The sequence below is a fragment of the Toxorhynchites rutilus genome, chromosome 1 (assembly GCF_029784135.1).
Source record: "Toxorhynchites rutilus septentrionalis strain SRP chromosome 1, ASM2978413v1, whole genome shotgun sequence".
In the NCBI taxonomy this organism is placed as follows: Eukaryota; Metazoa; Arthropoda; class Insecta; order Diptera; family Culicidae; genus Toxorhynchites; species Toxorhynchites rutilus.
Genome location: NC_073744.1, coordinates 13,863,966 through 14,008,144, shown reverse-complemented (window position 1 = coordinate 14,008,144; position 144,179 = coordinate 13,863,966). Strand labels below are relative to the sequence as shown.

Genomic DNA, 144,179 nt, shown 5'->3' with positions numbered 1-144,179 from the left:
ATCTTCAAATAAAACGGAAATATTTACATCTATCTGGTTGTCAATGTCTTTATCTAATTTTAATAACTGAAAACTCTCTTTTATAATATGACCCAAAAATCTTATTTTCTCTATAAATAATTTGTCTTTGCTTAGATCGTTGTTCTTATAAATCAATTTATTAATATCTTCACGTATTTTAATTAGTCGATTTCTCTTTAAAATTTTAGTCTCTTTTTTGTGTTTGTTGAATTTCTTCAAGTTGCTGTGCAATCTGACAACATCTTCATACAATATAAAAAATTGTTCCATTCCACTCACCAACCTACGTATCAAAAATTTATGTTCCATAATTTTTCAATTCCAGCCTCCGATGCCAGTCCGATGTGAAAAACTTTCATAGCTGCATCCTCTCCTTCCAGTTGAAGTATCTTTTGGAATTCCTTGAAGTGACGAGTCTGTTGACTATTGTTGAATTACCCTCGTTTAATCGTACTATTTCTATCTCCAATCAATCGCTCACTGTATGCACAATTTCTAAACGGAAATCACAATTTCTGTATCCTTGCTTTGTCCATAACTGCATAATCACAATTTCTGTATCCATGCTTTGTCCATAACTTCACTTAGTCCATAAATCTTCTGATTTACTATTGGCTCTAAATTCATATCATCGTTTAGTCCACAATTTTCCGCGTTTTTCCGGCACCCACTACTTTCATATTTGCGCTGATAGTTGGCGAGCGGCTCGTTCAGCTACTCTTTCCGTGTGTTGCCGGTTCATTTTAATCACTGCTCTTAGCACAATATATCCGGCGAAGAATAGAGCCAACACACATAGCGCCACCGTTTGTGCTGTTTGGTGGGCCTCGCTACTACTCGACGAGGTTGCCGCTACAACCTCATCGGCACTAAAAAAACCCATTTTTCTATCACTTTAACTTATCACAAAATTGGCAGGATCGCCATGTGGTGTCCCGAGTAACGGACGTGATATTTTGTATTTAAAAGACTCGACTGCACCTCTCCGCAGTTGGAGTTATTCTCTATTATATTGTTTCGCTTCTCTCTTCGTACGGCTAACTCGTGTGGTGGCTACGTGACCCTTTACGCTTACTCAGCACACACGCGTTCATCGCCTGGGTGGCGTGATCGCGTTATTGCTGATCATTATGTTTGCATAAATATGATGCTTATTGCTTCTTTCGGAAGGGCCGTATCCACCACAATCTGCTTGAAATAACGTGTTCTGACGAAAAAAACACATCGTGTTTCGAAAACTCTGACTAAAAACAGATGAATGATCTCGTGCAAGTCACTCCTTACGCGCTCACTAAATTTCAGTCACTGTGTTTTTACTCGAGTACCAAATATGATATACACTCTGTCCAACTTCTATAAGACCAGGTGGTGATCTTGCAGCTTTGTGTCATTGTAAACAAACAATGCTTCTATTTATATTTTAGTGTGTAGGTATTGGTGACTACCATACACTGCATGATTTTTATATGTGTGTGTGCAAGCGCTGATCGTAAACGAATGTTTTCGTATTTTTCAAGTGTCAAGTTTCTATAAGACCAGTTACATCTTCCGTTGTTTTAGTTGTTTTGATCAAAAAATCTGAAAATGTTAGTATCAGAGAAATTGCTCGTCGGTTTGATGGGACCAAGTTTGTGCTCAATTATTTGCCGAATCCTCAAGGGTACGGTAAGAAGGAGGAAGCTCCACGTAAATCGAAACTCTCTGACTGGGATAAGCGGGAAATAGCTAGAACAGCTTCGAACACCTCAAAATCGCTTATGCAAATAAAGCAATATTTCAATTTAAATGTTACTCGGGTGACAATTCGTCAAGTTTTGGTAAAAAAATCTCACATAAAGAGAGCTTAAAAGTTAAAGCTCCTAATCTTACACCATCTCACATCGGAAGACGTCTGAGTTTTGCCAAAGCTCACATGAACCGACAGTGGGACATGTTATGTTGTGACAAGAAATGTTTCCAAAGAATACATTTTGCTACACCCAAAGTTATTTATTTATTTTTTTTTTTTCTGTATTATAGTGACTTTCAACTCATTTGGCTGGTTCGTCACTTTTACTTCCATTTTTGGAAGAATGTCGGGAGTGAGAATTGAACTCGTGACCTTTAGCGTGAGAGGCATGGATTTTACCACTACGTCAGATCGCCTCCACACCCAAAGTTAATTTTTAGCACATGTTATGGCATCCCGATTTATTACACTGAATGATTCGAAAAATAACAGAAAATGTTCTACTCCCCAACACGTGTATATCATTTATATAATATATATGCTAGAGCCAATATGAGCGAGCGAAACCGGAGACAAATTTCAATGAAAGCATATGAAAGCTTTTCGTATAGTTTGCCAAATACACGGCCCAGACAGACAAATATCTATTCGCGTTCATGCTTTTCTTTTTCTTCTTAGAAAACATTTTCCAACTTCATTTTATGATGAGGTGTAATATTATCACCCTTTCATATAACAGCACTGGCAGCTGTATGGATAGCGTGGTCGTGTGAAATAGCTTTGCATCCCAGCCGGCCTTGGTTCGATCCCCGTTGACATCGTATGGCCTTTTTTTTGACACAATCCCAAATGAAATGAGAAAAGAAAGCAAAAAGAGATGTCTGCTCGCATTCATACAAACCTTTTTTCAAGCTTTTAAAACAGCTCATTATTTGCGCATTTGACTCTACAGCACACGAAAAGGCATTATTTCTGCCAAAGATGAAATGTTTTCAGCCAACGCTAGTTTGGGTGTATATACCACAACGAAAAGTTCTTCAATGTATAGGTTATCTTTACTGACGAAAAAAGATCAATGTAGATGGTCCTGATGGTTCCAGCGGGTACTGGCGTGATTTACCGGAGGAATTTTGGTGGAGGCTCGCGCAAGGTTTGGACGGCATTCTGTGCAACCGGAAAGCTCAAGATAGCTTTCACATCATTCAAGGATTACATACATTTTCTGGAATCTTCTCTCCTACAGTTTTTGAGAGGATATCGTTACAAAAAAATCACATTCCAGCTACTATTCATACCAGAAAAGAAACTAAGCAATGGGTTAAGGACCAAAAACTTATTTTTTCGGACTGGCCGGCTCGCTCTCCAGACTTGAATCCTGTTAAAAATTTTAGGGGAATCCTTGTATACGGAATCTACACTTAGGGAAAACGGTACACCACAATTGAAAAGATCGAGGTCGCAATTTCGGAAACATGGAAAAATATCGAGAAATCCGTTCAGCAGAATTTGGTAAATACACGAATTTTCCAAGTTATTAGCCGAATTGGTAAGTTTGCCAATTATTGACATGTAAATCAGCCTATCGTTTTGAATTTTTCATTGATAATACTTATGAATTTGGAAGTGGTCTTATAGAAACTAGACAGCTGAAATTATCATATTCAAGCACAATAAATAAACGAACTCTTTTGAACGAATTTGACGTTAAATATACTTTATTCTAAGCATTCTACAATGTATGAATGTATCTTGTTGCAATTATAACTGTTTGTGTTGCAACGAAATATAATCAGGGTGGTCTTATAGAAGTTGGACAGAGTGTAGTATCCGTCCGCTTCCTACATCCCTGAACGAAATAAATGTATTCTATAGTTAGTAGAACAAAGTAAATAATGTAACTCCATAACATCTAGCAGAAAATCAAAACGTTGGAATCATTTGTCAGTCGTAGCACAAAAATAATTCGATTGTAATGAATTAAATTCCATCAAACGGTCCTATCCACTGCTCTCCTGTGCGTAAGAGACTGCTAAAAAGACAAGAATACTGTTGACTGTTTACCCAACCCTAACGGTACGTATCCTTCCGTGAGTTCAATATAAAACCCGATTCGCTTGTGGCACGATTCCACTCATGCATGTATCCCGGATTGTTCCTCGAACACCCGGCAATTCCAATCGGCTCCGTCTTGTTGTTAGACCACCACTCACCACCGGCTTACCGGTCGAATGCGGCAAATTGAAACGAAGTAAAACTCTGCACCGAATCAATTTCCTCGCTCTCAAACGTCCACTTTTATTAAGTGTATCGAAATAAAAGCCACACAACGGAAAAAAGTAACTTCCCAGCTCTATTTGTCGGTCCGAAGTGCTCATCGAAATCGGAAGCTCTCAACGACGACATCATCACCATCATCATCATCATTGTCGTCAACATTGTCCTTCTCATAATCATCGAACTGATCACCTCGTCGTCCCGTGACCGTGAGTGGTTCTTCTTCCCGTTAGAGTTTTTTTTTCTGTCCAATTCTTTATCTCTATCTCTCAGTCGTACACTTTCGCACGGTCGTTTACCAAACCGACGGAAGATAATCGCACAAAATAAAAATGTTCGGTCAATATTTTACGTGCCCGGAATGTAGAATAATCAATCCGCAAAGCCACGAATGAAGCCGAGAGCGAAAACAAGCACTCGCCTGGGGGTCCTGCAGCTCGCGTATCCTCGCAATCTCTCCGTCCGCACGACGACACATCATCATCGCCGCCTCGAGGGCCGGGAGCCCAACCCAACGGTCGGCGGCGGTCAGCCCTCAAAATGGGTTCGGATTATCCTCACGAAAAAGCAATTCTGCGGTGGATTTTATTATATCGGCATGGGTGTTTTTTTTTTGTTGTTGTTGAGGCGCGGTGGCTGTGGTGGATAGGATACCCGACGCGACCGGAACGAACTCCGGATCAGATTTGGCAGGCGATAAACAAACCCATTTGCGAGTAATTAGATGGAAATCGAAAATATGATAGATATGTGTGGTCTGATCCCGGTCCGTTTTGGTTCGGAGGCTGAGATGACAGATACACTTTGTCTCCTCAAGGTAGTAACATTGTTAGATTAGTACTGATGCGGATCACTACGAGACTCAGTACAGCGAACACAGTTGCGAATATGATTTGTGGTGGAAACAATTACCGTAATTTCATTTCTCGGTTGGAGTGTTGAGAAACGGACAGCTGAAAGTCAGAAACATTATGCCAGCACTCGAGTTGAGATGCAGAACGAAGAAGAGAATTTTTAATCTTTCCATCGTGCCCACTTAAACGATATACCTCCCCCGGGGAATCTATAATTGGGATGAATGACATCATAGTAATTAATCACCTGTTAGTAGAAAAATTGGTCTGTCCACAGTTGAGACAAAATTGTGTGTTCTCATAAGATTGGCGCCTGCACACAGAATCGCAGTTTGATCCTCGCCGAAGGGCAGTCCACGCCATGACAGAAATAGACACGAAACCAGAGTCACTGCTATGGCCGTTTCTTTCCCGTTTCTACCCGATGGCCGGAGGGAACCGAACGGTAAAAAGATTCTACTGTTAAAGTTTATATAACCCAATTTGGGTCGATTACCCACTTTGCACTATGAACCTTACAAAAAGGATCGGACTCTTGCCGCTCACTGCATTGTACCATTTCGGCCCTGGTATAACAGGAACTGTCAATCTGGTAGCAAACGAAACCGGTTTAATTACTGTGTTCTTATCTTGGCTGTCTGCTGAAATAATCATGATGATCAACTCTTGCTGTTAATGTATCTTGTACTGACCCCAACTAGGAAGGGTTAGGCGAGTTTTGTTGTAAATGAGAGTCCACTGTCGTTTCGAAAGTGGACACCATCTTTCACTTACTGTGAACCTCTCTCTTCAAGTCTTTCTTATGGTTGATTACTGCCAATGGAGCTCCACTACCCTAAGTGTGTCCAAATTGAATCGAATCACCGCACACTTGTTAAAATTTTATTTCTCACGCGAAACAGTTTCGGCGTTTTTGATTTTTCCTCCTCCTCACATCTTAACGCGGAACAAAAATTTAGAAAAGAAAGGAAGCCAGTGAGGGTGGAAAATAATCACTTGGTGGGGTGGTGGTGGTGGTGGTTGTGGTGAAGGAGCTTCATGCAAACTCGCAGGGTCGTCAAATTAACGAGAAAAGTTCTCTCGATAGACCTCCCTCTATCACTCGTGTGACGAGGGAGACAAAGATTGCGGCTGCAGCTGAGAGGGGGGAATCTGGAGAGCGGAAACGATAACTTATTGTAAAATTACGAGTTTTCGGGAAAGTTTACGATGCTTCTCCGGTGGCAATCCTCAAAACGATCAAAGCAAATGCCGCGCTGCTTAGGCTGTTTTTAAATGGGATAGGTACGTCATTTAAGGGATAATTGCGGCTTTTACGGCAGTTTGTATCGGTTTCGATTTTTTTTCGAATTTAATTTCATTCTGCTGGGTCTTTTGCAAGTGAGAAATTTAACGAAGGTAATTGAACGCCATGAAAACCGTCGTTCGTTTAACTGTCTTGATATATGTGCTCATGAACTGAATCTGATAACTGACGGAGTTATTCACATTATTTGAACAGTTTATTATTCTGTTAACTTTATAACTTTGATTGGAGCTATAGTCTTATTTTAAAGGTTGGAAATAGTTAGCTGAGTCCACTAACATGTCATTCGAATATGTCCAGAGCATTTTTCTCGGTGATTTTGACTTCATCAGTCATTGTGAGATTTCTGTCGAAAAATCTAAATATCGTTGCGGTGAATGCGTTGCTAATTCGTGAACCAATGAACCTGGCATATCCGAACATCATGTGATTTTTTTTTCTATTCGATAAAAAAAATTGTAGGAAATTGCTTAAATTTTTACAAAAAAAATACCAAAAATTTGTTGGAAAAAACTTTCGTTGACAAAAAAGCTATTTAAAAAATCAAAATTATTTTTTCTCAAAAACGTATTTTTTTAAAACTCTCAAAAATATATATATGAATAGCTCTTACAATTTCCAACAAGCCGTCCATATATCGGAAGATAGGCACTTTTACAGGGAAAAAGTTTTTCGAAAAGCAACTTTTTCATGTTTTCTTTGAAAAAAATACTTATCCTAATTTTATTTAAAGTCAAGATAGCAATATAGTTTATTCGACTAAGTTTTAGATCTTGTTAAAATATAAACATTGGTCGAATACATCAACTTTCTATCTTTTATAGTTTTTCGGAATATAAGTCAATTTTGTATTAGGACTCCTGAAAAAAATAATGTTTAGCCCGTAACATTTTTGTGTGTAAATTCTCACGTTTGACATGTTGACATTCTTGACATATTTCCAAATAGAGAAAAGTTAGCAGATCATGCAAATTGCGATAATCTATACATAAAAATGTAACAAATAGAATATTAATAGCATTTTTTCAAAGAAAAATATGAAAAAGTTGTTGTTCAAAAAACTTTTTCCATGTAAATGTGCCCATCGTCCGATGTATGGAAAGCTTGTTGGAAATTTTGAGGGCTATTTATATCTATTTTTTCAGTATTTTAAAAGTATATGTTTTCGAGAAAAATTAATTTTAATTTCCAAAATATTTTTTTTGCAATGAAATTTTTTTCCAAGAAATTCTTTGATAATTTTTAATGAAGACCTAAGTAATTTCCTGCATTTCGATGGGCACATTTACATGGAAAAAGTTTTTCGAACAACAACTTTTTTCATGTTTTTCTTTGAAAAAATGCTATTAATGTTCAATTCGTTACATTTTTATGTATAAATTATCGCATTTTCAATGCTCTGCTAACTTTTCTCTATTTAGAAACATGCCAAGAATATGTCAAACGTGAGAATTTACACACAAAAATGTTACGAGCAAAACATTGTTTTTTTTTTTCAGGAGTCTTCATACAAAAATGACTTATATTCCGAAAAACTATAAAAGATAGAAAGTTGATGTCGTGGACAAAAGTTTATATTTTAACAAGATCTAAAACTTTGTCGAATACATTGTATAGCTATCTTGACTTTAAACAAAATTAAGATAAGTTGTATTGTTTTCAAAGCAAAAATGAAAAAGTAAAATCTTTTTCCCTGTAAAAGTGCCCATCTTCCGATATATGGACGACTTGTTGGAAATTTTAATTGCTATTCATATATGTTTTAAGGAATTTAAAAAAAATAGGTTTCAAAGAAAAATGAATTTTAATTTTTTAAATAACTTTTTTGTCAGCGAAATTTTTTTGGTATTTTTTGTAAAAATTTAAACAATTTCCTACATTTCATTTCTTGACGAGAATTTTGTAGGTATCATAGTTATAAATTTTTGTAAAAAATACAGAAAAAAAATTGGCTTTTTCAAAAAATAGTCTAGTTCTTTTTCGAATATTTCAAGTATGCAAAGTTGCTTAAATGACACATGTCTTTACACCCACAACGTTTCACTGCTATCAGAGATTGTGCTGCCAACTCCCAAGACGAGTTGGTATGAAATTCGTCTATCTCTCTCAATCTTAAATGACGATTTTCAGTCACCTTTCCCATAATTTCCATTGACCAAATCCAGGTGGGGACCTTGGTGGAGCGAGGCAAGTGTTCTACAACATTTCGATAGCCTTCGAATGCACTGTATTAGCCATATACCCATAATGTTTTCAAAAACGGTTTCACTTACTATTTTTCACTATTGCAAAAAAAAAAGCCTAGTCAAGCCTAGCCTAGCGGTGAATAGCGTTTTTTAGTAATCCCTTTATGCGGGCCATCGAATCAATCTAACTTTTTTAACTTTTTCGCTAGAATGTGTGTAAACGAAAAAAAAATCGAAGAATGGTCGGAGTAACATCCATACTTTTCACGCTAAAGATCACTTCTCACTAAAAAGTAAAAGTGCAAACTAGCCAAAAGAGTTCCAAATCACTATAATACAGAATAAAGAAAAGACGATGGTGATAACAGGTCGTAACTTGGTCGATTATGCATGGCATCACCTGCACGTAATGATGAGCAAATAATGACACAATTCCCAAAAACAGGAAAAAAATATTGAACATTTTGTACCATACTATACGAGGAGCCTTACACCTAATTTCGTTCATAAGGTCACAAATTTACGCTCCGATCGATCCCCCATTTGGGGAAACTCATCGCCCTCCAGTCAGCTTAATTCCGTTATCAAAAACCCGATAATGGAGCTGGATTATTTATGACTTCCCGGAAGAGTTATGACGAAAATTTTGCGCACGGATTGCTCTTATGATGAAGCACCAAAACACGTACATGTGCTAGCGCGAAGTGGCGCTTCTTCTTCCGATCTCCTCCCCCGCACTTGTCACCAAGTGAATCTGAGTGAATTTTAAATATTTATACGATATCAGCACCAGCCTTTTCTCGGAGAAGTGTAGGGAAAAGAAAAAGGGGAACCCAATATATGCGGATACGATCCCCTCGCGCTCGCTATCTAACTTACTCCCGGCGAAAACGTGGGACAAAGACTGGCACACATCGAGTCAGTTAGCGATCTAATAATCCAAACAGAACTGTAACTATGATTCAACAGTGTAAGCCGCCCCCGCGCATAACATCATCAAACAAAGCGTAAAAAATGATGTTATCTTGGCGATGGCGATGGCACTCCGAAGATTGTACTGCTGGCGCAGCATCCCCACGAACTCTCGTACGCCTCCTTCTGGCAGTAATAATCTCGTTAAGACTTATTGAATTAAGAAGCTGAAACCTCGATTCTGCGGCGGGGCAAAGCCTTTGACATTATTTAGCTGTGCGAAGAGTAAACAGAGGGTCGAGAGGAGGGGCTGTTGTCTCGGAGAAAGCTAGTTAGCTGGCACTTTTTTCGCCTTGGCTTGGAAGCTGTTATGGCTGTCGAGTGCTTTCTTCCCATAATCTACATAAGAAAAAAAAAACTATTCACCCAAACCAAATTGAAGGCGGCAGCTCCATGTCTTGTGGCGGAATTTAACCCAGCCAGAGAATCATAGACTAAAAAACAAACCGTCACAGTTTCAACACTTCCGAGTTCTTCCAAACTTTGTCTTCCCCTCCGGTGGCCGCCGCCACCGATGGCCACTGACACAGGCATCTAGTAATTGATAAGTAGTTTCAATTTTCTTCTCATTTCTCCGCGGCTGGTTGGTTATCTTTCCGAGAGCACGTTCGCTTCGAGGGGGCAAACCTTGTCACCACTATCATTTCACTTTGTCATCCCGCTTCTTCTATTGGGGGCGGATGGGTGTAAATTGAATAAACGCTGGGACCGGTGGGACCAAAATAACCAACTTTTTTTTGCCCACCCGGACATAACCAGAGAGAAACCGACAGAAACCAAATGATGGGGAAATGAAAATTGGTTGACAAGTTTCTAAAAAGCGAGTTAGAGTCTGTGACGAGGGAAGAGTGCAGAATTCCCAGTAGTTTATTTAGTGCAATGCAAAATTGTTATCTTTTCGCCTCAACTAACTTTTTTTTTGCTCCCTTTCAAGCTTGCTCGGTTAGGTCCCATCTTCGGAGTGTAGAATTGAAACTATCGAGAGGAAAATCTCCATTGGAAAAAAATAACCAAGAAGTTTTCTCCGGGAAACCGTTTGACTAAACGAAACAGCAACAACTACTACAGTTGTGGGAGAAGATTTGTGGGTGGAAGGATGACGAACAAAGATAAGATTTGCTTTCGTTCCTAGCACAGAGAGAGAGAGGGCCAGAGAAAGATAGAAGGAAAAAGCTAAAGCCAAAAAGTTTTCCTTTCAACCACTCTCACCACTGCCGGGTTACCCACAAAAACCAAGGATTGTGGCTTTCATTAGGAGAGTTTATGTTTTCCCTTAACACTCTTCGGTCAGATGAATCGAATGGACTGACAACAGAGTACGAGAGGAAAAGTCTTTCAATTCATGGCGAATCTTGGCGTCTTCTGCTCTGCTTAATGCGATTAACTCAGTCTTAAATAGAGTAACGGGAGAAAGGAACACTGACTGTGGAATGAATGGAAGTGTTAAGTTCATTCAAGTTTTCAATTTCACTAAATGACAAACTGATAAGTCGAGCGAAGGCGAGTTATAAAGCACAAAAGGGGAAACCAGTGAATAATGAAACGAAGTAATGAAACATTGAGTGATTATACAATGAAACAATACTACAGGGTGGACCATTTAAAGTGGAAGGATTTGTTTTTGCAATAGCAAAGTAAAGAAGTGGAATTTAAAATTTTTTTTTTTTGAAATTCATTTATTTTAGTCCAAGGAGATTTGTTCTAACTACTTTTTGATTATGATATCTCGTAAATGACCGCCTCTGGCCTTGACCGCAAAATGTGCCCTTTTTTCGGCATTTTCCATCACTTTGCCCTTTCGGCCGATATGGCAGCAATTTCTTGTCGGATATTGTCTTTCAGCGCAGCCAGGGTCCTTGGTTTACCAGTGTATACCTTGGATTTTAAATATCCCCATAAAAAAGTCAGGAGGCGTCAAATCAGGTAATCTCGGTGGCCAGTCATAATCGCCGTTTTTCGATATTAATCTTCCCGGGAACATTTCGCGCAATAATTTGGTCGTGGCAGCCGCTGTATGGCATGTAGCGCCGTCCTGTTGGAACCAGTAATTGTCCAATTCATTTTCACGAACAAATGGCAATAAATTATGCGTCGGAGAGTGGTTCAAGCGATGCCTAACTCTTGCGAACGATGGCGACCTGATGTCGATGGAGTCTCTGCAACACTGGCTCGAACGGCATCAATATTCTCGTCGAAACGTCTTGGTCGTTGTCTGGACAGATGACTGGCATTACCAACACTACCAGACGATATAAATTTGGCATATAATCGACGTATAGTGTTGTCTCCAGGCGATGTTTTAACTTTATTTTTATTTTTCCACGCACGTTTAGTTAACACAATTGAAAGTTATTTTGAATGTACAGCTGAACAATTTCAGCGCGTTGTTTAGGTGTGTATTGTTCCATGGTTAAAATTGTACTGAAATGACGCTTCCAACGCGGTATGACATTTGTTAATCTGACATCTCTGTCAAAAGTTATGGGGTTGCCAGATGCTTCCACTTTAAATGGCCCACCCTGTAGATCAACGCTCTCCACTTCTCGAATTGACATTAGCTATAATCAAGTTGAAAATTAATTGCGAAAAAAGCACAGCACAGTTTCAAATATTTACACTACAGTGAAACAGGGGTTCTAACAATACAACCGCACTCATTTTTATTGCTTACCTCGAATAGTTGATAAAGATTCCACAATAAATATTCTCTAACAAGAACATATCAATCAACGGAAAACGGACATGGCCTCAATGAAGTTCAAGCTCCCGTACTCAAAGACTGCGAGACGCGAGACGCACCAAATTCCGTTCCTGTAATGCTTTTAATACACTCGACAAAAAATTAGAGGAACAGAGCGCGAAGTCGGGTTTTTCAGGTGATTTTTGATATGCTGCAACTTCGTGAAAAAACAACGCATATCGATGGAGGCGCATCATTTTGAAGCTACAACTTTCAGGTATTAGAATATTTTTCGTACATATTTTTATCTTGGTAAGTGTTGGTGTAGTGGGCAACAATAACGGGAAGAAATATAAAATCGATTTTTCTTTATTTTTTCAAGAATATTCTGGACAAAACCAATTTTTCGCCAACCAACTCAACAGCAAATCCGATTAACCTCATCAATCAGCTTTCATTTGGTTCCAAGAATGTTCCTGTAGGAACTTCCCATACAGAGATATTTCGGTTTGAATGAAAAATTACCCCTTCGTCTCTAGTGATGAATAATTCAATAAACAACCATCACATCGCAAATCAAAAGGCAGTTTTAAAAACTCCAGTAAAAGCTGCACAAGGATAATTTGTTACTTTGACGGAAATTTAAAAAAAAATTAAATTTTTTGCATCGATTTCAAAAAAGTGCCAAAAACAGGATTTTTATAGTGTTTTACAAAATCCAATATAGTTCTGCAAATATCACCGTTTGTTCTAATGTTTGCAGGCTAATTTTTAGCCTAGTATATTTCCTAAATATCCGTGAACGTTTCATATTGCTACGTTAAGCCGTTTTTTCTAGCCGATTTTTCATAATTTGGAGTAAATTAGAGGAGCATTTAATCGCAAATCGTACCAGAAGTATAAAATCATACGCGACTCTCAGAATGAACGATTCGTAACTTTCGTCTTCATGAGCTTGTGGGTGTGGAGTGCGTGTATGTGTGGAAATGCGTATGAGTATGTGTGAGTATCATCACTCCTTACAATATTTGTACATACAAACGCATGAAAACGAAAGTTATGAATCGTTCGTTCAGAGAATCGCGTTGGATTTTGTACTTCTGATAGGATTGCGATTAAATACTCCTCTAATTTACTCCAAACTTTGAAAAATCGGCTAGAAAAAACGGTTTATAGTATCAATATGAAACGTTCACGGATGTTCAGGAAATATACTAGGCTAAAAATTTGCCTGCAAACATTTGAACTAACTGTGATATTTGCAGAACTACAGTGGATTTTGTGAAACACTATAAAAATCCTGTTTTTGGCACTTTTTTGAAATCGATGCAAAAAAATTAAATATTCTTTTTCAAAGTAATAAGTTAAATAAAATGAAATATTCGTCAAAGTAATAAGTTATCCTTGAGCAGAATTTATTGGAGTTTTCAAAACCGCCTTTCGATTTGCGGTGCGATGGTTATTTATTGAATTATTCATCGTCAAAGACGAAGGGGTAAACATTTTTCATCCAAACTGAAATATATCTGTGTGGGAAGGTCCTACAGGAACATTCTTGGAACCAAATAAAAGCTGATTGATAAGGTTAATTGGATTTGCTGTTGGTTGGCAAAAAATTGGGTTAGTCCAGAATATTCTTGAAAATATAAAGAAAATCGATTTTTCATTTCTTCCCGATATTGTTGCCCATTACACCTACACACACCAATATAAAAATATGTACGTAAAATATTATGATACCTGGAAGTTTTAGATTCAAAATGATGCGCCTCCCATCGATATGCGTTGATTTTTCACGAAGATACAGCATGTCAAAAATCACTTGAAATTCCAGACTTCCCATTCTGTTCCTCTAATTTTTTTGTCGAGTGTAGATTGATTCTCTGTAGAGAATTGATTGTTTGAATTGAGAATTGGAACAAATGATATTTCGAACCAAGGCCAAAACGAACCCCACAGTGGAATCAACGGGGTGTTATACGCAGAGGAGCTACGCATGTTAGAAGGGATTCCCGAATAAAATCGGGAAAGAAATAAGAGCAAAAGAAACAACCGCACTGGAGAAAGCTTACTGTCACAAATAGGCTAGAGACACTCTGACGCGGAAAAACATCATGAGTATAAATGCCACACCGAAAAATAAGCGCAATATTTTTACAAACTGTGGTATCTTAAATTAGAGTGTAGCTCTGATGAGATATGTAAACAAAGGGAGTTCGGATTGAAGCGTCAATAAATATAGATGTGTTACGATTGTTACATATTTTATATAAGAGATATACCGGTGTTTCTCGGAATATAACATTGGCGATCCGGCCATAATGGAATAGCGCAGGAAGGAAGTGGTGCTTTCAAAAAGTTATTTGGCTTGTTGCGTTTTTTTTTTGCGCCCAATATGCTATTTTAAAACAGCCAACATAGCGGTGACAAGAGGACATTCGATATTCTTGGAAGTGTTGCTAGTAAGACAGAAAACGTGGATTTCAAATTGCTCAATCTACATGTTGTGGTTAAGTTGAAATCTCATTGAAGTTAGAACAAAAAATAAAATATAAATGTGTATTATTAAAAAGTGGAATTTTATGAACTGAACAGAGGGGTTGAATATAATGTCAGATTTTCATTTCAAGTTTTAATATTGAGTCGGGTTCAGCCCGAGACCAATATTTCGTTGGAGTTGCGGTTAGTTCAGCTCAAAGTAATGAGGAGAATTAGTTGAGTCGAGTGAATCCCAAGACCAATATTTGATTGGGTTTGCGCCGAGTTCAGCTCAAGGCCAGAATAGTTGAATGTGAAACAGTTGAGTCGGGTATAGCCCAAGGCCAGCTTGTAATTGTATCAAATTCTATTGATTCGCCATATTCAGTCGGGATTAGCCCAAGGCCAATATTTGGTTGAGTTTTGGCTGCATGTGAATTAGTTGAGTCGGGTGAAGCCAAAGGCCAGCTTGTAATTATATTAAGTTCTATTGATTCGCCATACTGAGTAGGGTTCAGTCCAAGGCCAATATTTGTTTGAGTTTTGTTTTAATGTGAATTAGTTGAATCGTGTAAAGCCCAAGGCCAACTTTAAGTTATATCAAATTTTATTTAATCATCATTTTGAATCGGTCTCAACCCATTGTATATCATTGATAGAACAGTTATATTCACACTGCGTGTTTAAGCAAGATAATCCACAGGTTTGTAATAAATAACTGTAAAAAAATACAACACGAATCTGTCTTTCCAAAATTAGAACGATAAAATATATCGATAGATCACTATCCTATGAATATTGAAAAAAAATCAAAAATCAAAGAATTCTTAATTAGGAATTTCGGCAACAAAAAAGGAAACAAATGTTCAAATAAATTTTGAAGTTAGTGATTAATAATACCCAAAAATAGGATAAGGCCGAGACACCTTGTGAAAACAATTGTCAAGATAGCATAAAGATGCAGGAAACTTTTAAAGCTACCGTCATAGAATCTATCACCGATGAATCATGCAGTCAGAACATTATTAGTTTTAAAAAGTACATAAACATAAGACGAATGATGAAAAAAAAGATAAACATACATTTTTTAATTTTTTTTTTTTTCTAAAATCACTTACTTCGTTAATTTCTTCGTTTTTAGTGCCTCCGGAGAATGAGGGACCTCGTTGACCAGAATAAATCAAGTTTAATTCAACAAGGTACTGCGGAAACTCATTCTTCTAGACGTGGAGCGTAATATCAGATTAACAATAGATAACATAGATAATAAGAAAACTGGAATCGCAAATACTCCTTCGAAAGTAACGGTATTATGTTAATTGATTACATCACGTTCTTTTCCTATTATTGTTCCTGTCAGGGGAGGATGTGGTATCTTGAATTAGAGTGTAGCTCTGATGAGATATGTAAACAAAGTGAGTTCGGATTGAAGCGTCAATAAATATAAATGTGCTACGATCGTAACATACTCGTGCTGAGGGATTGAATTTAATGACTATTAAAACTGAATGGAGTTGAAGAAAAAATATTTTCTGAAGTTATTCCATTTAACTATATAATGCCTTAAAATACACAATTACAGAGACACGCACTGTCTGTGATACCGTGCGCGAGTATACGCGTTATGATTTTACCCGCGGGCACAGGAGGGTTAACCTAACATTTCCAAAAATAGCTGAATGTTCAAACCAAAGCACCTATTAGGTGTACCGGTAAGTTTCTTCGCTTTTACAACAGATGGCGTAACTTGATTGTTATTCCAGCGAATCAAATTTCCAGGTATTCGTTGTAAAGCTATTGTCATTGCTCGTCTTTTTCAGTATATGTCAAAAAGTTGAAGCGTAAACAACATAGTTTTTTGCCACTTCGAATATGTCGAATTCATTTACGAGAGTGTTTTTGCTGGGAGTGTTACTCCACTACTTCAATATGAAAAAAAGCTGCGGAAAGTCATCGCATCTTGGTGGAAGTTTATGGTGACCATGCTCCAACTAAGCGAACGAGTCAGTCGTGGTTTGTACGGTTTAAAAGTGGTAATTTGGACATGGAAGACGAAGAACGTTCCGGAGCGCCAAAAAAGTTTGAAGATTAGAGGCTTTACTCGATCTGTCACAAACGCAACAAGCAAACCATATCCGATCGTTTCAAAGCAATGGGAATGATCCGGAAGATAGGTCATTGGATGCCGTATGAATCGAAGCCTCGAGACGTCGAACGCGGTTTTTTCACGTGCGAACAACTGCTCCAACGGCATAAAAGAAAGGGTTTTTTTTGCATCGAATCATTACTGACGATGAAAAGCGGGTCCATTACAACAATCCTAAACGTCGGGCAAAGTATGGATTCGTGGTTAGCCGACAAACCGGCCGATTATTTCCGCAAAGGGATCTGTGAATTGCCAGAAAGATGGGAAAAAGTTGTGACTAGCGATGGGCAATACTTTGAATATTAAATTTGTAACCATTTTTGCAGAATAAAGCATTTATTTTTGAAAAGAAGACGAAGAAACTTATCGATACTCCGGTATTACATAAAGCTAAAGAAGTGAATTAAACAAAGGCAAAGAATTTGAACTTCGGGTAGTTTAGAAAATCAGCGGATTTCAACAATTAGATATCCCAAACTGAAACTTCATTTGCTTCGGAACAGGATTTATTCCTGATGAAAAAAATTGCCAAACATCAAACTATAAAATGTAAATGAATCATTGTCCTTTCTCGCAATCAAAATCTATTTTCCAATTAAATTAAATTTCAAGTAATTATTAACCCATTAACGACCAAGCCGTGAAAAATATTTTCTGACGAAAATCATTGGTGTAATGTTGATTATTGGCGCCAATGTTCAAAAAATGTTTTTATTTTTTTAATTATTTCTTCCATTTTCCGGGAAATGGCTGTTCGAAAAATCGAACATTGGCCGAAACCCGCTATAACTATTGCTATAACTACAAATGCTATAAATTCCTTCGAACAACGCAAATAAATTATTATAAATTGCACTGGATAGGATTATTTTTTCTCAAAGTTTTGTCACCTTCTTTTTTTTTGCTTGAGCAAAAAAAGGTCCTAATGTTTTGTCCGACACTGTAGATGCAAGGTGCGGGTACTTTTGTACTGGTATGCATTTCTGTAGACCGGAATGAGTTTCCCCAACACAGACTTCGAAACCAAGGATCTTGGGGAAATAAACATTGCAAATATATGCAAGGTGCGGCTACTTTGACGCCAGCATGTATTTTTACACTCCGAAATGTGTGCGGACTTCAAAAGCAGTATAAACACAACGCCTTGGCTCGGTATTCCAGACGACTTTAAGAGATAACCCTTCATGTATTCAGTTAACTGAATTTCTACGAATATCGTTTGACAGAATGTTGATAACAATTTACTCCGATAACGTCAATAACATCGATTTAAAAATATGCGTTCAACTTACATGTCAAAATCAAATCTGAGTGCCTGAAGTTCATCTAACAAATTTGCGATTCGAGAGGCACTCATTTTGGAAGTCCACGATAAATGAATGAAATGAACAAGGCATCATGCCATACGTCAATCTTGCAACGAAGAATGTAATCTATCGCAATGCCTGAATTGGCCTAAATTGGGATTGGGAGTTCAATTGAATTCGGAAATTGTTTCATTAAATCATATAAATCATTAAATCATATAAATCATTAAATCATAAATAAATCAATAAACTCAAATGATTACTAAGCCAACAGCAGTCCCTCGTCAACATTGCGGTACACATTAGTACACTCTGGCCAACTTCTTAAGGACCACCCTGATTCTATTTCGTTGCAACACAAACAGGTAGAATTTCAACAAGATACATTCATACATTGTAGAATGCTTAGAATAAAGTATATGTAACGTCAATTTCATTCAAAAGAGTTGTTTGTTTATTTATTGTGCTAAAATATGATGATTTCAGCCGTCCAGTTTCTATAAGACCATTTCAAAATTCATAAGTACTATCAATGAAAAATACGAAAACGATCGGCTGATTTACATGTTAATAATTGGCAACCTTGCATTTCGGCGAATAACCTGGAAAAATTGTGTCGGAATACTATTTACCGGATTGTGCTGAACGGATTTCTCGATATTTCTCCATGTTTTCGAAATTGCGACCTTGAGCTCTTCAATCGTGGTGTACCGTTTTCCCTAAGTGTAGATTCCGCACACTAGGATCCCCCTAAGATTATCAACAGGATTCAAGTCAGAAGATCGAGCCGGTCAGCCCAAAAAAAGTTGGTCCTTAATCCATTGCTTAGTTTCCTTGCTGATATGAATAGTAGAATTGTTTTACTGGAATGTGAATTTTTTGTGACAATATTCACACAAAAACGGTAGGAGAGAGGATTCCAAAACATGTATGTATGATGTGAAAGCTATTTTGAGCTTTCCGGTTGCACAGAATCCCACCCAAACCATCTCAACCTAAATTCCTGGTTTAAAAATAATGTTCCTCATTCCGCAAATCACGTCAGTACCTGTTGAAACCATCAGGACCATCGAGTTTTTCGTCAGTGAAGATAACCTAAACATTGAAGAACTTTTCGTTATGGTATACAGCAAAATGTATTCTTCTGGAAACATTATTTGTCACAACATACCATGTCCCACTGTCGGTTCATGTGAGCTTTGGCAAAACTCAGACGTCTTCCGATGTGAGATGGTGTAAGATGAGGAGCTTTAGCCTTTTAAGCCCTCTTTATGTGAGGGTTTTGATGTAGGACTACGTCTTTCATTTCTGTACCGGGTGTAAGTTCAAAGTTTCGAAAACGACAGAGAGACGCTGGACTGCAAGGTTTTGAACGTTAATACCTCTTTACCGGCTGAATGGAGTGGTATAATAATCACTTCATCCGAAAGGTAAAATGTCAACGAGTCATATGATTGTAACTTATTGATCCAAATAATCGTTTCAATAGCTTAAAAATTGCTTTGAAAGCAAGCTATTGAAATCATAACAATCTAGCTCATTGATGGTGATTGGTGGTCGCAAAGTGTTCCCGAACACGGACGCATAATCTAGGCACCTGGAGAAACCGTCATAGCGAATACATGCAAGCTGTGATTTATTTTGCTCTCTTGCATTAGTGTTTGGGAAACCATAGCGGACACATGCCAGGCGTGAGTACTTTTACTCGCATCAGTTTCTGTTCTGCTTGCGCATGGAACAGTCATGAAAAATTGCCACATCACGATGAAAACGAAAATAATTTTATGCAATGTTATACAGAATTTATTTCGTTTTCACCGTGAAATGGCGCCCTCAGTTTCTATTCTGCGCATGGAGTGATCATGAAAAATCTCGTGTTATTCTCACGAAAACAAAAATGAATCATGTATCAAACATCTTCAGTTGCTTTTAAAAGGCCACTTAAATTCCATCGGTTCGTTTCGGGACCACCAACGAGTTCGAAAGAGTTGAATTTTATGTTAATAGCAATTTCATACTTATACACACTAACAAGAAAAACTTTGAGCAATCTTTCAAAATATTCATTCGTTCATTCATTAAGAATTGATTCAGATGCAATTTCAAATAAATGGTTACCGAGCCAACGGTAGTCCTACGTCTACCTTGCGGTTATATCACAGCTATAACCCACTTCTTGTTTATCAAAACTTGACGAATTCTCACCCGAGTAACATTTTGATTGAAATTTTGCCTTGCCTTGTTCTAGCTATTTCCCGCTTTTCCCGGTCAGATTTATGTGAAGCTCTCTCCTTCTTACCGTATCCTTGAGGATTCGCCAAATTATTGAACACTACTTGATGGGATCGTACAATCCGACGAGCAATTTCTCTTATACTAACATTTTCTGGGTGAAATGTATCGATTAATTTTATTCTCTCTCCGTGAGCACCTTTCCCTTCGGCATTTTCCAGATTTGTTGATCAGAACAACTAAAACAACGGAAAATGTAACCGGTCTTATAGAAACTTGACACTTGAAAAATACAAAAACATTCGTTTACGCTCAGCGCTTGCACACACACATATGAAAATCATGCAGTGTATGTTAGTCACTAGGATGCTCCCTTGGCCGAGTGGTTAGCGTCATAACTAACATGCCGGGTGTTCGGGTTCGATTCCCGTTCTGGTCGGGGGAATTTTTCGTCAAAGAAATTTCCTCCGACTTGCACTGTGATCACGCGTATTCTAGAGCTTGCCACTCAGAATGCATTCGAGGCGTGTTATTTGGCATAGAAATCTCAACTAAGTACTAATAAAAATGACGCAAGTAATACTACGTTGAGACAGCGAAGTTCCTCTAGGAACGTTAGTGCCATTGAAGAAGAAGAAGATGGTAGTCACCAATACCTACACACTAGAATATAAATTGAAGCATTGTTTGTTTACAATGACACAAAGCAGCAAAATCATCACCTGGTCTTATAGAAGTTGGACAGAGTGTATAACCCATCCATAGTTTCATCGGATGGAATACCATAAAGACATGTTCCATACACACGATCATATTGGTTGTTCAAAATAGCCTCCCAAGTGAGCATTTTTTTCCATTGAATCTTTCTGAAGTCAGCCTCCTGATAATCTTGTAAGTAGAATGAAACTTGAGCAATAAAAAGTCACAGGAAAAAGTGGAATGAACGGCACGTTTTACAAATTCACAAAGCTCCTAAAAATTCGTGTCGGATCGGATGAATCGGATTTTGTGAGAAAATGGTCACATTCGAGATATTAGAAAAAAAAACGTGTTTAACTCTCAAACATTGTCTGATACAAGCGCGTTCGCAGTTCGGCCGTGATTGATGTCAGTATGAAGCACAAAAACACTCATTTAATGTAGCCATCCCACGAGACTCTCATTTATTTATCCCCCTTGAAAGTTTTCAACGCGAAAACGACACTCCCGGGATGGAAATGAAAGGTTCAAGCAATACTTTGCATTTAAATTATTTATCGCTTTCAATGGGTGCTCATCTCGAGCCGATTTACCATTTCTCTCTGCCTGCCTGCTATCGATATCCGCTGTCCACTTGTTTACGATGCAGGACGTGGCAGGACCTAGCTAGGCGTCCCTTTCCCGAAAAGTCATTAAGAAGTTTGATTGAGTTGGAGCGACACGAAATGTGCATCAGCACCATCATCGCCCAATTTTGTGTACATAGATCTATGATGCTACCGACTTGGATGGTATTGGAGTATAGTTAATTGCTTTTGATGAGAGAGTGAAAAATCGGATTCCAAATTTAGAACAAATTGTGCGAACAGCACTCGCTTTACCCAAAACAAAAAAGTAATTGAATTTGTTGTGTATGCTGGGAAGCTGCTTCTCCCCATATTCTAAATTCCACTCGAAATAATTCGATTAAATTTTCCCTCGCGAGCACACTGAGCAGAAGTTATCTCATCCATCCATCCATCAATTCATATACATATCGGTAATGAACACGTACTCAGTCATGACGCCCATCAGCTTCATTTGGAGTTTACACCACCATATGTTGCCACCACCAGAAGATGAAGCTCATCCCCAGGATCCCATTCTGCTCCCCTTTGCCAACATCATGCCGCCATATGTGTCGAAACCGCTTTCGGCGTAACCGATTTACTCTCACAATTATTGCCATCGTCTGTTTGCAGAGCGATTGGCGAATGTGTGATCGGAAAAACCCCTATTCTTACCAAGGACCAACCAAATAAATTCGCTCGGTAAGGATCCATTCATTGGCAGTATTCCATTCGGATGGGCGGCCGCGCGTCTGGTGATTGGACAAATAAGCGCCAGCTTCTGCTCTTCTGCTTCTGTAGCCATCCATCCGAGTGGTGAGTGAGATGTATAAAACTGTGAAATGCTGCGAAGTGCCAATCTGTGAGGGGGCGTAGGACCGACCGGCTGACTGCTCTCTTGCTATGAACGATTGATTTTCGATTTTGGAAACAAACCCATCTCGGTGCTGTTCCATCCAGAGCCATTCCATCATGTGCACCGGTTGGAAAACATTCCGAAACTGTGTTGAGTGGGGGAGGGAAGTGCACAATTCAGAACGATACATAGTGGAAAGTGATCTGCAGTTTATCGAAATTACAACGAACCGATGCGAGGGTGGTTTCACTTTCCTGAAAAATCCATTATTTTCATCGTTCCAGTTTACATTCGAATCCGAGTGCTCGCGCGCTCGAAAACCCACTGAACATACCAATCGTTTGCTCTGAGGGTTCGGGTGTTGGGAGATAAAAAATAAAACAAAACACTACAACGGCATATTGCAAACTGTTATTCGATCCAATCGATGTATCCATAGTTGATTGTCGGTTTATTGTTAGCAGCGACAACTATTTAGAGAGACGAATGAATATTCACGATGAGTTGAAAAGGCGGCTTGTTATTCTTTCGAATCCGATACCAGAGCGAACATGGTTATGAACAATTTTCATATTCGATATGTCAGATAGTAAAACGGGAACAGAACGGATAAAAGTTCATTTGTTTCGGATTGGTAGCGGCAACAAAATTACTAAAAACCATTCAGATCCCTGTTGTGTTCGTTTCTGAAAGGAAAAATACATGTTTACTGCATTAAAATTAAAAACTCTGCTTTATTCAAAGTATTTCCCATCGATAGCTATACATTTTTCGCTTCTCTCTGCCAATTTGTTGATGCCACGTTTGAAAAAAAAACTGTCCCTCTTTTTATACTTCATATGATTTACTCTTAGAAACTGTTTCGAAAAATTTCATACGAAGATGAATTATAAAATATATTTTTATATAAAAACATTACATTGAAATACCTTGTTATGTTAATACATTAGGGTGGCAGCGGAAATGGTCATGCAAAATTTCAAAAACCGACCAGGCACATTTTGTTTATTGGTCCAAAAAATGACCTGTGCAAAGTTTCAGCTCAATCGGACATGATTTAAGGGTGCCTCAAAGCGCCCAAAGTTTTGATTGTTTTACCCTCGAAAATTTTCCAAGGGGGAAGTAAAGTAAATTTGGAAAATCTAATTTCTTATTCGATTCCAAATGATTCAAAAATGCATAAAACGACGAGATCTGGTGTCACCTCGAAAAAAAAATCAAAACTTTGAGCGCTTTGAGACACCCCTATATCCTGTCCGATTGAGCTGAAACTTTGCAAAGGCACAAATTGTACATGGTCGGTTTTTGAAAGTTGATGATGAAATTTTTTCCATACATCCATCGCTACCCTATAATAAATATACGAGTAAATAGTTCCCGAAAAATATTTTTATTTTTCATAATCTTGCATGAACACTGCTTTTCCAAGGAAAAATAATTCCGACCAGTACGATACCCATGCCCAACTTTAATACGACCGCAAAGGGTTAATCACAAAGAAACCGTTTAACTTAAAAAGTTTACATGTACAAGTTTACAAGTAGTTATTTGTATCATTAGCATATTTCTCTATAATAAACCATTCAACTTTTTTTTAATTTTTTTTTATTTCTTACCTAATTTTGATGATGTACTGTATTCTATTAGTCCAATCATTTCATTTAATACCGACATTGAGGGGATTGCAAAAATACATGTTACCTACCTCACAGACATTCAAATATACATACAAACAGGTCAAGCTGAATGAAACCATTTAAAAGTGTAATTAGTTATTTGGGGACTGCGGCCATCTTGAATTTGGAGTTTTTATGATCTACTACGTTCTAATAGCACTTTCATTTGATACCCATATTGATGGGGTATTGAAAAAAATATTCACCGTTCCACCGTTTTGTAGTGGTGGTCATTTTGTATTTGATTTTTTTATAAATAACTATGTTCTACTAGTCAAGCCCTTTCATTTGATACTCATATTGACGAGTGGTTGAAAAAAAATATATACAGTCATACCTCGATATAAGGCAACCTCGACATAAAGCAACCTCGATATAACGTAACTTTTTAAGACGTTAAAATAAACAATACAGAAATAGTTTTTGGAGTATAAATTATTTCGTGTAAATGTTTCTAGTACGTTTTCAAACAAATAAGTACCGTAAAATGGGGTAGCATTGGTAGTTTTCATTTTGGATATCAATTTTATTTTTTGATAAAAAAGAGATATGGCAGAACAACGTTTGCCGGGTCAGCTAGTTTATCCATAATTAAAAACAAGTTTGATTTCTGAAATGCGAGTTTTTTTAAATTAAATTAATATTTACTCATAATATGAATTTATGAACAGTACTGAAAATTACCCAGTGGTTATTATTATGATGAATAAATAATAAATTTTCGGAAGTTTATGATGACAACCGATTTCGTCAATTTCGTTAGCAACGGGATTTTTTCTTGAACGCGTCTCTTATTTTCATTCTCTACCTTTTTGAAACTGTCCTAAAAGGTGTGTCGTGAGTTTCGTGTACAGGCAAACCTTTTTTGTGCGGGGTATAGGGACCGCATAAAAAAAGTTTCCCCCAGAAAAATAACTCAAACCCACGCTATTCATCGTTCAATTTGCTTTTGTTTCTCTGCTTTGCGATGGGACACTTTGCCTTGTCGGTTGTGCGTGGCTGTTTTGTGCTTTTAGTTGCATGTGTTGCTGTTAGAAATCATGTCACGCAAAAACTTAGAAAAACTTAGAGCATTTGATGAGATGAGGGGAATGATTTCAGAAGTGGATACTTGAGACGCAAATATGCTTTTTTCGCACTGAAATGCATATAAACCATCGAAAAAAACTAAATGGACGATAACTTCGTCAAATATGCTTCTTTTCATACACCGCACCAAAAAAACCGCACAAGAACAGGAAACCGCACAAAGAAAATCGCACAAAAAAAACTGCACAAAAACAGGTTTCACTGTATAAGGTTTGATTCAGTTTCGTCGCTTTTGTTTCATTTACAGGTCTTGACGACGGTGAGCTGTTACTCTCAGAAGATTCGTCGCAAGATATTTTATGTACTTAAATAACATTTACCAGCAAGACTGTTTACGTTTCAAGAACTCCTAAATAGTCTGACTTGATCCTCGGGTCTAAAAAGATTGCAATTAAGAAATTCTGATATTCTCCTAAGTAGTTGAATCCTTATCAGAAAAAAGAACCCTGTTGAAGATTACTTGTAGAAAACTTGAATCTATATTAAAGGATATCCACGGAAACCGAAGATTTATTCGTAGTTCATTATTTTTATGTAAAACTGTTTTTTTTTTCTACTAAAATGTAATCCTTTATTTGCCTTATGCAGTGTCACCCAGTTTCGTATTCACAAATGAAAAAGCCGAATATCCGGTCATCAGGCCTTCAAGTTATCCGATCATAAGAAAGGTTTATAAATACAGCTGGGTGATAGAAAACTAGTTTTTGCGCATTTTTGAGTAATCATGAACAATTTTGTATCAATCAAAAAAAAATTTTTTGCTTCGATATAACGTAACGAGAAAAAAATTAAGTTGCTTTATATCGAGGTATAACTGTATTGCGCCATTTTGTGGTGACAGCCATTTTGGATTTGTATTTTTCATAAACAAATGTATTCTACTAGTCAAACCCTTTCATTTGATACCCATATTGATGAGGTTTTGAAAAAACCCACATTGATGAAGTTTTGAGAAAATATGTAATCCGCCATTTTGTAGCGGGCGTCGTCTTGGATTTTCAACATCATGAAATACGCAGTTTTATAGTGACTGCAGAGATAAAGGTGTGTTCCGAATTTTTGATCAATCGGTCAACAGGAAGGGGGTCAAATTTCTATTAATTTGGGACAGCGCTACAGACATGTTACAAACATACAAACATGTTACAAAACATACAAACATACAAACAGGGCAAGCTAAATAAAACCGTTTAAAAAACGGAAATGAAGCTTATTTTAGAACATTTTCGATGTAACCATCCCTTTTTTCGAAGAACGCGTTTTAAACGATGAAAAAAATTCTTCATGCGCAACTCTAATATTACGACTTCGTTGCCGTTGAAAATCCGAGTTATTTCTTCTTTAAGTTCCTCCAAATTTTGTGGCTCATTAACAAAGCAACGAGAAACGAGAAATGACGAGACGATACATGTTGAAATTCTTACCATAAGAGGACAAAGTTTTATTAAGGCTTCGGTTGCTCGAGTAATACGATTTCACTAAAAATACCATTCCTATAAATTGTACATCTTGACACTAAAAACCATCCGGTCAGACTGAACGAATAACTTCATTCTTTCTTTCTTTGTTTTTAAGAGGCTTTAAACTTGGAAGTTCATTCACCTCTAGATACGAATAACTTATAGCGAATTCGTTTTTAAGGTGAAGGTGGAAGCTAGCCATTGTAGTAGTATAGGTAAACCCACGTGTAAAAATGGGGTAATAGTGTTTGTGAGAGAAGAGCAAAGCACACTTAAATAGATCAATCCACTTATCAGATTGTGTGGCGCATCATTGACACGAGTCTTGAATACATTTGATGAAAAAATAACAATTCAATACTAAAGTAGAATGTATGAACGATATGTTCCGATGAACAATTGCAAACATAAATATATATAGAAGGTGCATTTGCATATGAAGTAAAATTCTGATTATACGGGAGCGTAACATGAGCAAATTTATAACACATACGAATTGGGGCTCTTTTGGTATTGTTTTCACATATTCACTTTGGAGAGCCAAGACCCCTCTCTTCGTTGGCCGTGGTATTTTGATTGAATGTAATACTTTTCCGTTACTGCTTTTGAAAGCATAGGCAGCCGTGGCAGTGTTCCGAACTCTGCAATACACTTTTCTTACCCAATGTTAAAGTTTCTAAAACTTACATTATGGACCCATTAAACGTAAAAAAAAAATTCTATTGATATCAACACAATTTTATTCTATTGATTTTCATGACATGAAACGCTATGACTCAGAAATTACATTTTATTGAGTGGTTTCTATAGCAGTTTCGCTGATGTTGTCTGGCATCAGTGTCGAAAAAATAACGATGCTTTCACCAACACAAACAAAACGATTGCCGAAGATTGAAAGATGAAAATTTAACTTTCAGAGCACTTGCTCGAGTTTTCCGACGTTTTTCACTATACAGTGCGACAGCAGATGAAAATTTAATATCTTGTGAGTAATCGATTAGAGTTTGGTTGATATTATTTGATAGGAAGTGTGCGAAAATGATCATTTTCTTCACACTGTTTCGCAAAATTATTGATTTTCTGGCGAGGGGTGAGGGAGGGAGATGAAAGAAATGAGCGCCATTGTGGCAGCCATTTGTGGCTAGCTTCCACCTTCACCTTAAAGCTGAGTGAGTGCCAAACTGACTCTGTATTAAAAAAACATATTCAGTTTCACGAATGCGGTGGTTTGTTGGTGTGCGTTATATAGTCTGATTTGTTTATATTTGCGACGACAAATGTACAGTGTCGACGTCTGGTGGCGATATTAGTGCTTGGGGGGTAAATTATTTTTTATTAGATCATAAGGGCCAAGTGCAGTGTAAAAATATAAAAGTTTGAATGAAAATTAGAACTTCATTGTTTGATTTCCTAACACATGTAGTCCTGACACTCACTAAACCATTTGTCGATGCATTTCTTGTTTGTTCCACAAATAATTACTATTATAATATAAAATCATCATTAGACACAGTTTTCGTTCAATGTTTCTGCGATATCGAAAAAACCCTCTTATTTTATCACATAAAATAAATATCCCATATGTTACAGTAAATTTTCATTCATAGTTTTGATTTCGAAAGCATGTAATAATTTTCGCCTCCCAATGAAAACACACGAAGCTAAATGCCGTCTACGCGAATATACTCTTCAAAATCAGAATACGAATTGGATTACGATTTCAATAATACAAAAGCAAAAGCAGCAGGTTTTCCATTTTCATAGTCTTTATTTTTTAGATTTTTCAAAACAATACTCGGAACTTGACAGTCCAGTATATCCCGAGTGCCAAACCATGAAACATCTCAGTGCGAAACTAACAGCTTTCGGGGCGAACCCAGTGCAAAACTGGGTTGAAACTGAGTGGATAAAAAACGTTTTGACAGCAGTTAGTGTGGCACTGGGTTGAAACTGAACAAAAACGAATTCGCTATTAATATTATCGTCCGGAAGAGGGGAATGCAGTGTTACCATCGACGGAGCGAAAATGTCACATGAGGGTTGTGTCAAAGACACGACCGCATGGTTGACGTAGGATTCCGTTAGGCTATCTGTTGATCTTGGATACGTTTGAAGAATTACATCGTTAAACTCTTTGATAATAATTTGGTGGCCCTGAAAAGGGCCGTTTTGATTATTGAGTGACGATGACAGAAGAATGGTAAACAGTCGCTGGATGGTGCGTATCAGATAAAAGATACTGAAGGAACGAGATATGATGAAAACCGCCCTCTGTGATCCTAGACGAGATGCCTTCTGTGATATGTATGGATGAAATATAGAAAAATAACTCACCAATGTAATGTAAGATAATTATCAATATCGAACACAATTATCAATACCCTACTTTCATGTATTTGCAATGGCGATTTCCCCCAGGTAGCTTGGTTTTGATGTCTCTGTTAGGGACCCGCCGCATGTGTCGTCAATTTTGACCAATCAGAAGTGGGTATTTCCGTTAGGATAGGGGTTGAGATTTTTCAATTGTTCGATAGTTAGTTTCATGACATATATTATTTTCTTCAATATAAAAAATTGTTATGGAGTGCCGAAATCGATTGAAGTAAAAAATTAATTAATTCGTCGTGAAATGACTGAGCAATAAGCGTTTGAAATTGGACAATTTTCACGATGTACTCGATTTCGATTTTCAATTTGTACCCCAATATGTTCCCGGAAGACGTAATCCTACGTCAAAAAATTATAAAGAGCTATTCGATTTTTTTTGCGTGAGCGTTTAATCTGAAGACCTTATATTAGCTCAAGAATTAAATGGACAGGATCATGCCAGTCGCAAAAATCTTTGTGAAGAAATACTTCAAATGCCGCATCTGTTGAAGGGTTTTTCTTCCTCAATGATCAACACAATATTGTTGCGATTCAGTGTTCAAACCATAAAATCCATTATAAAATCTAAACAGAACTTTGACGAATTTAATGATAAAATTCCTAAAAATCGTAACCTCGTAACCCAACAAAGCAGGTACATCTAAGAATTTTTGATTGACTAATTTTATTGCCGGCTTTTTTCCCTGAATAGAATTCTTCGAGAAAATATGACTTTTTGAATATATTTTTGGGCTCACGTGACCCGTTATCATTCCTGAATTATTTGGTCAGCCTAGACTTAATACATACTAGGTCTATTCAACATTTATTTTGGCACCAGAAATTACAAAACGAATGACGGAGTGTTTTTGATAAACATTGATGCAGTCACTTTGGAGTGAAACATTGTTTCGAATACTTCAAATGATGAACTTCCCACGGTTGCGAACTATTACATAGTGTGAACACTGAACCGGGATGAACTTTTACGTTCTGTAAACCCGTAATTCATAAGTGCTCTCGTTTGCTGCAATGCAGACGCATTAACATCTCACAAGAGGAGAAAGATTGTAAGCTTGTAAGAAGACATATTAACTGCTTCAAACTTTATTGCACGAACCGTAAACGCAAGGAAATGTTTATTCCACTGACACAGCCGAGAACCAATTGCCTAAGTCAAACATGTTGACACCGACGAAGAAAGGCATCTTACACTTGCACAAAGGATGTGTATACGTTCGCACAGGGATATGTAGGGGATCTAAGGATCGCTTTGTGCTGCTGCAGAGGAAGGCGTACTGTCTGTCTAGTTGGAAATAAACGAGCTTTTCAAGCTTCCAGCGGAAATATTAATGCGGAAGGACATTGTCTCCTGTTGTATTCAACATTAAACATAACAACAATTGCAAACCACTTGGCTTGGAGGCGGCGTTTGAATGAGTGGACCAATTGAACCGAATCACAAAACCGATTCGCAGAGAGGCACGAACATTTTGTGGATTCATCCAAGCATACAAACGCCGCTTCAAAAGGTTCTGCACTCCATTGTCCAGCGGCACAAGTTCCGCTCCGGTACGATAGACCCGCCATGAGCGGTCGGTCGGTGAGAGCGGAGGACCCCTCTTTTCCGAGGAAAAATAACAGGAGGCAGTGTGTCCGTGTAGCAGGTGGCTCTGTCAGGGAGAAGATTCAGTGGAAAGCACTTGTTCCGGCAGAGCATTGTTCCAGCGCCAACCAAACAGCCAGCCAGCCATCGTTGGTGGTGGGAATATCTCCATAAATCTTGCACCGCTGTGCGAAAATTCTGCTCCCTGCTCCCAGCGTTGAAGGTCAGAATGTTTTGCATTCATTCCGGGCCAAATTCAAGGACGAAATCAAAACCAAACGGAACATTTGGAACTGAGACTGAGACAATCTGGTTCTGAGAAATAATTTCCCAGTTTGTATTCGAACAAATTCTAGATTTTATTTGAGAGCATCGTTGCCAGCAACGGTTGCGGCAACAGCCCTCCATCCTGTTATATTAATCTGCTTTGGCACATCTTGTGTGCAGCTTGTAATTCAAATCCCTCTGTGCTGGGTGCAGTTTTGAGAGTAAAAAGACGAAGCAAAAGTGGCGAACAAAAATATTCCATTTATTTAAATTGCAAATTCCTGTCTGGTGAAGGAGGATCTCAGTCTCCTAATATTTATTTCCCGTATCGCTCCTTCTCTGCCTCAACCTCTCTTACACAAATCAAATATTCGCCTAGGCTAGGCACTTTGACAGAGCTGCTGTGTGTTTTCCCGACCGTTTACAATAGTTTTCTGTGATGGTGGGAGGTAATCTTTCGAGTATACATTCTGCATCTCACTTTGGTATTCGTCCTCCCAGGAGACCGAGGGGAGAAAGTAAAATTCTTCATTATAAACGACAATCATACATTCATACATACAAGCTCGGAGCCTTCCTACGAGTCATACCGCCTATAAATAACCTGCGTTCACCTAGAACAGAACACAGACCTAGAAACCAGTAGTTCCAGTGGTGGTTTCAGTGAAACGATGGTTCTTTCCAACACTATCGGCCGATGTGCGTGGGCAAGAGTTGTGGAGAGACGAAAGGGGAGAAAAATGGCATCCTCGTAATGATGTCACACGACACAGGATTTGGTCACCGAGTGGCCACAAACACCAGAGCTAGAAATTCCGGAGTTTCACACCGTATACTGGAGGATGGATATCCGTTGTAAACCGGACCGGCTTATGGGTGACTTTGATTAATAGTGCCACTGGAGAAGTCCCAGCGATGAGTGTGTCATTCGAACACCCAACCTGGGGAATCAAGTTACATCTACACATTCCTACACTGGGTTCACAGAATATAACGATTTTCGTTAAGTTTATGAAGCGAACTGTCAATAATGGTAATGGTTACTTCAAATTCCATCCAAGAATGGTAATCCACCACTGACAAACTTTGCTGTAACCCACAGTCATTGGTTCATTCGTCAGTGTTTACGACGGCACAGCATCCGTTCTCCTCGGTCTCTCAGACACCCAGGGGATCAACAAATTTTATGCCTTTCGAATTCTGTCTCCTGCGCTCCCCGGCCAATGCTCCTCTCAAGGTCGGGGCTATCCGCCCTCGAAGCGGCGGATGTCGAAAATGGACAAAAGTTTGTTGTGTAATACTTTGAAATGGAGAGCCGTTAGTTGCCTTTGATCTCTTTTTTTCCCTCTATTTTTAGAGTTCGGAGCACAATTTTTCATCCCTCGATCGTTTATTATTCAAGGTCTGGGTCATACAGTGAACCGGAGCTAGGCTATAACCACAAGTGCCTTTTATAGGAATAAATTATGTCAAATTTTCGGAAGCTGCTGTGGATTATTGATGTTAAGTGTCGGCCGGTAGAATAAGTTCCGAATGTATGCGCCGGAGAGCTTCTCTGCCGGCAATATTGTTTCGTATTATGATTTATGCTCCGAACAAACCTTTACTCGGGAACGGGTTACCCACTGACCCGTAGCTTTCCAGCATCGAACGTGATATAACGTTCTGGTTTTGCAATGGAAATTAATTTCGCTCAATGCTTCTGATTATACCAATGAAGGAACACGGTGTTTGCAATTGCCAAGAGGTGCTGCAATCGGCATCAGAACATGGCAGGGCTGAATTCAAACATCTGTTTGGTGACACCTTCCACGGTCCTGACCAGGCGGCGACGGTGATTCGGCGCCTGGCGGTGGCTTAATTCAAACAAAAGTGCCCCACTGAATTGACAAAGAACAATAAGAAGAGATGTAACCAAGCAACAGGATGCACCGAAGAGGATGCTTTGTGACAGTGAAGCAAACCGCAGCATCGGAAATACAGGAGAAAGCACACCGATTTCGAAATGCGAGCCAAGTCCGTCCTGCCAACCCAGTTTCCTTCCTTCCAGTCGCTCCTGGCACTTCACGGATCCCGGAGACGACGGTGGACCTTTTACACTTAATTTAAACGAAATACGAAACGATACAGATACTCAGCTGGAGCGGGATGCGGCACCGCATCCGTGGCAAACGGGGAGATTGGTTTTGAAGCCCGCGGATGGTGCGGAAACGCGGTGGGTGGATGGGTGGTGGTGAAAAGAAGAATTTATTCTGCTGGTCGGTTGAAATATTACTTCAAATAGTAATAAATTCCGAATGAAGGGGTTGTTATATGAAATATTCATGATTCGACCTGCTCCGGCTGCTTGGAGATGGGAAAATCGAAGAAAGGTCTTTCGAGAGCAATAAGACGCAACGGAAGTTCGTTCCAGCGTTACGTAAGACCACACGACAATTCCGACAAACAAAATGCCACGATTATGTCTGTTTTGGGTTCGAATGCTTTCGCTAATGTAGGTATGGTACAACGATTTAATTAGATTTTTGTTTTAACAAAACCATTTCGTTTACTCCAAATAATATTCTTAACTCTACTACACTCGCGCACTGGTCTCACAGACCGAGAAATCAATAATGCCTTCTCTGCAGTTCTTCGGTTGATTTCGATCTTTCTATGAAGGACGAAACTCGAGACATTTCAGTTCCTCTTCGATCTTCGTTAATCCCTGATATATTCGCTTCAAAATATAACCATATTAATTCTTCAAGAATGCTTTTCACTGATGGTTCAAGAATCAACGGATCCACTGGTTTTGGTATCTTTAATGAACATTACACTATCTTCCATAAACTTGAAGACCCTTGTTCAGTGTATGTTGCCGAACTGGCTGCAATATATCATGCAATTAAGACCATTGAGTCCTTACCACCTGATCACTATTTTATTTTCTCTGATAGTCTTAGCAGTATACAAGCCATTCAATCCTTGAAACAACAGACGAAAGCATCATATTTTCTTATCAAAATTAGGAATGCATTGAATTTTCTTGTTGATTCGAATCACTTTTATTTCATCCTATTGCTCTATTCCTGGTAATGAAAAAGCGGATACACTCGCAAAGATGGGAAGTATGCAGGGCACAGTATTTGAAAGACAAATAGCGTATCGGGAATTCTTTTTCATTTCCCGACAACAGTCATTCACCAGTTGGCAAACCCAAAGGAACAGAGAAGAACTTGGAATATGGCTATACTCTATCATCCCCAAAGTTGTCCAATCATTCCGCGCTAAATGCGCATCTCTTCCGCATAGGTCTTGCTACTAACAATTTATGCAATTGTGGTGAAGGGTATCATGACATCGACCACGTTGTTTGGTCATGTAATGAATTTTGCAATGAAAGAATCAAACTGGTTGCCGATTTAGAGGCTCAAGGAGTACACTTACGCATACCAGTTCGTGATATCTTAACTACTCGCGACCCTAATTTTATGTTCCCTATATATGTCTTCCTAAGAGGCGCTAATGTTATTATTTAGGTCGCATCTCCCACTCCCACTGTCCATTCTCCCTTCCTTTCCTATTACACAAGCAGAACTAACGTTGAGATAAGATCATTACAGAAGCTATTAGCATAACAAGGAGGCACTCACTACCAAAGCATACCGTGGCTACATCAACTGGCGATGTAGTTGTTACGACCCACCACAGGCACTGTTCCAGACAAGGATAATACTGACGAGGCAACAAAGGAATGAATTATATATTTTTTATATTTCATATTTTTTATATGGGGGCTCTTTATCCACTTGAGCCTAATGAAATAAATAAAAGAAGAATAAAATAATAATGTCTTCATTTCTCAGAAAACTTAGATAATATATAATAGATAATTTCGTAGTACATTTATTTTTGTTGTGCGGCCTGCGACACCATGCCTAACATGTGTATGTGGCCCCTTTGAAAAAAGGTTGAACACCACTGATCTAGAATGTCGTTATACATTCTTCTCTACGAAAAAAGATCAGGATAACACGCTACAACTGCATGAAATGTCAAAAAAATGTTTACCCCGCGCATGCAATTATGGTATGTTCTGATTCTTACACCAATGAAACCTAAATCGATAATTCACCATACACCCTTGCCTTGTACCATACACCCGCCTTGCGCGAGACAAACCGATAATGTAAATAAACCCAATGACGAAAGCAGGGATGCCAGATAAGGGAAAATTAAATATCATTTTGTTCTATTATTTTCTTCGAAGTTTTTCAATTTGCAAGAATTTCCAGGTAATATGTAAGAAGAGAAAAAATAAGTATAGTCGCATACAGGGTACGTTTATGAAAAGGTAGTCTGGACTGACGAGCGCATCAATAGTAGTGAGGCTGTGACGTGTTAGCTTAGCAAGGTATAATAAATTCGTCTAAATGAGTTTATTTCTATTTTATTTTAGCTTAATGTATATATTTATTCATTACAGCGTAAAGATAATCTAATTAGGTTTTCTTTCTAATAAAAAATTAGGTGAAATTTGGGTTCGGCAATTTGAATTTTAGCTTCCTGAAGCTTTCTGTAGTTCTTCGAAATTGCTTGTCGTAGTGCTTGAATTAAACTATCATAACCGGCCGAATTGCTAGGTTTCTCATTAGAGATGTTGATGATGCTGCTCCTGATTTTCTTTGACGGAATATCCCTCTTGGGATAGTCATGTTTCCTCCCATTAGAAAACCGGACCGGTTCTGCGGATGTTACGGATGTTTTTAATGGATTCAACTTTTGCTTGATGTCAATCAAGACCTTTCGACGAGCCTTCCGGTTTTGATTTCCCGAGGCATGAGAATTGATGACCTTTCTGACAGTAGGAACAGCTGAAAATAAATAGTTGTGTGTATTAATTGTAACTATAATATGGATTTGTTCAAATTTACCTGTTTGTATTAGTTTTCGACGATATTGTACTTCCAAGCCATCGATATGAATGAAACAATCTGGACTGAAGTGAAGCGAGCAAATGTACATGTTTTTAGTATTGCTGTTTAGGTCCTGTCCAAAGAATCGAAGCCATTTCTTCCGAACAGTCACATCCCTTGGGGATCGATGGAATGATAATTCGTGGGATATGTTTTCATAATTCGAGTTGGACTCGAGCCCGGGTATCAATGACCGAACGCTCACGCATCCGGGTGCCACACATCGAGACATAGAGTTATCTGAAAATAGAAATATTATATATATATATATATATATATATATATATATATATATATATATAAGTTATTTGTTTATAGGCGTTCGGAGCCTTTTTAAAAAACTAAACTACTATTTAGACCGACTGTCACACGCGACGATCACCACCAGACTAACTTTATTTTTTCCAACAAACAATTCAACACTTAGACTCTACTTAATTCTACACCTATCTAGCTGTGGGAACTGATGATGGACAACATTCCTCGCCGGTCGGGTGTATCATTCCGTCCTATGTGTTGCGGCGCATGTTGGAGGTGTCGGGTTGCGTGGATTAAATGTGCAAGTCGTCAAGTGGTGACGACTGCACGTCAGCTGACTCTATAACTGCTCCCTCCTCAAAGTCCGAAACGTCCCGGTTCGATGGGAATCCTTGTGGCTCTTCGAGTTTGGGGTCTGCGGCACAGGAGTTTACTGATGACGACGGCAATATGCGATTCTCAATTTTAAGGGTGTTTCTTCGTTTGGTGATAAAAATCATGGTTATTATTCCAATAAATAGACAAATTGTTGATAGGCTGACAGATGTGTACATTCGCATCTTCTGCTCTCCTATAAGGACATCTAAATGGTGTATATTGACAAAGTTAAGCGGATCAATTTTCTTCAGTCCGTCGGCCTGTGTTTCCAGAATTCTTAAGCCATCAAGGGGTATTACAATGGCCGGTTCAGAACGTAGCAATTCTATGTTCGAGTATCTGGTTTTATTAATGGTCAGTGAACAGTTATGGATTTCCAACAGGAACATCCCGGATATATTACGATTGGTAATGCCACAATCAGTGTCAATACGGGTCATATTTGGTTCTTTCACCACTATGTGATTAGTTGTGATTTGTTTTATGGTTGATTTTTCGTCATATTGCGTAAACAGACATTCACCTGATAATCCTCGCAGTAGCTTTGAGTAACATAGATCTTCGGTATAGTCGATTAGGTTTTCATTCTTACATATCGTTGATTTTCCGACACGAGCGCAACTTGTAATGATAAAGTAAGTATTATCTGCGTTGATGATAGCTGAAGACGATGGCAGTTTCAATGTCTTATGCCCTACTAGTAGTGGTTCTACAATAAAATTTTGATGGGTACAATTTTGTAACAGTGGAATAGATACAATGAATATCAATTTTGAATGATTGTAAAAGGCGCTTAGCTCCATATATTCGTATACTTCATCTGGATTGTGAACTGATATCTCTAGTTTATCTATGGCAAAGTCTAATTCCTCATGCGTCAATATTTGTTTTGATATAATATTTAATTTAGCTAGTTGAATAGCTTCGAACAGGTCCTCAAAATGTTTGTTTAGATAATCGATAGTAAAAATTGCTTTCAATATTTCTTTGAGAATATGGAGATTTCGATTGTTTGTGTTTTGGGTTTTTATAATGTTTATGTTTCTCGAAATTGTGTCCTGTTGATGATTAACTTGCTTTATAATGTGGTTGATTCTTTTTTCGAGCTGTACATTTATTTTTGCTTGTTCATTGTTCTCATTGACCAGTAAATGAGTTGTAGTTTGCAAGAGGGAAATATCTTTCAAAATTGACATAAGGTCGTTATTGTCCGGATTTCCGGTTATCATCTTAATTCCGGTTCCGAGGATATCTAGTAATCCTCTACGGGTTCGACTCTTGGGTCTTAGATTAGAATATAAGGAACGAGCTTTACTAAATTTCATACCAACAAGTTCTGTAAGTTCTGAAAAATTAGAATATTTTCTTAATTCAATAACCGTTTTTGAAACTCTTTCGAAAACAGATTCGTAGTTGGCTAAATTAATTACATGATAGATTTTATGTTCTCCTATTTTCATAAAACTCTTTCCATATTTTAATGTCAGTATTCCAGGGTTGTTGTTAAGAGTTGTTATTTGGATGGACCGGGAAAAGCAGGTTATAGGTAAGAATAAGAGTGGTAGGAAGAAGAGTAAATTGTGTGTCTGCTTCATTCGGAGTCCTGAAAAAGAGAAAAATATTTTAGTTAATTGGTTCATCATAAGTTTATTATTGTCGTACACGACGCATATTAGTTTTATGGAGTTTATGTTCTTTATCATCGTTATAAGTTTCAATGTGGTCAGCAGAAACAGCAACAGCTTCGAATTTCTCTCGAGTCTTAGATTTAACTCCCTGCCGTTGATTAAATACGATCTGGCCTTCTTCCAAGTGTGGAGGTTCTTCTCTAGAAGAATTGTGTTGGTCGTGCTGTTTGTTTAAGTTTTATGACATTTTCGTCATACAGTTTGTCGCGAGCTTGAATCATTTCACGTATATCCAACGGTCTCTCTTCGTCGTCTCGGATTCCGTAAAATAACTCTCTCGGTTTCAGATTGGTTGATGAATGTATTGCCTTGTTGTACATAGAGCAAGCGAGAAGAAACATTTCTTTTACAGATAAATCACGGTATGAAGGTCGGTTGCAGCGGTAAATTTCACTGATAGTTGAATGGAATCGTTCAACTATTCCATTTACTTCGCTTCTGTTGCTAGGTGTGAAATATTGCTGAATACCCAAGTCGGACAGCATGCCTCTCATTTCGATCGACTTTAGGGCTGGTTCGTTATCGAAAACAATTAATTTAGGGGTACCGTGTAGGGAGAAATACTTTATTATGCCTTTCCTCACATCCGGTGTTGTTCTAGATTTAATTTGGATCAAAGTACCAAGTCGTGAAAATTTGTCGACTATTGATAGAAAAATACATGGTTGGGAAATAAATATGTCTAGATGGATTATGTCAAGGGGTTTTTGGGGAATTGGTGTTTCGCCTAAATGAATTTTGTACGGTTTCCTTTCGTATTTCTGCTGGTTGCAGGTATCGCAGAGAACAATGTATTTCCGAATTTTGAATTTCATTCTGGGAAAGTAGAACTTTCGTAATATTTCTGAATGATTTTCTCTTATTCCTCTGTGAGAAGTCTGGTGTGTTTCCTCTATAACGCGGTCTTGTTCTTGCTCGTCTCTTATATCGATTAAGAGTTTTTGAGATAGTTTTATCTTAAAGGTTTTACATCTGCTAAAATATGTCTTATACACATGTTGTACAATTCCCATTATCTGTTCTGGACAATGAAGACAATTTTGGCGATTCGGGTTCATGTATTCTCTAAATATTCTAAGCAGGATAGGCACTCCGAAAATGGTTTTTGTAATTACTCGTCTGTGTATTCGGGGAAATATTTCTGTGTACTCTTCTGATTCAATCTCTCCAAGTTTCAGGATAATTTGATTATGAAAGAAATTAATAGGAAGCTCCGTGCATGGAATAAATTCCGAATGATCGGTATTTGCAGAATGGACGGAGGCTTCTTCTTCTGATTCCTCGTTCATATTAATTTGTGCAGGAATTCGGGACAAAGCATCAGCTACGGCATTCTGTTTGCCGGGCCGATGTTTGATTTCGAAGTCGAACTCAGCTAGTTGCAATCTCCACTTTACTAGTCTTGAGTTCGGTGTCTTCAAACTTAATGCATACGTGAGTGGTTGGTGGTCCGTATAAAGTGTGAACCTGCGCCCAAACAAGTACGGTCGAAAATGTTTTGCTGCCCAAACTATGGCTAGCAATTCCTTTTCGATGGCGGAATAGTTTTCCTCCGTCTTTGTTAATGTGCGCGAAGCGTATGCTATTGGTCTATCGTTTCCGCCAGTACCCTGTGAGAGTACGGCGCCGATAGCGAAGTTGCTGGCATCCGTGGTTAAAATGAAGGACTTTTCAAAGTCCGAATACTGTAACACATCACTGTGTACGAGCAAAGTTTTACAAAATTCGAACGTTTTAATAAATTCCGCGGTATGTTCGATTTTTTCACCCTTACGTAACTGAGCCGTAAGAGGTTTCGTGATTTTCGCAAAGTCACGAATAAATTTTCTATAATATCCTAAAATTCCTAGGAAGCCTTTAAGTTCCTTTGGATTTTTAGGTAAAGGCCAATTTTTAATAGCCTTAATTTTGTCGGGATTAGGGCAAACTCCCTCATTAGTTATTATGTGGCCCAGGAAAGCCACTTCCTTTCGCAAAAATTCACTTTTATCAAGTTGAATTTTAAGGTTAACATCCTCTAATGCAGTGAAAATCTTTTTCAGCTTTTCGATATGCTCTTGTAGAGAGGTGGAAAATACGATGATGTCGTCCATATAAACTAGACAACATACACCTATCAAATCACGAAGGACGTGATCCATTACGCGCTGAAAAGTTGCTGGCGCATTTTTCAGACCGAATGGCATCCTCACATATTCATATAGCCCATGTTCTACAGAAAACGCGGTTTTTGGAATGTCCTTTGGGTGGACCTCGATTTGGTGAAAGCCCGAGGCCAAATCGAGGGTACTGAAATATTGGCAACGACCTAGTTTGTCTAGGATTTCAGTTATATTTGGTAACGGATATCGGTCGCCTACTGTCTTTTCATTCAGCTTCCGATAATCTACAACAAGTCGCCACTTTTGTTTTCCAGAAGCGTCCGCCTTCTTTGGTACGATCCATATGGGTGAGCACCAGGGGGATGTACTAGGACGAATAATTCCTTGGGCGAGCATGTCATTTATTTGCCTTTTGACTTCCGCTTTATGGCAGAAGGGATATCGATAACTTTTTGAGAAAATAGGCAGATCGTCTTGGGTCACTATTTTGTGTTTTATCACATTAGTGAAAGAGAGATCTTCGCCTTCTATGAAGAAAATGTTTTTATGTTGAGAGATCAATTTTATCAATTCGGCTTTCTCTTCCTGATTCAAATGGTCGAGACGTAACTGGTCTGAAAAGTTTATACAAGGAGAGTTATTTTTTCGATGAGAAGGACAAATTTCTTCGAAATTATTAATTTCGGCATTAATTTGTGATGTGTAATTACTGTTTACACTTACTTTTCTGGTTTCAGAAGAGTTGTTTATTAAAGGCATTTGAGCATGATAGTTATCTGCTTTATAAATTCCTGAAGGTACGAAAACATTAGGGGCTATTTCGACATCATGATCGAGATAGAAATCCCCTGATACAAAAGGCACTTGTATTGTACGTGTTAGCGATTCACCTTCTTGAAAGTGAAGCTCAGAAATGTTCGGAAATTTTTTCCGCATTGGAATCTTGAGGTCTCCTATTTTTAATGTATTTGTAGAAGCATTTATGATGGCTCCCAAAGATCTGAGTGACTCATAACCTATAAGTCCGTGAAAATATTCATGAAAGTTCAATAGATGGAACCTTTGATTAGGCAACTTACTACTTCTATCAAAGAAAAAGAAGGGGTTCCAATCAACGTATTCATCGGTACGATGGATTCCATTGATATTTTTCACAAAACTGGAGGATCCAGTTTTTCGACAAATTTTGGACTTATATAATTTTTGTTGGCTCCTGTGTCTACGAGGAGTCTGAGTGGTCCATATTTAGAATCTATTTCGATGAATGGTAGAAAATTATTTGTTAAATCGGATTTCCCGGATCCGTTAGAATCTGAAAATTCAGATTATCAATATTCTGTGCTTGATAGTCGACGGTGTTATTTAATGCTTCGCCTTCTTCTTGATAATCGTTCTGATATTCTTCAGAAGGACAGCTTTCTTCATAATTCTCATGGAAATGTATCAGTCTTTTGTTCATGGCGGAGGCTGGCTCTGCTTTTATAGCAAGAATATTTCTGTTTGGGGTATTTTGAAACGTCCTGGGTTGAAACGGTTGGTTGGGAATAGGCCTTGGCTGAAATGGTCTATTGAATCTAGGCGGTTGTGTTTGAAATTTATCTCTCCGTCTCTTGGCCGCGTTTATCTGTCCAAGGGCGGACTGATAGGCCTGTAGAAGGGTTTGGGGATTCGATGTACGTGTGAGGGCTGCGAATGGTTCATGAAGCCCATCAATGAAGGCATTGCAAATCATGAGCTCATAATTGCTCATGATAACTTTTAAGCAAGGTCTCATTTCGTCGTTCAAAGAGACCTTTGTGTTAATTTCCCCTAACAATTCTTGGCATTTATAATAATAATGGGTGACATCTAGTGACCCTTGTTTTAAATATTGTATATTCGACAAGAGAGTAGAGAGATCAGTTTTATCTCCGAATCCTCTTTTAATGTGTTTTTATGTGTTCCCAGACTACGGGAGTTTAGGCACTAGAGAGTGCTGCGTCCGCTTTGCCAGTGATCTGGTCACGGATAATGCCTATCCATAATGGTAGTACAACGTCCACCTGATCTCTGGGGATCGCCTGTTTACAAAAATCTAGTTTTTGCTCAACGGAGTTGAGCCACGTGACGAGACATTTCTCGTCTCCGTCATATTTGGGTACTGATTTTATTAAATCAGGAACTCTGAATTTATTGAATGTTTCTTCTGCCGGTTGCTGACGCACCTGGTGTACAACAGAATCACTACTTCTAGCGGCTTGCAACTCCGCTATCACCTTAGCTTGGCGTTCTAACGCCTTGGTCAATTTGTCAATTTTACTATTTAATTCCTCGCTCATGTTTCTAGTGAGGTGCATTCACTATGTTTGAAAATTAAAATTGAACACGATTTCCACTCGGTTTCCACTTGTTTAAAATGAAAATTATTGTTCGTAAAATGTGCACGATTTTCACTCGTGATCCCTGGTTTATATTAAAAGTTTTACAAATCGTTTCGTTTCACACACTTTTCACTTATTTAAAATTTAAAGATTACTTACAATTGTCCTTTGCGCGAGGACTAACTTCTGCCGGGTGTGTTGGTAAGTTGTTGATGTTCCCTCAACAACGCTGTAAAAAGCACAACACTACACTCGCGGAGCTGATCCTGCGCGCAATCCTACCGACTGCGCCAGTTATTTGTTCATAGGCGTTCGGAGCCTTTTTAAAAAACTAAACTACTATTTAGACCGACTGTCACACGCGACGATCACCACCAGACTAACTTTATTTTTTCCAACAAACAATTCAACACTTAGACTCTACTTAATTCTACACCTATCTAGCTGTGGGAACTGCTGATGGACAACATTCCTCGCCGGTCGGGTGTATCATTCCGTCCTGTGTGTTGCGGCGCATGTTGGAGGTGTCGGGTTGCGTGGGTTAAATGTGCAAGTCGTCAAGTGGTGACGACTGCAGCTAACCCTATAATATATATATATATATATATATATATATATATATATATATATATATATATATATATTCCTCCGCAGTCGAGCCGCCGTAAAAATACCACTTTAAAAAGCAACACAGAAACAACACATCCTGGGTACTAGTTTCATTATTTTAACTTTAATGGTTCACTAACTCATCTATCTCACGTATTATTGACGTATTTTCAAATGAAAAGTACACTGAGAGGAATAGTTAGTAAATATGACGAATTTTTTGGTACATGTTACCAATTCTCTAGTCATTTTCTACCCTACAAATCATTGGTACATATTACGAAAGAAAAATGGTAGGCACAAACGTCAAACAAACTACGATTTGTTGGTCCAACATTGGTGCAATATCAGTGAACATTTTGCTTCTCATTTGTGATAGATAATCATCAGAGATAATAAAAATGTTTTTTAATAATTATTTTTAATTTAAAAAATTCTATTTGATTACATTCAACTCCACATACTTAGAATACATTATAATAATAATATATAACTTATTCTATGAGCAGCGTACACGAGGAAAGTTCCCGTTCCTCTTCCTGCTGCATCGCTCTAGTTTGCATTATTTAGGGAGTGTCTGTAGCACCAGCACGTTTCATCCGCATATTGTTCTCTCGTGTCTCTATGAAGAAAAGAAATACATATGTTAATAATATTAAATATGTATATATGTAATGAAACGTAACATCAACAAAATGCTTACCTCCGAATCAAGACGGGTCTATGGTACTAGGTGAGGCCGTTTCGTCACTAAGTTGGTTAGGGGAGCGGTATATAAAAATTGTACGGAAGAAAGCAGAAGGGGAATGATTTGCTTGAAGCGTGAAAGAGACAGACTGATCACGAGCGAGCTTGGGCACAAGCGTATTGTGTTTTGTTTACAAACAAAACACAGTAGACTTCCAAGATGGCTGCAGAGCGGTTTTAGCATATTGGCCCACCTTTGGATATACTTCTAGGCGCCTTGCTCCGAATCGCTTCATCTCCAAAATAGAAATGGCGATTGCAAAGTGCGCACATCACAGATGTTAGGTATGACAAAAAAAAACAAAGTTACTAATGGTATGAAGTAAAATCTACGAATCTCTAGTAGGAACGTTCATTGCGTCTGACATCGCTTTTACGTAATTTTGGTAATATTTACAAAACATTTGTATATTTTACCAATGTTTTGGCTACTAAAGATTTGGTAGCTGCTTTTACTAAACTATTTCTCCAGTGTAGCAAAACACGTATTATTCGCAACAAAAAAAAAACACTTGTTATGAATTGCTTTTCGATCGCTGCTTTCCGCCAAAGGTAAGATGTCATAGTTGAGAGTGTATAAGTGAATCGTGTCGGACACACTTCGAGTCCAGGAAACTTTCTCATAAACGTACCCTGAGTCGCATATTGAAAATTATTAAAGGGTAAAATTGAGTATAGTCAAATATTTTAAATTGCTTACAAAAGTGGACGTTTCAGTTACATCGGATTGTTGTTAGTTTCTTTTGTTGATTCGCACACTAGAAAACACCACCATAATTGAATTTCAACTTCAATTTTTACTAAACTTGCACAGTACCAAGAATGGTTAATAGAAGCTGCATATTCTGCTTTTATGCTCTCACCGTCTGGAAAAGTTGCCTTCAGACGGAGCATAAATTGAAATAATTCCTCTCTCCACAGTGTCCGCTCCCATGTGGGTGTATTTTTTCTTCCTCTCATCAAGCTATCACCTAGCTGCGCGAGTAGAAATATTTCCTATCAATTGATGCAACTATCGAGAAATGGTGGAGCCTAAATCGCAGTATTTCCTGTCTCCTCTCTCATTGCCCGTACAACGAACGCTGCATTTGATTTGTGCATCACGTATATGACAGAGTCTTTCGGATCTTCTACAACAAACTACTGATGAAGAGAATCATCGAAAGCTATCAACGCTTTGGGTTCTTTTGGTTCCGTCTTCACTTTACGATTGAACAGCACGGCCAACCCGGCGCACCGGGCTTTCTTCTTTCCACTCAGATATCGACCATAAACTATAAACACTTTTGGTCCTATATTCCGCTTGAGGTGGAAACGAAATCCTACATATGCACGCCCCAGTAAGGTTTTCCTAATGAGATTTGAAGGTACAATACCATTAAGGAGCCGTTGTATCTAAATAAACGCAGTGTATGTCAATATTCCAAAATTTCGAATACTCTTCCACATCCGCACTGGCACAAAAACATCTCGTATGCTGCTGGCACCTTCTATGTCGTTGCACATCTCGATACCGAGGGCTTCGACATTGCAATGCTGTTCGCAAAATCTTTCATTCTTTCCATCCTTGTATCGAGCTGTGTGTGCGTGATATCAGCATTAGGAATAAATAATGGCTGCTCGTTGTGTTGTGCTTGCTAGCTCGCTCGCGACTGTGATTTCAAATCGCGAATGGCTTATTTATACCAAAATAAGTTGAAAATGGGCAGAAACGAATGTATTAGTTGCTCATTATTGACGTTACGGATAGGTAAGCACGTAAATCTGCCCAATAAGTGTATGGGAAAATGGAAATGCTTTCAGTTTTCAATAATTTTAACCATTTATGGATTCGGAACTTTTAATTCATAACAAATTCACGATTCTATTGGTTTGCAAATCATCCAAATTCGGTCGCTGTGGAAATAATGATTAACGTTGACTATTTTCTGATCTGGCACCCTTTTCTGAAAGACGTCATCCTACGTCAAAAATGATTACTTTCCGACGAGTAATTTGTATGGAGTTCCATCGCCGTGATTCAGTATTATATCGGAACAATATTAGTGTCATACAGGACTTAAATAAGAAATTATTTGGACAGTTCAATTCGGGCTTAAATTTGGCAAACAAGAGGATGCTTAGAAATTACAATACGGCAGAACACATTTCAATTCTCTTTTTACGAATTCATCGACAAATAGAGCATGGTAACACTGGATGGTATGAATAAGTAGAACTGGTTTAACAAAATAGTAAAAACATCGTATTTGATGCGATTTATTCGATACAAGGGTGGGTGAGTGATCCCTGTTCCAAGGAATGCTTGAAATTAATATTCGATCTACCGAAACGCATTACCCATCACATATTTATATGATTTCTGTTATACCCCTGTCTATTGCTTGAATCCTCATTATGAATTCAAAACTCTCGTATAGAAAAAAAAACAAAAGAAAACAAAAGAAAACCACAACCCAAATAAAACGTCCATCCGAAAGGAACTCGATTAAAATGGTATTCAGAATCAATCCGACGATTTCAATCAATGGTCGAATCGACTCAATCTGCTTACAAAGATACACATGGCTCGGCATAAGGGAAGAAAAACCCGAAAGATGAAATCGAACGAGAGCCTCAAGTCTATCAGTAATTTACATACTCAATGAAGTAGTGGATAGTCGTCAGCGATGGAGAGCAGACTCTATTCCCGTCCCCCCGAGGATGCGATGCTCGCAGTTCATTTTGGGAATATCTAAACATCTGCCTGCCCGTGCTTCATATGTAAAGTTTGTCTCGTTCCGTCGTGGATCGGCTCCGATTTTTTGGATACAACTCAATTTGAAATTCAGACTCACAATGCTGCCGAACGGGACGTGACGGAAATATTTTTGACGGTTCGATGGATATTTTCCCCCCATCTCGTGTTCACTCGATCACCGCATACCGATTTCCTAGATCAGTACAACAATTGAATTTGGAAATTTGGAGTGGATTGAATTCCAAGCGGCGATAGCAGCCGATAACCAGTGGATTCGCTGGGAAACCCCTCCAAAACCCGTCGTCACACACTGCTTACACACATACACACACACACATACGCACGCGATATACAAGCGATGCTTATCAGCCGACCGAGGAAGGATATCCTCTCAAGCGAGCGAACTGGATGGGAACAATGGGTTCCAATAATCAGCATCCCGTTTGGAGTCGTCATGTTCGATCTGAGCATGAAACTTTCATTCCGAATATTGCCCCCGAAGGGGTGCTTCACTATCAACCACTAGGATTGTAAAAGTAACAACACACCTAGCAACCCCTCGCCATTCATTTGAGGTGGAGGCTTCTGAAGCTTGACCAAAAGCGAAACAATACCCATTATTCAATTTTGTTTGAAAAGTGAGTGAATGGAATAATTGCTGCCCGTAGACGACTTAAACCATGTGTATTACCGATTTGCAAAATCCACAAACACATGGATGGAAGCCATTCTTACGGTGTCCGAAAGGAGCAGTAACTGTAAGTGAACGAGTCATAAACTTTTCAATCCCTCTTGGAAAATGCAAAAACCACCCCCGGTGTGATTTATGATTCCTTGTGGCTCTTTTGTTTGGCTGCTCGGTGCTCGAAAGAGTGTCTCTCGCTGCTTACCTGTTTGAACACCTTTTTCCCCCCCACTGCTCTGTCAGTGTGTCCAACAGGCTAATAGATGAGTTTCGATGCATCCGTTAGTAGCGAGAGGGGTGGGGGAGGAGGATACAGGAAATTGAATTTGATCACATCGGTGGTGGGGAGTAATCCAAACCGGAAATCATATTTCTCTTACTCGCTTTCTCTCTCTCACTCCGATTTGTTCGAACATTGCTGTTATTAATAGTCCGTTTGTCACCAGATACGGCGCCTCGACGGGAAAATGGGGGATTGCACTCAGTGACAGAGGAAAATATTACTCAATTTTGTTTGCTTGTCCGGAGCGTTGCTGGTACAAGTGTAAACTGCGCCAGTTTTCACATGTCAAGCGTACCGATAAATTGGTAAATCATGTTTCTCAATTGGAGGTGGACAATTTTAGTTGCCAATTATTGTGAAATGGCGATTCGAGGAATAGTGGCCCTAGGAAAGTAATTTGTAATGTCACATTCGAAAATTATACCACATTTTTGCGAAATCACAAGTGGAACAGAAGCATAGTGTTATTTCGGGTTTTACAAATAATCGCTTGAAAATTTTCATCGTGATGATAATGATCATCAGATGTTTTCAGTAAAACCCCTATTATCCGCGGTGCGGATTACACGCGACAGCGAGTTCCATAGTCAATCTATAGAACGTGTCAATGATTATTCATCTTCATTTTTTTCATTTGACGCTGTTAACCTTTTTGGTGGAGCTATGTTATCACTGATAGACGGACTCCATAGCTGCAAAAGGTGATCGAAAATTAGACTTGCTCCGGACCTGCCAAAGTAACAGTATACCTCAAATAATATCCAAACAAAACAAAAACATAAAACTATTTTTCGAATAAAAACAAATTGGCTTATTGCTATTTATCTATTCATCCATTATTGAACCAATTGTAGTTAATCATCGCGCATCATGCCCGAACGAAAGATGAACGAAATAAGAATAACCCTTATTCAGGGAAGAATTACAAGCAAAAAACATAGGAATGTGATTGTGTGTAGTAATTGCATTTGAATTGAGTTTTTTCGTTGTACAAAATCTGTATTTTTTTCTCTTTTAATACATCAAATGGAAGCCCTGAAAAAAACCGTTTCCGTTATGAACTTGTATCCTTCAACGGATAAGATGAGATAATGTGGTAGAATCTGGAACCACATTCTGTTCAAAAATGTACCCAAAAATACCATTAAAGCCATTACTACCTGTTCTTCTGTTTATTCAATTATGCAGAAGAAGACAAAGAGTTATCATGTATCATTTTTAAACACAAGTCTAAATAATTAGGATCTACATAATTATAAGCCTAAGTCAAATAAATGTATGACTACAGAAACATATTATAGATAAAAATAGCATAATATTAAGATTGCGACTATTCAATCCATCATAATATGATATGTGTGAGTATACCCTTTCGATCTTCTAAATCAGCAGCCAGGTAAATTTATTAATTGCATTTTTTACATAACAAAACAACATGCTCAATATTATGACATCCTGGACCACAATTACATAAATTGTTAGAAGCAAGACCTATGTGGAATGGGCACGAATTGATTGGGCAACATACAATACAATAACTGGTATATGTCTATAATCGGTAAATGGAGAATAATTCATTACAGGCAAATAAATTCATGCGCCCCTAGCTTCGATTCTGAGACCAAAAGAGGTGTGTTTCCTGAACCAAGATGATAAAGCACGTGTTGTAATGGGCAGTAAACAGGCACCGCTTAATGCAGCTCGAATATTGCGTTTAATTTAATCATGGTTTTGTCTTGGCTGGAAAACATAAGCTTATTCCGTCTGTTATCGCAGGATGCAAAACAAAGCTAGGGCACCTCGATCATGCTGAAGATGTTCTATGCAGTGTTCCAATATGCGTTGCAATTTGTTCAGGAAGGCACTGTTCTTCGAACGCATTTCCTCATGGGATCGATTTTCAAAGTTTATGCGAGCTACCTGAATTCGAGATTCTTCGGTACCGAAGAATAATGAAGCCTGTAACCATAATTATTTGTGGATGGAGAACCAGACGAGAACCCTCGTTTTAAAAAGATCATAGATATTTTCGATCTATTATTTTAATCAATTGAATTTTGATGCAATATTAGTTGCTACAAATTCTCCAGCACGCAGTGCATTCAACTGAGTTGGGTTGTCTCTTTTCCGGCAGGTTAAATACTTCTTCGTGATCATGAGGGATCTCACTTGGATGAAAAACTCGAAACAAGGGACCCGGAATTGTAAATAAAACAATTTTAGTATGCAGGGGAATCGTTAGCTGATTTGTGGAATAACCTAGCGATCGATGGACATCCCGTCAAAGCAGAATATAGGGGAAGGGTGGTAAAGACGGATAACTTAAGTAAACGTTGATTTTTTTCTTGAATTTCACAATAAATATATATAGCTTCTCACCACAAATTGATAGTCTAGGTCTCTTTTTATAATAAAATTTGACTTTGATGCAGAAATTTTGCAAAATGAATGTGTCCGGCATTTTAATAAAATAAGATTGAGTCGGGAAAGACGGACAACTGGGATGGGAAAGATGACCACTATCTGAAAATTCAAGTTTATGTACTCGATAAGTTTTGGTGGTCTTCAAATAGGCCTTAAAAATGATCAAACAAAAAGACTTGGGCTTGCAATTTCTATCATTTTTCCATATCTAAAATAGCTTCCAGCATTCGGAATGACAAATTAGAATTACATTTTAAAAAACGCTCTGCTGATTCGTCCATGATATCTGGTTGCACTTGCGAACGTAGTTAGTGGGCATCTGTTAAACAAAGAAGGAGGACATAATCAATTTGTTTCAAAAACGAAATGTTCGTCTTTAGTCTGTGGAGTGTCCGTCTTACCCGATTAATATTTTGTTTTTATCAATATTTCTGGAGTAAAAATGATAAAACTTCACCGCTGATTTGAGAAATTGGAAGAGAAGTAATGGTAAAACACTCATGTAGCGAAAAATAACACTCATGTAGCGAAAAAATACGAAAAAAACCTCGTTTTTAGCGTTACTATTACTATATATTCCGAAGCGATTCGCTTTATTGAAGATACCCTGTCGACAATTATTAAAGCTTGAATTTATTAAGGTGTGAAAAAAACATACTCTATCAGATTAGTACGCCCAAAGGCAATTTCAAAACGTTATGTTTCGAATGAAAATAATTACTTGAATTGCTTTGAATAATTAAAACACATAGTCCTAGTTCTTACTTTACAACTGTGTCAAAAAGCTTCCTGATATTTCCACAGAAACTGATCATCATTAGCATAATTTTACGAAACTGATCGCGAAGCTGAACTTATTCATTATTCTCAAAGCTCCATTATGAGCTTCTACTAGTCAAACAGTCGATAAATTCCCACAACTACTGCTCGCAATAAACTAGAAGTACTTCCAGAATTAGTCTATGCGGTAGTTGTGTTCCATCAGAGCAACGCCAAACTTCATGTCTCTTTACCAACACGACCATTTATGTTGGAGTCTGCCTGGAATGTGCTATCCCACCAGCTAAACTAACCGGATATTGTACCTTAAGATTATCACAGGTTAAGGTCCCTGCAAAATTCTCTCAAGCATACAAACTTCGACATTATGGACAGTATAGAAAACATCTTTCTTTCATATATAAAACAGTTTTCGGCGAGAAAACAAACACATTCTGAGAGGATAAAATTTCTAAGTTGTGTGAAAGATGGCGGAAGGTCGTAGAAGAAAACTGTGCACTTAAATTTGAATAAATGTATGTCTGCCTATGAAAATCATGCGTTTGTGTTTCCAAAAATCGGGTCGAAATTTCCGGACAACACAATATGAGCATCCTGATTTCTCCTGATATTTATTTTCATTCTCCCTGATTTTTGAAAATAATAGTTGGCAACCCTGCCTCCAACGAGTGTGAGAGAGAGAGTTAGTTTCTCAGCTAGAGGCTAGAGGCGAACGAACTTTTAACTTCGAAGCCTTCACAATACACACAAGAACGGAAGGCATTATTTTTATTTGTTAATTCCATTTTGAATCGAATGAAGCTCTCAACCGAGATTCAAAATAATGCCTTTGTTGATTTTTGTTGTTTTGGAGTCAGGCTTGGGACGCATTAGACATCAATAACTTTATGTAAGATTCGAACTTGGACACGTCCGAACAGACAACGCGTTTCCAGAACTCCGGTGGCCTCACTGAAGTCGCTTTTTACTGGTGTTGCTGACCATCGATCGCTTTTAGACGAAGTAGCTTTTCAGGTGCCGTTCCACCAAGCATCGTCGAATGGTGCGATTGGAAAGGTGCAGACTCCAACGTTAGTTTAATCGCCCGAATGGTCTTTCGTTGGTTTTTGTTTACTTTCCGGATGATTTGCTTGTCCGTTCTTGCATCAGTCTTACATTTCGGTGCTCTTCCCGGTCGATCAGCCACGCTGTCGAGTGTCTGATGCTTCCGACTGACCAGCGGGGCCGCACCTCGGCTTTCCAGCAATGTTTCGTTGAGACTCCTCACGTTGGAAGTCACACACAATCAAATTTCGAACCTGTGTTTAAATTTGCTTTCCACCCATTTTCCGGAAGCTTCCTCAGCGTCAAAAACACGTCACTAGGCACGAAAAGTTGACTAAACAGCTACGAAAATTTTATCTATGTCAGATGTAAACAACCAGTTGTCAAAACCGAGGGGTGCATCGATGAACAAAATACGGTGAAACAAATTTACGCAAGTGAATTTTTTATGTCATACCCTAAAAGTTTTTCTAAAAAATAAATCAACGATACTGAAATGGCAAAATGGTCTACTAATTAGCCACTTTTGCGTAGTATCGATTGGAATGCCGAAAAGTTCGAAAAAACTTTTTGTATTGGAACACTTTGATTTCAAAAGGTTTTGGACCTTTTTGGGCCCATCACTGTATAGTTCTACTGGAGCGATAATGAATCACGTACAAAATCTGGAACCGTAGAAAATTAATGGCCCTAACTGTCAATGTATTCCTATTTGCAAGTCCGTGAATAAATGAAGCAATATGGCTGTGTTTCATATCCAGAATACCGGTTTGAATACTCCTCGATTGAATAATAAATAACGGCTCCAATTAAGTTGTCTGGCGTATCTTTGGTTTCCCAATTGATGAACGGTATCCAGCAGTTTTAAATTTAGCCATCCATCTTGAAAACGGCAAACGCCAATTTTTCACCAAATATTTTTTCTGGCTTTTCTAGAGGAACTTCGACAAAAGCTCCTGGCAAGAACGGGAATTGTACCGGAAGTTCTCACCACGAGATATTTGACGTGTCTGTAACGTTTTCATTGCAACATTAAAACCAATGAATTATTTTTGACAAATTTGAAGGCCTCTTATCTGCTTAGCTTCAATCAAAGTTCCACAATTTTACGCATGACATCATATCTTATTTTCAACAATCCCACCGGGAGGTGAGCTGCGACGGAGATGCCGTTACAACAACACCAATCAGTTACTGAAAACCCGCATCCATCTATAAAAGATAGGTTTCAAAACCATAAACATAAAATATCGCGCAACTCTCCGCACAGAAAACAGCACGTATTCCGAGCGATGGAGACAGGGACATTTTTCGACTTTCCCATGCATATTCATGGCCAAAGGAATCTTACAACGGGTTTCTTTTCCCTACCACACCATTCCACGCAACAAGAGAGGGTGGGGAGGGCGATCTCTTCTAAACGACGGTTGTCTTCATATTCAAGGTCTGTAGCGTTGTATATGCGTAGGGGAACATATCCCAAAACGTCACCCCGGGGCAAAATGACTTTTGGAAAAAAAAAAAGTGCTAATTACAGCATTACAGCACGCTATGGACACTCAAAACGGTTAACATTTATCAATTCCCGAATTATAACACGAAGTCCACAGCAAATCCGAGAAAAAAAACTCGATATCTGTTTTTACACATACATTCATCTAATTCTACCTGTCATTACCGCAAGCTCTTGAACGATCGCAATTTACTCATGATACAGGCAGATCACCTGATTAACCGAAACACTTATTGTTCATTATTTTCTGTACAGGACGTACCACATAGAAGAGATTTTTCATTCAACTTTCTAAATTTTTCTATTCAATATCCAGGAGAGGCAAAAAGGATCTCGCACAAAACCCAAAAGTCAAAACATTTGGTTGAATCTACTTTTATAAAGGGCTAAACTCATTCTTTGTATCGTTGAAATAAAATATTATTTTTTGAAAAATAATCGATGCTTTCAAAATCATCCGTAGCAAATCATTTTTTTCAAAAATAATATGATATTAAATTAAATAAATAGTCAATTTTATGCTTATGAATATTACAACTATATCCACAGCCCGGTAGCCATCGCGAGAGGCCCCTTTGCAAAAGTGCGCACGCCTAGCAGAAGAAAACAAAACAAAGCAAGCTGTCAGTGTAGTTTATCGATTCGCTTGTTTTCCTGTGGTTGTTACGTTATATTTATATTATGGTGCGAAATTACATTCGGAAAACGAATCGTCGTGCCAAGACGGTTACACAATTAACAGCAGCTATACGGGACATTGAATCGGAAAAACCAACGAATAGCGTTTCAAAACAATATTCAATCCTAATGCGCACTCTGCGTCGCTCCTTGAAACAACAACAAAGTACCGATGGGAGCAAGGAAATTGTTGTGCCACAACATTGTGCCCGTTCTCAGTCAGCACCAAGAGAGCCGTCTCGCAAACATAATAATCCACATAAATGAGTGAGTGAGAATACGGATTAAGGTGAAGGTGGAAGCTAGCCACAAATGGCTGCCACAATGGCGCTCATTTCTTTCATCTCCCTCCCTCACTCCTCGCCCAAAAATCAATAATTTTGCGAAACAGTGTGAAGAAAATGATCGTTTTCGCACACTTCCCATCAGGTAATATCAACTAAACTCTAATCGATTACTCACAAGATATTAAATTTTCATCTGCTGTCGCACTGTATAGAGAAAAACGTCGGAAAACTCGAGCAAGTGCTCTGAAAGTTAAATTTTCTTTTTTCAATCTTCGGCAATAGTTTTGTTTGTATTGGTGAAAGCATCGTTATTTTTTCGACACTGATGCCAGACAACATAATCGGAACAGCTATCAAAACCACTCAATAAAATATTATTCGTGAGTCATAGCGTTTCATGTCATAAAAATCAATAGAATAAAATTGTGTTGATATCAATACAATCATTGTTTTTACGTTTAATGGGTCTATAATTTAAGTTTTATGTGCTCCCTTGGCCGAGTGGTTAGCGTCATAACTAACATGCCGGGTGTTCGGGTTCGATTCCCGTTCTGGTCGGGGGAATTTTTCGTCAAAGAAATTTCCTCCGACTTGCACTGTGATCACGCGTATTCTAGATCTTGCCACTCAGAATGCATTCAAGGCGTGTTATTTGGCATAGAAATCTCAACTAAGTACTAATAAAAATGACGCAAGTAATACTACGTTGAGACGGCGAAGTTCCTCTAGGAACGTTAGTGCCATTGAAGAGGAAGAAGAATTTAAGTTTTAGCGACTTTAACATTGGGTAAGAAAATTGTATTGCAGAGCTCGGAACACTGCCACGACTGCCTATGCTTTCAAAAACAATAAACAGAAAAGCATTACATTCAATCAAAATGTCTCGGCCAACGAAGAGGAGGGTTAAGGCTCTCCAACGTGAATATGTGGAAACAATACGACCAACGAAGGAAAATATTAATGAATTATCAGCATCGAGTTACTATGCGGAAGAACTAGTTAATATCAAAAGAGCCCCATTTCGCATGTGTTATGAATTTGCTCATGTTACGCTCGCGTATAATCAGAATTTTACTTCATACGCAAATGCACCTTCTATATATTTATGTATGCAATTGTTCATCGGAACATTTTGTTCATACATCCAACTTCAGTATTGAATTGTTATTTTTTTTTCAAATGTATTCAAAGACTCGTATCAATGAAGCACCACACAGTCTGATAATTGAATTGATCTGTTTAAGTGTGCTTTGCTCTTCTCTCACAAACACTATCACCCCATTTTTACACGTAGGTTTACCTATACTACTACAATGGCTAGCTTCCACCTTCACCTTAAGTGCGCTACAAATACAGCGTCACCGTCACCGTCCCGTCAACTATTCTCTTGGACTTATTTTGCCGACGTCAAAGTTGCCGGTGATTGTGTATGTGAATGCTACCATACGATTCCCATGGGAGAATATTTGACATTTCATTCCTTCACGTTGACTTCACGGTGACGGGACGGTGTATGTGTAGTGCACTTTAACCAGCAAAGATGTGAGAAATCTAGCGCTCCAATTTGCTGAATCGAGCAACATTAATCATTCATACGATAGAGAGAAGAATTATGCCGAGTTGGCATGATATACAAGATTCCATCGTCGTCATCCATATATTTCATTACGTAAACCCGAATTCACTTCTATGGCTCGCAGTGCAGGATTCAACCATGAATCAGACCTGTGCTCAGCTCAATTGGACATGTTTTAAGGGTGCCTCAAAGCACAGTTTTGAATTTTTGGACACTCAGGCTAAGTCCTAGAAGGTTGATTTTCGGTCAAAAATTTTTTTTCGAGATGACATCAGATCTCAACGTTTTATGCACCGTTTTTCGAACCTAAACTCAATCCTCTGTTCTTTTCCTTCCAACGCGAATTTGGACATCTCTGTAGTGTTTCTTTTCACCATCTTCGTTTATATCTTTTTCGCATTCACTCATCAATAAATCAATGAACGGCGCCTAATCTTACCTTCGGTTTGACGTTTTTGTGTGGTTTGTTGCAGCTCTCATTCATCAACATTTAAATAGGGACATGTGGAAATTCCAACGAATGAAAACTGAAACAAAACACGCAAAACTGTCAAACTGACCTCTCCGGCCGGGCACCTGATTCATGCATTGATCAAGTATTAGAATTCTGAAACAATTTTTTCAAATGTTGATGTTGAGAAGCTTTTTCTCCACAATTGTTAGAAGGTTTTCTGTATACCGTATTAGTAAAAGTGCCGCGAGTGTCCAATTACAACGCACCGCTTTCCAATTCGGTTGCACGAATGATTACAGCTAACTTAGGAGACCAGGATTGTGTTGTGCAGGTGCAAAGTAGAATTATGTAGAATCAACAACCAGAACGCATGCGCTATTTGTTTTACGATCACTTATCAAAATTAGGCACAATTTCTCAACGAATGTTCTTCTTCGTTTTTCCTGGTGCTTCTTTTAACCTGTTCGTACATTGTACCAGTCGTTTCAATATTTCAACTTTTTATTCTTGTTTATCTTTATCTCTCCTGATTGCTCCTGATAGAAAAACATAACTTTTCGTAGCCGGTATACCTTTCATAAAAATGTTCCGCAGCCTGTTTTTATTCTTCGTTTTGTTGAGGTTATATTCAGAAAAAATCTTTCCACAAGTTCCACAGGGATAGGAGGGAGGGATAATATTTATATATTGTGAATTTATTTCACATAAAATGGGTAAAATTGAAGCACAGATTTAAAAAAAAGACGGGTGGGTAATGTCGGGGACATAACCGGAGTGACGTAGGACTATACAAAGGGGACAGCTTTTGCTAAAGATATATTTTAAATATGTTGTTTTATTTTCTTCTCCTATGTGAACCTGAAAATTTACCTGAAAAATGGATTAGTTTACTGTTTACTCTTTATGAATATGTTGATGGTTTTGAAAAGAACCTTTGGTGTTGTGTTTTTGTTATCACTCGATATTCCCATCTTATTCGGTTAAACCTTCCTGTTTTGCTATTGCGTTTGCCACTCGCCACAGCTTTCACAGTTGGAAAATTTCTTCCCATCCAGCTTGTGACATGTTGTTCAGTAAATTACATTTAATGCGACGTGCCGGAGAAACACTTTGCCACTCACTGAAACTAATTGTTGCCTTGATGAGCGCCGAACCGAAGCTGCTCTGTTCTTGATGCGGGTTTCCTGATTGTCGTGAGCAGCTTTGCAAGCCAACTCGAGCACTCCGACAGCCGAAACTCTATAATCGCTGTTAGGTATACTGGTGCTCCGGCACCAATCCGTTCGGCCTAGTTACCCTTGCGGAGCAATCAGTGAATGCGACCAACAGGGAACTGGAGACCTGCACGGTTCGAGTGAGACTTTGCCTTTCCTTTAACTTGTCCTCCTTTGTTACGTCCACGATGCCGATGCCGTACAACCACACGGGTTTACGGTTCGATAGAAAATAAGATATTTTTTGGGGTCCGCGTGTTTTATACTCTAGCGGTACACACTCACAGGATAGAGACAAATCAGCAGACTCAGCCAGAGGGGCGAGTCCAACGAGACGAACGAATGAGCGTTAAAAGGGAGCGATGGCAAAAAAATACATTCATACTTTTTTCACACACTCACACCTAATGGAGAAAACCGAAAGACCACTTTGCGCATGTAACTCAGCCCAAGTTTCAGTTAGGCATCTTCTACTAGAATGCCAACACACCAAAGATGCTCGTGCCCGACACAATATAGGTCAGAGTCTCCGAGACATTCTCAGTAGAGACGAGACACAGGAAACCAATTTAATTGCGTTTCTGAAAGAAACCGGCTTCTTTGGTAAAATCTAAATTCTAAAATATATCTTTATTTAATTAATCACTTCACCGTTACGTATGCATATATAAATTAATAAACGTGTATACATGTATACATGTACATACGCATGCATACATATGTGGAAAAACAAAATCATAAAGCAAACAGAATTTTGCGTATGTACGGTATGCATATAAACACAGAAAATACATAAAAATGTTAAATCATATAATAATATATAACCAATAAACATTTTCGCTTAATTCACAACAACCTTTACTTACATTAATCTTTCAGCAAATTTAGCAGTACTATATAATTTACATTACCTCTTACATAACATTTCCTAACTACACTAATTCATTCTTATCCAGCATTTTACTAACACCATTAAATTTTACCGCATTCATAAATCATCCAACAACACCTTGCCTCCCTTCATTCCTTTCCCCTGTATCCCACCCTTTTCCTCATCATCCCTTCCTTTCCACCCACCTCCCCCACTCACTCCCTTTCCCTTTGTTCTAGAGCTAGGTTCTACGATGCTTTGTCGCCGCTTTGGTACTCATTAATAACAATACAATTTCTTACAGCTTATATTAAACATCTTACATAACATAGGATTCCTTCCTACCTTCGCCCGGTTTTACAACTGAACAGACAGGTCTGCTGAGTGTGGTTTTTCTTCTTTTTCACCAGCCTCCTCAAGACTGGTTCTCAAAGGCTCTTCTCAGAGCTAGAGGCGAATGAACTGAAAAGTTTAAACCCTCTTAAAGCCAAAAAGAAGAAGAAGAAGAAAATACATTCATTACGATTTGTTCGCTCGTTGGATTCACATGCAGGCTAAAAAGGGTCCTTTTCAGGATCACAAAATTATTGAGAGTTTATTGTTTTGTTATCACTCGATATCCCCATCTTGTTCGGCTAAACCTTTCTGTTTAGCGATTGCATTTGCCACTCGCCACAGCTTTCACAGTTGGAAAATTTCTTCCCATCCAGCTTGTGACATATTTTACAATAAATTACATTCAATGGCACGTCGCATTACCACCAGTCAGTATCGGATTGGAGGTAATTTTAACCTGTAATTGAACATTTGCGATGACAGTGGTACAATGTCGACTTTCAATATTCATAATTTGGACCCCGAGCTCTATGTTTACAAAAATGTCCAACTAAATATGTCGCATTACAGGTCCGTCCAATTAGCTAAATGTCGAGATAAGTGTAAATTAATGTACTTTCAATCTGGAAGCAATTTAAGAATTGGTGAAAATCAATAAGCTCAGAACAACTGTCAAATTCACATATTCATCATATCCTGGCAAACAAATTATGAAAAAATCAATTTGTGTTTTATTATTATTTTGGATATTGTTTTAGAAAGCATTGAACTGTATTTCCTAAACTCTTTTTTGGAAGGTTTAATGGCCCTGAAAAGCGCCTTGTTTTATGGAATGATTCCAATTTAGAAAACATAGTACTCGTGGTTTTGAAAAAAACCATTTCGAACGCCCTCAATGCCGCCTTGTTCTGGATTTGCCACCAAAGCAGTTTGTATAAAGAACAAGCTTTTTTCTTCTGCTACCTGATGCCGTTTTGCGATTGGGTTTGCCACTCGCCACTCGCTGCAACTGCCTGTTGTTGTCTTGATGTGTTCTGTTCTGAATGCGGTTTTTCTTATCGTCGCGAGCAGCTTTACCAGCCAACTCGATCACTTCGGCGGCCGAAACTATATTACGCCGGCTAGGTGGACTGGTGCACTGGTACTAACGCGCTCGGCCTAGCTACCCTTGCGGGGAACTCCAGATCAACACGGTTCGAGCGGGATTTTGCCTTTCCCTTCACTTTTCCCCCTTTACCATGTCCAGACATGGCTGCTTGGGTTGGTTTGTTGATGTGTTGTGATGCGAACCGATGTGGTGTACGATTTGAAAGAGACTGATCGTTACGGAAGGAAGGAAGGTATTGTATTATAGAGACTTTAAACTTTTGCAGTTCATTCGTCTCTAGCCTTGAGAAAGGCCCTTTGAAAACTCTACTCTATTCTACTCCAGCGCTACCACCTCCGCCCTCTTGCCCTGAGAAAGGCATTCGATCCCTCGCCGTCCAGCCCGTCCAGCAACGATGTTGTCCAGTCGGTGTCCACACAAAGAATGTAATCGTTACGGCAGCGGAGCGGGGATTTTTAAGCTGACTGGCTGGCTTGAGAATTACGCATGTGTGAGACTGCCAATGTTTCGTTCATTTTTTTCTTTTTCCTTTCCAAGCGTGCTTCATTCTATTTCGCTGCTGCCGCTGGTTGCCGTTTTGGTCGGTACGATTTGAGGAGCACAAAATGGATCAATCAAAAATGGGCACATAGTGCATTTTGACAATGCTTGATATTTCACAATTATTCAATTATTTATCTCAAGAAAAATGAAATGTTATTCGTTATGATAGATGCGTAGATATATTTTCTATCAATTGATGCAAAAACCTTCGCGATCTATTGAGAAATGCTCGAGTTATAAGCGTTCCAAATCTTGCATTTTTTCCTACTTGTTCAGTGCCTAGATTTCCATTTCACCCCCTATATCTTCCGGTTAGACGTAGTCCTACGTCAAAAACTGGATAAAACTATTATCCAGTAAACTGGGAAATTTTAGAATTTAAGTGTTTGACTGGATCGAGAATAAAAAACAGGAAGAATCCAGTTTAAACTAGAACATTGTCAACGCTGGTCATATCGACATGCTATTTTTTAAATGTTATTTAAACATGAATGGTTGTATCATTTGTAACTAATTGCCCATCTATCTGTATATATATAAAAAACGATTTCTGTCTGTCTGTCTGTCTATCTATCTGCATAATTCCTATGGACTCGGAAACTACTGAACCGATCGACATGAAAAATGGTATGTAGGGGTTTTTGGGGTCGCGAAGGCTTTCATGATAGTTTGAGACCCCTTCCCCTCTCTTAGGGGGGGCTGCCATACAAATGAAACACAAATTTCTGCATTACTCGAAAATTAATCAAGCAAATGAAACCAAATTTGGCATGTGGAGATTTTAGGGTGCAATAAATGTTTCAATGGTGGTTAGACACTCCACCCCCCTCTTTAAGGAGAAGGCCCATCCATACAAATGCAGCACAAATTTCTGCATAACTCGAGAACTAATCAAGCAAACGAAACCAAATTTTGCATGTGGAGGTTTAGGGCTGACTGCTATACAAACGAAACACAAATTTCGGCATTACTCGAGAATTAATCAAGCAAACGAAACCAAATTAGGTATATGGAGATTTTGGGGCGCAATGAATGTTTTCACGGTGGTTCGACACTCCTCCCCCTCTCTAAGGAGAAGGCCCATCCATACAAATGCAGCACAAATTTCTGCATAACTCGAGAACTAATCAAGCAAACGAAACCAAATTTTGCATGTGGAGGTTTTAGGATGCAATAAATGTTTCTATGGTGGTTCGACACTCCTCCCCCCCTCTTGGGGTGGGTTGTCATACAAATGAAAAACATATTTCTGCATAACACGAAAACTAATCAAGCAAATGGAGCCAAGTTCGGCAGGTGAAGATTTTAGAGGGCACGAATCGTTTCTATGGTGAATAGCTAAGTGGTGCGGACTCAATCCACTTCATTTTCAAGCAAATTCATGCATGTTTTCAAGCGATTTCTTGCAATAATTTCTCAGACCACCAGAGATGCCAGATTTACAAATATGTTTGTAAATTTACAGATATATCTGTAAAACACATTTTATTTTTGTTGCAGACTTTTTGGATATAACAATATTTCACAGGTTTTTGAAAAATGATATCACATCAAAGATATTTGACTCACCGTATGACATTTTTCCAAAGTTTTATTACATACAAAGTTTTTATGTTTAGTTAATATCAATACACATCTGATACACGTTAGACCTATTTTTTGAGTCATTTATTAGCATTTTGCCGTCCGGCGTAACCACATTGGTTACGTGCGCAAAATAGTTCGTACCGCAGTGATATCGTGAGTATAGTATCGCTCAGTGGCCGACGAGTACTTCAGTATCTTTTGCATTCTGTTGGTGTTTTGTTTGGTAGCAATAACTTGTACACGTCAACCATTTTTATGATTTCATAAGTACTTTTGCCCTGACATCATTGCAGACGAAAGAGACGATACGATTATTCACAATGAATGAAAAATTGCATTCTCTTCAGGTAGGGAAAAATCTTGAACGAAAATTGTCTCTGATAATTATTTTATAATCGTTATAAGATTGTTTTGCTCAAATGCAAAGAGATTTTTATAAAAATAGATAAGTTAGGGTCAGGACTATGTTTTTAAAGTATTTAACACGTTGACTGCCGTTGACAGTCACCGGTAACTGACACCGAGTTTTCGCTCAGGCTGCGTTAGTCACCGGTGACTGACAGTATAACATATGATAATGAAGCTAACTAAGCTTATAAGCATTCCCAATATGTTAAACAAATCGAAAAAAACTTTTCATTCAAATTTCAACAACTTAAATTTGCTTTCGGGTTATACTTATGACGAAATATGGGTTACTGTTCGATATTGTTACCACAGGCATGGTTCATGGTCGTGTGGTGATCTAAAACTTTTATAGCCTTGCATGGCGGATGGAAAATGCACACTGCATTTTCTTAAAGATTTAGCCAACGACCCGACCGCAAGCCTTGGTGGATGTCCAATATACAACGAAGAAATACTGATAATGACGGACAATCATTCATAAAAAATAAAATATATTTCTTTTTCACTTTACATTTAACGTTCAAGAGAACAAACATGTCAGATTCGTAAATGAAATACATCGGGAATAGAATACAAGGAATGATTTGCGTAATAATTTTTATAGCAGAACAACGTTTGCCGGGTCAACTAGTATATAAAAAATACAATTTTGCGTGCATCGCGATGTACAAAGTATTAATGAATCTGTGAAAATTAACGTTAAAATACATTCCTACAGATATGCACATTTTTAACAGACATTCACATGTTTTTACAGACTTTTTTTAAAAACCATCTGGCATCTCTTCGTTCCACTTTTCATCGAATATTTTCAAATCGTAGGAGTAAACATTTACGTGACTCTGACTTCATTTGTTTCAGAAAAATATTAACTGCTGGATAGTCTGAATCCTGGATTACTTTTATGTGTTTTGATAATTTCGCAGTAGCGGCGAAACTTAACAGATTTGATTTCTGGATACAACGATGTTGCTAGAATATAAATAAAGCCTAATATTCATGCATGAACTCCAATGATAAGCGTTCAATGATACAATACACTTGAATAAAATTGCTGTAAAGATCTGAATTAAAATATTATTCCTCTACGCCGGAAATCTGCAAAAGCATTGCATTTTATTTACTGACACTGATGAAACTGTTCTGGAAAATCGATACAAAGTTCTCTAATACTAACACCGAACGATATTTGCCTGCAACCGCAAAAATAAAACTTTATAGCATGTTCCATACAAGTAAATCAGTTCTTACATTCTTACCTTTCAAGACTTTGAGACAACTCGTTAGTCATTCAAGGAAATCGAATGTTAAGATGAGTATTGCTGAAGGTAGCTAGTTCCTTTGAATCTTTGAAACTTTGTTGTAGTTTGATCCTTTTGAAAAATGAAAGCCTAACACTAACATCATGGAACTAACTCAGAGTTCGTATACACAGTTTCGATCAAATTCAACACGTATATATACTGTGTCGTCCGATTTGTCCTTTATCTGATTGAATTCTGCAAATACAAAATGAAATTGAGAACTTCCTCTATCTCTTCAACAAGCTAAACTTACCAAGAATGTTGAAAGCACAAGAACTGTCACTGTTTCTAATGTGGCATGCTCGGCGATCGACTTCGTAATACTGTAGCGATGAATTCAAAACACTAATTCCCTTTGCACAGATCAGCATTATCGGCGATCAAATATTTTTGTACTCCATGAATAAATATATTCCACAGGCGTTTCCACAGGCTCCCACCAACGAGAATATTCCAAGATTAGTGCTTTTTATTGCTTCCAGGTATAGGTTGTTCTTTATAGTGATAACTGTGCAAAGAATTTGTCACTGATTGCTTTCTGGTGTTATATGAAGCCCAGCTTCAGCAACAAAACTGTTTTCGCCGACGTTACGTCCCGTCCATTTTCACAGTGAAATGTTTTGATACCTTATGACATTTCATTTTTGCTATGTATGTACGTAACGAAATTCGCCAATGTCGAATTTTGCTCCCACATGAAAATCTTTGAGTGAACTAAGCTTATTCGTTTTTGGAGGTTGCAATGGTTAATTAAACAATTGACGGAAAAATGTAGTTTGTGCATTTTAAAAATTTAATTATTTTTGCCTTTGATAACAATACCTTTTTTATAGTGTTGATTATCATAAGAAGAACAACACTCCTCATCGTTGGATCTTTTTTGACATTTCAATTGGATCTTTTTTGACAGCCGTTTTGATTCAGTCCGCACTACCTAGGTGAATAGACACTCCTCCCCTCTATCTAAGGGGAGAAGAGGGGAGGGGTCTGTCTTCATTCTATCATATTTTCTGTATCAAACATTTATTCCATGTAACGGAGAAACATGCTATTTGCAAGTAGTTGAAAAATCTTAAACGAGAAAATCTGAAAATAATCTGATATCGATCGATTAGGTCGATTAGAAGATCAATCAATGAACAGTTCTGCGATTGGACTCATGAACTTGCGCTTTGTAAGAAAATGTGAATGTTTGAAGGTATTGATAACAAAAAACAAATTTTGGGCGGGACGAAGTTTGCCAGGTCAGCTAGTAAGTATATAAATTAGTATTGAAGGTAATGCAGTCGAATGACGTCTTAATTTTGACCACTAAATAATGAATTTGATTGGAATTGCTTGAAATTGGTATGGCATTTTGTCCCTCGTTCCCCTATGCGTATGTGACCCATCGCATGTACGTGTTTTAATGACACCCTCGCATACTCTGGCGAAAATGTGCTGCGCTTCTTTTTCGGGACACGGTACGGTGTCATTTTTAGCAAAGAGGACACTGATGTGTGTCCCCACAATTCACCACCCCTTTTTCCCGCCCGGCGGCAGCCAGTCAAATGAGCACTCCAGATTGAGCAAAAAACGGTAAAGTTTTCCTTTTATGACCGTATGTCGCATCTGTAAGCATCAAGAAAACTCCAAAGTGTGCAGTGTGCTACACATTGTTGCGAATATATTGGGCTGACTGGTCGCCGGCGGAATGATGGTGGTTATGCGAGCAGATTCGGTAGAATTGAGAAAGGATCGCGCACCACTTCTCATTCCTACAAATGCCAGACCCTTGTTTCTTGTTGCTGCTTATGCTCCTGACGCTTCGCTCGCTCGCACCGTCGTCAACTGTCGCTCCGAAGTCAGCTTGATTGGCGCGGAGTTTTTGTGCCGGACGATGGACGGAAAAAGGGCGCTCCCACAAAAAAAAAGCATTTGAAGGCTGTAGTCAAAAGGGCACGGGATTTATTTGTTTTATTTCTAGCGCATTTCGTTGGGGTCTATGCAGGTTTTGATGGATTCCGAGAAGGATTTCCGTGGAAATTGGTTGATTCTTTATTTTTTTATACAAACTTTGATCTCAGTAATCGTGAGAGAAATTATTTGACGACAATATTGAATCTACTGCATATCGGTATTATTAGAAACAGAATTCAACCCTTTAACTATCCAAAATTGCCGGGTACAAATCCATCTGGTGGAAGCATATCATGCTGGCCAAAATCGGAAACCATCTTGTTATGCGCCCTCCGCTGCTACAGGATTGAAACGAACCGTTATCAGTAGTGGCACGAAAGCACAGAAAGATAACAAACTTCATGAACCCATCCGGGTTTCTCGCGTGAAAGGGACGGTGAAGCGAAACGTATATGACATTTTCTAATTACAGTATGTTTGGTCTTCCGTTCGTCCGTCCGTCCGCTCACTATCTCCAGCTTCCTACACATGACGGTTTGACATTATTTCTACCAAAAATGGCACTCTTTGGGATGCGAGTGTTTATTTCTTGGCATTGTCCCGAATGCAGCCAAATAGCTAGCCTTGCCCCGTTTATACGCGTCCTCAGAGCAGGGAAACGCGACAGCGTTCACGGGGGACGGTAGTTAAGTCTAAATTATTCAAATGTTTGAGAAACATTTATGCCACGTTTCAGATACAACAGCACCATATTTTTGGGGCTAGAATCACACTGAGCGAATCACATGTTAACGTAGCTCAGATATACTGGATATGTGAGGTTCCCTCAACTAGTGATTTCCGCAGTTGCGGTTCCGGAAACAGCAAGTTATGCCTCCGTTTCACTATCTTCGATAAAAGTTCAAATAAATCGACTTCTTTGTGGGTCATAAATTGCCTGTCACTTGCCGTATTCCAGCATTGACTTTATGCAAATCAGCTGCCGGAGTCAGGGGCACCTCATGGGGGACGGGGGATTATTTCACGCGCTTTGAAACCAGCAAAAGATACACTTTCCTCCGGTGAAAAGGGAAAAACTTCTTAGGCGACGTGATTATGCAGAGCACTTGTAGCACTTTTCCACTCATTTTTATACGTCCGTGGATGTCATATTTTTCTTACATCACCCCCAGGGGAGAAGCACGGGTGCCGTCACTCGTACCACCAGCATGCAAAGTTACGATCCACTTTTGGAGCGATACTGGACTGTAATGAGCCTGGAATACCTGATTCGCTGTTTCCCCTACAACGGCTCATTTGCAGCGTGACTGTTAGAACGACGACGCTCACTGTTTCATCGGGCCGGCCGCCGTTTATCCCCGAGGGCGATGAGCGTGGGAACAAGGATTCTCAAACGACGACAATCTCAGGCAAAGAGGGACAATAAAAATTAACCATATCAAGCGTTGTAACGCGATTACGCAAATTATCTTCATTGCAGAAAGAAGGAAAGTTCAACTCTCACCAGCAATGGCGTAGACAACCCTCCGCTAGTCGAGTTCGCCAGCTATGGGTTGAATGTTGGTACACGTAGTCATGAAATAAATACATTAGTTGAATGGCAGAATCTTGACGAGCTAAAGCTGATGAGATCGAGAGCACGTTTCTAGTTTGATGTACGGGGATGGATCGAGTGAGAAAAAGCAGATTACAGATGATTTAATCCGCATTTCGTTTTCGATACTTTGACGTAGGACTACGTCTTTCATTTCTATACCGGGAAGTTTCGAAAGCGAAAACGTTACGCCGGAGACCGAGATTTTGAGCGTTAATAGCTCCTAAACAACTGAACGAAATGCTATGATAATCACTTCATTTGAAAGATAAAATGTCTACGTGTTATATACTTGTTACTTTTTGATCCAAAAGCTTGTTTCAATAGCCTTAAAATTGCTTTCAAAGCAGGCTATTGATATCACCAATCGGTATATAAGCGAGCACCGCTCGGAAATCCACTCTCATTCTGTGTATGTCATTCGTTTCGACAACACGTGATTTTTTACCACTCTCGCTTATAGCTTAAGACAGGTAGTTTTGAATTTTCGGTATGCTTTTTTTTCCATTCTTTTTTTTTACCTGCATTGGAGGTGGAAACGTCGTCACACGCTTTGGCGTGCTTGGTGGATATCGCCAAGAAAAGGAATATGGGGCGTCAGCGTTCCAGTACTTCAGCCACAGACAGCCCTTTGAAAAAGGTCCGGGCTCATTCCGCTGCCCCAGTTCACATCTAGGATGGACTTAGTAAAACTCGAGTCTAAGCTTTCCCAGTAACATCTCAGGCCACGATTCAAGCTGTGTAGCGTGGGCATCGAAATCGTATGCTCCAGCCTAAAGGAGTATCAACAAGTCGGGGCCTACCTGAAAACAAAAGGCGTGCAGTTTTACACCCACGATATGCAAGCGGCGAAACCTCTGAAGGTGGTTTTACGTGGACTACCGCCTGTCAGCCTGGAGGAAGTTAAAACTGAGCTGTCCAATCTTGGTTTGAAACCGGAGAACGTCTTCGCGATGACTCGTCGCCCAAACAACAACACGTGGAACCAGCAGCCTCACGAGCATGACGTCATTGAGGGAGTCTCTGTGGTCGAACGATCGGAAAGCTTTATTTCAAAGGGGTCAGGTGTCTCTGCTGATGAGCTGGTTGGTCTTATTAGAGGATCAAAGAACATGAAGGCCCCCGGTTTTGACAACCCTTTTAACATTGAGCTCAAGCATTTGAGCCACGGCTCCTTTGCTTTTGTAGTAAAAATTTTAAATAGATGCTGGGAGCTTAGCTACTTCCCTTCAGTGTGGAAGTTAGCAAAAGTCATCCCAGTCCTGAAACCAGAAAAAGATCCTTCTGTCTCCAAGAGTTATCGACCCATCAGTTTACTCTATGCCCTCTCCAAGCTTTTCGAGAAGTGTATTCAAACAGGAATTCTTTCTTTCGCAGGTGAACATGGTGTCTTTCCTGAGGAACAGTTTGGGTTCCGTAAGGGAAGATCCACCATACATCAACTCACTAGAGTTGTTAACATCATTCAGCGGAACAGGTCGGTATCCAAGACGACAGCAATGGCGCTCTTGGACATTGAAAAGGCCTTCGACAACGTATGGCATGATGGTCTGGTGTTCAAGCTACATCAATACAATTTTCCGATGTATTTGATAAAGATAATTAAAAATTATCTCTCTGATAGATCATTCCGGGTGTCCCTGTATAATGTGTGTTCAGAGCAATTCAACATAAATGCAGGTGTGCCCCAAGCAAGCATCCTTGGGCCCATTTTATATAACGGGTGTTAAATACAAAACGAGAATTTTTTCAATCACATATAAAAAAATTTTTTTTTCATCGATTTCAGTATTTTTTATTAATAACATAATGTATTTTCTTCAAAAAAATGTCAGTGAATTGGTTGATTGCCAGACCGCTCGGCTTAAACCAAGGCTTTGAAATGCCCCGGTCGGAAATGGCGATGTACAACATAACCTTATTTCAAACTTGTGCTTGAACTTGTATTTCACTTCAGGCGGTGTGGATGACTTGTCGCTGGAGTAGTAATTATTATTTCCTGGAATATGCGTCTTGGACAGCGGAAAATAGCTTTCGTCGTCCAGAACGAAAGACGTCCCGCGGTATTTTTTGGTCATCCACCGACACTGTGATTTAACCGTCTCAATCTGCTCCTCCGTGTACTCCGGCTACCTCGTCTTCTTCCTGCAGACGATTCCTTCCATCTTGAGAGTCCGATGGATCAATACGTGTTAGCAGCCATATTCCCGACCGGCAGGCTGGTTGCGTCCTTGTTGTCAAACAGCTTCTTGAACGATGTCTTCCTCTGCTTCGTCATTATCGTCACCGGACGACCACTTCCGACCTTCCGCTCTACGTTCAGGGAACCCAGGATACGATATACCGTACTGACAGGTACATTTCTTCCTTAAAATGTGCCACCGTGAACTTTTTTCCTTGCTGGAAATGCGTTTCGTAGAACAGTACAATGCGTTCGCGAAGCACGTGCTGTTTCGACGCCATCTTTGCTTTGACTAAATTCAAACTAGCAAAACTAAACACGCCTACTGTTTCTAGGCGTTTCAAAGAGCAATTTTCTTGGAGAAAGAGAATTTTACGCTCTTTATTTAAGTTACTGAAAGCTATTGAAAAAATTCTCATTTTTTATTTAACACCCGTTAACATATACACTGCAGACATTCCACCGTTTCCCGGTAATGGAACACTGTCTCAATTCGCTGATGACACCGCGATTATATTTAAGGGTCGTATAATCAGCGCTCTGACTCGCAAACTACAGGGCGGTCTGGATGCTCTAACAGAATATTACACAAATTGGAAAATTGTAATCAATGCGGCGAAGACCCAGACTATCCTTTTCCCGCATTCATGATCTCCTAAACTTGTTCCCGCTGACAACGTGAGAATTCGGTTCGGAGACTCCCTTATTGAATGGTCCAAAAAAGCCACATATTTAGGACTCATATTAGACAATCATCTAATTTTCACATCTCACGTTGATAAAACCGTCAACAAATGTAACATTTTACTTCGGTTCTTGTATCCTTTAATTTGCAGGAACTCGAAACTTTATTTAAAGAATCAGATGGCTGTCTATAAACAGATATTCCATCCTGCCATTGAATATGCGGTTTCTGTTTGGGAGGGCTGTGCCTGGACACACAGGCTGAAACTCCAACGTTCAAAACAAGATTCTACAAATCATACTGAATTTGCCACCCTTGACGAGAACAAAACCTCCGTTGTGAAAGAGCCTATCTGGATACCCTAGAAGTAAAGTTTGACAACGTCATACAAAAATTTGGAGAGAGGTGCTCCTCTTCCGTGCATGAAATTGTACGGAATTTGTATATAGTAGTTTAAGGTCTCAGGTTAAGCATGTAGTTTTATTATAACAATTAATAAAAAATACAAATGTTTATAATTGAAAAAAAAATTAAATATGGTAAAAACAAACAGAATACCTAGCATTCTATTATGCAAATTAAGATGAAAAGATGTGAAGCGTTAGCTGGCCAATTAAATGTAAAGAACTTTGTATTAATCAAAAACGTATAAGAATTAAAAATGAATTTATGCAAAAAAAAATGAAATACACTCAGTTATAATTAAACAGCGATTGGAGCATGTTGTCGCTGGTATGGTGAAGCTAACTTTGTTCATCATGAAAGCGCTAACGAACGGTGTCACCAAGAGTCTGTTTGTGCACTTTAGGGAATTCATCAGAAGGAGAGTGATAGCACTGAAAAGGCGACCAAGGAAGTACCAGCATCGAAAAACGGTTCCACTTGAGGCATCGGAACAGCCGCCACACACCCACATACATGCGCGGAATTCATTTGGTTGCTGTCCAGCACCGAGAAGATTCCGGAAAGATGTAATCGTTGCTAAAAAATAATCTGCCAGTTCCCCTTGGAATTGAAAAATACATTCAAGCGAAAGAGTTTATTTGAAGATTATTCTTCCCCATCAGTAGAAAATTTTCGTATCCAACATTGGATGCACACGATCCAACAGTTAAGTGAGGAACGTGATGAAATTCTCGGTGTAGCTGACGGATTTGGAGACATTTGTGCTGCTAAGGTGACAGTAATGAATACCGAAGTACTGCTATTGTCGGTATACATTCCACCATGTGCCAGCACTAATAATATAAAGTGGTTTATGACGCGCGATCTTTTTTGTTATGCTAAGCAGGTTATGCCAATGGTTGTCGCTGGTGACTTCAACATTGACGTTTCCAAGCCAGAAAATATGGAGTTTCTCGACTTCATGGAGAACTATTAAAATTTGAGGCTAGCAAATAATCGAAACGAGGCTACCACGCTTGGTAGTTTTTGCATCGTTCTGATGTTTGCTCATCAAAGAAAAATATCCTTGCGATTCCCGAGATCAGAAAAACATCAAAAAACCTTGGCCAGAAGAAAACAACTACTCAGAATGTACCGACAAGTAAGAAACTAGAACACACACAACAGACAATCCAGACACATACACACACACATGTTTTACATAGATCTTGACTTCATTTATACCAATTGTTTCTTTTTAGATCCGCACATGAGCTCACCAATCAAAACATCCGGCAATCACTCATTTCAGGTCCACATAACACCACCGGTTCTTTTCAGAACCACTTCACAACTTTGAAAGAGTTCAATTGAAGTTTTTTAAATATATATGATAATTTCGTATATATACTCATCCGCTCCCAGATTTACAAGAACTTTCATCAATCATCCATTCATTGAGAATTGATTCAGATGCAACTATAAACAAATGATTACTAAATGAACGATAGTCCTACGTCGCCCTTGTGGTTATACCACAGATACCACAGATCCTGTTTTTGACGTGGGATTACGTCTTTCGGCAGCATACAAAAACAACAAACTGAAAAACGAAAATTGATCGCAACGTTAAAAATGTCCAATTTCATATAGCATATGTCTAGCAGATAGATAGCAGATATGACTGAGCATATTGCTCAGGATTGATGAGATTTTTGCCTCAATCGATTTTGGCACTCCATAATTTTTTTTTTAAATAATAACAATGTTTTGATGGGATAAAATAACATATGTCATGAAATCGAACAATTGAATAATCTCTGATTCTGATTGGTCGAGCTTGAAGATACAAGCCTCTTGAACACACAATTATTGCTCAGTCATTTTCTGGTAGATTAAAGAAAGTTTTTCATTAATCATTTTGGACGCTTCATAACAATTAGTGCATTGAAAATGAATATTTAACATTTTTTTATTGCGAGTAAGGTGAGTGATACGATTAATTCTTGCAAATAAAATTTAAAATTTTAACATTGATAGTGGTTGGTTCATGAAATTTCATATCAATGACCGATCATACATTATGAAACATTTAGCACAAGTGTAAGTGTGGAATTGTATATGGTAGCGGTGATCCGTTTGGTTTGAAGTGATAAAGAAAATGGGTTGAATAAACATTCAGAAAGTGAAAATTATGAAAGAAAATTACCTTTTCCATTTCGAATATGTTTTCTCTATAATAAAGTAACATGTTTTTTTCCTGATGAGGTATCTTTTTACGATGTAATTCTTCAAACATATCCAGAATCAGCATGCAACAGATAGCATCCTGTGACTTTTTCACACGGAATTTGCTACACAATACATTTTTTGGAATAAAGGGTGTGTCACATCAAATTGCATCACGGAAAAAACGCTGTAGAAATTTAATTTTTAGGAATTATATCTTCAGCTTTCGCTTATAATCAGATAAGAGTGTATAGATCACGTTGGCCATGCTTCACTGTCAATTTTTCGTAAATTTGGAAAAATGTCGTCGAACGAAAAAAAAACGTCGTGAATTAATCCTGTGCACTCATTTCGAGAATCCGGAGTTGTCACATCGGGACATCGGTAAGATGCTGGGAATCGTCCAATCCACGGTCAGCAGAGTACTAAAACGATACTTCGAGAACCTAACCATCGACCGGAAGGTGAAGAACGGCAAAAATGGATGCTCCGTCAGTGAAAAAGATCACAAGCGCGTAGTTAAGCAGTTTAGACGTGATCCGAGAAGTTCGGTCCGGGATGTCTCCAATAAGCTGAATTTGTCAAGTTCATTCGTCCAGCGGACCAAGCAGCGGGAGGGCCTGCGTACATACAAGGTTCAGAAGGCTCCTAACCGCAACGAAAGGCAAAACATGGTGGGGGAGACGCGAGCCCGGAAGCTGTACACCGAAATGCTGACGAAGCCGCATTGCCTGGTAATGGACGACCTACGTCAAAGCGGACTTTCGTCAGCTGCCGGGCCTGTTGTTCTTCTCCGCAGAGGACAAATTCAGCGTTCCGAAGGAGATTCGCAAGCAGAAACTATCCAAGTTTGCCAAAAAGTACACGGTGTGGCAAGCTATCTGCTCTTGCGGAAAGCGGAGCGCCCCCTTCGTGATGACCGGCACGGTAAACGGGCAGGTTTACCTTAAGGAGTGCCTACAGAAGCGCGTACTACCACTATTGAAGCAGCACGAGGGCCCGACCATCTTCTGGCCGGATCTCGCTTCGTGCCACTATTCAAAGGACGTGTTGGAGTGGTACGAAGCCAACGGGGTCACCTTCGTGCCAAAGGAAATGAACCCGCTCAACGCGCCGGAGCTTCGCCCAATAGAGAAATATTGGGCGATTATGAAGCAGGCCCTCCGGAACAACCCAAAAGTTGTCAAATCGGAGGCGGACTTCAAGAGAAAATGGATTTCTGTTCAAAAAAAACTACAACCTGACGTTGTACAGAACCTTATGGACGGGGTAAAGAGGAAGGTGCGAGCATACGGGCTTGGGCTCGAAGTATGAATAAAAAGAAAATTCCAAAAGTTGTTTAATAGTTTTTATTTTACTGTCTAAAATTTTCAAAAGGATCGGTCTACTGGGCGAATTTCTACAGCGTTTTTTCCGTGATGCAATTTGATGTGACACACCCTTTATGTAAAAATCGAAGGCGGGCCAAAACACGTGCAATCGAAGCAGCTTTCAAAAATTAACTGAGAAACATGAGTATCAACAAAACGCCATAAAAAAATCGAAAATTGAATATAAATCAGCCACAGAAATTCGAAAGTCGTGATACTTTTTGAACAGACCTCGTATATGTCTTCACAAAAATAGATTTCTTTAAAGTTGGCAGTTTTGGCTGTGATACAAGTCTATTTAAACATTATTACACGTGAAATATGTCATCCTCAAAAAAAACTGAAACGTGTGCTCGCTGTTTATGGTCTACCACGATTTATTTACAGCCGTTTAGATAAGTTCCAGAAAGTTGAACGTAATATTTCATATCAAATATCCGATAAAAATAAACACCACCTAAACTTTCGCAATAACAGAAACAATTCATTTAATTGATCTGTTCATTTTTTGTTCGGTGCCACTAAATAGGTAAACAAAACACTCGACCGGCAAACCAAGCCAGTCAACATCCATTCGTTCTTCCACGCTAAAAATTTCGCCATTCCAGCGCGCAACAAAGGACACGAGGGCAAATAAAAACCACTCCGAATCGAACGAAAGCTCAGCGCTCCTGTACCTAGCTGGCGAGGATGAAATATAGCTTCATTTCGCGGGCTTCCCTAACCCTGGGTCGAAGCTAAACGGTGGCTGAGACAGGCGCGGTGAAGGGATTCACTTTAACCCATTTCCGCTTGATTAATTAATATTTTCAACGCAGCCCCATTCCTGCTCACGTTACCTTTCTGGGTTTACCGCCACAACAAACGGGAAACGGGCTGATGCTGACGTAATGCCATTTAGACACAGCACAAATCATAGCGCACGTGTGTAAAACCGCTCAAGAGTCATTTTTACCTATCGTTCGATTGAAAAGGAGAGAAGAATTCGATTCGAAATTTAATTAAAATATCACATTACATAGCTGTTTAGCTGCAGTCGATGTTGAATCGGGTGATTGCGGAATGAAATGCATGATTTTGTTTATTCGCAGATTTACTTGTGCATTACTGCGAGAATAATTCAGGAAATATTATTGTTTCTTGGTATAGTTATATCCAAAATCTGTAAATCTAGTGTGAGTGCAATTTCTATACTTTTGAAGTGTTTCGGGGTAATCTCACAAAACTAAGATGTTTACATAGTTTTGAATAACCAACTCGACCATGTCCCTCTTTCTTGTTCACCAACAGTGAGGAAGAAAAAAGACAATCATCAGCTGCCTTTCTGCTCTGATTAAAATATTTGTATAAAACCGACGGAAAAGTACTTCCCTTCCCTTCGTAAAGTTTAAATCAACAGATGAAAACGGCAAAATTCTGTTTCGAGCATGAAGCGGGTGAAGTCGACAAAATTCTGGTTCGAGGAAGAAGCAGAGTTGCACACAAATTGGGCAATGTAGAGTTGGCTTCATGCCAATCTATAACGCACTCATATATAAATTTCTGGCCTTTGTTTCTCTGGATAGGTTTTATCTTGGTTCATATTTTTCAGTTGTTTTTTATGGAGCCAAATGAGTACTATATCATTTCGAGGATAGATTAAGTTATCTTTTGTCGCTCTGTATTATGAATAAATTTCAATGTAAAAAAAAATATTTTGTAGGATTTTTGTATTCAATTTAGCTCTACCTATTCATTGAAAATTATGATCGTACCAATTGAAATTGGTTGAAATACGTTTTTTTGTTCCTGAGCTTTATTTGGCTCACCCGATTTTTCAAAATTGCACAAATAAAATTGCAATTATCTAGTTAAGCCAACGAAGCACGCGAGGAACTAAGAATATAGTGTTGATAAATAGATGGAAAGTGTCTGAGTTTCAACAATATCACAAGTGCCCAAAAAGGGATCTCTTTGAGCTCCCACAAGGCTTTCATCGGATTCTCTTCAAACTTTCTGAAAATAAAAGACTACTAAGGGGCTGTCCACATACCACGTGGACAACTTTAGGGGGGTAGGGGTCACGAAATGTCCACGCTTGTCCACGGTGAGGAGAGAGGGGGTATAGATAATTTACACGTGGACACATTTTTTAAAAATACATCTGGTGCAGCTAGAAAATTGCTACGGCGTATGGGTTCCATATTATTTGACCGAAATAAACTCAATGAATCTCATCTTTATCTGCGACTCGTTCTATATACGTTAAAAACGCCCTTTTTGTAAAAAAAAATCGTGATGGGCGATGAAAAGTCTTATAATTTATAACAATTTTGAATGGAAAATTGTTAGGATAATCGACATAAACCAAACTCCAAAATTGGTTGCCAGATTGTCGAGGAGACATGAGGTTTGACGTTCCTGTTATGAGCTTCTTACAAACAATCAGTCGTTAATTTCCAATAAATACAGCTCGACAACAATGTGGTCGAAACTATCAAATACACTTACTGTAGCATTTGTGAACATTCGACAAGCGTAAGCTTTAAAAAAGTGATATCAGGAGTTGAGTCAATTTGCGATTTTTCTGATCTTGGGATGCTGGTAAAACGGGAGCTTCGCACAAACGAGCAATTAACTGCAGACCGTTTCATAAATTCATAACGAAATGACCGAACAATTTCGAGATGCTGAATGTGCACAGAAGCTAACTGTAGACAACATAAATGGAATTCGGAAGAAACTGAAGGGTGATACAAATAACCTACCGTGTAATATTGAAGAAATAAAAGAATAGTGAATAGATCGGTATTATGACATTGTTCACAAATTGGATAACGCTAGAAAATATGGATTTTGGACCTCCCTCCTCATTAACGTATCGCACGCTATACCCTATACATAACCTGAGACAGCTATACCCCTGAGACATAACAAGTAACACAATCTCGCCCCTTGATTATTTCACGATGATGTTATTCGAATCTAGAATCTCATTTTATTCGGAGATCAACAACAAATATCGTAACGTAATCCTACGTCAACTATGTGGTCATGGTTTGGATACAACTCTACAACTTTCTTGGTTCTCAAAAAAAAACAAATAAGAAAAAAAATTCGATGTTTTCTCCAAAAAAAAGATAAGAATGTCCACGTGGACAAAGAGAGGAGGGGTATAAGAAATGTCCACGCTTGTCCACGGAGGGGGAGGAGGGTATCTAGAATCGTACTTTTTCTGTCCACGTGGTATGTGGACAACCCCTAATAAGTGATGAATTGCTTTATTCATTTTACCCAATTTCCTCCCCTTTCTGAATGCCAAGCTTTTCCCTCCACTCAAACCATCCAATTTTAGCCACGCAGTCATGCTTACCACTACACCACCGGCATCGGCAACTCAGTTCATTTCTGTGCAAATATTTCTATAATCTCATCGCCCAATACACAACCGTTGATTGTTCAATGAAGCTGGTTATGATTACCCGATAAAAGGAGAAAAAAAACTAGAAGTAGGATATTTCTGTGATATAACCGCAAGGTGGACATAGGACTACCGTTTTCCTGGCGCAATCTGTTGATTTGTAATCACAATGTAGCGTTCGCATCGCCGTTTTTCACGTAAACAAAAACAAGATAAAACACTCAACAAATTCAATCAACTAGTGAATCTTCTATTTCATTTTAATAATATGCAGATGACAGCTAGTTTAAAAATTGGAACTGAAAAAGACATGAACCGACATCGGAGAGCAGCCGTCGTCGTACTACCCGAAATAATATGTGAGACACTGGCTACCGTAGATGGTGAATTTGACTTTAGAACTAGAACCGCGAATAGGATTTTTTGTATGCTGATGCGACAAAGAGACCGCGAATGTTTCCTGACTTCGATGCATCTAGTGAATAAAATCGCAACGGCGCTTCATTGAGAGAATGACGTGCTCAAGTTACACTTCTTATGGATTTGTCAGCAGCAGAAATATAAATAAGAACACTTCTAGTAAGGCTTCGTATCACCTACGTGACACACTCACCGGTTATGTAAAAGATAATTAAATCTAAACTATGAATAAAGAATTAAAAAATCGATAACATGGCGTTTTTATTTCATTCCTTAACAATTGTGATCATTTTAGGACTCACTGAGGTCAACAGTCAGATGAAGCAGATGAAGAACGGTTTGGCAGCCAGAACACAAGTTGTTTCGTTGGTTTTTTTTTCTACACGAGAAGTCATCGTTCAGTGTCCTTGCTGGCAGTTCTACTATATTAAAAAAAAAATATTTAAAACATTGAGTATCATTATAGCTTTATCTTTTATTTACCTTCATTTGCTGATAAGTGTTTACAAAATCTTTAATGCTTCAGAATACTGCCATGATGAAGCTGCAGTCGGCGCCAATCTTATACTTGGAGCTTGTGAAAGCACATTTCTTACGCGAATATCTGTCACGTAAAGGCTCTTCCACTTTCGTTTCAACACTTCCACTACCAGATAAAAGCATACAAACAAATCAAATAAGATGTCCTAATATTTGAAAAATGTTCAACTGTCAAAGCACAACTGTTGCAACGCGACGCATAACTCGGCAATCTGGTCCCACCTTTAGACATTTTATGTTTCGAATAAAATAATTATCATTCATGATTCATTGAGCCGTTAAAGAATTTTTGAACGCTCGAAAGAGGAATCGATTCCACCTCGGAAATACCAAGCATAAATCATAAGCGGGACTGGGTGCGAGAAGCATTGTGTTTAGGCGAGCGACACCATTTCGCTGTCAATTTGGAATTACAACTAAAGGGATTTCTTATCTTATACTTATGACAGACATACAGCTGTACTACCGTTGTACTTCGAAAATTGTATGTCTGTCACCATGTACAGCGCTAAAACCATGCAAGCAACTCGGTACAATCGCTGTACCTGTACCGACCTGTTTTACCGCTGTACATGGCTACAGTTGTACTGTGCGCAGCGCCATAGATGGTTAGTGGTGGGTAGCATGAACAAAACGAATCAAAACATTTGGTATACATTCTTTTCATTAACTTTCTCTTGAGTTAATAACTCAGAGTGGAAACATATTTGTTGTGTTCGATAGTTTAGACGCTAAATAAAAACCTTTTTCATTGAAATATTGGTGAAAATACAATGCAATAAATTCAAACTTCTATTTGTCAGTCTGACATGCGGTACAATGTACAACCAAAGTATGTGTGTCATGCTATCGTGGTACCTGTACAACGCTGTACACGTACAGCGCTAGTACAGTTGTATGTCTGTCCATGGTATTATCTTCTTTGTTTTTAAGAGGCTTTAAACTTTGCAGTTCATTCGCCTCTACTAAGGGATTTCCGAACGGCACCAGCTTATAAGCCACCGTACAGTCCGGTGACAGAAGAAATGAGATTGAGAGAGAAAAGCACATAACAACTAAATGGGTTTCGGAGCGGACGCCAGTTTACATACAGATTTGTGTGATTTCAGAAGCATGTTTTAAAAGCAATCTTAAAGCTATTGCAACATTTTTTCGAATCAATAAGTAGCAAGCATATGACTCTTGAATATTTTATCTTTTGTTTGAATGATTATTATACCATTTCGTTGATCCGGAACAGAATTATTAATGCTTGAAGAGGGAATGAATTCCTCCTCGGAATTACCCAGCACAAATAATACCCTTTCCAGCAATTGGAAACGACGATCTATTGCGGCATCCGTAAACAAATAATGTTATAACGCAGCTTTTATCAATGTGATTTCATTGATATGGTGAAATATCCACCACACCATATCAAACATTTCGCATTCTTCACTATCAAATCCATAGTTAATGGCACTCATCTGTATCGAATTATCATCAATAGTTCGATTTTCACTAAATGTTTCGTTCAGTCCGGTAGCAAAAAAGAAATTGAATTGAGAGAGAAGAGCACAATGCATAGGCGTGTGAACGTGACCATCCTCATCTCACATCGCAATAACAGCCAAATGGATCTCCGAGAGGGCACCAGTTTGTATACAAATTTGTTTGATTTCTATAGCCTGTTTCAAAGCAATTTTTAAGCTATTGAAACATTTTTCGAGTCAATATGTAGCACGCATATAGCTCTTGGTCATTTTGTCTTTGGAATGAAGTAATTATCCTATTATCATACCACTCCGGCTTATCTTTGGTTTCCCATGAACGGGATCCAATTAAACCGAAATTAAACCGCAATATTGAAAACCGCAAGCACGTATAAAATAAAGATACTCGGGATGATATGGAAATAACAAATGAATTACCTTCGATAATTCCTTGTTCCAACTTTCTAATGTGGGCAGAAGCAACTGTCAAAGCAACGCGAATTCATATTTTTTCGCAGCAAAAGCTTGGGAAGTTCTATCTTTGTTCGCTCTTTGTAGCATGGTACACAAATTCAGATATGCCGGCCCCTTGATTCTGCAAAGCTTTGGATCTGTTTCTTTTGGGCAACTTTCCACAAGAAGCATTTGTAGGGTTCCACTGAGTGCTCAGACGTCGATAGAACTGGGATGACAAAAATCATTCCATTCTAGCGACGCGGCACTCAGTATTTTCTTCTTTGTTTTGGAACATGTCTTTTGTGGAAACGTTGAGCTGCATCCTCACCCAAAGGGGGAGTGAAAGAGCTGTTCCTGTTTTTGGTTTGAAACTCTGCAAAAGAGCAGGTGCTTTGTGCCCAAATATGGGTTGGACGGAAGGTCCGGCAAGATCAGGCACTTGGGATTAAAGGTGGATGGCCTTAATGATTGAGGCAATTGTTGCCCACGATAATCGACTTTAGAAATGTTATGTACTTGCGCACTTTTGTGGCAATTACATAACTGAGACAAAATTGATCTCGCGCCTGGTTGATCTGAGGATTTAGAAATTGTAATCGGTCACTTTGTCCTGGATCGTGGAAGAGGCTGGACTGGCGGACTTTGCCAAGAGCCTCGGTGTGTTAGCTTAGGTTAGTGAGTCGCGGTTATTCCGAGCAAGCCAGTTTTAGGGTTCTTTTTTCTGGAAATTTCAATTTATTTTTTCCTAGATTTAAAAGTAGTGGCTCAAAAGGTAGAAAGAGTAGGAGTGTTATCGTGCGAAGCGTGGTAAAATCCCAGGTAATCTGTGCTTGTTATATCCATGGGTGCCATGTGTGCTGACATTCCACGTGGGTGGAAACATATATTTTCCGTTTGACAGTTGCGATTCCGACACACCGTTAAACAGCTAGAGCCGTTCCAGACCCCACGGTGCAGCGAGAAGGTACCAGCAAACCACGAGCTGAAGAGCGCGAAGCGCTGGCAGGAAGCAGCAAAAGCGACGACGACCGACGAAAGTGGAGGAGTTCCGCTGATCCGTGCAGCAGCAACATCCACGTCAAGCGGGAAGAAACCCCGCTAATCTCTGCAACGGCACCATCGACAAGCGGGAGGAGGCCCCGCTGATCTAAGCGGCATAAGCAACATCCAAAGTTGTATTGGACAGCGAACTCAAAAAGGTCGTGAGTAACAAACGAAACTTTACTAATTCCATGCGCATGTCGAAATTATTGCGGGTACGGTCGTGAAAACCTATGAGTAGCGATCGTAGCCGAGCGAGTCAGTCGTCCGGTCTGCCAGGTTGAGGGTAGCCGGTTCGAATCTCAATTATGAAATATATGATCATATAGAGAAAAATATGAGATTTTCCACGTACGTGTTGATTTGATTGAAGTAAGATACCCAAAATCCCTAGGTCCCAGCGGATGCATTTACTCCGCTGGTTGTGATTAAAAATATTGAATGAATAGCACACACGCATATATATATACCCCACCCACCCATCATATCAACCTATAGGAATGAAAGTGAGAAGATGAAGATGGAGCACCGGACAAAGCACGATTGATAAGTGGTGGAAGTACCTGGAAAATTTAATGATGATGAATGAAGATTTTTCTTAGTGAAGTTTAGATAGTTTTGAAGAGCCGAATAAGGAAGGGATAGCGTAGTGGAGTTTTTGGTTAGAGATTCAAAGATTAAAGGAAAATGAAAGAAGAAAGAAAAATGTAAATGGTTTTTTATGAAACAAATATTGAATATTTATGTTGAACATATAGAGACCATATTATGTTTTTTTTTTAAGTTAGAAGTCTCCTTTAATTTTTTTTTTGTCGGTTTCGGGGACAATAGAGTTCTAAAACTGGTTTTGTGATGAGATCCCAATTGCTTTCCCCGTTGGTTATTCTTTGTTGATTTTTGGTTGGTTCTGGTTTCCCAAGCGTGAAGGGAAAACGTGGAGTGTTTGAGTTACTGCCTGTGATGATAACGCAGGCAGATTGAGATCTACTTTATCAGTCTGAGGTCGATTGTTGCGAGCAACAATTACCACAGCAATCAGTTCGTTTCCCAACGTGCCTGGGACGGTCGAACTTGAAACTTCTCTTGTTTGGGGGTTCAAAGAAAAAACCTGCCCTTTGGCAGAGTCTCAGCTGGGCACCGAAACAGTGGTGAACGGTCTCCTTCGGGAGTGGCGCTTAAGCCGTTCACTAGCAACTCCCCCATTCATTCATACCCGACCGTCTCGGGTTACATCTTTCGCAAGTGATCCCGCGCTTCGTTCTGATTGGTTGGCGAGAAAGTTCGCAAAAATTCTAGTAAATGTGTCTTCATTGCGAAGGGTTTGGCATTTGATTTTGTGAAGACATTATGAAATATGTGAAGATATTTCAGTATGATAGCGTACGTGGGTTTTTGAGAGATATATTCTAACTATCGGCCAAAAATACCGTCGAAAGAAGTAGGACGTTTGTCACAATGTCACTCGTTTACTTTTGTTTTTAGTAATCAACGGAGACTTTTGTCTCAGGGTCATCGACTTGCCTTTTCACACGTTTTCAAGCAGTAAATTTACTAGCATATAGAATGAATTCAACAACAAAGCGACTTTTACTTCAAATTCTGGAGAACTTCAAGCGGTCTAGATACATATTGTCTCTAGAGGATACCAGTTCATTTGCGCTCGAGAGTTCAAATGAATGTGAGATTGTATTTTTATTATTTTGGGCCCACACTATAAAATAGATTAACCAAGATCTTTCAAACGATCACTCCACAAATCGAAGGTTTTCTGGTTTCATACCGTTTCAATAATTAGTTTTATGGATATGGTTTGAGTTAGATCCAAAACTTCAAAACTGAAATAAACAAATTGAGTTGTCACAGTTCCGTTTTGTGAAAGGTGCTATATTCAAGCAATCAACGGTCAAGGCAATTATCATTTCTAAACTCATAAAATTTAGTTCGCAGTTGCGCAATATATTCTTTGTTCACATTTATTGAAATAAATTTTAAAACCACAATGTAAGTTTAATTAAATAGGCTATATAATAATACCAATTAGAATGAACATCGGATAAACTAACACTGTTCAAAAATAAGTTATGCATTTTAGTTTCCTTCGATGATTGTGAAGACATTTTTTCGTTCCATGTGAAGACATTTTGTTCGTATCAACCTAGAACATCAATTTCAACAGCAGCGTTTTGTTGTTGGCAGCTTTAAACTGAAATATTTTTTATTACTTTCTTTTTCTTTTCAGGTTCATCTTTTTACTTACATTTATAGTTTTTCACCTAACCCTTTCTTTTCTTTATTTTCAGGTCATCTATGGCGCTCGCGATTCCAGTACAGCTATAAAGTTTCTGATTTTGAATAAATGTTTCAAATAAACGAACCCTTTTTTTTACCTTACACGTCTACACTTCTACGACTACTATTCCTTCGTAGCTCTTAAATTCTGCGTCTCTCCACAAATCTGTTCCAATTTAATTTTTCACTCTAAACTTTCCAATTCACTTAGCAATAGTAATCTAATAAATATTCAGCAATTACAATTTATTTATGTTTAGGTGCTGTACACATACAACGTGGACAACTTGATGGGGGATAGGTGGTAAGACAATGTCCACGCTTGTCCACGGCGAGGAAGGAGTTGGTATAGATCGTGTCCACGTGGACAGGAAATTTTTTTTTTCAAATACAACAAGAATTTCAATACCCTTCGTATTTATCAAAAAACGGATTGAGCCGCCTGAGAGTGCTGAACAGCGTAAGTTTTGAATTAAAGTCAGTTTCGGTCGGTCTCATAGAAAAGTTCAATAATTCTTTCGTAGATAAGTTTTGACCATAAGCGTGGAAGATTTTCTTCATCAAATATGATCACCTGAAATATTCCGAATCAGCTATCTAACAATTTGTATATAACAATATTTCAAATAGGTATAATATATTTATAAGAAAGTTTTTTCAGCATTTTAAACATTTCTACATGTTTTTGAGAAATCAATTAACTTTCTATTAACTTAATTGATTCCTCAAAAACTTGTTTCAATCGGGCAACGTATTTCAAACCAAAAATGTACAAATATAAAAAAAATTGTAAGGGGTTGTATCTAGGACACGACCGTATTTTCGACGTAGAACACCACAATTATATTACGCAATCCACTTGATTACCGCTTCGAATATTGTTTTAGGATATCCCCGACTTGCATGTTTTGACAAAACGGATTCCCCCAGGCACATTAATTTAGAAGTCCGTGTTAGGGAAACACAGCTCGGTGGGAACAAAAATACCCCCGGACTGCATGTATATTTGCAAAACGGATTTCCACAGGTACATCGATTTTGAAGTCTGTGTTGGGGAAAACGTAAATCGGGCCAATCAAAACTTGGCAATTAGGGCGTTTAGATAACGCTTGACATATCATTGTCATCTCTTGAAAAACAAAATTTCATTAATTGTGATAGACAAGTAGAAATATTTCCTATCAATTGATGCACATATCTTTCCGATCTGTTAAGAAATGTTCGAGTTATAAGCATTCGTAATACGGGTAGGGTGAGCACACAAGTCGGCAGGTCAAATGTATGGGAAAAAGGGAATTCTTCCAGTTTTCATGAATTTAAACCGTTTAGAGATTAGCGAATTGTAATGTATAGAATATCAAACAAATCTTAGAGAATTTCCGATTCGATTGGTTTTCAAATCATGATAATTTATTCACAGTGAAAATAGTTACTAACGTTAACTTTATTTCATAAAAACGTGACCTGTTTTCTGATTTGGCACCCTTCCTGAAAGACGTAGTTCTACGTCAAAAATGGGTAGGATCGGGCAGCGGCTGATTAATTTGGCGTTGAGTTATTCTTTAGTAAACTGTTCGAATTTTATAACTGATGTTTTGATAAGGATTTAAGCGGAGAAAAACTAAAGAGCAATACAAATAGCTTTTCGTGCAAGATTAATAAAAAATCAATGAGTCATGAGTTTTCTGATGTATACCCCGATTCTGCATTCCGCCGGATTTGCATTCCATTCCAATCCATTATTTCGTTCGAGTTATAATTTTGCATTCCCTATTTTTTGCCCAACGGAACGGAATACAGAATGGAATTTCATCAAGTCGATCAAAATATTGCGAATCGTTCGAAATACTGAATCAGGGCAGTAGTTTTCTCCGCGAGCATTTTGAAATCCATCTAGACACTCAATGAAGAATGGTCAATAAGCAGTTGAAAAATTAAAAACTAAATTACATTGAAAATATTTCTAATACGCTATAAGTACCTTATGAAAATTCCCGGAACCATTGCGGAAACCCTGTAACCCTGTTATAAAATAATACATTCGTCAAAGCAACAAGTGGACCTTGTATAGAATATTTTCAAGTTTGCAGTGGGCAGATTTGACCATTGATTTGCAGTGCGTTCATTATTTCATGAAATATTCTTGATTCAAAATTCGAGAGAGAATACCTCTGTAGAAAATAGTTCTACTAAAATTTTCTATGAATCAAATGGAAGCGAAATAACCAGGTTGATTGGATTATTGGGAATGTATTTTTAAAATTTATAAAAACTTTGAAAGTAAACCAAAAACGTTTTATCTTTTCTTGCAATGTCTTTTGTCTACAACTCATATACACATTAGACTAAAATATAGACGTACGATATCCGTGAACCAGAAATTTGTAGTTTGAAAATGCTGTATTTTTTGTCTTCATGTTATCATTTATATCGAAACAACAGGCGTTTCGAAATCGCTTAGAAATTTCGACTCTTCACTCCTCAATCCTTTGTCAAATGAAGATATTAGTGCATGCTCTCTACTCCATCTTTTCTTTCCTTGAAATTATTTTTGTTTTTGTGCGCTTCATTAACTCGAAAAGTTCGCTATATTATGACATAATATAAAATCCACTTCAAGGATGTGGATGCCAACTGATGCCAACCCCTCAAGAAGTTTTGAGATTTTCAGATGGAATAAGCACATTTCTGAAGTAAAGCTGTGAACGTAAATCAACTTTCTAGTACTTAATACTTATTGTATGTTGTAGCAACACATTTATTTGCAAGTGTTGAAAAAATCGTGAACTAAAAGTGTACCTGATAACGATTTTAAATCCATTATTTTTTATTTGATTGGCATTGCTCAACATCAATCTTTGGAATTGTGTGATGTAGATTCGGATGCGGACTGTTCAACTGTATATTGCGCGTTTCCGTGTTGTCATACTAGAAAGATAATTTACAGATTCATAGAAAATTCAAAGAAAAGCAAAGTATTACGAGTATTTCAAAATTAAACTCATATGAAACATATAGTTTGTTCTGCTACTCATTTCGCTGCCATGAAACCTCCAAGTGCCACAGAAAAGCGTGGCAGGGTACAGCTAGTAAAATTTGAAACAAACTTAAATGAAATTAAAATTTAATGTTTGCGCAATTCAGTTATTTTCTCAATTATTCTAATAAAATAAGGAAAAATGTCCACGTGGACAACAGAGGGAGGGATATGAAAATGTCCACGCTTGTCTACGGAGGGGGAGGGGGGAGTATAAAATCGTGCTTTTTCTGTCCACGTGGTATTTGGACGGCCCCTTATACGGAGGTAGGCACACATTTACTGAAATCACCTGGCATCCCTGCCTCCAATGAATAACAACATCCTGAATACGTCTCTGGTTGAATGAAAACTGTCATCCGCAGCGGAGGGACTTTCAATTCTGTAGAATATCCGCGCAATTCAAACAGATCGAATACAAATATAAACACTCAGATTAATTTCTCGTAGAAAAAAAACACACCCAGTTTAACAATAGTTGGAATACATTTGTGCAGATCTGCTTCCGCGATGGCGCAGAAGACAAAGAATACTGTAGCTGCCGCCGCCGTGACGGTTGAGCAAGAGGAATGCGATTTCGGACCGTTGTTGATTGGAAAACTAGAGGTTCTTCGATTGGTTTCATGATTTAACACGACCCAGCAAATTCAACTTCTCAATTCCAGGGCAATGGCATTACGAGCGGAGACATCAAGAAACTTGCGGAAGCAGGTTACCACACAGTGGAATCGATTGCATTTGCCCCCAAGAAACATTTAATAGCAATCAAAGGAATTTCCGAAGCCAAAGCAGATAAAATACTGCTGGAGGCAACAAAGATGGTTCCGATGGGTTTCACCACTGCAACTGAGTATCACCAGAAACGATTGGAAATTATTCAGTTGACGACGGGCTCGAAGGAACTGGACAAGCTGCTTGGCGGGGGAATAGAGACTGGAAGTATCACTGAGCTGTTTGGAGAGTTCCGGACGGGTTCGTTTTCTGTAAGGCTGTTTATTCGATTGATATGTCATTCTCAATAGTTTGTAGGTAAAACACAAATATGCCACACTTTGGCCGTCACTTGTCAGCTTCCGATCAGTCAGAATGGAGGCGAAGGCAAATGTTTGTACATTGATACGGAAGGGACGTTCCGGCCAGAACGGCTGCTAGGAGTTGCTGAACGCTTTAATTTGGCCGGAGCAGATGTACTGGATAATGTGGCATACGCGAGAGCGTATAATTCCGATCACCAGATGCAGCTGTTGTTACAAGCCGCTGCTATGATGGCCGAATCTCGATACGCGCTGCTCATAGTGGACAGTGCAACGGCTCTCTTTCGAACAGATTACTCCGGTCGAGGGGAACTCAATGCGCGGCAGGTCAATCTGGGTAAATACTTGAGAATGCTTCTACGGTTGGCGGATGAGTTTGGTGTGGCGGTGGTCATCACGAATCAGGTAGTAGCACAAGTGGACGCTTCGGCGATGTTCAACCCGGATCCGAAGAAACCAATCGGAGGACACATTATGGCACATGCCTCTACGACGCGGTTATACCTGCGGAAGGGTCGGGGTGAGACGAGAATCTGTAAAATTTATGATTCGCCCTGTCTGCCGGAGAGCGAGGCCATGTATGCGATCAATGCGGACGGAATAGGAGATGTTAAGGAATGAGCACTGCTTGAAAACTAGCCTAAACTATTCTTCCAGTTATACTCCTTAACGGAGCTTTGTACAGTACATTTTTTGCAAACCTCAACGGAAGACGACGGTCAGAAATCTCATCCGGTCGTTTCCGGAAACTCAGATTAGGGTTTGTATAACGAAACTGTGCTTGCCTACATGAAGCATTTGAACTTTCACTGATGAGAATCATGAGAAATAAGTTTTTTAATAAATGAATGTTTTCCAATTAAACATTTTTTATTTCATTTGAACATATTCCATAGACAATCTAAGATTCTATTTTATTTACCGTAACTCCACCTAACTCTGCTGATCACTCAAAGTGTTAAATTTTTGTTCCTGTTAGCATCCACGTTAAGACGCAACGAATTCTTTCTTCTCCCCGATTCAACGAAAAAAAAATGCGAATCCGGAAATCAGTAAGTTTCAAGTGTTTTGTACCTGAATGTGATTTTTTTAACTTATTAAAATAAATAAACTTTCAGAAAAAGATGATTTATAACGCTCAGAATTAGGCTCTTAATGTTTTGTTTATGTTCATTACTTTGCGCAGGATGAAACAAGGATGACTCTGGGAAAGAAAAATATTTCAAAATGCCGAGCAACGAAATAATAAGGAATCCCGGTAGGTACCCGTGCACAACTGAAATTGAATGGTAACGTGGAACGGCATGAAAAGTAGAAGGAAAAGGAAGAAAGCATCATCCAGTCGGTAATCGTGGAATCCACAGCTGGGCTTCCATATGATACGAAACTTTTGAAGACGTCCGTGGCATATTTCCTGCAAACCATTAGAAGGGAGAACTCATTTAGTGGCGGTTTCTCAAGATACAAGGGCTGAGCTTTGGTTGGTTTGAAGGAATTTCTCGATGTAGCTACTTACTATGAACACGTTTTTAAAATTTAAATTATGAATGAAAAAACAGGAAGTGGGTTATATCTATGGTATAACTGCAATGGTGACGTAGGGCTATCGTTGATTCAGTGATCATTTGTTTGAAGTTGAATCTGAATCTATTCTGAATGAATGACCAAATGAATATTTGAGGCACTTCGAAAACGAGAGCTCTTTCGCTTGCATGTTATTTTCAATGCCAAGAGGAACTGTCAGATTATTTTGCAGCAGCGATATCTTTCCGGATTCTTCTCGAAGTCCATCACCAGTGGTTAATGCTAACTCGATAACCACCTGTTAATTGCACATGATTGAAAAACCACAAAATCAATTGTATTTGGTCGCAGTATTATATGGATAGAAAACGTTAAAATAAACTCTTTCGCTTGAATGTAATTTTCAATTCCCAAGGGATCTGGCAGATTATTTTTCAGCAACGATAATATCTTTCCGGAATCTTCTCGATGCTGGATGGTAACCAAACAAAAATAGTTCCGCGCGTGTATGTGTGTGTGGTGGCTGCTCCGATGTCTCAATCGGAACCGTTTTTTGGTGCTGATACTCTCTTGGTCACCTTCTCTTCTTCTCCTGTCTCCTGCCTCCTGGCTTTTCTGCCCTCCCTCACAGTTCCAAACAAACTGCATGTCTTTCAGGTCAAGTCAGGCTAGGTAATGAATCCCTCGATCCCTTGATTCCTCGCCGAAAAAGAATAATTTTCAGAAGCTTTCCTGTTAATTGCGATCAATTGAAAAATCACAAAACCAAATGTATTTGGTTGCATTGTTATATGGATAGAAAACATTAGAATAAACTCTTTCTCATCAATGTATTTTTAAATTCCCAGGGGAACTGACAGAGTATTTTTCAGCAACGATTAGTTCTTTCCTGATTTTCCTCGATACTCGAAGCCCACCAGTGGTTAATGCTAACTCAATAACCACCTGTTAATAGCACTTAATTGAAAAATATTTGGTCGCAGTGTTACATGGATAGAAAACATTAAAATGAACTCTTTCGCATGAATGTATTTTTCAGTTCTCAGGGGAACTGGCAGATTATTTTTCAACAATGATTGCATCTTTCCTGAAATTTCTCGATGCTGAATGGCATCCAAACGAAAATAGTTCCGCGCGTGTATGTGTGTGTGTTGGTTGCTCCGATGTTTCAAGCGGAACCGTTCGTGGCATCACTCTCCTCCTGATGGATTCCCTTTCGGCCTAAGGTGCACAAACAGGCTCTTGGTGACACCGCTCATCCGCGCTTTCATGATAAACGAAGAGCTTCACCACACAGCGACAACATGCTCCAATCACTGTTCAATTATAACTGAGTGAATTTCCGAGTGGCGCTCGCTTATATACCGATTGGTGATTTCATTAGCCTGTTTTGAAAGCAATTTTAAGACTATTGAAACAAGTTTTTGGATCAAAAAGTAACAAGTATATAACGCGTAGACATTTTATCTTTCGAATGAAGTGTTAATCATACCATTTCGTTCAGCTGTTTAGGAGCTATTAACGCTCAAAATCTCGGTCTCCGGCGTAACGCTTTCGTTTTCGAAACTTTGATTTTACACCCCGGTATAGAAATGAAAGACGTAGTCCTACGTCAAAATAACCTTCCCGTACCAATTTGGCATTCTGTTTAAATGAAAAACACTTTTGTTTGCAGGTGGTGAAAAAATCTTGTACGATATTGTTTTTGAAGACAACTTTATATTATAATGAAAAGTTTCAGTAATGATGTAATGTAAAGTCGGAAAAAAATGTTTTAAGTGATTAAATAACATGATGTGAACATTTTCATTCAAATTTTAAGATTTGAAAACTGGCTTCGTGTCTTCTAATATGATAGATATTACACTAACGAGATAGGGACCCAAACTATGGTTCCTAATTGAAAGTCGCCACCAGACGTCGACACTATTCCTTTTTCATCGCGTATTCACGCTTTGTCAAAAAAAAAACCTTTGGAAACGAAACCTAAACAATCAGTTGATAGATGTTTGACAAAGTAAAAACTATGTTCGAATTCGAAAATCAAATTAGTAAAGTAAACTTTTATTCATACGGATTCAAGTAAATACTAACAAAGTTCACTTTACTTGGAAACGGGCAGAATAAGTAAATACTTTTTTTTATTCATACGACCTACTGTTTCGCAAAATTATTGATTTTCGGGCGAGGGGTGAGGGAGGGAGATGAAAGAAATGAACGCCATTGTGGCAGCCATTTGTGGCTAGCTTCCACCTTCACCTTAAGTTCGTTGCCCTTAGAATGCAGTTATGAGTCAAAGTCGAAGTCTAACCAGGTTGCATGTAGTGAAATACAGATAAGCGATAGATAAAGGACTTACATGCAAAGGAGTAAGAACGTTTATAGTTTTCTCTTTCTTTCACACGTTAGATTTGAATTTAGGCTAGAATTAGGATAGAAGAAAATTGTATAAAAACCCAAGGATTTCTGAATTAAGCAAGTAGTCTTTGGAATCGTGTCGTACGGCCTTGGGCCTGATTCTCGAATACACTTCGAATACACTTCACAGTGGAAACGGAATGAAACGTATCCGCGATGACAACGGTACGGTGTCGACATCTGGATACGAGATTAGTTTCCCCAGCCGTATGGCACCCGCCATGTTTTTGGTGCCAACATCTCAAACGTCAGAAGTATTTGTTTTCTTCAAAACAGCGATCCGAGTTGACGGCAGTGAGCTTCGTTTACTAGTTTAGGGGAGCGTCAAAGAATAACTGATTTTCAGTCGGAGTGAACGTTTTCAAAATTAAAATTATGAATGAAAATTAGCTTTTCCATATCAAATTAGTATTCTGTTTAAATTAAAAACATTTTTGTTTGCATTAAAAACACATTGGGGAAAAAGTCTCATACGAAAATTGTTCATGAAGACAACGTTATATTATAATGAAAAAAATCAGCAACAATGTTGGAATTGTATGGCCATATGGTTGAATGAAAGTCAGAAATACGTGTTTCTTATAATTAAATAACATAATGTGAAAATTTTCATTCATATTTAAAAATTTGAAAACCGGCTCCTTGTCTTCTAATCTGGTAGAGATTACACTAACGATTTTGGGACCCAAATTATGGCTCTAACTTGAAGTCGCCACCCGACGTCGACGTCATCGCGAATTACCAATTTATCACCATCTGACATATCGTGATGTCGATGATGAACTTTTACAGCAGAGGGATAGTGAGATAGGTGGTGACGGTAGGTAGAGTTAGATAGCGATAATCGTGTCATACACCTGAGTTTCCCACTAAACTTATCATTATAATATCAAATTATCTTCAGATGAAATTTTTGTATGAGATTATTATATCACATGAAGAAAACAAAGTTTTCCACTCACATTGAATACCAGTTTGATACGAAGAAGTTAATTTTAATTAATGACTTTTTATTTGAAAAGTGCTCATTCTGCCTGAAAACTCATTATTATCTTCGACACTTCACTAACTCGTAAAACGTAGTTCAATGGCGTGCCGTTTATTTCGTTTCCACCGTGAAGGCTTCATGGGGGCCCGCGCCACTACGGACCAGATTTTTGCCCTCCGACAAATCCTCCAGAAATGTCGGGAGTACAACGTGACCACTCATCACATATTCATAGATTTTAAGGCAGCGTATGACACAGTCGATCGAGAACAACTATGGCAGATCATACACGACTACGGTTTTCCGGACAAACTGACACGGCTGATCAAAGCTACCTAGGAGCGAATTATGTGCTACGTTCGTGTTTCGGGGGCACTCTCGAGCCCTTTTGAATCACGCAGAGGTTTAAGGCAAGGGGATGGATTATCCTGTATGCTATTTAATATAGCACTTGAGGGTGTAATCCGACGTGCGGGCATCGAAACGAGGGGCACGATTTGCAACAAAAGTACCAACTCCTGGACTTCGCAGATGATGTTGACTCAATAACAAGAAACTTCGCGACGGCTGAGGCAAACTACGCCAAACTAAAAGCGGTGGGCAGGAGGGTGGGAATACTAATTAATGCGTCAAAAACCAAGTACATGGTGGGAAGAAGCTCAAAGAAGAAAACAGTGAGTCTTTCACGGACAGTGACAGTGGACGGCGATGAACTGGAAGTGGTTGATGAATGCGTGTACTTGGGATCTCTGATCACCGCTGACAACAATACCACGAAAGAGATCCAACGACGCATTCAAGCTGGAAATCGTGCATACTTTGCGCTCCGCAAGACGCTTCGGCCAAGGAGAATACCGCGTCGCACAAAGCTAACGGTGTACAAAACCTTAATAAGACCAGTGGTCCTTTATGGACTCGAGAATGTGACGCTGCTCACGGAGGACATACGCGCTCTGGCCGTCTTTGAGCGGAAAGTGCTGCGGACTATTTTTGGTGGAGTACAAACGGAAAGCGGAGAGTGGCGCAGACTTATGAACCACGAGCTACAGGCACTACTTGGAGAGATTCTCTTTGTACAACAGGCGAAAGTCGGGAGGTTACGGTGGGCCGGACATGTCGCGAGGATGCCGGACGACAGTGCAGTGAAATCCGTTCTCTTCAATGACCCCGCCGACACCAGAAATAGAGGGGCTCAACGTGCCAGGTGGCTCGACCAGATCGAAGCCGACTTGCGAGTGACGGGACGCTTACGAGTGACGGGACGCTTGCGAGTGACGGGACGCTTATTACGGCGACGAGTGGCCCAGGCCCGAGTTGATTGGAGACGAATAATTGAGACAACACGAGCCACCACGGCTCTCAACTGATTATGTATGTATGTACCGTGAAGTGTATTCAAGAATCAGGCCCATTGTTCCATAGGCTCTATTGTGTCCTAAGCTGATGGCAGGTTGTGTTAGTCAGGGGATTTTCCATACCCCTTTCGGGCAAGGAACGTTCATTCGATGACGGGAGCGTACAATTTCTATTTCATGGTAACGTGCCCTGTTTTCTGGTTTGGCATCATTACTGAAAGACGTAATCAGAAAAATAGGTGATTTATTAGGTTTTCATTATTGTTACACATACACAATTGTATAAAATGAAATAATAACTGTTAGACAAACCAGAAGAGCCTTCTAGGCCACAAGCGACCCGCGGGCCGCATGTTGAGTATTGCTGGTTTTTTAACTGGTTATGGTGGAGTTACGGTATCTCCTGTACAAAACTAAGTTGCAGTTCTGTGTAACATTCATGAAGGAGGAATATGTATTCAGTAAATAAATCGAATCGGGGAGAAAAAAATATATTTTAAATTTTTATTTAAAATAGCTTATGTCATACTAGGCAGTTCTGTTCAACAGTATCTGAAAATTTTCCGTCACCAAATAGTCATCACCGAAAATTACCACAAGATTGACCTCAAATTCTGCAACGAATACAAAATACATTAAAAGATAACGTTACAGTAATGTACCGGAAAAAACATACCAACTTTGAAATTCTTCGTTATCAATGTTGGACACGTAAACAGCCTCGGAAACGTCATGTAAATCGGAATGGCTATCTTGGGACAGACGTTCCCATCGGCAATCTGAATGTTCTGAATCTCAGTCGCATCCCGAGCGTACCCCTCGGCACATCCACAAGTCTCCACCCGAACCAGCTGAATCTCGATCGATTTTATCGGTACCTCGGTGTGATGCACCGTCAGACATCCGGTGAATGGTTGCGTCAGGCAAGACTCGGTCGAATCCAGCACGCCAGTAATCAGGAACCGCGGAATCGAGATTCTCTCCTTCGCCGTTTTCTGTAAGGTCTCCGGGCTGATGGAGAAGCTTACCTCGGTTTTCTTTTCCGGCGGAGAACTTGGGCAGTACTGGATAATGAATTGTTGCGTTTTTACGACGCTTTTGGCCAGAAAGCTGCGCTTGACTTCACATTTCAGCATGTAGGTAATGTTGACGAACACACCGTGATACGTTTCGTACAGCACTTTTGGTTCCTTGGCACAAATTAGCGGCAGTTCGAAAGGGATTTGTGTCATTCCAGCAGGCAATTTACCCGATGGAGTCAAATCGACCTGCTGATTGAGGAGGGTGATTGGCTTCACCGAGTTGTACAGAGCCTCGAAAATGCCCACATTTTTGTTGCTGATGGTTAGATTGACCTGGGGAAGAAGGGCTGAGTTTTGAGTGCTTTTTTGAAACATTATTCTCATACTAATCCTTCAAGTGATAGGACTACTCCATCATGCTTGATTTCGGAACTGCACGCAATTTGGATCACCCCACTGATGGTTTCCTAAAAAATGAAAACATTGAATTGCATGACTATTTTGATAATAATTTTCATTGTTTCGTATTTCTCATCTACCCCTTCATAGTATATTTTATTCGCCTTTCTGAGCCTAATATCCAGGTTAATGGACATTGTGAATAACTTTTCCAATTGGTTTCAGTGAAAATCCGGTTCTATCTTCAGTACTGAGCTGATAACAATTGTTTTGGTTTATTCGAAATGAACAGCGAGAGATGAAATTGGTTTCATGAACGCTCACCACCCACTTCACACGAATGAATTGAATTTACCAGAAGATGTCAGCATAGCTGTCAAATTGGTCAAATCAGAGAGAAGAAAGTCATTTTACTCCGTATGCAGAACGGTCGCATGCAAAGACATTAACCTCTTTGTCGTAGCATTTTAACAAACATTTAAGTTTACGACTAAACTAAATTGTGATAGAAACATAATGGCAACTGAAACGAAACCAGCACCGGTCTTCCCGAAACTGGATGTGGATGAGGAACCAGAACTCGGAGCAACCGAGATCGAGTCAATGTGTATGAATTGTCACGAAAATGTGAGTGTTACTTATTCTCGCAGCTTCTACGCCTTTCCTGGTTTTCGATTCAAACGCGCACATTGATCAATCCGAATTGTTTTTTTTTTCTCAGGGCATCACCCGGCTGCTGCTCACCCTGATTCCTTTCTACAAAGAAGTGGTTATCATGTCCTTCAGTTGTGAGCACTGCGGCTACCAGAACAACGAGATTCAATCGGGTGGCGAGATAGCCCCCAAAGGCATTCGTATCCGCGTGAACATTGACAAGCTCAAGGATCTAAACAGGCGTGTGGTGAAATCGGATTTCGCCAGCGTACGGATAGAGGAGCTTGACTTCGAAGTGCCGGCACGTTCGCAGAAGGGTGAAGTTACCACTGTCGAGGGCATCATCGATAGAGTGATACGGGGCTTAGAGCAGGATCAACCCGTACGACGAATACAGCATCCGGAGGCGGCCGAACAGATTGAAACGTTCGTAGAAAAGTTAAAAGAACTGAAGGAACTAAAGTCGCCCTTTACGATCACAATCGAAGACATCGCTGGCAATAGCTTTATGGAGAATCCTTTGGTACCGCAGTCCGATCCGAATATGAAAATAACACACTTCAGGAGAACAAAAGAGCAGAACCATTTGCTGGGCGTGTTCAACCACGATGAGACGGAGGCCGAAAAATCCCAACAACCAAAATCGATACCGGAGGGGGAAGATAAACTACTGAAACCGATTGCCGAAGGCTCGTGGCCCTTGGAGGAATTACAAGGCGAGGTCCTACAGTTCAAAACCAATTGTCCGGAGTGTGCGGCGGAATGCGAGACTAATATGAAACTTACAACCATTCCCCACTTCAAGGAGGTGGTCATTATGGCCACTGTTTGTGAGAACTGCGGTTTGAGGACGAATGAAGTTAAGCCGGGTGGAGGAATTGAGGAGCAGGGTGTCAAGATTGAAGTAGCTGTCCGGGGAAAGATCGATTTCTCGCGTGACGTTTTGAAATCCGAATCATGCGATCTTTACATTCGCGAGCTGGAGTGCCAGGTTGGGGCGGGCACTCTTGGTGGACGTTTCACGACGATCGAAGGTTTGCTAACTGCAATGAAGGAACAGCTGGCGGAGAGCTTTGTCATGTTCATGGATTCCAATGACGAAGATACGAAGAAAAAGATGGACGACTTTTTCGGACAGCTGGATGAAGCCATTGCCGGAACTAGGCATCTAACAATTGTTCTGGATGACCCAACGGGGAACAGTTACGTGCAGTCGCTGAACGATGATGGAACGCCGGACGAGGCGTTGAGAATCTTCAAGTATCACCGATCGCATGAGCAGAATGAAGAACTAGGATTGAATGACATGAAGACGGAAAATTATGGTGAGCCTGGATCAGATGAGAAAATAAGTTCATGAAAGTACTGAAGAAGAATAAAGTTTATTTTATCTGATCTTTTTTTGCTTTGTGCTATGTCCGATATAAATTTTCTTCCTACTTGATATTCAACACATTACCATGCTGATATCCGGATTAAAATATGTCAGCTTTTGCTTCTGCTCGCTGTCAGGTCTCATATTCTCAAGAAGAAGAGGATACAATGGACCCTATTTTAGAAATCGAGTCGATAAGAATGTTGCTCGTTGGTTCTATTTCATTATTATAGATACTTATGAAGGGTTCATAATAAATACAATACGGTACCGCGACTTATGAGATCTGAGATGAGATGAGATCATCGTGGATTTTGTAACAGCAATATTTTGCGATATTTTGTTTTTTGCATTTTGTGTGTGGAATTGTTTTGGTGGCAATAAAAGCATTGGAAAGTTGAAAGGTAAGTTTTTTACCGTTGAAGCTAAAGCTCTTATTTTATGTTTCAGCTCAAGAGAACAAATCGACTCTCAGTGTCGGTTGGTGGTGGAAATATTTTTCCCGCGTTTTGCAGTTAGAGACATCGGTTAATCGTTCGATTGATTCAAATAATCGAATATCTGCAATTTTAATCGAGTAATTTTGTATCGAATAATGAAAAATCAAAATATTAATACATCGAATAATTATCAAAGTAATCGCGGTTAATGAAAAAGGGTACCATTTTAAAAAAAAATACAGTGCAAATTGAAGTTCTCTGTAATATTGCTATTGTATATTTAGCTTCATTGATATTTATTTGAAGAAGGGGGTATAATTGAATGAAAAATGTCCAGAAAATATGTTTTATATATGTTTATATCTTCATTCGGTTTTAATAGTAATCTAATTCAACCTCTTCAAAACATAGTCATTTTTGAAACTCCAACACAAATAACGAAATTCGACTTTTTTCCTGTTATTAATTGAAAGTAAGCAACTGAATATAATTCATGAAAATATAAAGAGCTATGAAATAACATGAAAACGTATTTATCGATTGATAATATGTATATGCCAACCAGAAACAGCAGGCATCAAAACGTTACAGACATTCGCCGGATATATCATTAACCCGAAGAAAATATAGAGCACATTATGGCAGACTTCCCCGTTCTGTAGAACTCCGAGAGCCACAACAACGTGGCCTGCACTATCCATAGATGGCGCTCGATTCTGGTCTATTAGTTGACATCGGTACCTCGGTACCAGCCTGCACCTTTCTTGAAAAATAACCGTTGCAAGCTGTATTGTGATTGCACTGTTCGGCCCATCTTCTCGATCCACCACAACCGTCCCGATATAATGGTTTACGACTAGAGCAACCATCCTTGATTTCGCTATTCAACTCACAGGTACCGACCATTGATCGTGGAACTGAAGGGACTGTGGGGGCTAAGGGAGAATTGTTCCGGACGTTTCCTCTCTGGAATTGAATGCTTATGGAGAACATGGAGAAGAAATTGGCTTCCTTGGTACCAGCGCGATTGTTCAACAATTCATTGGTCAAGGCTAAACAGCTCGTTAGTGCAGATGCATGCATTCCGCAGAGCCTAGTCCTCCTTCGGCATGAGGAAGCCCGGGACAGGTGAAATTTTCTGGCTAGGTTTTTCTATTCAAGAAGTGTCATAGCTCTGTAAATTAAACCTGCTGATTTTTGTTACACGAGCGACTAAATTTATACGAAGAGGACAAATGAAAATAAAGGATTAGCGAAGCATGAGGTATTTATCGCACTCCAGCATTTCAACTATCGAACGGAACGCGCAAAAATATCACATGCTACCAGGGTGAACTTAATTTGTTTCCCGCAAATGATTCGCGGAAAATTAAAACGTTCCGAAATATTGCAATTGATTATCCCAATCCTAAGTACCATGTCACAGTGCCATGATTTCCATTGCTATTTATATTTTCTCAGGTTTTCTTGTTTTGCTATAATGGTTGGGTCGTTAACAACTAGCAATAACTATCATTCTTAGATATGTTGTCAATAACAACGCCACTTCGATTAACTGAGCATGTACAAATAAATCTGTTCGTCACGTACAACGGTCAATACTTATTTTTCCGACGAATCTCAGTACAATTTTACTAAAAGAGATTACAATATTCGAATAAATATGAATACGAAAGCAACCACTATCAAAGAAGCGTTGAAGCGCTTGGAAGATCGCACCAAGACGAATCCCTGCGACGACAAGGAGATTGATCTATGCTTCCAATGGCCACCGATAGAGAAAATGGATACCACCTTCTCCACGCTGGTGGCTTGCGAGTAAGTACCAAAGCTTAGATTGTTCAACATTTTCCACCAACATTTTTCTGCCACAGAAAGCTATCCCTTTCCACGAATATGATCGACAAAATATTCGGCTTGAGCGGAATGAAAAACTTACGCGTCCTCTCGTTGGGACGGAATTACATCAAGGCCATCTCCGGCCTGGAGGGGGTCAGCGATACGCTCGAGGAGCTTTGGTTGAGCTACAATCTCGTCGAGAAACTGAAGGGTATCAACGTGCTGAAGAAGTTGAAGGTGCTCTATATGAGTAACAACTTGGTTAAGGATTGGGTAGAGTTCAATCGGTTGGTCGATTTGCCCGTGCTGGAAGATCTACTGTTCGCCGGAAATCCGCTGGTCGAATCGATGGAGGAAAGTGTGTGGCGAGCAGAGGCCAGCAAAAGATTGCTGTCGCTGAGAAAGCTGGACGGAGAGACCGTGATTAGGGAGGAAAGTGACAGCCAACAGCAACAGCAGCAGCAGCCTGGGCAACCGGAAAAGGTTTAGATTAGCGCGTTGTGCTTGAGATTGCTTTCTTTTGATCAATAAAAAAATGTGGGGGTTAAAAAAAGTAAAATTTTATTGTCGACGTTATTTAAATGTATAGAGTGGAATGAAATTGGAATTTTAAAACACATAACAACGAACATTATTTCCTCAAAACTGGAAACTAACCAAAAAAATCTATTCCATCAATAGCAATATGAAACATCCGCTTTGCATTTTTCGTTAAACCACCGACTCATCCATCGATTCTTCGCGTTCAACTCGCTCGACTCAACCTGTCGACGATCATTTTTTGGCACTGGAAAAATTCGTTTCATATCTCCCCGATTGATGTGCTCTCTAAAAGCAGCGTGCAACACTTTCAGATCCGCTCCGCTCAGACAACCAGCGCACAGAGAACATTCTTCCAGGGCGCAAGATTCAGTACATGCAGCAACCGAGCAGCGTTCCGCTTCGACGACGATATTTTTCAGCGACGAAACCATAGCTTCGGTTTCTGTGGATCGCTTGGCGAAAGACTCCCTCACTAGATCCGAACCCACGCCCACCAGCCGCAGAAAATTGTAGATGACCTGCTCGTACAGCAAGCGATTCGGTTTGAAATGGGCCGAGGAGAGATTTGGGCTCATATTTGCTTCCATCAGGAAGACGCGCATTTTGTTATCCACCACCAAATCGAAGCGCATCATTTCGAAGAAGTTGCGCTTGCTCGCGTATCGTGAAAGGATCGCTGCCAACAGCGGTTCTTTTTTGAGTATAGCCAAACGAATGGCGTCCTCCACTTGCTCCCAAATGATGGATGGATCGCGCCCCGTTTGTCGGAGATATGCATCGAAAGAATCTTTCATACCGAAGCCTAGCTTCGCATAGAATGGTTTCAGTGCTGGAAGCTCCCATGTTGGTAGGTAGTCATCACCAACGATATATTTATCCAGATTTTTTGCATCAAAAGGATGGTATTTCACTGGGCAGTAACGGAAGAGAATGTCCCCCTTGTAGATGTAGATGCGAAGAGGATCGATCGATGAGATGACTGTGTAAACTCCGATATCGAACTTGTAGCCATCCACGAGAAGCGGATCGTCTATGTATTCCTGGATAAATGTGTCATTGTTGCCAAAATCGATCTCTTCGATCTGCTTTATTTCGATGTATCGATGTTGGTTATTTTTTTGTACGAACCGTTTATCCGGGTTCTCCTGGGCGTATTGTCTAAATTTCGTTTCATCGCTTGGAAGCTTAAATGCCTTCGGGATATACTTGATTTCAGTTGTTGATAAGTCGACCTTATTTGTGATGAAACCTGACCCAGGAAAATGGTTCACCAGCTGGTGTGGCTTCAAATGATGTAAATCCACTTTCCGAAACGGATAGTCATGAGCCCATAGCAGGTCCCAATCATCTGTATCGTTGCTCACCGGTTCAACGCCCAACCGCTGGAGAACATTCTGGACGTGGATCAAATGTCCACCGTTGGGATTTCGTCCATAAATCCAATACTTTGGACGAGTTTCGCCCACGGATTGAGCCACTTTTTCAACGATTTTCACTTCCGGTTTGCAGGTATGTGTTCCGAGTCCCACATTGTCACTCGGTTCTCTTAGCTGAAGAATACTGGAGATGGTATCTTTTGGAAGACACTGTGTTAAGGTGGCGGCCAAGATGGTGACCGTGAAGAACAACAGCTGTCCGCGTTTTGTCCTCAGATCGAAAAAGCAGTTCAGTTCTTCAATCTGATGCGTGATTTGGATTGGCACTTTAGATTTTTCAACCATTTCACTCTCATCTTCCGCGTTCGGAGGGAATTGCTGGAATTATTATGAATGTAGTTTGATTAACATCAGCATCGCGAGTGTTACCTTCTTTTTGCCCAACTTTCGTTTCTCCGTCATAATTTGTTCGCTTCCAGTTTTAGGATTCCCTCTGTTGGCATCGGAAATTTTGGCGGAATGTAGGTCAGATTTCAAGTGGACTTGCGTGGACTTTCATTCACGCTCGTGACATGAATTATGATGCGTTACAATGGACAGCCAAACTCTTCAAATCACATAATTTGAATAAGTAGTCTTTATCAACTCTAAATCTCGATTAAATGATTCTCGCTAAGATTGCCCTACGTTACCTAAGCGAATGCACCTGGTGGGCACTAATAACAACGCCCTCGATAAGTGGAGAACGATGAATGAATTGTGACTTCCATTCGTGGCTGCTAATGAGAGAACACCTGAGGCGGTGGCCCGGAATGTGAAACTTAGACAAGATTGAAAATTACTCAACACTTATGATGAGAATAAAATTGAGGAATCAAAGTTGTATTTGAAAAAAAAAGCATGCGATAGCAACAATATTATGCGAAATGTAATGTTTTACTATCGCCAGTTTTGAAAAAAATATCTCGCATTTTATAAACCGTTCGCATGGATCCGCTTTGCCTTGAACTTGACTAGAGAGAAGAATACATTCGAAATAAACTGTTGTTAGAAGAGAAGGGCAGAAAGGAACGAGCAGATGAAGTGAATTCAAGAGATTGTTGTCTGGTTCGAGTTTGGTGTTCATGTGGTTGCGCGGTAATGAAACTCAAATTAACGGGAAAATAATGTTCATTAGGGTGCTCATACGCTGTTTGGCCGAAGTCAAATATTTGCCTTTTTTTGACAGATAAAATTTGATCAACGTGTACTGATCAAATATATTCGACACAAAACATGACAAGCAAATATTTAATTATTGGAAACCTAAACATTTTTTTGGTCTGTTCCTCGAACCCTGTCGGTACATGGTTAGGTTACCTTAAATATTTCAGTTGAATTTTTTCCATGTTCAATATTTGACATTGTTTGCCACTGTTGATAATCGAAGAGTGGCAAACAAAATAGTGTTTGTACAACGAGGATCCTTGTTTCTCCTCCTTCGCGATAAGAGGAACAAGAACAGTTGGCATCTTGGAACGGCTTTCCCTCCATTAGCTCGGGGCCATGGCTAGCGAACATCCTCGCCCACCAACCAGAAGTAGTAACTCAACAATCAACGTGAACGGTCACATTAACAAAGAATCATTGTCTTATATGTTAAATTTGAATTTGTTTTCTTATTTTATTTTGTAAAATATGTTCTCTACATCTTGCGGTACTTGAGAGGCAGTTTTTTTTCTTACAGAGACGTACCAGCCCAGGAGACTGAAAGTTTCTATTCGCGATGACAGTGCGACAGTGTCTATGTCTAGTAGCGACTTCCAATTAGGGGCCATAATTTTGGTCCAAACTCGTTAGTGTAATCTTTTTAAAATGTTAAAATTTGAATGAAAATTTTCACACCATGTTTTTAAATTACTTTAAACACGTATTTCTGGTTTTTATTTAGCCATATGGTTATACATTTCCAACATTGTTACTGAATCTTTCCATTATGATATAAAGTTGTCTTCAAAAACAATTTTCGTTTGAGATTTTTTTTTACCTCCTACCTACACCTGTTTTTCATTCAAATAGAATACTAATTTGATACGTAAAAGTAAATTTTCATTCATTATTTTAATTTTAAAAACGCGTTCATTCCGCCTGGAAATCAGTTATTCTTTGACGCTCCCATAAACTAGTAAAAAAGCTCAATGCCGTCAACGCGAATAATAAAGAATTAAAAAAAGAGTACAAATATGTTGCGAAAAAATAGGCTACACATACTTGCAGAACATCTGTTTGGCACACATCGCTTGTTTACATTCGTAGTTTCTTTGCAGCAGAAGTGGAGTTTCTGTAGATGATTTAAATATAGATGCGGTCTTTCTACTAGCGCGAAATGTTTAATATAATTAATATGAACTATGTGAAACAGTTAGGCAAGCTATTTCCTGAACAAAAGTTTATGTGTTACGCATATTACTTATTTACTAGCACCTATTTCGCGATGTTCATTGAGCGACATTCCAACTAGATTGGCATCGAAAAATTGGCAGAAAAGGATTATCAACATGTTCGGAAAATAAAAGAGAAAACCTTTCATCTTCCATAGTAATCAAACCAAAATGCGCTGCGGAGGTCAGATGTGTTGATATTGATTCAGCAGAAGATAAATGTTCGTTATGGCCAGCGTTCAATTTTCCGAACACTCAAATGATTTATGCCCTGTATCACAACATGTGTTCGTTTATCAAAGTAATAGAGTAGAAAAGTTCACATATTTTTGTATTTTATTGAGTTTTTCAATAAATCAATAATTTCAGAAAGAAAACATCTTCCAGATATACTTGCTTTGAATCGTACTTATTGCCCAATAAGTTCATACAAAATCAAATGAAATTGATGGTAAGTGGTAGCTAATAAATTAAACTATCTTTTGGTACACATTTTTTCTATTTATTTTTGTTTATTTTGATACTACATCCCATTGAGAGATTAGATCTTCTTCACAATTAACCCGAACCATGGCTGGAGTTCTCCTATTTCCGACCGCACCGATTCTTGTCAAGTGCTGCTCCACCAGATCTAACCACCTCGCTCGCTGGGCTCCTCTACCGGATTCGATGCAACAATCTTGCAACATGCCTTGCCCATCGCACTGGTCCAGCCTTGGCGACTTTCTGGATGCTGGGTTCGCCGTACAGTTGTGCCAGTTCGTGGTTCATTCCCTTGCTCCATACTCCGTTTTCTTGTACACCATCGTGCATTGTTTTGAGCACTCGGCGTTCAAAAACACCAAGTGCTTGTGAGTCTTCTTCAAGCATCGGAGTTTGATGAACCTTAAGGAATCGCGGAGCCCATAGTAGGCGCGACTTCCATTGACTATGCGTCTTCGAATTGTCAGTTGTTATCAACGAACCAGGGTAGATAAATTCCTCTACCACTGCGAGTTCGTCGCCGTCGATCATAACACTACTACCAAGGAAAAATTCTGTTGCGATCAGTCTCTCCTGCTAGCATGTATTTAGTCCAAGGGTGGGTTTAGACTAGTGATATATTCATGTGAAGAAATATGATGAGATTTATAGAAATCGCATCAACCGTTTACACTAGCGTGAACTTCTATAATGAATATATTCATATTTTCGGTGAATTTATTCACCTAAAGTAGAACTGCGTCCAACTTTAGTGATTTCTCACCAGTGAGAAATTCACAAGCGTTTACATATGCTGAATTTATTCAAGTTATATATACCTCGAATAAGTGTATCATATTTATTCTCACCCGTTTACACCTATTTTTACGCTATAGATCTCCCTAATGTAAACCCGCCATAAGACGCATTGATCCCAATCCCAATCAGCTCCACCTCGTGTTTCAGTCGGGTATGCAAGTCAATTACCGTCGTATGTGTTCTTCCCTGTTCTTCCGATACTCGCGGCCCTTTTGGAGGACCTACCGCAGAGCAAAAATCTGGTTGTCGTCGAGCAACCGGGCATGAATCCAGCCTGATAACTTCCCACAAATCTACTCACCATTGACGATAGACGGCGAAAGAGGATCTGAGACAGAATTTTGTAGGCAACATACAGGATTGTGATAGCACGGTAGTTCCCACAATCCAGCTTGTCGCCTTTTTTATAGATGGGGCAGATTACCCCGTCCTTTCTACTCCTCCGGTAGCTGTTCTGTGTCTCATATCCTGACTATCAACACACAAACATTACTATTTGGTTGCATTATCATTATCAAGCATGCTGTTCGATTTTCCGAACACTTGGTCCAAAATAGGCTAAAACATTGAACGCACGTGTTGAATTAGAATCATCACAGTTACTTTTATTCAGAGAAACCATCAGATACTTACGTATTAGCGTCACCGGAACCGAAATTCGATAGATGGCAATGTTATTGTTCGCACGGGCACTCAGTTGTCATTTGTATTGTTGTTGTTTTTACTATTTTTTAGTGCTAAGAAAATGCGTTTTTGCGGTATGCCTCCAGAGCGTCACTCATGTTTCAAAGCAAAAATTAACCGGAAAAACGTAATGCACCTGGCAAACGTATGCCGTGCAAACTGAAGGATCGTCTCCTATGTTTCAAACTAACCGGGTCAACGGTGGAACACAGGTTTGCTTGCGAGAAACCGCCGCTCGATAGCGGATCGGCGGTCGACTCGAATTGCGTCACCTCGGTGGCTTGGGCCGCCTCGTTTCCTTATCCTTGTTAGATGGAGACTTTGTCACCCTTACATTTACCCTAGAATAAATTTTATTGCGGAAAAATAAACGCAAATCCCAAATAAACTTTTTCGTAGCACTATAAGATAATAAAACACTGCAAACAACAGAGCAACAACATTACAAAAGATAACTGAGTGCCCGTGCGAACAATAAAATTGCTCTCTATTGAATTCCGGCTCCAGTGACGCTAATACACGTAAGTACCAAACGTCATAATTGCACTACAAATTGCGTTGCGTTACAAATGAAACGTTATTTCAATTATTCAAAAACTAACAAAAATCTTCGAATGATAATTTGAGCCCACCGCGATACACATCGTTCATCCGTTCTGAGAACGTCCCCCCGATGGAAGCAAAAACAACCAAATGTCAAATCTACAAGCTACAAACAAAACATAAAAACAATCATTTGCGTGAACACATCTCTACGTTTCGGCACGTGTATTTTCACGGCTGGAATCACTCCCGACCGTGGTGAATTTCACGAATCAATCGTAGCCTATTTTTCTATGCCACCGTACCGCGTGACAGGTAAACAAAAATCCTTCAGCTGATTGAGACAAAACAACAGCTGTTTTGTTCACGCGCAGCAACGTCACCCCACTGTTCTTCGAGCCGATTTGGAGAGAATATCTACGTTTGGAAATGTTTTACGTGATTGGGCTTGGATTGGGTGATCCCAAAGATATAACCGTGAAGGGGCTGGAAATAGTGAAGCGATGCGAGCGTGTCTATCTGGAATCGTACACGTCGATTCTGACCTGCGGACAGGAAAAGCTGGTGAGTCAGAAAATTCGGAGAAATCTTTAAACTCGATACTTCAAACGCACAGAAAAAAATCCAGATTTTGTATATTTTCATTGAAATAGGTACGTTCTTTATCCATTCATTTCCCCAATTTACGTCTCATGCATGACCTTATGGTTAATCGGGGATATTTATCACATCTTTTATCATCGGAATTTCGACCGGAAAGCCAGTGAAATTAGCGCGAGTAATATGATATCAGAAGACGTTTATCTATTGAACATAATACCATTGGAGAAAATAATACGATGATCTAAAAGTAATGAGTATTTTTTCATTATTGGTAAAAAATAAGTTTGTCTTTTCCAAAGCAGATCCCCTCAGAAGGAATACAGTTGTGCCGATGCTTTTTTTTAACTTCGAAACACTTGAGTGAATACGATGGATGTGGTATCGTAATCATTTTGTTTTCGCAAGCAATGAAATGTGGCTGATGAAATATTATGAAATATTCCATTATTTATTCTGTCACAATTCCGGATACAAAGGTAGAACACGAAGAAAAGTTGCACACATTAAAACCCTCCCTACAACAAATTGAGCCCCGTATCATTCTTGCTACTCTTTCCATTCAGTCCACATCAAGAGCATTCGCACAATATCAGTGACGGTCCCCACCCCCAAGGGTATTCATTGTATAAAAAGGAAATAGTCAGATTCGACTAGAAAGTAGTCACATCCGAAAACAAGTTCTTGTTCATGTTCTTTTTTAATTTCTTATTTTGAAACTGCCAGTCTCAGTGATAATGAAATGACATTACAGCGATCCCCGGGACATGAATCCGGTCAATATTCCGTCAAATTGCATATCAGTGTAACAACCCAGCAAACATTAAATCGTATAACCTTTGCACATGCAAGGTCGCATATAAATTCCTATCAAATTATCAATCAATGGATGCATCATGTGAATCCGAAATCGTATAGATTGCAAATACACGGGTTCCAATACAGTAATCGTATGCTAACTGGCCCTGGTTTTACTGGTCTGTTAAAAATAACTGGGCGAACGTTAACTTGTCCTTGGACCAGTTGAAAAGCAGAATTTCGTAAACAATGGACGCCATATTCAAATGGAAGATTGGTTTATCCAATTTCATGATCAACGCGAATCAAACAATTCATTGAAGTTGCCCTCGTTTTTATTTGAAGTTTAACATACCGGACCAGTTAAAACGCGAATGTCGATAACTGGTCTTCCCTTTTCGCCCAGTAAGTGAATGTTTTCTGTATCATTTATAGATTTAATCGTATATCGATCATCCTAGTATCGCAGTATTTAGTATTATATATGCACATTCTATTCATTTTGTATAGCATTATCAGGTCAAATCACATATCTGTTTAAAAAGCTTCGTATATTGTTATATACGGCTTTATATGCGTATAAAATATGGTGTATACGCCAGTTATATGAATCGTATATCATCCAAACGAGTTTTGGATGTATGTATATCGCGTTCAATTATGGCTATTCATACGATTTAATGTTTGCTAAGACATGATGCATACTTAGATTGATATTTTATACGATTGTGATTTTACACAAATTTATTTGCCACCTAACATGTGTAAAAGTTTAACGGTTTAATGCACGAAAAAAAAATTTATACCATGAACCGTGTACGAAGTAGCATTTGAGAAATTTGAATGATGAGGAGATTTGGTATACTATAAATTTGTAAAACATTTCAATTAGTGGAAATTGTAGTACTATATAGGAAGTAAAACTCTTAAAAGTTGATTTACAAATGTTTTTCAGGGGATTTTAATAAGTTTCTCAAAAAAATGCACAATAAACTCGCTTGTTTCTTTCATCCAAATTGAAGCTTTTGAACCGCTGTGTAGTTTGTTCTTTGATACAAAACTCCTATCTTTTCTAATTCCGCTGCAATATCATTTTAAACACTTTCTGATGAGCTTTCAATTGGAGCCTTCAAAAATCACGATTTTGACTCCACATTTTTACTTAAATACGTCATAAGTCATATTTGAAATAAAAAACAAAACTTTCTTTACTGTATATAATCGAATAATATTAGGTTGGGAAAAAGTAATCCATTATTTAAGGGTGAAATTCAAACTATTTTTTAATATGCTTCAAATTGTTCAATTTGGTTCAAATATGCACCATATTGTTGTAAAATTTGTACCATGCTAAAGGTAGCCTCACGATACCTCTCTCATAGAAATCCTTATTGGCGAAAAACTCTAGCAATAGGTTTCTCTTGGTTTCCGTTTCTTATCACTCTGGAAATTTTGCAATGCGAGAAAAAGGTGGTAATCGCTTGGTGCCAGATACGGACTATATGGTGGATGCATTAAAACATCCCAATCAACCTCTCGGAGTTGTGCGGCCTTGCGTAGTCTTTATGGAACACAATACATCTTCGTTTGGTCATTTCTGAACGTTTCTGGTCAATCGCTAGCTTTCAACGGTCCATTTGTTGACTGTAGAGATCTGAATTTAGTGTATTGCACTAGAAAGAATTGAATAAAAATAAAAAAAATGCACGTGTTTTACTGTTACAGTGGGCCTTGTGTGTTTCTTAAATATCATATTATTAGGGAATCACCCAGCGTAGCTGTATCAATGCAAGAACGTCTTACCTCGAGCTCGTTGAAGGTGCAAAGTGAAGTCGAGGGCCAACGGTTGCTAAGCAACGGTTTATGCGGTGTCGGACTTTTACCCCGCCGTTATGTCGACACAGTTAACCGTACGCCTGCGGTGATTAATGTTTAGGACAACATATGTACATATCGGTGGGACTTTTATTGGGCATCCCACAGGCCTGATTCTCGAATACACTACGAATACACTTCACGGTGGAAACGGTATGAAACGCATTCGCGATGACAACGGTACGGTGCCGACATCTGGATGCGAGATTAATTTCCCATTAAATTTATCATTATAATATCAAATTATCTTCAGATTAAATTTTTGTATGGGATTATTATACCACATGAAGAAAACAAAGTTTTCCACTCACATTGAATACCAGTTTGATACGAAGAAGATAATTTTCATTAATGATTTTTTATTTGAAAGGCAGAATGAGCTGCCTGAAAACTCATCATTATCTTCGACACTTCACTAACTCGTAAAACGTAGTTCAATGGCGTGCCGTTTATTTCGTTTCCACCGTGAAGTGTATTCGAGAATCAGGCCCAGTATTGCCATTATTTACACCAATCACAAATTCAGCGGCCTGGCTTTAATTTTCGTCTTCATAAATAAAAATGTGTAAAATGTAACGATTTTTCTCTTTGTTGACTTCTATTGTTAACACCCTGTAACTAACAACTGAATAGAACAAACAAAAAACAGCCACAGATTTTTTTTTTAGTATGAAGTATTTTTTTTAGTAAAAAAACTAAAACCTGTGCCTTACTTTAAAAACCACTCCACTCCACTGTGTCCACGCTGGCAATGTTTTTCTGTGGTTTGGCGTGTTTGGAATGAAATTGTGACAGCCCAGCAAACATTAAACCGTATAACTAACGCACACACATAATCATATATCTGAAATTTTGGGTGGTATATGAAGTACCTAACTGGCATATAACTATATGGGAAAGTGAAGGTCATATACATACATGACAATTGCTTGCGAATTAGATTGGATGAAGATACAACTTACAGATGCATCAAGCACGACTATTGTCATGCGTATATACGATTTCCTACAGGCAAACAAAAAAAACGAATGGCGGAAAATGTTCGTGAAGTTATAATTATGTTTATAACCTCACGAACCGCCATTTGTATATATGACGACATTTATGTTTCTAGAAATAGGAATTATACAATTGACTTCCAGTGGGAGGGGAACATAAATATTTAAAATGAGTGGTGGTGATGGTTAAAAAAATGTGTTCCGGTGGGATTCGAACTTCGGTTGTTTGAATGATAAGTAACAGCTATCCCACGCGTCTAAATAATTCTAGAGCAGTTAAAACTCGTACACATAATACGAAAAGATGCAATTGAATGCGCCATTCCTGGTCGTATATTGTATTTTAGCGGAACTGTCGTGAAGTTGATATACGACTGGTCAAATTAGATTCAGTGCTACGTGTTTTAGGTAATCAAACAACATGAAGTAAAAAATTTTATTCAAATTTCATCAATTTTGAGCTGCTTTCGGGCCTACTGATTTGGTAGAGATTATTTTGCCTCCCTCAATCACCATATCACCACCAGACGTCAACACTGTACATACGACATCGCGGATTTTGATATGCCAAATTCCTAATATGATGTAATATGGCCTCAATTACGATCTAATATGATTCACTGTTGAACGATTTCGTATAGATCGATTTTACGATAGTGTATATCATAAAGCCAATTCTCGTTACACCGAATTGAGACTTAATCTATAGTGCTAAAAGAAATCGAGGTTTTCGCATTTTATGCGATTTTTAATGTTGCTGGGTACCTCAAGCAACTATATAGGGGTTTTTAGAAATTCGAAAAATGGCCAAAATGGCGGCCATTTTTGTTAAAAATGACTTATTTTTCATTAAAAATCGCTCTTTAGAAGCTCATGAAAAATCGAAAAAAAAAAGGAGATGTCAAGAAACGGTTTTAGACAATTTATTTTTACATGCTGATATAAAATTTCAGCATAATCAATCGAATAGATTAGATCCTGAGATATCGATACCACCAGACTATCCGGGCCCCTAATTATGTGCAGTAACCGTGCCAAGGAATGAATGATGGAGAAGGACGATATAAGTACGAAGTCGTGAACGGTACCTATGGGGTACCAGGGCACCTCCCCACATTAATGCCGCCTTTACTATGTTACTGCAGGACTCTGGCACAGCTGACCGTTGTTTCTCTAGCGACTTGTGGGTTTTGTATGAGCGTTAAAATTAAATCAAATTAAAAAAAAAGACAATTTATTTCCAGAGGATAGAGTGTAGTGCGGTGCGCGATACGCCTTTCTGGTCCTAGAGGCCAAGAATGAGAAGGGGCTTCCTCGGAATCTCTTTATGATTAGTAAATCACTGGCCCTTAACTTAAGCGAGTATACTGTTGGAGCCAGGACCAGTGATAGTGAGCGAAAATACATTGTTGATGTTTCTAACAGGAACCAAGCAGAAAAGCTTGCGGAAGTTGGTAAATGTATCGATACGAAGGTTAAATGTACATTCCACCCTACCCTTAATACGTCAAGGGGGTGTTTTTCTGTCGTGATGCGACAGATATGTCGGAGGTCGACTTGGAGAGGGAATTAAAACCTCAACAAGTCCGTTAAAGTCAAGAGAGTTACTCTACTAATTCTGACGTTCAACATGACAGTATTGCTGGACAGTGTTAGATTGGGTTTTCTAGTCATTGAGACCAGAGAATATATCCCCAAACTTTCACAGTGCTATAAGTGCTACCAGTTCGGGCATACCTCTGGCAAGTACTAGAAAGAGACGGTATGCTGAAAGTGCTCGTAAGCACCCAGTGATCGAGAATTGCGTAAATGATTTGTTCTGCAGAAATTACAGAAGCAATTAAGTCCTCAGCGTCTAGTGCTACTCCTGAGAGAATTAGCACCAACGCGTCCTTCTTTTATCGGGGAATTAAAAAAAGCGAATCTCAGAGCTGGAAAAGATCGTTAACGAACTAATTAGCAAATTGTCCGAGGGCAGTAGCACCCCCAAAGGGGGAACTACTGGTTGAAGCAAGAGGCCAGGTATAGGTTTCACCACAAATTTTCGAAATCACACACCCCCAAGGCAGGTAGGTAGGGAGCTACCACGAGATGACAGTAAACTTAAGCTACGAGAAATGCAACATCTACTTGAAAATTCGATTTTTTTCATTCAAATATGGATAATTTGAACGCCTTTTGGTATTATTAACAACTAGAGATTTGGGGAGATGTGATTTTCATGAATAAAAATCGATTTGCATTTACTAGTTGCGTGAAAACACCCTAAATCGGACAAACCAACATAATTTACCTAGTAAAAGATGAATTTAATTTGTGTGTGTGTAAATTGCCCCTTAAAATCATAAAATACCATTCTCATATAAAAAATCCGAGATCTATCAGAAGGTGATAGAGAATCATATTTGATGAAAAAAAAATTCTACCCATATGTTCGAATTTCAACAATGATAAAGTTATTGAACTGTTTCTCTGTTTCGGGCTCTGTTTGCCTTGAACTGGCTCAAATTCTAGAATTACGCTACGTACAACAATTCTGTTGAACACATTTCAAAGATGAGAGAATTTTATACAGGATGCAGTTGTGAAACTTCCAAATTAGTGGATTTAAGTATCATTTTAGTAGTGAAAAAATTAAAAGTTAGTGGTTTTTAAGGTGAAGGTGTTTCTCATTAACCCTTTCCCGTACAACATCGAGTCTCACTCGTGGGTACTTGAATAACATAGGGCGCTAGAACGCTCAGCAGGCTAGTGAAATCACTTGATGTGTGACGTATTAAATAATACGGGAAGGGGTTAATATTTGACCAATAGTCGTATGTTTGAAAAGATCAATTTTTTATTCAATGAAATAATTAATTACCACATTTGATGTTTATTCATAAATTTCAATATATTGTATTGTTCTTTTACCTTACTCAGGAAGAATTCTACGGCCGTCCATTGATCTTGGCCGATCGCGAATTGGTGGAGCAGGCAGCGGACGAAATCCTCGCCGGGGCCGATAAAACCGAGATAGCCTTCCTAGTGGTGGGTGACCCATTCGGAGCCACGACACACACCGATCTGCTGTTGCGTGCCAAGGAGAAGAAAATCCCCTTCCAAGTGGTGCATAACGCGTCCATCATGAACGCAATCGGATGCTGCGGACTGCAGCTGTATCATTTCGGCGAGACGGTTTCCATTCCCTACTGGAGTGAGAGCTGGCGACCGGACAGCTTCTACGATAAGATACTGGCGAATGTGAAACATGGACTGCACACACTTTGTCTGCTGGACATCCGAGTGAGGGAACCGACGCTCGAATCGTTGATGAAGAAAAAGCGTGAATATCAACCGCCCCGTTTTATGAGCTGTAGCGAGGCGGCTGATCAACTGCTTCAAATAGAGGAAAAGCGTCGGCTGGATGGGGAGAATACTAATGATATATCAAAACGTACAGTGGTGGTTGGTTTGGCTCGAGTTGGTCACGAAACCCAACAGATCAAGGCTTGCACACTGAAGAAAATGAAGAGCACCGATTTGAATGGACCCCTGCATTCGCTTATTATTCCAGCCCCCCAAATGCATCCGCTGGAAATGGAATATTTACAGCAGTTTTGCGATGAAGATCTCAAACAACTGCAGAAGAACGCCTTACGACACGAGCCGATCAACATGTATGATCCTACGCTGGACGGAACGTCCACCAGCAACTCAAACAACTAGAGGATCCGCTCGCCGATCAGTAAGTTAGGTTGCTTATTATATTTCTACTTATTCTGCGATGAATTTATATATATACATGCGAATCATGACTAAGATGTTAATATTGAACAAAGAGAAAAAACATATTTCGAATTGAACAAAAGAAAGTCCTTCGAAGTTCACAGTCGTTTGTCCTTGAAAGTTAGTTACCCTTCGATGCAAGACTTCTCCCAGCATGAATCAATTCTTATCGCTTGAGCAATTATGGTGCTCAAGCTGGTTCGCGGTCTCTCTGTGGTGGGGAAATTTTAATCAATTGACCATCGGACGCCACTTCTAACCCCCAAAAGGTTCAAGGACACATCAAATTCCTATGCTAATGTAATAACAAGGTGCCGTTTAGCTCCATCGGTTTCGCTGTTCGTTTGCATCTATCCTCCGAAACATGAAGGGTGGTGTTTTACCGGTCAATGCTTCTTGGTGCGAGCAAGAGATTCTCTGATTCTGTGTTTTCCTTAATGTGTGTGTGAACATTTTGGCGGTCAGAATTGCCGTTAGCAATGGCTTTCGGTAAGAGGTTCCAATGGTAATGAAATTTTATCGGTCTGTCCAGCTTCAGCATGTTTAGGATAGAAAATAACAGTCAAATTTTTGGCTGTTCAAGCGGTCACCGACACCGAATAGCTACCGAAAATCGTCCATCTAACGCTGCGTCGCCATCGCCCTGTTTGTTGTCCACTATCCGTGTCCCTGGCAACGGCCATCTAACTCTTGAAATTAAATGAATTGCTAAGGGTTGCCTCCCGGTAGGGTCATTGCAGTTTGTATGTCTATGTATACAACCCCCCACACGCATTGTACCCTGTCCCGGTTATCGATTATTCAACCGGGCATATGCTTATTATTTCCCAAGGTGCGGAAAAATTAGTCTTAAAGGAATTTGGCCTTCCTCTGAAGGTGCCATTATTGTTTGGGATTCCGATCGGAGTGGAAGTGAAATTCACTCGTTTAGTGGTGCGTAAAAAAAAAGCATAAAATGCCCATTACAACTCCCAAAGTCCCGGACGGTCTGCCGGAGTTGATGCGTGGTTTGGCAAAGAGTGTCATCAAGGAAAATCCGGAAAATCTTTACGTGCACGCGGCAGAGTATTTCGATAATCTTGTTCGCGAACGAGATGGTGAACTAAACAAGGGTTATAAGAACTTTAGTGCGTACCGAGATTATTCGGATTATAAGGGGCAAAGCCGAGCGAAACGTGTCGGTAGTGGGGGTGAGGGAAGATCTGCGGAGCCGGCAATAGATTCGACCGCAGTTAAAGGTGATGGTGAGGAGAACGATAGCGGAGGGAGTGCTTCTTCGGCGCGGGCGAATCGGAGAAAGCACATCAAAAAGCAAGGGTCCAAAGATTCGAGCAAATCCAGAGAGAAGGAAAATGTTCCAGGTTCAGCAGATTCTATTCGGAGCCACGGAAATGCGAAAATGTCTAGTTCAAAAGATTCGTTGGATGAGGGTTCAAATTTGGCAGAGGAAGATTCTCCAGTCGAGAAGGATGTGGAACAAGTTATGGTTAAAGTGCAAGCTCATGCGGAGTATCAGGCTTCAAAGGATAAATCGGTGGGCAAAATGTTGAGTGTTGATTCGGAAGTGGCTGCGAATACGGTTTCATCAGTGCTGCATGACACAGTACTGGAATCGGATGAGGCGAACAGGGAGACGGGTGAATTGGATGAAATACCCCGTCAAGAAAAGTCCATAATAGATTTGCAGCAGCCAATCAATTGTGAAGATTTGAGTTCCTATCCACGGGACGAAGATACGAAGGATTCGAATGGAGATCACACCGAAGATTTTGGAACTGCTCCAAGCACCGCTGAAATTGTTGAGAATACCGCTGAACAAATTCAGGAAGAAACGTGTGATGTAGGAGAGTCGGAAGATTCTCCAAAGAATTCGGATGAAGTGGATTTGTCAGTCAAAGAGGACACAAATATATCTGATAAACCGGAAGGTCCACCAGTTAATGGTTCGGTTGACAAAGGATCTGATCCTCTCGACAAAACATCTGATGTTCAGCCACAATCGGATGAAGCTTCGAACGCAGGAATGGATACAGTTGATTCCGAAGGAACCACTGAAAATATCATTCAACCGAGATTCAGCGCCGATGAGGAGGAAGCTCCAGAAATGCCGGACGTTCCGTCTGAAGAGCCGGGGGCTGGAAACGAACCGGCAGGAAGTACCATTGATGATGCTCAAAACGAATCAAAGGTGGAACGACTTTCTGAAAATTCACATGAGGAGGAAAATGCTGATCAGAACGCCGTAGAAAATTCAGAACCCGTTGAGTCTCTTAAGGATCAATTTCAAAAACAATCGGAGAAAACTACTCAGGGGGATCTTGAAATGAAACACCAAACATCAAAAGATTCAATCGATACAGAAGAATCGATCGAACAAAACGACAACGTTGCGCAAGAGAAACGCACGCCTTTAAGCTCTGCCAAGCAGTCTAAATCGGGATCGCTGGAAAAGGCTGGATCTGGCGACAGAATGAGCGGTGAAAACGGACACGAAGTAGCACCCGAAACCTCTCCAAAAGATACTGAGAACGAGGCGTCCGCGAGTGAGTCAAACGAAATCCCGAAAGAATCATCTGTGACTGAGGAAAAAATTAATTCCTCTCAAGAATCTGTACAGGAAGAGGATGGAGATGGAATGGCAGACGGTTCAGTGGAAAAGACCTCAGAGGAGGAGCCCAAAGATGAATCAATATCGAAGACTAAAGAGAACGATACTGGGAAGGTTACCTCGAAAGAATCCTCAAGAGCAGCATCGGCAGAAATTGGACCATCTCATGCAGAAGATTCATCGAAGAGTGGACAGCCTTCTGAAGACAAATTGTGCGGGGAGGACCCGATATCAACGAACGATGAAGAAGGTAGAAATTCCCCGAAAAAAACGCCTTCAATCGATGAATCTTTAGGAGAACAGAAGGAAACCGACTTAGCAGAGGAAGCAAGCAATGAACAAAATCAACAAGGTCCGGAAAAGATCGCTGAAAAAGAACTGCAATTATCCGATGCTAACGAACAATCCAGCGCTCCAGCTCAATCTGAGGGAATTCGATCAAAAAGATCAGTTGGATCCGTGGAAGAAATGGAGGAACTCAAAACAAATGGGTCACCAGAACCAACGAAGGTTTCCTCAGTTGATAAAACAGAATCGGAACTAATCCCAAGCCCACAACAATCTGATCCGATAACCAAAGAATCTTCGGCTAAAGAATCGGCGGATGATACATCCGCTGGTGTGGCAAGCGGTGAAGTAGAAGCTCCTGAAAAGGTTGAATCTTCTGTCAAGGAGTCAGTGGATGATACTTCCGCTGGTGTGGCGAACGGAGGAGCAAAAGGTCCTGAAGAGGCCGACGATGTCATAATTAGTAGTCGAATGGATGGTGACAAAGATGAGAATGAACCACAACCGGAAACGCACCGTTCGGATTCAGCAGAAGATGCCGAACTTCCTGAACCATCAGCACCTCCACCGGATGCACAAGCTGAGGACATCGAAGAAACGAAAAAAGACTCTGCTGATGAAAAGCCAACTTCTCCCAAAGTTGATGAGTCCGTAGAGGGTAACGAGAAAGAGGAAAAATCTACCAACTCAAACGACGGTTCAGAAGATGGTAATAAACCTACCAATTCAGAAAACCAGGAAGAGCAATCCGAAAATAGCGGCCCGAAAGATGAAGCGCTCGAAGAACCATGCGTTCAACGTCAGGTTTCATCCTCGAGCGCAAAACCTCCCAACCGAGTTCACAGCAGCGATTTGGAACACATCAAAAGCGTTGATTTGACTTCACTGAATAAAGACTCAGCAGAAGCCTTGTTTTATTCGCTCAAAAAATCTGAACTGGAAGTTCACGAAAGTTCGCCGGAAAATTTGGACGCTGACAATGTGAAGAAGAAAGAGGAAGACGATGATGCGGACGTTGTGGTCGGCGAGGAGGTTCCTTCCGCGGACACTCGTCCAGATACGAAACGTACCTTCACCGATGATTTTTTAGAGGAGAGCCCCATCACTGAAGAAGCGCCCGAGCAAGCTGAAGGTGATGGGGTTGCGAACGACACCAGCAACAATGATGCGTTCAATCCGATAGTGCAAGGTACTGCACGCAGCCAACAAGTACAGGATCAAATCCATTCTAGGGAGGAGCCAACCCAGCCGAAACCAACGATACGGAGAAGTATGACGGAATGGCGGGACCTTTCGACACAAGACACAGACTACGTCGACCCGAAAAGCTACGAGCCGGATTATGTTGAGGATGAGGATCAATTCGATGGTTACTACATTGGTAATATCCGCAATAAGATACTGGCAAGTTCGGTTTCGTTAGCGGATTCAGATGGATATGATGCCGAGCAGGCTGATGAGAGGATTGATGACAACAATGTGCGAACGGCCTTGGAGACCATTGCTTCGACGGACACCGAGTCAACACTGGCTTCGCAAACAACTATTCAAGCAAACAGAGGTTTCCTGCGAAAGGGTTCCCAGAGCACTAACATTCCCTATGCTTCATTCGGTAACAATGCCATCAACCAGTCTCTGGATGATTATATTGAACGCGAGGAACAAGCGGCGTCCAAAATACAACGATCTTATCGAAGATTCCAAACACGTAAAGGAAAACTTCTGCGAGACTATCACAGCACAATGCGAACCTTCACAGAAGACCAATCGTCAGAGAGTTTTGAAGATTTCGATACTCACGGTATAATCAAAGTCAAGATGGACCAAAAACGTCCAGCCGGGGACGACGATTCGTTCGAGAACATCCGAGCTGAAAACCGACGGCGCCCGATGTACAGTTTGAACATCGATGAGAATGATGCTGCGACACGAAGGACGACGTTGGTCCGCGGTGTGGCTATGCAGCGAAACTCGACCGCCGATGAGGACTCTGGTAAGTCGGGGAACGCCTCCGGCGACAAACCACCTGTGAGTGCTGCAATCACGGAGGAAAGTCCGGTTTCGCTCAGCGATACATCGGATGACAAGAAAAGTAGCACTTCTGGGGACGAGAAGGAAAACAAGGACAACAGCTCGTCAAGATCAAGTTAGTAAGCGTTGGCTCCAAACGAATTCAAGTACATAGTGGTTGAGAGTATTCGTAATGTCGGGTTGTGTTTGTTTCAGGCAACGACGGCGGACCAGCAGCAACGAAAGCTCGTCCCTTGAGTGATGGAAGGAAGTACAATTCGCTGGACGCACAGAAACTTTTCCTCGCCCGCCAGCGCACGATGCCGGTCCAAATCGACTCGTCGGTGATGCGAGTGCTGCCGAAGCACATGCGGAAGAGAAATAAGAGTGCCGGTCTAATTAGGAAGTGTACGTAGGATGTGAAAACTAATAGTTCCCGTAGAACAGTGGGAATGTTTTTTGTTGTTTGATGCACTATTTTGATAATTAAGCAAGTTTTTGTCCATCGATTGTAAAGATTTCAACAATAGAATTCAATTAGCAATGTAAAAATCCGCTTTGTTCAATGCATAGATGACAATCGGCCTGATTCTACGTGCCGCGTGAGGTGAGATGACAATTGTCACATCACCATCACGCAATTCTCTTCGTTCTATTCCTACAGTCGTATCGGATGCCGTGAGAGGATGAACTGCATGTGACAATATTGAGACATATATTTGAGAAAAAACTGTGGTGATATCCACCTTCCTTGAGTCGGACTACCTGACAGCACGGACCAACCATCACCCATGTGTCACTTATCTCTCTCTCTCTCTCATACGTTTAAATATTCAAATATATAAGTCACTTGATGTAGTAAGACGCGAATAAAACTATTTCTGTAGTAAAAAACGTTCATTATTTTTTTCGTATAATCCGTTCTTCCCCAAAAGGTTGTAGGTCCCGTGTCGCGCGGGCGGAAAATATACTTGTCGGTAGAAATCGCGTTGTATTCGGGTTCGCGAAAATTGTAAAACTGCGTGGTTTTTGTAAAACCGCATGAATTTCAATTATAAAATCTGGAAAAATTTCGTGTTGACCTATTGCTGACGAAGGAAGGATTAAAGGACGTGGTCAAGAAGGAGAAGCCCGCTGAGCCTGAAGCTGCCTGGATTACCAACGACGGTAAGGCGCATGCTCTGATCAGGTTGTCCATTGAGGATAGCCAAACTTGCCACGTCATCCGTTCGACAACCAGCACACGAAATGTGGAAGGCATTGCGATAACATCACGCTCATTCGACGCAAAATTCATGTCCTGCGAAAACTTATCCGGTTGCAACTGCCGGAGCATGGAAATATGGCTGAACATCTCGCCGAAAACACTCGACCCTCCTTTCGAGTACGGGCGATTCACTGAAGGAATATTGGCTTGTGACGCCTATTTTATCCAGCCTGCAAGGGTCATGCGATGGGTTGATAACCACCTTGGAAAGCCGACTAGAAGACGACTCGAACTTGAAGTTTGTTAAAGGGAAGCTACTAGAGGAGTGGAGAAAGCGCGTAGAAAATGGAAGTTCGTGCGGAGATGCGGAACAAGTGTTCAAGGTTGGAGTGAAGCTAACACAGCCCGAAAAGAAGAAGGAAACAGTCTGTCACAATTGTGGCAAGGAAGGACATTTCCGGCACGACTGCCGCAAGCTGGAAAAGATCGACAAGCGAAGACGACGGAGGAAAACGAAGCTGCGAGCAAAGCTTCTAATCAGAAAACGCACTTAGTTGTTGCAGGAGATAAACAAAAAGCGGATGAGGTGTGTTTTACGGCTGGACCTGTACCGGAAGGTGGTTCTACGTTGTGGTTCCTCGACTCAGGGGCCACCTCTCAAATGACCAGCAACGCATCGATTCTGGAGGAAGTGAGTCCGACAACCATTAGCATCGGCCTGGCCGATGGGAAGATCTCTGCAGCGGGGTTTGGTTCCACAAAATTCCATCCGGCCACGAACCGGTTGACAATCAGTAGGGGCGCACATTTTCTCGAGCTGGTTGTTGAAGGTGAGCAGGAAAGAGTATTTGGTTCAGGCGGGATAACAGTTCTAAAGGAAATTATTGTATCGTTCAAGCAGTTTCCGGTGGCGGTAGAAAACTTGCCGGCAGAAACGGGAGAACAATTGGATTACTCTAGTGAATATGACAGTGCTTCCGATGGTGAAGCGTTCGAGGGGTTTCAGACGGAGGATTTCGCTCGTCGTTTAGCGCGGTCGACCAAAGGGGTTCCGGCACAGCGGCTGGTGGAAGAGATCAACTACGTTAAAACTGAAACGGAAGAACCGCGAAACTTGAGGTAAGCCTTATTGTGTTATGAGAAGTCGGAATGGTTCCAAGCGATGCAGGAGAAGCTGAAGTCTCATATTGAAAACAGCATCGGAGACCTGGTGCTGTCGCCTGATGGTAATTGGGAGCAAGTGGTTATATAAAAAACAAGCGAGATGATAACGGAAAAGTGGTAAAGCATAAAGCACGACTCGTGCAAGATTTTACACAACGGTGAAGGTGAAGGTGAAGGTACGGTGAAGACTACAACGATATTTTCGCTCCGGTCAGTACACAAGCGTCCGATCGAGGGATAATAGATTCACTACCGCTTTTAGAAGAAATTCAAACTTCTTGCAATTAGTTACTCTGTTATGGTTCGCTAGTGAAACCGGAACAAAAAAAAAGAATAAAAGAGGGATGAGGTTTGAACCTATAAATTTAAATAAATATATAAACCAATACTTACCCACTTATCATCCATACTCACCTGAACGAAGCCGTCAAAAAGAAACTACCTGCGAAACTAACCAAAAGCAGTAGTAAAAACCGTCAATTGGTCAGCAAATTTCCGGTCTGAAAAGGAAGAAGTAGAGGAAATGAAAAGCAAGAAGAGAGAGAATATCTACGAGCTGAGAAATTAAAAGGAAAGAGAGTTGGAAAAGAAAAATTGGAGTCTGAAAGGGAAGTGGAAAATGATCAATTGCTGCTTGGCTACCGACTGTCGAAGATTATGCATTGAAAAGTTACTACGGAGTCGATACTTCAAAAGAAGTTTTTCTTGAAGAAGTTCCGTGCGAGAGAAAATAAGAGTGGTAAACATCGAATTCCCGGGAATCGCAACGGTCGTGCGAAGTTCAACCCTACTCGCCTTGGTCCGACGGAGAACGCATAGAGCTAGAAAGTGCCAGTGGTCAACGTGTCCATTGTCATCGTTGCTCCATACGTCAACGGGTGAGTCAACCGAACGCTGAGCAGGAGATAGTACAGTGAGGACTGGTCGATCCTAGTCCCCACTCATCGTTGCTGGAACCGACGAGATTGACATCCGTTTGCGGGCATCGTGCGTGAGTAGCCACAAAAAAAACCTACTTCTCTTCCTTCCTCGATCTCCCATCGATTCTGGCTTGGCCGCGTTGTATACTAACACCTGAAAAGAAATAAAAATACATAATAACAGATATGCTTTCCGAGTTATATACTTTCCTTTCTCTTCTCATTACCTGTGGAATCCTTGGTATAAACAAGATCTCCTTCTTCTACTCACTTATCGTGGGTCCGCTTCGTTTTGGTGAAAAGCCGACGCTGAGGTGAATAATACGGCCTGATTCTGCGTGGCGTGTGAGGTGAGATGACAATTGTCACATCACCATCACGCAACTCTCCTCACTCTATTCCTATAGTCGTATCGGATGCCGTAAGAGGTTCATTTTATATATGTGAGAGGATGAACTGCATGTGACAAGGTGTTCATTCTGCTGGTTGCCAAATCAGATCCGAGATGCCACATTCACAAATATGTTCACGTTTGTCACAACCTTTTATTCCTGCTGCAGGCTACTTAAAATATTGACAAAACATTATTGGTTCCAAATGATAAACGAAGCTGGCCAGTGCCGCAGACATTAGCACATATTTACAGATATTTCAGGTTTTTATCGCATATGTTCGAGAAAAATCATCTGGCATCCTAGAATTTTATTCATTTCGCTCAGAGAGGTCAGATATTTGTTTTGCTACAGTCAGTGCCATATCTATAGATCTGAATTTACTTGGCCCGTTTTTAGCATAAACATTTTCGTTCGATCGAGACATTCTGCCGAATTTGCAGCCATTTGATTGGAATTTAGTTTGCTCAACAAGCAAAGTGAAACGGTTGATTGTATCCTGTGAAGTTTTAAACTTTCGTTTATGTTGGGCTGTGGCTCCGGCTCCAGCGTATACCACGGCTTCTGGAATGTATATGTAGCTCGGTGATGATGACTCGCGGCTAGACAGATGAAATACATGATCCATGTAATAGATATATTTCAGAGAAAATAAATTAATTTCATGTAATGGAAATATTCCGAAGTGCATATTCGTCCGATCGAGGGATAATTCAGATAACTACCGCTTTCACAAGAAATTAGAATTACTTGCTATTCCACTGGTACTGTGAAAACATTTATTCTTCCTCTTCCATTTTTCATTTGCTTTTATGCACTGTCGACACCTCAAGACATTTCGACGATTGTCACCTAGAAATCCCAATTCATGTGACAATCGTCACATAGATTTGAGAGCGGGAATACGGTGAGAGTTCATTCAAGTGAGATTTCTCACGCCATACGTCTGGTGGAATCGCGTGACATACGTGACAATTGTCATCTCACCTCACACGCCGCGCAGAATCAGACCGAATAAAACACAATTCAAGATCAACAGAGTGAATCAATAGAACAATGGCACCTCTTACTTGATGAGTATTATCTGTATTATCCATCTTCAAAAAACTCGTGTAAACAAGCACTTCTACACAAACTGTGTCACCAATGTCTACCAGATGTATTCATCATTCACATTCCTTCAATTTGTAAACTAAATGTTTACAACATATTGAAATCCGTGAGATTAAATCCGCAATGCTGTCGTGTCACGCCTTTCATTACCCCACTTAGCGCAACAAAACGAATATTTGAACGGTTCTCAACATGGGGCCAGTGTTCGTAGGATTTACCATATTTAAAACGAAAGTCAGCGTGTTTATGGAATCCAAGTCCGAGTGTTTCGAGATGACGTCTGCCCCCTGCGCCATTCCAGAACAACAACCAAAAAAAAGAAGTTCGTCCGATCGTATCCATCCTCTTTCTAATGGTCGGATGAGTTGATCGCGCAGGAAAGATCTATAAATAGAGGGACAGTCTTGGCATGTAATAACGCAAGGAACTACCGGTGCTTTTTTCGGCCAACATCCGAGGCGTGTATGATGGAATTTTGTTTATATTGCGGCAGCATCCCAATCATTCAAGAGTCAAGGTTGAGATTCGCCTCCCCTTCTCGTTGATGTAAATGAATTGTTTAACAATAGTGGCAGCATTCCAGTTGATAAAAATATGCAAAACGTGTAGCGCAAACAAACCCGCGCTTTCTAGTAGTAATTTTCATGTTGAACGCTAGAGGCCGGGCGGTGATAATTTAACGAGCAGTCGCAGATTTAACGAGATAATTTTAAGTTAGGAGGTCGTGCGTCTTTGTCCTCACATTCACTGCACACAATTGTTGTGACAATTTTTTGCAACTTTCACGCTCACGCCACATTGGCCCCCCCATCCAGCCTACTGCGTGCGAGTGCGATGACGTTCACGGTTCGGCGGCGCAGATTGTGTCGTGTATTTTCAGCCATCCCGCTGGGATGCGACTTTTGTCGGTCATAAATTGAATTGACGTCAGTGGATAATTTATTCGGCAGATTACGCGACGCATAAGTGGAGGATGCTGGCCGCGGCGGCGTCTCAGAACAATAGACATATTTCATTTGTTCCGGCCGCCGTAGTTTACATCATTTTGTTTGTCTTTCCCACCGACTGTCACAGGCTGATGTTAGCGATATAATACAACACGAATGATTAAACGTGGAAATATCCAGGCTTGGTTCACAGATTTCGCGTTAAAAGATGCAAAACAGCCCTAAAATCTTTTCAGATCTTACGGGAACAAACATATGACTTGGGAATATAACTGAATGACAATAAATAATATATTCATCCAACAGAAAACGTCCTGTCTCGAAGAAATTAGTTTTAGGAAGGAACATGTAAACTGGATATTTGCGAGTACAGGGTGTTCAATAAGTTCGACTACATTTTAAAATACATACAAGATATTCTTTTCTGCGTCTATTTTTATTGAGGCAATTCATATTGAGAGAACCTTTACGACATATTAGCTAGGAGTACCTGCACAACTTGCATCTTCTTGACTGATATTTAAATCTGATGCACACCAGGACACTTCCGTCAAACTTATTCAAAATGTCCGATAGTTTGGTACCTGCGGCAAGTTTCCTCCTTTGCAGGGCACATTTGAGCTTGTGATGGACATATCCATAAAAACCGCACAAAGAACATTTTCTTATTTTCGACTCTGCTTAGTTTGGCGAAGAACCAACCGATGGTGCGATTCTTAGTTTTTGTTGTTTTCCAAACTGAACAAACTGACGTTTCTGTGTATACACACTTCGATCTGGTTGCGATCTTTTACTTCAGTAAGTTTTACTTCGATGTCATTCTCGAGAATTTTGCGTTGCAGTTCTTGTGATGTACACCCTTCAACAACGACGTCTATAAGCATTATCTCCCCAATACCGCTCCTGACCTCCAAAGCGTATTTCTCAAGTCTACACTCCATTATCCCTGTAACCGTTGGTTCCAAGCGCAGTTTGAGCTCCACCCAAATTTCAAATAGGGGAAATGAGGGGGGAATTTGGACCTCCTAAGCAAATCGCCTAATATTTCCAAACCAATACAGTCTAAATAAAAAAATGTCACATTGTACACTAAGCTACACTTCTTTTCTCTCAATCAATGATGTTTAATCATTATATCAAGCTTCAAATTACCAAATATATCATAAAATAAAAATAGATAATTTTTGGACATTGAAATTTGATGCGGGGTGATTTGGTCCTGTGTGTGTTTCATCGAGAAAAACATACTTATGTTTTTGTAAATTATTTTGGGATGTCATTACAATCAGAAACAGTGTTCTGGGATCGATACCAGGTGTCTTGGCCAGAGTCCCGACCAGAAAAATTGCATTGAGACCATTTCGAATTCTGAATGCAAACAATGTTATTTATTGTTATCAAACTTACAGTTTCGCTGCATCAAATTGTTCCTCTTCTGTAGACGAACAGAACTTTACTGTACAATACACGAATAGTTTGTTTAATCAGCGGGAAAAATCATAAAACTACGATCGGAAAACTCACTTTTTTTTGACAATCAAGGTCAGGGATGGTAAAAAATCACATTCAACGATCAATGAATAAGTATATCCCTCTAGTCGGATGTTTTTAAATCACCCCCAGCAGGCGAGGCTCTTTTATTCTTCATATGTACACAGAGAGAATACTTGGAACGGTGAGCTACCAAGATCTCAAAAAAGCAATATGAGAGCGGAATCCCCACTGCTTGCACTCTCGAAGCATTACTTCTACTACTCAAGTTTTATCGTGAGTGCAAGCCACAAACGATTAATCCCATTCCATAGAGCGGATGATGAGTTCTTGATCGGAAAGTGTAACAAGAGACGATCAACTGAAATCTTACGACACTCATCGAGGGATTTTTAGTTCTCTATTGCACAGACCGCAGTGAGTGGCTGACTCAGTCTCGTGTCGATTTTATTTTGCTGTCGTCTCCCGCCCGATAAACTGCAGACGGGTAATGGATGCAATTGATTAATTTTATTACCAGCAGATTTGGGCGAATCTCATCCCGCCCAAAATCGGTTTTAGATTCCAATAATTCTGAACATTCACATTTCTCTCCAAATAATTTTACCAATAGTAATTCAATTAGTGACTTCACGAAACACCTTTCAAATTCGATTGAATTTCAGACCCTTTTTTATTTTGTGGATAAAACGGATCATATATTTGGTTAATTCAATTCTGTGTGGTTACGTTCTTCGTTGCGAATAAATGTAATGAAATAGTATGGACGTATGATATTCATGTATCGTGGACTTCCGACATATGTGACAGTAGATTTATCGAACGACTAATGTTTTTTTATATCCCTTCAAACTTGTTGCATCTCTCAAGTGCACATACTGCTTTGACCGCAGATTTGCATGGTTGAATCTGGTTAATTTTAGGTATTCAGTCTTCATATTGTCGAATGAATACTGTTGGAACAATAGGTATCGCAGCAAATGATTATCAACATCCTACCTTATCATCAAACGGTATGCGAATAATTTCAGTGAACTGACGGCATTGGAATATATGCTTTGTGAGGACCACACAATTACTATCAGAGCGAATAAACGTCCGACTGGAAGTCATGAACATCAATTCAATGTGCCCAAGATAAATATATCCTTTGAAGGTCATTAACCTTTCTAAAGATGGTCAGATGGAATATATTCCAATGTCGTCTGGAATAACCTGTCCTACACCTTATGATCGTAATATTGTTTTTGCTATTATTCTGATGTTTCATAACACGGCACTCTATTGATTATTCGCCGAAAATGAATAAAAAATATCCTTGAAGTTAGCCTACGGTTTTAGTAGCAGTGCAATATGGTGAGCCAGTCTCAGGATAAGAAAACATTTAAAAATAAAGCTTTTTTTTTGAATGAATCAATAGTAAAACAAAACGTCAAAAAATTTCTCAGCTTTGTGATAGCAGATAATCATTATCCATTTGAGTTGTATGAGTATTCCATCCCCCCACAAACTGTGGATAGTCTATCTGCATACAAATTATGTAGAGTGCCACAATCCAAAAAAATTATGAGCAAATATTTACGTGCTTAAACAAAAAAACACATGTTGACATATTTGCGCTAATTTATGTTTTTTGATTAATTCAAGGTAATCAAGGTCATTTCTAGACACCAGTTTACTCGGCCCCGAAAAAAGAGGTCTGTATTTGGGCAGGCGGAAAAATATATCTCGCAAGACCACGTGTTCGATGTCGTAATAGCCTTGGCCAATAACGCATTTACATTAACTCATAAAATTAGTGATTTGAGGGGGATTATTGTTTGTAGTCTCTTGATTAATTTAAACACCATCTGAGAAATCCTCTGTGAAACATGAAACATTAAAGTCGTCCTATCTGCTGTAGCGCATTTTTTATTTTACCCAGTTTCATCGAAGTAAACGCGCTCGGAAAGAAAAATTGAACGCCCGGACGAGAGAACGAGAATCGTACGTCATAGAGACACTCATTCCCATGGAGCAAAGTCTTGTTAGGAGTTGAAAACAAAACGAGGAAGGAGAGTAACTCAATTATTCGAACTAGTTTCAGTCTAGCAATGCTTTGGTCAACTCAGAGTTACCAAGGGAAAATCATTTGGTTATGATGGGTGAGGATTAATAGTTAGTCGCAGTTTGCACAGATTGCGATCTGTGCAGTTTGCGATTAATCGTAAATCACATCATGCTCCCTTGTTTTCCATCCTTGATCAAGGTGCTTGCTGTGTTCATACTACCGTTTCCCTCCACCCGTTAAATTTTACCAAAGTTTTTTTACGTTAGGTTCATACGGTTCAACAATCGAAGGAGATGACATTATAAAAAAAATAAAGTTGAGCCGTATTTTTTGAGATAAAGGAGTGGTCCAAATCACCCCGCATGTCCAAATCCCCCCAACTTACCCTATATATACAAATAAATTCATTCCTTGCCGCCGGTTGCTGGATAATATTGTCCCACTCACAAACAGTTTGAGTCTTGGGTAAACAACACCCACCGCGCTTCACTGTCCAGTTGACCTATCGTCAATTAACGGGGTTACCAACTAAATAGGCAGAGGAAAAAACATTGCTTCCTCCACACATACAAAAAAACAGAAAGCTCGATAAGAAAAAGGCAGTGCCGGGAAACGGCTTCAACCTATTAAGGTAGTAAGAATTTCGCGCCCGAACTAATTAAATTGGAAATTTGAAAAAAAGATAGAAAGTGTGAAGAGAGGTGAAAGAGGAATACATACAGGAAGTTTCAAGAAATTGGGAATGCCGGGCCTCCTAGCCACGGTCATCATTCTAGGCCATTACGCACTAGAATTTTTTTTTTTTCAATATTACATTTACCAGAATCTAGATTTTGAGCTCTCTCCAGAACACTGATTCATGTACATTAGAACTCCGATTATCCGATAGCTTGTCACTCAATTTCAGGCTTCTCATATATATGAATGAGTTGTCACTAGTCGCCGCTTGGTGGCACTCAATAAAAATTTTTATGCACGTGCTCTCTCGATTCCACCAATCAAGATCATCAGGTATATTCAACTCAAAAGTGAAGGTTATTCATATTCAATGTAAACTCTATAGGACCCTACAACCAGGGGAAGCTTCCCACGTGGCGCACACAAAACTCCCTAACTCCCCTTTCTTCGAAACCAGATTCCTTTGTCTCGCGATTATTTCGATAATTCGATTCCCGAAACCCTGGCATGATAATGTAGGACGCTGACCACTCGGCCACGGGAGCACGGCATTCACCTTAGATCTCGTGAATACCCCCTAAGCCCGTACTTAGGTACACGGTACCTATCGCCATTCGCCCATAAAAATAGTGCCACCTAGTGGCGGGTGTCGGTGCTTCGCGCATGGGGATAGCGTCGTCTCGGCGTTCTGAGTGTGGCATGAAGCGGGGGACCATCACGCTCATCCACGCTCAGGTATTTCCCTTTTTTATATTTTTTTATTCAATATTCGATACAAGACGCACTAGTTTTGTGCATCTCATGCACTTACAACGACAGGTACAATACGGCCCTCCAAACCATCACCGACGCGGCGCTCTGGAACCGCGGGATGTTTATGTGGGACGGATGGATGCTGGCCAAGGTCGGCGCCCACAGTCGATCATTCAGGCCATTGTGCGACTGTTGCAAGACAAAGAATATCTCATCAGAAAACACGAACTCCTGATCTGCGTGCTGCGAAAGTATCAGTTTGGATCTGTCCAACCTCTTCTTCGTTGTAGCTTTCGTTACCCCGTGAAGCTTGCGTTTCTTGCACGGCTTGTATCACAGCTCCTTCGTCATGATGATGTGGGCACTCCCGATCGACACATCCAGCTCAGTTGCGGTCTTCCGGAGCGAGCGGTTCATTTCAGGCTCCCTCTCCACCTTGATGACTGTTGGCATCCTCGCCGAACGCGGCCGCCCGGATCTTGCCCGTCTCCCGGTACCGACGAATGATGGTATAGATAAAATTCCACTTCACCCCGTGGAATTTCAACCGCCGCTCACCTATCGCAAACAACTTTACTACGACGTCGCGGTACTCCTTCATCGTGCGCGGTAAACAAACAACAAATGACAGCAAGTCGACACCGTGTGTGTCGGTTAGCCTATATATGAGGCTGAAGCTGAAACCAATGCACATAATGCACATGGTGCGCACCTACACAACGATGAAAATTTGTATTCGAACTTATTGAACACGTTATTCATCGCACGTATTCTGTATCAAACTTCAATCGCGACGGCGGAGAGTTATCTTTTGGAAACCGAACGAACTCCTCTAAAAACAATAGTGCCGATGATATATTCCGTTATTCATCGAAATTTGATAAAAAAAATGGAAATTATCATTGTCGTAGATGTGCGGAAGGTATAATAGTTATCCTCGAAACCATCAATCAGCAATCGAATTTCGATTTTGTATGAAAACGGCGATCCTTTGAATGTTTTCAAATACGAGGAAAACGGTAATTGAATGAAACTCATCTCATTGAAGTTCTGCTTGTCTTATCATTGAGATAAATTCTTGCTGTTGATTATGTTTGATAAAACCAACCAGAAATGTTTACCCATGTGGCAACGGAAATGTAACTAAAGTTTACAACTTTATAACTGTCCATCCAAGGATGATAAGTAATTTACGACCGAAATAGAACAAACAAAAACAAATTTCCGAAATGTTCCTAGCCTCAAAAGAGACTTTGTGGCACATTTTACCTCTCCGCAGCATGCCGTCCATCATTCTGTTCGGCGTTATCTCAATATTTCCACATAATTAACTAAGAGGTGCTATATACCTCCATATCTGTGCGGGTACCATGAAAACGAAAAAAACAAAAAAACACCATCCAACGAGGTCTATGATCCATTGAAATGCATTCGTTCCTCACGGGGGAAAAACACCTGTTTTGTCTACGCTTTTATAAACGCGCACAATGTTATGCTGAATTCCCACGAAAATAGTAGATGGCCACGCTCCGAATGATTTGATATCTCTTGATTCGCCGATGCGAAAGTAACCGGCGATGCATTGAACAGCTATATCGTGTAACGAGTGTCAGGCTTTTTTGTTAAATCAATGAATTTATGTTAATGTGGGGTGATGCGCAAACCACAGGCTGTGCTCAAAGGGTGGTCAATCCAGCCAGATACGAGTTTTGTCAGATTGTAGCAAGAGTCGTTGAAATCTCCGGTCTGTATCGAAACTATTTGTACCCTAGCTCTGGTTAATATTGCGATCCTGTGAACATCCAAATCAATACTCTGTTGAAATTGGATTTTAACATGTGATAAAAATGTCTCCACCTCCCACCCAACCCAAGAATACACGTTGCATACGGTCTCGGCAGAAGATACAAGGTGTGGGTCATCTTTTGTTTGCTTGCAATTGCTTCATTGGTCCAACGCTGGACACAGGGCCGGCCTGTATGTGTCACTGGAAAATAAACAGAGTTTGCTGACTCACTTTCAACTCAGACGGTCGTACAAGTCGTACGTACGGGTTTAGTGAGAATAGTAAGTTTAAGTGGTATGCAGTTGGCCGCATTATTATTCTCAAACAGTGTACGATTTTACTCCCGTTATTTGAAAACAGATTGCGTGTGCGTTCAACATCTCTCCAGATTCAATGAAGACGAGAGGAAACAAAGTTGGCGCCGATGCTTAGAAGAGCGCTTACAGTGAAGACATGAGAGAAAGCATTGTTTGGTACGATCAGTTCATAGATAAGAACAGACCATCATAATATGGAATAATTCGATTCGAACGTCGTTTGCTCATTTATAGATAAACGACAGTATCCTTGAAAAGGATGAAATTATTCTATTCAAGATTTAAACAATTTTTTTTTGGGGATGTGGATGTCTCCAAGCTTCTCATCCGCGCTATGCCCCATGCTATTACTCGCGGTTAAACCCAAAGAGCGGGTATTTGTCTCTCATTCTCATTCAACTTGGTTCAAACTTTTCACGGCTTAACCACTCGTCAGCTCTCAAATCTCATTCAGTGTGCATCCGTCGCACGAAGCGTTTGAACATAAAATTTTAATTCCAAAAGAAGAACGATAAAATCCGAGCGCGCTTGTGTGAGCCATCTGTCTGTTTGAAAATAAGCCTAAGAGTTAGCAATCATCTTCAAGCTGAAAAACGATCAGCGTTACGCGTTGGACACTCTTGTGGACACTCTGAAGCCTGTAGTGAACGAAATGCATATCCAACCGAGTTCGCCCAACTCGTCCCATTCGGAGGACGATGCTGCGACCAAAATTCAGGCTGGCTTCCGCGGCTATCGGGTGCGCAAGCAGATGAGGCAGAATAAATCCACCAGTGGCACGAGCGGTGTTGGTGGCTCCTCTGTGGCTGGCCAACAGCGATCGCCAAAGGCGGGCAAGAAACATTCAGCGAGTCTGGAGGACAACTCGGCTACAAAAATTCAGGCGGGAATTAGAGGATTTCTGGTGCGTAAACGGCAGAAGATGGCCACCGAAGCGGCCACCAAGATTCAAGCCGGTTTTCGTGGGTTCAAAACGCGGAAGGAGTTAAAAACAAACAAAAAGGAAAAGTGATCGACGCGAACAATCCAACAATGTTCTAATAGTCGATAGATGCATATTTTTATTACCTAGTTAAGATAGTGTGAAGAAATAGTATACATGAAATGATATTGTGTATATGTAGCAATAGGTCTTGAAACTGTGTCACACATATGATCAACCTATAAGGTGCGGCAGCGAACTCTTGCGCGTTGCCATTGTTGGAAACAAGATTCAAAAGGCCACAACAAATTGTACATAAAAGGTCAAGGAGTTTGTGAAAGCGATCGTATCAGAGAGTGATCTGACACAAAAAAGTGCAACCGTACCCCCAGCTGCTATTGGGATGATGTAAGAATAGAAGAATAAGGAAAAACAAGTGCTTCCAGTCAGGTTTTTGGATCCGCTTTTATTTACCTCCCACCCCCGCGTAGACATGACCGACTCACTGCTGATCACATATTCTGGCAGAGATCAACAGTGCTCGTCGTGTAAATGTGTAGGGTAGTACAAACATTTTATCTTCGTTGAAATGTTCAGTGCGCCCCACTGTATCGATATGTTTTTTTCGAATAAGTATTATTTCATCTATGTCTGCTTTTCTGAATGGGAGAAAACACACCATTCTAGTCTATATTTAGGGCTTGGGAAATGGATACTGCCTCGTTTGGAGATCGCACTGTTTTTTTCCCTCGGAACACAATACATACAGTGGATGGAAGGTGCCGCACCCATATTTTACCAGTGAAAGCATTCGCTTTTATGTTCTTTATGTTTTGGTTATTGTTATTATTTTGTTCCATGATATAGATGGATAGTTGTAGCTAGTAGAGATAGTTGTGAGTTTTCCACTTTTCTTTCCTTGTGTGTGATAACTGATTTGAAAAAAGGTATTTACAAAAAAATACAAATAAACGCTAGTGATTCAGAAGTAGCTTTTGCTAAAACATATACGATGATAGGAATGATATCTTTATACAAATAATTTTTACAAATTTCAATAAAATGTAGCTTTAAATACTATAACTATTGGCGTTTTATGTTGCACATCACGAAACCCTTCAGAATTATTTCAATTCCATTCCAACTGTGGCTTGATGTGATGAGTGTGTTCAGGTTGTCTTCAGAACAGGGAAATGCGTCTCAATTTCTGTTTCATATTGGTTGAAAATGTAGATCGATTCAAACTTGCATCAAATCCTAGATTACTTGGCGTTTTTCATAGCATCTTCTGCTTTAGTAGCACTCAATTTAATCGAAAAGAAGAAAGTGTCCTGTTTGCATGATCGAAATAGGAGAAGTTCCTCCGAATATCAAAGTTCTGGTCTTTGAGAAGCGTTTCACCGTGATCCCTTTTAGCATACAGAATTTAACCCTTCAACGAGCCATGAGAACTAGGCATGTAAACAACGCAAACTACAATACAACGGCATGTTTACATGCTAAAATACACAAAAAAAAACTTTCCAATACGCAAAATTGGGAGTTGTTAACATCAAAATGGCTCCAAAATTAATAGTTTTCTTTAATTTTTCCGAGCTTAAAAAATCAGGCATGTTGCTAGATATCAGAACCAGTTACCACATAAGGCTAGAAATGATAATTTATTGTTAAAGAAGAGAAAGCAATAAAATCGTTCGTGGCAATATAGTTGCCACTACCCGTAAAAGGGTGCGAAAACTATCTTGAGTTTTTCAAGGTTGCACAGAATCCCGCCTAAACCAAACCACGAGCCTCCACCGAAGTTCCTGGTTGAAAAATACTGTTACTCCTTCCGTTAATCACGCCAGTACACGTTGAAACCATCAGGACAGACTCCGCCAACAAATTGGCGGAGAGTGTGGATAAATATATCATCGACAGGACTATCATCGAGTCAACGAAGCCTGTTGTACCTAAAGGGTGTGTCACATCAAATTGCATCACGGAAAAAACGCTGTAGAAATTCGCCCAGTAGACCGATCCTTTTGAAAATTTTAGACAGTAAAATAAAAACTATTAAACAACTTTTGGCATTTTCTTCTTATTCATACTTCGAGCCCAAGCCCGTATGCTCGCACCTTCCTCTTTACCCCGTCCATAAGGTTCTGTACAACGTCAGGTTGTAGTTTTTTTTTGAACAGAAATCCATTTTCTCTTGAAGTCCGCCTCCGATTTGACAACTTTTGGGTTCTTCCGGAGGGCCTGCTTCATAATCGCCCAATATTTCTCTATTGGGCGAAGCTCCGGCGCGTTGGGCGGGTTCATTTCCTTTGGCACGAAGGTGACCCCGTTGGCTTAGTACCACTCCAACACGTCCTTTGAATAGTGGCACGAAGCGAGATCCAGCCAGAAGATGGTCGGGCCCTCGTGCTGCTTCAATAGTGGTAGTAAGCGCTTCTGTAGGCACTCCTTAAGGTAAACCTGCCCGTTTACCGTGCCGGTCATCACGAAGGGGGCGCTCCGCTTTCCGCAAGAGCAGATCGCTTGCCACACCATGTACTTTTTGGCAAACTTGGATAGTTTCTGCTTGTGAATCTCCTCCGGAACGCTGAATTTGTCCTCTGCGGAGAAGAACAACAGGCCCGGCAGCTGACGAAAGTCCGCTTTGACGTAGGTTTCGTCGTCCATTACCAGGCAATGCGGCTTCGTCAGCATTTCGGTGTACAGCTTCCGGGCTCGCGTCTTCCCCACCATGTTTTGCCTTTCGTCGCGGTTAGGAGCCTTCTGAACCTTGTATGTACGCAGGCCCTCCCGCTGCTTGGTCCGCTGGACGAATGAACAAATTCAGCTTATTGGCGACATCCCGGACCGAACTTCTCGGATCACGTCTAAACTGCTTAACTAAGCGCTTGTGATCTTTTTCACTGACGGAGCATCCATTTTTGCCGTTCTTCACCTTCCGGTCGATGGTTAGGTTCTCTGCTGACCGTGGATTGGACGATTCCCAGCATCTTACCGATGTCCCGATGTGACAACTCCGGATTCTCGAAATGAGTGTACAAGACTAATTCACGACGCTCTTTTCGTTCGACGACATTTTTCCAAATTTACGAAAAATTGACAGTGAAGCATGGCCAACGTGATCTATACACTCTTAACTGATTATAAAACCAAAGCTGAAGATATAATTCCTAAAAATTAAATTTCTACAGCGTTTTTTCCGTGATGCAATTTGATGTGACACACCCTTTATTTGAGAACGAGAAAGTGGAACACAGAAGGTTGATGAACATTATGCAACGCACAGACGGGGCCAATTGTCTATACTGTAGTGCAGCGGTAGAGACGATTGTACACAAATACAGCGAATGCCCACGAGTGGCAACGGCGTAGACGTTTGTTCAAAATAAATTAAAATTGGTTGGCTAAACCCATCTTTTGAGGATTTTTTTTTATCCAGTTCATTTATTTGTAAGGCTCAATCGCATAAGCTTTGCGGAGCCGCTAATTCAAGGTTTGTTTATACAAAGTTTCAACTAATTTCTATGTTTAGTAGGATTCGACCGAATACTCGCGGTTTACTCGAGGTTAAAAGGGCAACATTTTTGTGGGACGGGTCAGGTTGGGGATATGGATATGAGGTATCGTTGTCTCAACCGAGGGTTACATCTTTTGAGGATGTGGGACGACCAACACTACAAAATGCCGGATATACTACACGGATAAAGTTCTTAAAAAAACAGTGATAACACATGTAGATTTTGTAAATAGTATTAACAGCAGCATCGATATAAATGCGTTGGATTTCTTGTTAAATTTGAATCAATAACATCCTTTCAGAATTGATGCGATTATTGTAAAGAAGCTATGAAAGAAACAAAACTTTGACCATCTAAAAAAAACAGGACCATTCAAATTGATTTTTTTTTCTTTGCTGAAAATAACCTAGGAAAGTTAGCAAAAATTGAAGAACTTTTCGATATGGTATATGGCTACATGTATTCTTTTCAAAACATTCAAAACATATCATGTCCCACTGTCGGTTTATGTGAGCTTTGGCAAAAATTTAGACGTCTTTCGATGTGATATGGTTTAAGATTAGTAGCTTTCCGCTTTTTCACCCTCTTTATGTAATACCTTTTTACCAAAACTTGACGAATTGTGTCTCGGGAAACATTTAAATTCGGAGATTGCTTTATTTGCATAAGCGATTCTGATTTATTCGAAGCTTTTCCAACTATTTCCCGCTTACCCCGGCCAGAAAGCTTCGATTTACGTGGAGCTCTCTCTTGTTCTTACCGTATCCTTGAGGATTCGCCAAATAATTGAGCGTTACTCACGGAGAGAAAAAAAAGGACAAATCGATGCATTTCACCAAGAAAATGTTGGTTTCAGAGAAATTGCTCGTTGGATTGGACGATAAGCACATGAGCACTTTTTTCGTCGGCATTTTCCAGATTCATTGATCAAAACAATCAACCCATTGCGGTCGTATTTAATTTAGGCATGGGTGTATTGGTCGGAGTTATTTTTCGTTGAAAAAGCAGTGATACATGCAAGATTATGAAAAATATACATTTTTTTATTTTTTTTTGTGAACTATATACACTGGAGTAGCTTTTTACGTGGGGGATATGTTCCGCGTAAAAAAACCGCGTAAATTCCAAAAGCCGCGTAAAAATAAACCGGGTAGTTTTCTACCCGGTTGTATCTTTCTGTATCTCCTTTTATTTCTCAGCTACTAATCAGTGATAAAATACGAAGATATTTGGTGAAAAGTCACATCAATTAACATATTGAATTTTTTCGCGGTTGATACCGGTAAATTCCGACATCCGCGTAAAAATAAAACGCGTAAATCCCAAAAACCGCGTAAAAAAAGTCGCGTATAAAAAAACGCGTAAAAAGCGACTAAATTTCGAAATCCGCGTAAAAAAACAGCGTAAATTCCGAAATCCGCGTTAAAAAAACCGCGTAAATTCCAAAAACCGCGTAAAAAAGTCGCTTAAAATAAAACCGCGTATAAAAAATCCGCGTAAAAAGCGACTTCAGTGGCGACTATATTAGGGTGGCAGCGAAAATGGTCATGTCAAATTTAAAAAACCGACCATGTACATTTTGTTTATTGGCCCAAAAAAATACCTGTGCATAGTTTCAGCTCAATCGGACATGATTTAGGAGTGCCTCAAAGCTCTCAAAGTTTTGATTTTTTAATCCTCGAAAATCTTCCAAGGGAGGAGGAAAGTATCTCAAAAATATCACACGTTGCAAGTAATGCGCGTGAACACTATGAATCACGGAGCTCAGAAGGAAAGGTGTGTAAGTAACTTGATCGATTCTCTCTTCATCAACTATTTCTTTCGTTAAGAACTCTGCTGCAAAAACGTTCCAATTTGAGTTTACTATAAAAACCGATAGATTAGGTTCTAACCTAACCTGTCCAAATTGTCAAATACAGCTAGGAAAGTGTTTGAGAGAGGAAATCGAATATGTGACTTGCACCCAGTGTTGCCATATTTTAATCTGTACCAGAGGGGTTAAAAATCTTTCTCATCTGTTTCCAAAAATGTGTACCATCGAAAATATTTGTTGTAGAGAAAAAAAAATGTATTAGCATGAAAAAAATATTCATTTATTTACTACAAATACTACATTTACATTTGCAAGTCATTCGTGTGTTTGATGATGCTTATACATAGTTTTTTTTCTGAATCTAAATTGCATACTACCATTTATTAAAATTTTCGAACTGCCGCCACGATGTTTGACCAAATCCCTTCGGTCTTTAAATAGCGTTCATCGTAATGTTGCTGAGCCTACTTCGAAGCTTATTTTTGTTCTGGTTATAACCAGGAAAACAGTTCCCTCGACAGTTCCCGAATAATGAGGCATAGTGAGAACGTTACAAACAAGGTATCGAAGCGCCGAAAATGCGAGCGAACCGTCGATTCTTTTTAGGCATCCGATTTTTGTCCACCAACTCTGCCAATGCTCGTTTCCTGAAACTATGATTTACTTACGGAGTAATTTTATCTCCAGGGTACGGAATTAATTCTCCACTTCTCACACATTCCCATTGCAGAATCCTGGAAACGCTTTTAACACAACGATAATGCTTGTAAAATTGGAAAAGTTCTGGGATTTAACATTGCCACGGGGATCGAACCCGAACACCCGGCATAATAATGTGAGACGCTAACCAATCGGCCACGGGTGCACAACCAGGTTGCTATTCTAACCTAAAAATTCTTGTCGTTTTTCAAATGATCTTTATTAGCATTGGACATTGAAACAACGTATGATTGCTCGCAGATATTAGTGAGAAAGATCAAATGGAAATCCTTAAGCTCTTCATGTAACATTGCATTGTAAATGCTTTTATGATCAGCAGAATCGAGCGATATTTCGGCGTAAAAGTCGTCATGTACCTCAATGATGCTTCGTTCAAATGCAACGATTTTCACGCGTGGAAAAATCTGTACCAATCTGTACTTTTTGACGAAAATCTGTACTCTGTACCGTACAGAATCTGTACCAAAAATGACGGAAAAATCTACCATTCCAGATAAATCTGTACGGGTGGCAACACTGATTGCACCTCTTTCTTTCAGAGCCCCTCAATTATCTGTTCGGCATCTCATTTGCTTCTATCGTCTTATCTCAATAATTTTCAATCTATTTTGATGCAATGCACACGAGCGTACTTTTTTCCTATTTCGATCTATCAAAATTGCGATTGTAAAAAAAGAGGAAAATTATTACATTCAACAAAATATTTACCGTAAATCATATCAGCAATAGTTTCATACTGGAAGACCAACTTAACAATTTGAGATAACATGAACCATATTCGGTATCTTTCAAATTGGCGATTCCAAATATTTACTCTCCGACGTGCGCATCTATGTTATATGGAGATGATATGTTTATGTTTAAACTGCTGGAAAAGCACCAGAAATACATTTTTCCTGAACAAACATACTTTTTTTATTGCGGGCAATAATCACACACCGGACATCCGGCTGGTTCTGGCTCATGCTCGTCTCCCAACCTCCAACGCGGTCAATAAAAGTATGGCAAATGAAGTTGCTCCTCGTAATATATTTTCGGTGTGATTTTTTTTTTGACAAACGAAAAACCCGTTCAAGTGCAAGTGCATTACCACACCATCAGCATCATCATCAGCATCACCGTTACTATTTCTTGTCATCCGGGTAAACGCTGCCAGCTGGTGTCAGTCGAGTGACGAAGCTGCGCTCCCTTCTCATTTCACCATCGTTAAAATAACGATGCGTCGGTTCGAATTTTGAAGGTTTCTGCCGGGTACCGGTCATTGGCATAGGGCGGGAAAATATGTGTGAAATACAGAGGCGTTGTGATAATTTTATTAGCCTAATGCACTTAGAGAACCTTTGTGGTTTTTCCGATTGGGGACATTGAAATGCTTCACAGCATTCCTTTGTTCCAGGCTCCATGTAGTTTAGAAGCTGACGTAGATTGACAAAGATTGGAATTTCATTCACATCATCCACTGGCGATCCTCCGTGGATATTGATCACAGCTGCGAGACCCACGAACAAATGTTATTTTCGGCCAGTCTCAGGAGATGCGCTCAATTTGAAATTATTAATTTGTTTTCGGAAATTTTCATCGTCCAGCAGAGAAGCAACCAGCTTAGGCATGCACACGGAAGGAACGCTAGAAAATGCCAAAACCACCACACCAAGGGTGTCAATTAATAGAACTCGAATCGCTGGAATGCTTTCAATCGGCTTCCTATCAATTCTAATAACGCGAGAATCATTCTTGGCACTCTCATGGACCGCAACCATTTGGGATGGATGTGTTTTCGCTCGGCACCGAACCAAAACGTGAAGTGATCGTCTATTTTTACGAGCCGCGAGAAAGAAAGATGTAATGAGGACGTTTTCCGCGCTCGGCTGCTGGTCCCTCTTTCCTGCGGGAAGTTTTCACTTGATCCTTTCAAATAGATGTGCTTCTCGGAGACTCAAGCAATACGAGTCACGGCGGTATTGCGTAGTTTTCCAATCAACGTATTGTCGCTCGATTGACACTGGCGGACAGCTTGGCGCGGTTTACTTTCGGAGTGAAACGTGTGGGAAAACAAAAACGAATCTCTTCTCTAACGACAAGCAACGTGAGCGCATTGTAGACGCTGACGGCTTTAAATTATGTTCGATTTTTTTCTCACGCATTTGATCACCAGAGAATGGATGAGCCATTATTAGGCATGGTAGAATGTACACATGATTGACGTGTCTCTACACCTGCGGCATCGTAGGAAAATTTCTGCGTCTGTCGGCTAATGAGGATAGGTACAAGTTTGACCTTGGCATTAAAGTGCTGTGCCAACTAGCAACGACATCCGTGGGCAAAGTGCCAAAATTGCACTTCCTGGAACATTGACTGAGCTTCTTCAAGTTTGTGGAATTTTAAGTAGATATTTTAGATTCATGTTCAGTTCAACATTCCAGTGTGCATTATCTCTCTTTTGGAGCATTCAACATTTGGACTTGACGCAGTCGCTCGTCATCGAATATTTTTCTATTATTTTTGAATTCAACTATGATGTTGCTGTATTATTAGATTATTGTATCACGCAATGGATAGAGAAACAAGTTATTAGCGTTATTAACACAAGTTAACAAGTTAATAATATTTGCTATATTATTAATATATCAAATGATTGAAAAAGTAGAAGGATCTGTGCCTAGAGGCACGGATGGAAACTTAACGTAAGACTTTGAGGACAATTGTTTTTAAATTGAGTTTTTGTAACTGTTCAGAAGTACAAAAATTTAACTCAAACATTTTAAAAACATTTTTGTTTGCAGGTGGTAAAAAAGTCTCATACAAAAATTGTTTATGAAGACAATTTTATATTATAATGAAAAAATTCAGCAACAGTGTTGGAATTTTATAGCCATATGGTTGAATGAAAGTCAGAAATACGTGTTTCAAGTAATTAAATAACATAATGTGAAAATTTTCATTCAAATTTCAAAATTTAAAAACCGGTTTCGTGTTTTCTATCTGATAGAGATTACACTAACGAGTTTGGGACCCAAATAATGGCCCTAATTTGAAGTCGCCACCAGACGTCGACACCATTGCGAATTACCCAGCTGTATGACACCCGCCATGTTTTTGGTGCCAACATCTCAAACATCAAAAGTATTTGTTTTCTTCAAAACAGCGATCCGGGTTGGCGGCGTTTTGCTTCGTTTACTAGTTTAGGGGAGCGTCAACGAATAGCTGATTTTCAGTCGGAATGAACGTTTTCAAAATTAAAATTATGAATGAAAATAAGCTTTACCATATCAAATTAGTATTCTAATTGAATTAAAAACATTTTTGTTTGCAGGTGGTGAAAAAGTCTCATACGAAAATTGTTTATGAAGACAATTCTATACTATAATAAAAAAAATCAGCAACAATTTTGGAATTGTATAGCCATATGGTTGAATGAAAGTAATTAAATAACATGATATGAAAATTTTCATTCAAATTTTAAAATTTAAAAACCGGCTTCGTGTCTTCTAATCTAATAGAGATTACACCAACGAGTTTGGTACACAAATTTTGGCCCTAATTTGAAGTCGCCACCAGACGTCGACACCATCGCGAATTACCAATTTACCATCATCTGACATATCGTGATGTCGATGATGAACTTTTACATCAGAGGGATAGTGAGATATGCGATGACGGTAGGTAGAGTGAGATAGCGATAATCGTGCCATACACCTGGAATTACCAATTTACCACCATCTGACATATCGTGATGTCGATGATGGACTTTTACAGCAGCGGGATAGGGAGATATGCGGTGACGGTAGGTAGAGTGATATAGCGATAATCGTGCCATACATCTGAGTGGTGTGCATTCTTTTTCTCCCTTTATTCTGCATTCAAGTGTAGCTGCACATATACATCCACCTGCTCACTCACACATCCATACACGATGGATGGTATTCAGACGGATTGCTATATCAAAGCAACCGTCGAACTCTCCCCTATCAAGTGCGAATGTGTTGAATGAACGTTTTCAGTGGTGAGCGTTCCCCGTGAACACTGTTGTTTAATTACGGGGCGATGGATATCTAAAGCGGACCTTACACGGTCAAATTTATTGACAATATGATGACATTTGAGAGCATAATGACAGCTGAACATGGCCGACAACGCAGAAATCCGGATTTTCTGATTTTCGGGCATCAATAGCGTGACATTTCATATGGATGCATGATGTTGACGTTTTACCTCACGGACTTCCAGACTGAGTTGCCAGATTTGCAAGCGGACATTTAATGTTTGTTAGTCTTTTTTGCGATTGCAATTAAAATTTATAAACTTCTGAAATTGTAGGAATCATAAATGAAAGCTTTTGGTTTGGAAAGCTGATATAGTAATTTACATTTAATGCGACATGCCGGAGAACCACTCAGTGTCGCACTGGAGGCGATTTGACCTGTAATTGGACATTGAAGATGAGAGTGGTACAGCGTCGACGTCTGGCGGGGAATGTCAATGTGGGGCCATAATTTGGGCCTGAACTCGATGTTTACAAAAATGTCTAACTAAACGTGTCGCATACAGGTCTGTCCAATTAGAAAAATGTCGCATTAAATGTAAATTACTGTACCTAAAATAGCAAAATACAGTACTTTCGCGATACAAATCCAAACCTCAAAGTAACTGACAATGTGATGGTGAGAGAGTGAATGAAAATTAACAACGTCTTAGGTATGTTTTTAACATTGAACTCGGTCATTCTTTGCGCTAGCGAGCGGGGCACCCACTTTAGTCTAAGTTGTGTGTTTCTTCACACTCCGCTATCAAATTTGGAGAAT

General features: G+C 39.6%; 9 protein-coding genes and 1 long non-coding RNA gene across 12 annotated transcripts; 7 read left to right on the top strand and 3 right to left on the bottom strand.

Moving 5' to 3' along the window:
• Nucleotides 1–63,566: 63,566 nt before the first annotated feature.
• Nucleotides 63,567–64,469, bottom strand: LOC129763072 (uncharacterized). Its single transcript, XR_008740787.1, has 3 exons — nucleotides 64,002–64,469; nucleotides 63,704–63,943; nucleotides 63,567–63,637 (listed from the first exon to the last, which is right to left on the bottom strand). It is a non-coding gene; the product is annotated as an uncharacterized LOC129763072 (long non-coding RNA).
• A 22,630-nt stretch (nucleotides 64,470–87,099) lies between these two features.
• Nucleotides 87,100–88,610, top strand: LOC129777093 (DNA repair protein RAD51 homolog 1). Its single transcript, XM_055783164.1, has 3 exons — nucleotides 87,100–87,352; nucleotides 87,412–87,718; nucleotides 87,776–88,610. The coding sequence occupies exons 1-3, from the start codon at nucleotides 87,257–87,259 to the stop codon at nucleotides 88,399–88,401; spliced, it is 1,029 nt and encodes a 342-aa protein (XP_055639139.1). The 5' UTR covers nucleotides 87,100–87,256; the 3' UTR covers nucleotides 88,402–88,610.
• Nucleotides 88,611–93,354: 4,744 nt separating this feature from the next.
• On the top strand, nucleotides 93,355–94,077 carry LOC129765595 (uncharacterized). The gene has a single exon (XM_055766010.1). It carries the CDS (start codon nucleotides 93,355–93,357, stop codon nucleotides 94,075–94,077), a length of 723 nt encoding a protein of 240 aa, XP_055621985.1.
• Nucleotides 94,078–94,555: 478 nt separating this feature from the next.
• On the bottom strand, nucleotides 94,556–95,806 carry LOC129769703 (vacuolar protein sorting-associated protein 26C). Its single transcript, XM_055772124.1, has 4 exons — nucleotides 95,627–95,806; nucleotides 95,474–95,554; nucleotides 94,742–95,420; nucleotides 94,556–94,679 (listed from the first exon to the last, which is right to left on the bottom strand). The coding sequence occupies exons 1-4, from the start codon at nucleotides 95,681–95,683 to the stop codon at nucleotides 94,594–94,596; spliced, it is 903 nt and encodes a 300-aa protein (XP_055628099.1). The 5' UTR covers nucleotides 95,684–95,806; the 3' UTR covers nucleotides 94,556–94,593.
• A 51-nt stretch (nucleotides 95,807–95,857) lies between these two features.
• On the top strand, nucleotides 95,858–97,535 carry LOC129769696 (zinc finger protein ZPR1). The gene is made up of 2 exons (XM_055772115.1): nucleotides 95,858–96,113; nucleotides 96,208–97,535. Exons 1-2 carry the CDS (start codon nucleotides 96,003–96,005, stop codon nucleotides 97,498–97,500), a joined length of 1,404 nt encoding a protein of 467 aa, XP_055628090.1. The 5' UTR covers nucleotides 95,858–96,002; the 3' UTR covers nucleotides 97,501–97,535.
• A 1,979-nt stretch (nucleotides 97,536–99,514) lies between these two features.
• Nucleotides 99,515–100,365, top strand: LOC129771076 (dynein axonemal light chain 1). Its single transcript, XM_055774391.1, has 2 exons — nucleotides 99,515–99,773; nucleotides 99,830–100,365. Exons 1-2 carry the CDS (start codon nucleotides 99,619–99,621, stop codon nucleotides 100,281–100,283), a joined length of 609 nt encoding a protein of 202 aa, XP_055630366.1. The 5' UTR covers nucleotides 99,515–99,618; the 3' UTR covers nucleotides 100,284–100,365.
• On the bottom strand, nucleotides 100,339–102,657 carry LOC129771070 (probable tubulin polyglutamylase ttll-15). Of its 2 annotated transcripts, XM_055774376.1 has the most exons (3): nucleotides 102,406–102,657; nucleotides 102,143–102,320; nucleotides 100,339–102,091 (listed from the first exon to the last, which is right to left on the bottom strand). In XM_055774376.1, exons 2-3 carry the CDS (start codon nucleotides 102,173–102,175, stop codon nucleotides 100,469–100,471), a joined length of 1,656 nt encoding a protein of 551 aa, XP_055630351.1. In that variant the 5' UTR covers nucleotides 102,176–102,320; nucleotides 102,406–102,657; the 3' UTR covers nucleotides 100,339–100,468. The 2 variants fall into 2 exon arrangements, with proteins under 2 accessions (XP_055630351.1, XP_055630341.1); XM_055774366.1 differs by having other exon boundaries at nucleotides 102,143–102,657.
• A 4,150-nt stretch (nucleotides 102,658–106,807) lies between these two features.
• LOC129762248 (diphthine methyl ester synthase) lies at nucleotides 106,808–114,739 on the top strand. Its single transcript, XM_055760325.1, has 2 exons — nucleotides 106,808–107,205; nucleotides 113,835–114,739. Exons 1-2 carry the CDS (start codon nucleotides 107,071–107,073, stop codon nucleotides 114,618–114,620), a joined length of 921 nt encoding a protein of 306 aa, XP_055616300.1. The 5' UTR covers nucleotides 106,808–107,070; the 3' UTR covers nucleotides 114,621–114,739.
• Nucleotides 114,740–115,521: 782 nt separating this feature from the next.
• LOC129762247 (microtubule-associated protein futsch-like) lies at nucleotides 115,522–120,107 on the top strand. Of its 2 annotated transcripts, none has more exons than XM_055760322.1 (2): nucleotides 115,522–119,722; nucleotides 119,803–120,107. In XM_055760322.1, exons 1-2 carry the CDS (start codon nucleotides 115,636–115,638, stop codon nucleotides 120,000–120,002), a joined length of 4,287 nt encoding a protein of 1,428 aa, XP_055616297.1. In that variant the 5' UTR covers nucleotides 115,522–115,635; the 3' UTR covers nucleotides 120,003–120,107. The 2 variants fall into 2 exon arrangements, with proteins under 2 accessions (XP_055616297.1, XP_055616298.1); XM_055760323.1 differs by having other exon boundaries at nucleotides 115,522–119,726; nucleotides 119,803–119,932.
• A 12,736-nt stretch (nucleotides 120,108–132,843) lies between these two features.
• Nucleotides 132,844–135,064, top strand: LOC129770542 (abnormal spindle-like microcephaly-associated protein homolog). The gene has a single exon (XM_055773441.1). The coding sequence runs from the start codon at nucleotides 133,057–133,059 to the stop codon at nucleotides 133,414–133,416; it is 360 nt and encodes a 119-aa protein (XP_055629416.1). The 5' UTR covers nucleotides 132,844–133,056; the 3' UTR covers nucleotides 133,417–135,064.
• The last annotated feature ends 9,115 nt before the right edge of the window (nucleotides 135,065–144,179 follow it).

Coding starts and splice junctions, on each gene's coding strand:
- LOC129769696 (XM_055772115.1), top strand. CDS start 96,003: ATGGCAACTGAAACGAAACCAGCACCGGTCTTCCCGAAACTGGATGTG. Junction 96,114..96,207: donor GTATGAATTGTCACGAAAAT/GTGAGTGTTACT, acceptor TTTTTTTCTCAG/GGCATCACCCGGCTGCTGCT.
- LOC129771076 (XM_055774391.1), top strand. CDS start 99,619: ATGAATACGAAAGCAACCACTATCAAAGAAGCGTTGAAGCGCTTGGAA. Junction 99,774..99,829: donor TCCACGCTGGTGGCTTGCGA/GTAAGTACCAAA, acceptor TTTCTGCCACAG/AAAGCTATCCCTTTCCACGA.
- LOC129762247 (XM_055760322.1), top strand. CDS start 115,636: ATGCCCATTACAACTCCCAAAGTCCCGGACGGTCTGCCGGAGTTGATG. Junction 119,723..119,802: donor CAACAGCTCGTCAAGATCAA/GTTAGTAAGCGT, acceptor TGTTTGTTTCAG/GCAACGACGGCGGACCAGCA.
- LOC129770542 (XM_055773441.1), top strand. CDS start 133,057: ATGCATATCCAACCGAGTTCGCCCAACTCGTCCCATTCGGAGGACGAT.
- LOC129769703 (XM_055772124.1), bottom strand. CDS start 95,683: ATGTCCATTAACCTGGATATTAGGCTCAGAAAGGCGAATAAAATATAC. Junction 95,555..95,626: donor ATAAAATATACTATGAAGGG/GTAGATGAGAAA, acceptor TTCATTTTTTAG/GAAACCATCAGTGGGGTGAT. Junction 94,680..94,741: donor AACGAAGAATTTCAAAGTTG/GTATGTTTTTTC, acceptor TATTCGTTGCAG/AATTTGAGGTCAATCTTGTG.
- LOC129765595 (XM_055766010.1), top strand. CDS start 93,355: ATGGTGGGAAGAAGCTCAAAGAAGAAAACAGTGAGTCTTTCACGGACA.
- LOC129771070 (XM_055774366.1), bottom strand. CDS start 102,175: ATGACGGAGAAACGAAAGTTGGGCAAAAAGAAG. Junction 102,092..102,142: donor GAAAGTTGGGCAAAAAGAAG/GTAACACTCGCG, acceptor TAATAATTCCAG/CAATTCCCTCCGAACGCGGA.
- LOC129762248 (XM_055760325.1), top strand. CDS start 107,071: ATGTTTTACGTGATTGGGCTTGGATTGGGTGATCCCAAAGATATAACC. Junction 107,206..113,834: donor CCTGCGGACAGGAAAAGCTG/GTGAGTCAGAAA, acceptor TACCTTACTCAG/GAAGAATTCTACGGCCGTCC.
- LOC129777093 (XM_055783164.1), top strand. CDS start 87,257: ATGGCGCAGAAGACAAAGAATACTGTAGCTGCCGCCGCCGTGACGGTT. Junction 87,353..87,411: donor TGTTGATTGGAAAACTAGAG/GTTCTTCGATTG, acceptor TCTCAATTCCAG/GGCAATGGCATTACGAGCGG. Junction 87,719..87,775: donor GTTTGGAGAGTTCCGGACGG/GTTCGTTTTCTG, acceptor AATAGTTTGTAG/GTAAAACACAAATATGCCAC.